Source organism: Ambystoma mexicanum, chromosome 10, assembly GCF_040938575.1.
Source record: "Ambystoma mexicanum isolate Mex_15411 chromosome 10, UKY_AmexF1_1, whole genome shotgun sequence".
Taxonomy (NCBI): domain Eukaryota; kingdom Metazoa; phylum Chordata; class Amphibia; order Caudata; family Ambystomatidae; genus Ambystoma; species Ambystoma mexicanum.
In genome coordinates, this window is record NC_090932.1 from 1001276555 (window position 1) to 1001420733 (window position 144179).

Genomic DNA, 144179 nt, shown 5'->3' on the forward strand with positions numbered 1-144179 from the left:
TGGAATGGTTCACCAAGAAAAGCTGGTAAGTATTATGGCTGAAAATTCGGCTTTCCTCCTGTGTTCCCTCTGCTCACCTTTTGTCTCTTCTTCTCTCCCCTAGGTGCAGAGATGTGGCGACCGGTGCTGACAGCCACGATGGAGCCGGGAGATGTCTCGAGGACAGGTGAGTGAAGCGTGGCGCTGCAGGGAGCAATGCAATGCTTTTAAATGGAAGTCTTTCTTCAAGAATGCTGGCGTGAAGATTCCGGATGCAGGTAAGTAGTTTGAATAAGTTCTTGGTTTTCACCTTTCTCTTCTCTTCTTTCCTTACAGGTGTTCCAGGTTCGAGGCGGGCGTGGCTGGAGTCCAGGTGCAGGAGCAGACACGGTGAGCGTTCAGCTGCTGGGATGCAGAACAACGCATGGCTTAAATAGCCTTGGAAGAAGTCCTAGGTATGTATTCTTCCACAGCCCCACCCAAGTAACAAAATAGTCCCTTCAGTAAAATAGTCCCTCCTTAGCCTCATTTGTCTTGGGTCTTCATGCAGCATGGTCTGCATCAGGTGAGTATGCAGCATGGTCTGCATCAGGTAAGTGCACCAAACACGTTCCTTTATGAGCCTGCGCCTATGGTGCCAGGACTGATGTCCAACATGAGCCTGGCGCCAAAGGCGCCAGGACAGAGTCCAAAGAGCCCCTATAAGGGGCCACTGGGCTTTTACCTGGGGGCATGATGCCTGCTCCCGGGGGTGCTGGGCCTGGCCTGGTGCTCCGGGGGTAGGCATCATGACATCTAAGATCACATGAGGTGGTAGCATTTGTCTTTTGTTCGCTGTGCTCGGGCAACTCGGCAAATACCTCTGTGATGACAGTCAGCAGTTGCCTGATTATCTTCTTGTTATCTGGATCTTGAATGAATTCTGTGACACTTGTTCCTCTTCCTATGAGTGACGGATATATTAGTACCACGAGTTGAAAATAGGTGAGTACATCCCTCTTGAGACTTCTGCTGGGATGAATCATAAATTCGTGAACAAAGTCTTGATACTGGATGCTTCAGTACATCATTTTTTTTTTGGTTCTCAGAAATGTCTTATTTTGTCGTTTATCAGAGTGTTAGAGTTCATGTTCAATGCTTTGTGTGGCTCAACGTGTTCAAGTTACCAGTGTCACTGTGGTTTCAGAATATGTGATTCTCTTCTTTACCCTAAGATTTTAGCTGCACAGTGCGCTTGTTAAGTCTTGTATTCCTTTTTCGTGCTTAGAGGAAATGTCAATTTATAGCTGTTGTGGTTTGTGCTGTCCCCTTTTCGCCGTCGCTGCAGCTGGCCTGAAATGACAGAGGCGCTGGATGTGAGACAGTCAAGGTATTCCTTCATTTCTGCTCCCAGAACCTCCCTAGCAGGCTGGGCATCACATCTAGCTCTGTCTCGGGGGGTAAGAGGGGTCCTCATCCTTCTACCAGTAACTATTTTGTGCGGCATGAGATGATGGTCGGAGCCTGGTTGGTTCCGTAGAGCATACAATGCCAGTGGTAGACAGTGCAACCATCCCTTCCTTAATGTGAGCTTCAACTTGGCTATCCTCTCTTTTAACAGGCCGTTGAGCCGCTCACATATACCATTCCCCTCTGGGTGATACGCCGACGAGAACTTGTGCTTTATACCAAGCAGAAAGCTAATCTGCTCAAACACTGTGTTTACAAAATGGGGCCCGTTATCTGATCTCATTACCTCACACACCCCCCATCTAGGGAACACTTCCCTCACCAGGAACTTTGCGGCAGAGGCTGCATCAGGGTGTGTACAGGGACCTGCTTCTACCCATCCTGAGAAAGGACATACCACCACAATTAAATACCTGTACCCATTACATACCTGAATCATATCGACAATCGATATGCAGGTGCTGGAAAGGTCCATTTGGTCTGGGAATGATTCCTCTCACTACTACTTTTAATGTGTGCCCAGAGGTGAATTGCTGGCAAATTATGCAGTTGACCATAAAAAATGCAACATGCTCCGCTAAATTCGGCATCAACCAGTCTTCTGCGAGCGTTGCAGCAAGATTTTCTTTTGACATGTGTATGGGGTAGTGGAACTGTTGTAACACTACCTTCAGAAGGGTGACAGGCATTACTGGTTTACCAGTGCTGTCTTGCCTCCACAACCCGTCAGAGCGGTTTAAAGAACACTCTCGGCGCTTCCATACATTTTTCTCCTCCTGAGGCGCCTCCCCCTGAAGCTCCATGAGCTGAGTCTGCCCCATATTGATAGAGGCTTCTGGTGTGGCTCGTGCGACCATCATTCTCTCATTGGTACGTGCCACCTCCATGTCCATGATTGTTTCATACTTGGATGCCATGCGCTTGGCTTCCGTGTCCGCTTCATGGTTTCCACGTGACACGAAATCTGTTCCCTTGGTATGAGCGGCGCATTTCACGACCGCTATGCCCATTGGGAGTTGCAGTGCTTTTATCAGCCTGTCCAATAGGGCTGCATGTTGCACTGGCTTGCCGTCAGCTCAGAGGTAACCCCTCCTTTTCCAGCGTGCTAAGCCTGCATGCACGGTGGAAGTCACATAGGTGGAATCACTGTACACCGTCACTTCCTGATCTGCATGGTTTTCAATGGCAAGTATCAGTGCCACTAGTTCTGCAACTTGGGCTGAATAGTGAGATGGTATTCGTGCGCTGACGATTACCTGAAACTCTCCATTCGCCAGGTGTTTCACCACGGCCATGCCTGTATACCGTTGTCCGTCTTCTTGATCGATTCTCGAAGACCCGTCAATGAAGACGACCTCCCCACTTGGCTGGGCATTTTCTTTTACCCTTGGGATCTCATCATAAAATTCTTCATAGTTTGCACAGTCATGGACTGGTTCACCCTCGGCTACTGGTTCTATTATGAACGTCGCTGGGTTTACAGTTTTACATCAAACTATTTTGATTGATGGATTAGAGATAATCACCTCATAGGTGGATGCTCTCTGTGATGTCAATGTGCCTTTTGGCTTCTCTAATATGGCGAACAGTGAGTGCTCAACATGTGCACAATGGATGACGCCTTCTCAATGGCAAACGTGGCGATTTTGTTCACATGGAAAGTGGCCCCTCATGACCGGGTCCAGACTCCCGCTGTAATATGCCAGAGGCTTGCACCCCAGCGATGTTTGCTGAGCGAGTACTGCCATCATAAAGGTGCCATCGGTATGGGAGAACAGGTAGAATTCTTCTGCATAATTAGGTATCCCGAGCACTGGGGCCTTACAAATTGCCCCCTTGAGCTCTGCAAAACCCTTTTCCATTGCCTCAGTCCATTCGATTTCTTCCTTTGTCACCTGTGCCTTTTTCAGGGCCTGAAGTAAGGGCTTGGTTTACGAGCTGTAGTCAAAGACACAGGCTCGGACATAATTACACAGGCCTAAAAAGCTTTGCATTTGTTTTATCGTGCTTGGCTTGGCCGTGTTCATGATAGCTTCAGCCCTCTCTGGGGTTATCTTTTTCCCTTCATGAGAGATTAGTTGCCCTATGTACAGCACTTCCTGTTGACAGCACTGAAGCTTTTCCTTGTCAACTTTGTATCCTTTATGAGCCAATATTGTTAGTAACTGGACAGAATCGCGCCTGCATTGCTCTTCAAGTAACTGGACAGAATCGTGCCTGCATTGCTCTTCAGTGGTGCTGCAGATTAGAATGTCATCTACATACTCTAAAACAACACTGTCCACTGCAATATTGCTTAGGTCCATCTGCAGGACTCTGTTAAAAATGGACGGGGACTCACAATACACCTGAGGCAGTCTCGTGCTTTTCAAGCGCATTTGCCTGAAATTAAATTATGTCAAATCTTGTGAGTCACGGTGCAACGGAATCGAGAAAAATGCATTTTTCAAATCGATCACCGTGAAATATTTTGCCTCAGTGGGTATGTTGCATAGGATTGTGGACTAGTTAGGGACCAGAGGGAACTCGGCTTCGACAATATCGTTCAATGCCCTTAAATCCTGGATTAAACGCCAAGACCCCCCTTTTGATTTCTTGACGGGGTAGATCACCTTGTTACAGGGTGATTCTGATGTCACTAGGATGCCCTGCTCCATCATGGCAGAAATTGTCTTCGCGAACCCTTCATCCGCTTCTCTGGACATGGGATATTGCCACGCTCTTGGTAGGATCGCTCCAGACTTTAGCTTGATTTTCTCTTCTCCCGCCCCTTTCAGGAGTCCTACATCATAAGGCCCTGTTGTCCATACTGTGACGGGCACCTGGGCCATGTCATCCTCAAAGTATTCTGGACGTACCAGCGCCAACATCATTCTTTGTGGCACTTCTCATTTGATCATTTTGATCCAGAATATGAGACTTACTTCCACTCTCGTCTCTTCTAGGTCAGGGTGTTCTTCGAACAGATCGTCGTCAGTGACGTCAGTCACTCAATACCCTTCTTCAATGGCGATAATAGCGCACCATTGCCTTCCTTCATCATCATATCCCTCTACCAGTAACACCATCGCTCTTACTGCGGCAGATTGTATTTCCAAGGGAAATATTTGTCCCTCTTCTTCATGCATGGGTATTCTCGGTCTAAATAGAAATTTGTCAGGGGTTCTCATAGTTTTGTCCGTGAGGCCTGGCAATCCCGCCATAAGCACTCGCACGCCATAAGCGAAAACCTCTGGCTCCAGTGGTATAGCTCTCATGGCTGCACTTCCAGAGTACGCTCTGATCATTTCGCACATATTTGAATTGTGCATTCCTGGTGTGGAGCACACTATACCATCCTCAGTAAATGAGATTGTCATATTCAACTTTGTCATCAAGTCCCGACCCTTGATTTTTACTGGGGACTGCCGTGAATACAATAGGGGTACATTCATTTCACGCTCTCCCACTGAGACTGGGAGTGCGTCTGTAAAGGGAACTCTGCTATGAGCTCCAGTGAAACTCTGAGCATCTATAGCCTCGCCGGACAAGGAAAACTTGCCTTCCCGTATGCACGAGCGCGTCGCAACCATGTCAACTAAGAAGGAATATTCTTTACCCCCGACGGTGACATTTACCCTCGGTTCCCTGTTTGGGTCTGGTGTCACTGATAGGATAGAGCACATCAGAGTTTCCTGTGAGCTGTCCTATTTTATATATAGGTTCGGCCCACTGTAAGTTTGTGGAATACCCCCATTCCCGGGGTTGGTTCCCCCTCCAGAGTTCATTACTTGTGGCACCGGCAGTGGTGCCTGTTGGGGCTGCCCCAGTTGCAAATTCCCCATGTTCGAAAGTTGGAACCCTTGTTGTGCACCCTGCGGCAAGCCTGTAGACTGCTGTTGCACTGTGTGACCCTGTGCACCGCCTTGTTGTGGGACGGCAGGCTGATTCACCAAACCTGTTCCCATTCCTTGGCCATTTTGCCACATGCCTTGGTTTCTGCACATGCGCGCCACATGTCCCGTCATTCTGCACAACCAACATACTGGTGGTGGTCGGACCATCTGCCCATGCAGTATGGCTTGCCCCCCCATCTGTTCATTCTGAAATGCGCCTTGGTTATTTTGAAAAACCTCCCTGATTACCATGGAAACTTCCCTGGCCACCTTGCCATCCTCTTCCTCTAAATACTCTACCCCTCGGGTAATATCCCATATTAGCTTGGTTATTCACGTGCTGCATGCTGGGTTCAGCTGGGCTGGTCAACATGGCGCCCTCGAGAGTATACTTCGAAAGCGTCTTTTGTACCAGCTTCGCTTCCTGCCCCCTTATGGGTTGCTTCCTTTTTTCAATTCTTTTCTTGTAACAATCTGCAGTAGTGTGCAATTGTCAATTGAATTTCGGCCCACGGTTTGGCTTCTATCCCTACCAATTTCTTGAGCTGTTTTTGCACCGGCTCAGGCAACCCTTGACACAGTATGTGGTAAAAGACAGGGATAGATTTTGACCAAGAGTCATGCTTTTTGAGCACCCACACGTCTTGAAAATTCTGGATATAAATCAACGGATCCTCTGACTCTTTCATTTTGCGAGTCATTATAGCTCCCAAGTCTGATGTGTCTGGTATAGTGTTCACAGTGCTTTCCACACTGCTGCTCTACAATTATTAAACGGGGCTCCGTCATGGGTAGTGTTAGTTATTGTTACCCTTGGATACCCAGCCCGTTTCCACACATCGTCCGCCCTTTCACCAAGTATGGTGATCAAGAGGCCCTTAATGTCCCTATTGCTAAGGTGACTCCCCCGGTCATCTCGTGTATCCATTTCCCAGCCCCCGATGTCAGCATTGGAAGCTTATTTTTTAAGTTGTCTCGGTCCATATGTGGCCATGGAATATATTGTAGCCTTGCTCCCCCTTTTTCTAGCAGCAGCAATTGAAAGGCACAATCTTCCTTTTCTTTTCCCCCAGCGCTTCTGTCTTCTGGTGGGGCAGTATTACAGCCTTGCCGTCCACCCGGCAATGCCCTTAATTTGCCCGTATAGGGGGATGCTGGGTCCCCCCTCTGATCGTGGGATGTTTCCTCACATTTCCCATGTGCCTTGGTAGGCTTCGATGTCCTAGGTTCAGATTCACTGGCGTCGGATCATCGTACCCCTTGGCCTCGAGGGAGCGGCTTTTCGCATTGCCTCCCTTCCTCATATGCCTCATCCTCCGTATCCCCACCGGAGTCAGATCCTGAATGGTCCCAGTTTACGCAACTCCTTGCATCCTCTTCATTTTGCCTGATCTCCAGTCTGTCAAGGGACAGCCTCCTGCTCCCACTACCTTGGGTGGTATCCTCAGTGTCATATAGCTGAGTGCTCTCTAAGCCCTCATCTTCCCTTCCCCCTTGGTAAGCTAGTTCTAGTCCCACCTCATCATATATTTTATCAATCGTTTCCCCGATGCTCTGGTATCGAAGTAATTGTCAATATTTATCCCGCTTGTACCTGGTACTGCATCGCTTGAAGGAAAGAATTCTTCTATGTCCTCCCATTCTACTGTAGGATTGGGTTTAACGACTACCCGCTCCAAATACTCAAGATCTCGTGCCCTTTGTCTGCGTTTTCGTTCCAATTCCTCATCGATCTCCTTTTGCTTCTTTACTTCTTCTCTAGCCTTCTGTCACGGCTCCAAAATCCAGGTGCAGGAGTTGCGCAAACCAACTACCCCCACTACGGTCTGGGCACCTTCAAGTCTATGCTCACACAGGCCTCCGAAACCCCAGCAGGGAAAGAGGGTTAGGATCCTGTTGGTTGGATGGGTCTCAAACAGCGGGTAACCGGATAGAGGGTTAGGGAAGGGAAAGTGGACAGACAAGGGGACACATGGGAAAAAACAGCAGTCACAACAATATATTTACATACTATTCCCCCACATACACAAAGTGCTGTACAATAACTTTTGATGCAAAAGGCACTTAGCTCTGTGGTTGAGTGCTGGCCTCCTGCCTGCGCACTCTCAGGTCCGGAACTCTGAGAAGGGTCGAATGCTGCAAGAGAGTTTAGTATTAGTGGCCTGTGTTAACTCACAAAGGCAAAATACAACCACCACAAACCTACATTAGTGACGCATGCAACCTTGAGTTTGGTTAGGGCTGGCACATGCACATTACACCTAATTGGTTAATCTGCTCTCTGAGCTTAATGGTGCCCAACTAAAGGGGTGTTCAGAAAATGCGGCTCAAGTTAGCCGCACGTGGCTTAAGAGAATAAGATCCTTCGTACCGCCAAAGTTTTGCCGCACGTGGCCTAATATCAAGCACTACGTGCTGCCAAAGTCTGCCGCACGTGGCTGTGGGCTCCCCATGCTGCCAAAGTGTGCCACACGTGGCTGAAGACTGGTTGGAATACAAACGCTGCGCATGTTAGTCAGTGAAGCATGCGAGCTAAAATCGCGTCGGATAAATGCTATGGAGCTGATAGGCACTTAGCTTTTCCCTTTAGCAGGGGACGTAGTATGGATGGGCGGTGCCCCCTGCGCGTGCCCTTCAAAGGATTGGAAGCTCCTATGCGTCCCCGCTTCTTCTGCGCTTTGCCCCGTAGCTGCGCTTTTAATTTCCAAGCAGGGTTGGGTCGCTAGGGCTTTGCTGTACTTATCTTGTCTATGCGAGGGGCCGGAATGATGATTCCTTGGGGTGTGGCCCCTCGTGTGATCCCCGTTGGCAGGAGCTCTGGAGGATGCGTCCGTTCCAGTCGGGAGCTTTAGTACTAGTCCCGTGCCTTTGTTCTTTGCGCATGCGCGTGCGCAAGCCCCTCCCAGCTTGGGAGTGGAAAAGTAGTTCCCGGCCCGCAGGCTGCTGGGAGTTGTGGTCCGGAGGGCCTTTTGTCTGCAAAGTGGACAGAGAAGTCTCCTATAAGGCTGGAGGCTGTTCCTTTGGGTTTCTTTGAGCCCTGGTTCCCCCTTATAACGCCCTGCACCCTGACAGTACTCCCCCCCGCACGGAAGGACTCGGGCTTGGGCTTCCCTGGATGATTTCTATGGAATTGTCTCACCAATCTAGGAGCATGCACATTGTGTGCTGGCTCCCAGGAATGCTCTTCAGGACCATATCCAACCCAATCTATCAAATAGTACAGCCCATCTGGGCGACGCTGTGCGTTCAGAATGGCTCGGACCTCATATTCTGTGTGTCCTTGAACTATGATAGGTGGTGGTTTCTCTGTGCGAATGGATGGCCAGGCTGGTTTCAACAGGGACACATGGAAAGTTGGATGGATTTTCATTTGTGGAGGTAATGACAGCCTCACTTCCAGCGGGTTAATCACATCCGAAATAGTAAATGCACCCAAAAACCTCGGCTGTAGTTTGCGAGGTCTGGAGAATTTAATATTTCGGGTAGACAACCAGACCCTGTCGCCCTGTTTGTACTGGGGACTTGCCCTTCTTTTTTCATCTGCATAATGTTTATATGATTTTTTTGAGGTGTCCAAATTTGCCTGATTGTCTCTCCAGACCTGCTGCGCGTAAGCCTGATGCCCCAATAGGGTGGGTTGGTTTGTTGAATGGTCACCGGGTGTTGTGGGCAATATTCGAGGATGGTATCTATAAGCTCCAAAGAAGGGCGTATGCTTGGTGGAGTTATGCACAGTGTTGTTATATGCCACTTCAGCCAACCAGACATACTGGACCCATGACGCCTCAGTATTTGCTGCGTAACAACGTAGGTACTGTTCTAGACCTTGATTCACGCGTTCGGTTTGACCATCCATTTCCGGGTGATAACCGGACGATAGGCTGACCTCCATCCCGATCAATTGACAAAATGCTTGCCAAAATCATGAGGTAAATTGCGGGCCTCTGTCCGTGATGACACGTGTAGGCAAACCGTGAAGACGAACCACATGATTCAAGAATAAGTCTGCCAGTTCACACGCAGTGGGAACTCCAATACATGGAATGAAGTGACTCATTTTGGTAAGAGAGTCCACAACCACTAGGATAGAGGTGTACTTTTGCACTGGTGGCAATTCTACAATTAAGTCCATTGTGACTGTATGCCATGGGGCTGGTGGGGTCGGCAACGGCTGGAGTAAACCCACCGGTTTCTGATGACTAGCTTTTTGTCTGCTGCAAGTGCTGCATTCTGTTACATAAACCCGCACGTCACGAAGTAGCGTAGGCCACCAAAAATGTCTGCTTTCGTTCTGCTGGGTTTTGGCAATACCGGGATGTCTGGCTAACGTAGTGTCATGACACCAATGCATCACTTCTTTTCTGAGTGCTAATGTAGGCAAATATAAAGCCTTACCGTAATATGGGATGCCGCCTGTTAATGTATGTTGCGGGCCTCTGAGCACCATTCCTGCAATTCTTGGGCAGTCATGGCCTTTAATACGTCATCAAAGATGTTAGGTCTACCCACTAGTCCCACTATCTGAGTGGTCGGAACTATCGGACGAACCTCGTCCACGGTTTTGTTCTCTGGTTCTGGATATCGAGACAAGATATCAGCTTTCATGTTGTTGGTTCCTGGGCGATATGTAATCAGAAAATCCAAACTCGAGAAGAACATTGCCCAACGTAACTGGCGGTGACTAAGGGCCTCATCACGACCTCGGCGGTAACGCTGGCGGTATTAGCGCGGGGGCTATTAGCGCGACCGCCATAGCCCCCGGCGCTAATAGCGCGGGATCACAAGTTTGGTGGACTTGGAAGTACCCATTCCCCAATGGGCCCAATGGGGAAATTTCGCGCTCATACCGCCGGCGGATTTCCCGCCGGCGGTATGAGCGCGAATTCTCGGCGGATTTCACACCAGCTTAGAGCTGGGTTGAAATCCGCCGAGGCCCTGATTCGGCGGACCCTTAAATCCGGCGGTAATAGTGCTACCGCTGGATTTAAGAGTTACCGCCGAGGTCGTGATGAGGCCCTAAGTGTTTTTGCGGTCTTAATGAATTGTAAATTCCGATGATCAGTCATGACAGTGACCGTATGGCGGGCTCCCAATAGGTAATGACGCCATTCGTCAAATGCTGCCTTTACCGCCAATAGTTCGCGGTCGGCTATGGTGTAATTAATCTCCGCCGGTAGTAATTTTCGGGAGTAGTACGCCACAGGATGCAGTAACCCTGTCTTGGGGTCTCGTTGAGATAGAACTGCTCCCAGGGCATAGCTCGAGGCGTCCGTCTCAACTAGAAACGGCGCGCTCAGGTCTGGATGTCGTAGCACTGGTGCAGACGTGAAAGCTGACTTTAACCGCTGAAAACCTTGTTCGGTGGCTTCGTCCCAAACAAACACCTTCCCTTTTTTGAGCAAAGTTGTAATAGGCGTCACCAGGTCAGAGATGTTTTGTATGAAACGCAGATAAAAGTTGGCGAAACCTAAAAAGGATTGCACTTCCTTTACAGATGTTGGAGCCGGCCAATCCACCACTGTCTGTACCTTCCTCTGGTCCATCTGCACCCCGGATGGGGTCAGGAAGTACCCCAAGAACTCTACTGTGGTACGGTGAAATTCACATTTTTCCAGTTTAGCGAATAGATTCTGTTCCCGAAGCCGTTGTAAGACTGCCCTAACGTGTTTCACGTGATCCTGCATGTTGGTTGAGTATATCAATATATCATTGATATACACCACAGTAAAAACATCCAGGTAAGAAGTGCTGAAACGCTGCTGGGGCATTACACAACCCGAAAGGCATCACCTGGTACTCGTACAGCCCGAATTTGGTCCTGAATGCGGTCTTCCATTCATCACCAGCCCGCACCAGGTGATAAGCCCCCCGGAGATCTAGTTTTGTGTACACCGTTGCATTTCGTACTTGATCCAGCAGCACTTTAATCAGTGGTAAGGGGTACCGATTTTTAACCGTAATGCGATTTACTCCCCGATAGTCAATACATGTTCTCAAGTCACCCGTTTTCTTTGGTACGAAGAACAACGGCGACGAGACAAGCGAATTAGAATGGCGGATGAAACCACTTTTCAGATTGGTATCGATATATTCTTTAAGATGTTCCGTCTCCGCCTCCGTTAGGGCATACACGCGACTACAAGGTAGTACTGCTCCAGGTTCTAAATCTATTCGGCAGTCAAAAGGCCGGTGGGGTGGCAGAGTTCCAGCTGATTTCTTGCTAAAGACATCTTTGAACTCTTGGTATTCTGGCGGCAAGTTACTGAGATCTAGTGTCTCTATATTGGCAATAGTTGGCTCCCAGACTAAAGATAAGGACTGAACCACTGCAGTGCAATGGGAACGACAGTGCGGAGAGGACATGGATACTGTACCCTTGGACCAGTCCACCAGGGGATTATGTTTTGCAAACCAAGGTATTCCCAGGGTAACGCCAAACTGTGGTGCTGCTATAAGATCAAACCTGATTGTTTCTCTGTGGTCTTGTTGACAACAGAGTGCCAAGGTTTGAGTGCAATGAGTTATGGGGCCTGAACTCAAAGCAGTCCCGTCCACCGCCCTTACTGGTTCTGGTGTCCTTTTTTTTTACACAAGGGCACGCCCAATTTAGCAGCATACGAAACGTCCATAAAGTTACCCGTGGCACCGGTATCTAAGAGTAAAGCCATCCTTACCTCACGCCCCAAGAAATGTAAAACCCCTGGCAGAGTGATGTGGGGGGCATAATTTTCCAAGTTTGAGTCTGGGGTAACTTCTTTCACTGGGCTCGGCTGTAGTACCCCTACAACCGCCGAGCCGAAGCGTTTCCCTGTGCTTTAGGTTTCGTAGGGCAGTCCTTGACAAAATGTCCTGTGGTTCCACAATACAAGCACAGCCCCTCCTTACATAGGCATTCTTTTTCGTCTTTAGTAAGGGGACCGCGGACTGACCCAATCTGCATCGGCTCATCCCCGCCTGACTTTTCCGGGGTACGAGTTAAATGAGTATGGTCTAACCTGGCTATGGAACAAGAGTCCCCTCATTTCTTATCCCCTCGTCGCTCGGCTTGGCGATGATCTAGACGTAATGCTAGGTCTATCATTGCTGGGCAATCTCGGGGTTGAGGGTTGACCTGAGCAATTAGGTCCTTTATGTCGTCACGAAGACCTTGATAAAAGAGCGACATCCTTTTCTCTCGGGGCATCTCTGTCATAATGCCTACCCCCGGGGGAACCAGACCAGGTCCAGCAGCCCTGGGAGCAGGCATCACGTTCCTGGGGAAAGGCCAGCCGACCCCTGTTAGGGGCCATCTGGCCACAGTCCTGGCGCCTTTGGCGCCAGGCTCATATGAGACTTCAGTCCTGGCGCCATGGGCGCCAGGCTCATAAGGGGAAAACTTACTTGGACTTACCTGTTGCAGACCATGCTGCAAGGGATCCAAGCCCTCAAGAGGCCTAGAAAGGACTACTTTACCTAGGGACTCTTTTGCTACTCGGGTGTGGCAGTGGAGGAATACTTACCCGGAACTACTTTAGAGGCTATTTAAACCACACCCAAAGAGCAGCACACGCTTCGCGTTATTCTGCATCCAGCAGCGGAACGCCCACCGTGCCTGCAGCAGCATCCAGACTTCAGCCACGCCCTTCTGGAACCCGGAGCACCTAGAAACAAGGGAAAGAAGGAGAAAGGTTAGAACCAGAACATTTACCAGCTTCTTACCTGATTCCAGAGCCATCGCATCGTCGAACCAAAGGAAAGACTTTATTTTTAAACACGTTTCATCGCCAGCAGCAGCGCCGCGCTTCACTCACCGTTCCTCGCAGCATCTTCACCTTTCACCGCAGCCTCCCGCATGTTCCCGCCGCATTCCGGCACCTAGGGGGAGATAAACACAATAAGGTGAGCCAAGGGAACATATAGAGGAATACTGGTTATGACCCTAAGACCTACCTGATTTACCACCGGGGGAACTATTCCTTTCCTCGGGTCGGCGCAGCTCCCACTGCACCATCGCCCTACCCCGGCCCCTAAGGGGAAACAAAAGCACAACAGGGTGAATCAAAAGGACAATCAAGGGGAGCCACCTCACGCCATAGACTTACCTAATTTTACTGCCGGAGGTATAACTCCGCGACTCTGGTTTTCTCTCAGCACCTGAATAAAGGAGAAGACCACAGATTACAGGATTGGATAGGAGTGATGGTCAGGCATTTAAACTCTTACGAACTGCATACTTACGGCGTCTTGCCGGGAGAGTCAAAACAGCCCTGGAACTCCCCAATTCCTTTGACCAGTGGAGCAAATGGTCCATCACGCGCCTCTGCGCTCGAAGCAGGATGGAGAGCTCACCCTTTAAAACCATTAGATGAGACTTTAGAGGCGACATCGGAGGTGGTCAGTGGGGAGAACAACGGGGGTGGGGGGAATTTACGCTCAACTCCACGGGTGGTTAATTCCCTTTTCTCCATTCACAGAAGAGTACTCCTACCGGCCAGACAAACGACACATCTTGGCCCAACGCATTACGCTGGAGGAGGCCGCAGCAGCCCAGATCAGACCGGCGCCTCTGTGGGAGTCAGGTGAGCGTAACAGACTCTGTCTCTGCCACCAGTCGATTGAATTGAGTCACATATGTGACTAATTCCTTATTGCCTTGACGTAAGGTGAGTAACTCCCTATCCTTACACATACCGGCAGCTTGACGATTAAAGATCTTACCAAACTCGATTTGAAATTCATCCCAGCTATATAGAACTGCATCATCCCTTTGTACTAATGGATTTGCCCAAGCCGCCGCATCCCCTGTAAGGTAGGAAATGACAAAGGCAGTTCTGGCTTGGGTTGAACGAAAAGCCGCAGGTTTAGTGAGAAAGTGGAGTTGGCATTAAGTTAGAAAAGTTTGGTATTTCTGCGGGTCACCAGAATATCTTTCTGGGGGTGCTAAGGGGACTATGGACTCTGGGGTCACACTCACTTGGACGGGAGGGGGTGCGGTAGCACCTCCTGGAAGGGGAGCAGTTTGGGCTGTTAGAGAACGCACTTGGGTGGCCAGGATAGCATAGTCCTGTCTGGTGGCAGTGTGCTTGGCTTGTACGTCCTGCAGGACCTTGGTTAGTTCCTCCATAGCCTAACTGGGTCGTGCCACTCGGGCACCTGTAATACTTGGGCTTGTACTTCTGTCACGGCTCCAAAATCCAGGTGCAGGAGTGGCGCGAACCAACTACCCCCACTACGGTCTGGGCACCTGCAAGTCTATGCTCACCCAGGCCTCCAAGACCCCAGCCGGGAAAGAGGGTTAGGATCTCGTTGGTTGGATGGGTCTCGAACAGCGGGTAACCAGATAGAGGGTTAGGGAAGGGAAAGTGGACAGGCAAGGGGACACATGGGAAAAAACAGCAGTCACAACAATATATTTACATACTATTCCCCCACATACACACAGTGCTGTACAATAACTTTTGATGTAAAAGGCACTTAGCTCTGTGGTTGAGTGCTGGCCTCCTGCCTGTGCACTCTCAGGTCCGGAACTCGGAGCAGTTCGAATGCTGCAAGAGAGTTTTGTATTAGTGGCCTGTGTTAACTCACAAAGGCAAAATACAACCACCACAAACCTACATTAGTGACGCATGCCACCTTGAGTTTGGTTAGTGCTAGCCCATGCACATTACACCTAATTGGTTAATCTGCTCTCTAAACTTAATGGTGCCCAACTAAAGGGGTGTTCAGAACATGCGGCTCAAGTTCGCCGCACGTGGCTTAAGAGAATAAGATCCTTCGTGCCGCCAAAGTTTTGCCACACGTGGCCTAATATCAAGCACTACGTGCTGCCAAAGTCTGCCGCAAGTGACTGTGGGCTCCCCGTGCTGCCAAAGTGTGCCGCACGTGGCTGAAGACTGGTTGGAAAACAAACGCTGCATGCGTTAGTCAGTGAAGCATGCAAGCTAAAATCGCGTCAGATAAATGCTATGGAGCTGATAGGCACTTAGCATTTCCCTTTAGCAGGGGACGTAGTATGGGTGGGCGGTGCCCCCTGTGCATGCCCCTCAAAGGATTGGAAGCTCCTATGCGTCCCTGCTTCTTCCGCGCTTTCCCCCGTAGCTGCGCTTTTAATTTCCAAGCAGGGTTGGGTCGCTTAGGCTTTGTTGTACTTATCTTGTCTATGCGAGAGGCCGGAATGGTGATTTCTTGGGGCGTGGCCCCTCGCGTGATCCCAGTCGGCAGGAGCTCTGGAGGATGCGTCCGTTCCGGTTGGCAGCTTTAGCACAACCCCTGTGCCTTTGTTCTTTGTGCATGCGCGAGCCCCTCCCAGCTTGGGAGTGGAAAAGTAGTTCCCGGCCCGGAAGCTGCTGCGAGTTGTGGTCCGGAGGGCCTTTTGTCTGCAAAGGGGACAGAAAAGTCTCCTATAAGGCTGGAGGCTGTTCCTTTGGGTTTGTTTTGTTTTGTGGTTGGTCCTATGTCTGGGGCCCCTCTTTGAGCCCTGGTTCCCCCTTATAACGCCCTGCACCCTGACACCTTCTCCACTTCTCTCATTCGTTCATTTCTACGTTCCTTGGCCCTTCTAATATCCTCATCTTCCCGATTTTTAACCTTTCTTTCGTGCACTCTCCTTTCTTCCTCCAACTTTAACATGTTCAGCCTGTATTTTTCATAGACTGCATACTGTGTGCGACTGAGTGTCATTCCTTGCTCTTCGCAATATAGAAGTTCTTGCCTTAATCTATCCTTCTTTCTTGTCCTTTCATCCCTTGCTTCCTTCTCCTTTCTTTGCTCCTCCTCAGACCTTTCTCTCATCCTTACATCATCACTTCCCTTTCCATCTAGTTTTAATAGTATCTGTCCTCCCATCCATTCGTCTTTCGCGAATGCTGTCTCATCTCTTCACTTCCGCTTCTTTCCCTCTCTCTCCTTGTCAAGAGGTGCACTAGTCTGTGCCTGATCCTTTCTTCCATCGCCGCGCCTCTCCTTGTCCCTCGGGACTGCGGAGGCCAAATCAATGTCCTGTTCCTTTTCTCTCGTCTCGTCACTACTACATGTAGGTGACTCATATGCGGGGTTACTGTACCCTATGGCTGCTTTGAGTTCTCGTAACGGGTAAAGTCCCTCTGACCTGCTACCCTCAATGACTGGCTCCGGCGGGGCTGGTGGTGCGGTAGGCATCTCACCCCCCTCCGTGCATATATTTAATATCCAGTCTGCAGGTGGTTCTTCCTTCGTTTTCTCGAACATTTTCCAAAGTTCGAGAACGGCAAGGCGTTTCTCAAGCTTCTTGCCGTTACATGTGGCGTGTAGGTATGTTGTCATGTGCTGTAAAACAGCCTTAGACAGTGACCCGTTCTGGGGCCAAGGCATAAACATCTTATTGGCAGTACCCTTAACCCACTCCTGGCTGTATTTCTTCAATTTTACTGCATGCTTGGGCAGTTGCTTGCACAAGTGTGCAAGTGGGGTAACCTCCTCCATTCTTAATTTCGACACCAACAATATCCACACAATTCTTTAACCTCTCCGCTACTATGAGCGAGCACCACATACGCAAGCTCCAATCCAATTTTTCCCAAAATGTATACTATCAATTTACTCAAAAGAAACCATCAATTCACTGGCGATTCCCTCTTAGTCACAGAATCACGTAAGGCCAAAAATGTATTGCAATCAATCATCAATACAGTTATTTTGCATTTAACATACAGTAAAAAACACGTGACAGACACTTGACAGACTAGACAGACACCAGCTGGCCATACATATACCTGCCTTCTAATTGATACCCCACCATGGGATTTAAACGAACCCCCTTATGATGTCTTTAAACATCACTGTAGCCTAAATCGTCCCCCCTCTGTGGGCTCTGGGTTCACATTCCTTCTGACCACTCTTTAAAGTGCAGGAACAAGGCGAATTCTTGTTTTTTCTTGGGTGTCCCCCCGGTAATCCTTACGTTTTAGCTCAGGTGCCCCCCTGGTATCCTTTACGTTTTATATATTTTCTGTTTATACTCGAGTCATTAACCCTCTAAATATGTACCATCTTCTCTACTTCTAGCTGCTTTATTTTTTCTCCGCCACCCTCCGTTACCTTTCCCCTTCTTACTCTAAGGCCTATGAAACATTTGCCAAGGTAACGAGTTTCGTTGTTTCACTCACCTATCGCGTCTTTTCCTCTCTGGAACTTCAGGATCACCGCCCCTTCCTCTTCCTGCTTTTAAAATTTTAATCCGATCCACTGCCCGTGGGAATGAGAAGGGTTATGCTTGGAAAGGCAGGTTCCTTCAGACCCACTGCAGATTTTTTGACATTTTACTCTATCATTGTCCACGGGGAGCTTCTCAGCCTACTCAGCCGGAATGGCGAAAGGACATGGATGTTACCAAATTCCCAGAGTTACTTTGTGCCGTCGGTCTAAGGGTGTCTTATAACTATATCAATCGATAATTAATAATCGATGGCCGAAACCATCCTCACGCTACCAAGTGTTCTAGAGGAGAGGACATTACTGACGGGCCCATTGGTCAGTACTCACCCTCGAGAACTTGTAATACAAGATAGCTGCACCATGTGAGGACAGGGTGCAGCATTCACATACTCCAGCACAACTCAATAACGAGGACTCAATAAGTTGGCAAAGGAAAGTCTGTTTAATGATACATACATCAGCATATGGAAATCCGCAGCATCGCGACACCTGTTTCGCTCCGACTTCCCCGAACTGCAGTCGAACAGCCGTTTTTATAGGCTAAACTCATTTTAGATGTCTAATTCCATAAAAATCATCATGCAATATAATTGGTTAGGAAAGGTAACTTAAGTATAGGTGCTATATCTGTATATGACAATAGCGCATGCGGATTGGTTAACTCTTATCCTGTGGGCATCTACGCCCATCCCTCTACATCACACGTGTTTGACGTCACTACAAGTACGACATCCTATTGGGTACAGTGCCTATAGGACCCTAGATTACATGGTCCATTGTGATTGGGTAAGTTACACCCCTAAGCATAAATCTCCACTTTAATTAGCAGCATGCAGAATAGACACCCAGGTGCCTGGTTTCCCAGGATTCACCCTGCCTCCCTTCCATCAATCAGTGGTTTTAGGGAGATGTGTCAATTAGTTGGCTAATGAAGGCCTCAAAACTGTAGTCTCTTATCAGGAAAAGTTATGCCACCCTTGGATCTGGGGGACATCAGACGGTGGTACATCTTCGCACCTGGCTGATCACGTGTTGGTTCACCGTGAACCTGCTTCAGATTCCAGCTTTTTGTGTATTTAATTCTCCTTGTAGCCTCACCCCCTTGCCCGGGCCTCCTTATATTGACCTTCACAGGACAGGTTGGTATGCTCTGTAGTTTCGGTTCTCTATTGCTGAAGCTCGCCTCCCCCTCTTGGGTTGACCTAGATTTCCCAGGCCTGAGCCATTCTGTGCTAAGTTTCAATTCCGCTCTTTTTCTTGGCTTGGGCTTGGATATGAAACTCGGCCAGTCAGGCCTTGGTCTCCTGGGCGTATTTCTGCTTTTACAAAATGGAGTCGCACGTGTACATTGTGCTTTCTTGAGGTAGATACATAGCTGGCGCTTGCCGCTCTATTCTTCTAATAAGCATGCAAGCAGAATAGATTTCTTAGCTTCTTGCGTTTCAAGCCTATTTACACACATTAGATGGTTTTCTTCTTCCATCTTGGTTCCCAGCTATAATGTTTCTTTATGTTTCAACATTGTGTTGTCTTTCGTGCCTCATGTACCTGTTTTATTGGTTACTTGCGTTGGCGAGTCGCCTTAGCAAATGTGCACGTTCATCCAGGCCCACATTTCGCTACCATTTACCTTTCCTTAGGGCTCTTTGTGTCTCCTCATGGACAGTCTGTAAGTACTCATCGTTTCGCATCAGTGACTGGTAGGGTTGTCTGATTGGGTACCGTGCTGCCCAGGGCTGTCTGGTTACGGGCACCTCGACAGGTATTCTAATGTAAACAGGGCAGAAGCCCATTGCGGCTCTCTGTTGGTTCAGTTGCTCCTCATACGTCACATACCTTGGCGAGTACTTTACTGGCAACTCGCAATGGGGGGCAGAGGTGCAGGCCATATCTGGACCCCCTCTACAGGTGGTCTGTAAATCAAGCCTCGCACATTCGAAAGTCTTCTAGATCTGAAAGTGGTCCGAGCTCAACAGAGGGAGACCCGAAGCATAATAAGCTTGGGGAAGGGAGCCCCCTTGCAAGTTTGCGTTCAACGTTAACATGAGAGGTCTGAGCCTGAGCCAAAGGGGGACCCATGTGAACTGTGTGGTGAAAGGGCTGAGCCTGACAGAGTGGAACCTATGTGAACTGTGCAGTGAAAGGTCTGAGCCCGTTAGAGGGGGACCTTTGTGAACTTTGTGTTGAAGCACTGTTTTGAAAGTCAAAGAAAGAGACTTTAACATGGAAGACCACATGGGCCTCAATCCATGTTTTGGAACTGTTTATAATGTTGGAAACTGAGCCAGAGTGTATCATCCTGCCTACACAGACAGTCTTACTCTGTGAGGTCTAACGTGGGGAGGAGAGCTGGTTCAACCACCTTAATTCTTTTGAACACTGATTTTTCCTTTGCATACATTTCTCCTTTTTAAACTTTTTGTACAAGAGATCGGGCAGGCATTAGATTTTGTTAGCATAGGCCATTTTGATTTGCCGAACTCCACTAGGACTGTTTTGTTTATCTTTTGATGGTCGAGATTACTCCCATCTAAGTTACAGTGCAAAGTAGGAGTTTCTCAAGTCCCAACATTTTCAATAAAAGTTTTACAAATTGTATCCATTGTGTCAGTGTAATACTTGATATGACATGATAGTTTATTTATATGGCGCCTATACACAATGTGTTTCAAAGCGCTTCAAGGTAAGGGAGAGAACAAGGGGAAATATAATGACATTTTTACAGGCCATGAACAGTAAGGATGTGAAATTAACTATCGTACTCGGCCCAACGACATTTCAGATAGTGCAAGAGCTAAGACATAGATAAGGAAGGGAGGGGGAGAGTGGGAAGGAAATGGAAAAAGACAGGCGACTACCATACTAGGCCTGATGACATTTCTGGTAGAGCCGGAGAAAACAAAAGGTGAGGGAGTGGGTTGCAGAAAGGGAGGGGAGGAATAAAACAAGTGACTATCGTACTAGGCCTGACAACATTTCAGATAGTGCTGGAGTGGGGAGGGCGGGAAGAAGTAAGGGGAGGGGTGAGGAGACAGACAAGGTTGCTATCATACTATGTCCACGGACAATTCTAATTGAGTAAGTGCATAGAAGAAAGTAAGGGGGGAGATAGAGAAAGGGAGAAGAGGAGGGAACAGAGATTAAGCAGTCAAAAAGAGTGGAGAAGCAAGAGGGGAGAGCAAATACAATTGCAGAAGTCAGTAGTAAGACATAATGTTGCAAGCCTGGATAGAAGATCAAGCTGGGAACAGCATGATTCAGGGCCACCATGAGAATGGGTGATGCACCGTGAACAAATGAGGTACATAAAAGTCAAATCCAGCGTTGGTCACAAGACAGCGATGGTGAAACCAGAATGTGTTAGGACAGACTCCTGCAGAGGGGTAGGGATGGCCTGTGGGGACATAGGGAGTAAACACATGTTGGTGCATACTTAGCTCCTATGTGAGTCGGGGTTCAGGCCCCAGATCCTCCTGGTCTAAATAGGGACAAACAGGAATTGCCCTTTTCTTTTTCTGCCCTTCGCTTCGGACGCCCGGGCGAGAGATGCCCTTCATCTAAGAGTTAAGAGCAGGAAGGAAGAGGCAGGGCTAAGAAGGTGGCAGGGGCTTGCTAAGTGGGTAAAAAGAGCGGCAACCAGGAAGGCACCAGGTGCCCAGGGCTTAGGCCAGGTGGCCAAGATCCACTTGCACCTGTTGCCCATCTGCAAAGGAAAAGAGGCTGGAGGGCTCCTTAAGTAGGAAAAAAAAGCGGCAACAAGGAAGGCACCAGGTGGGCGGGGCTTGCTTAGTGGGGAAAAAGGGCGGCAACCAGGAAGGCACCAGGTGGGCAGGGCTTAGGCCAGGTGGCTAAAATCCACTTGCACCTGCTCCCCATCTGCAAAGGAAAAGAGGCTGTAGGGCTCCTTAAGTAGGGAAAAAGAGCGGCAACCAGGAAGGCACTGAGTGGTATTGTGATACAATGCCTCCCCTATAGTATTCAGGAGGGGGAATTTGGTAGTCATCATGTCATGAGATTTCAGGGGAGTTAAAACCCAAATGAGTCACTGATCCCCATAAAAGCTGCTGCAGAGGAGTCCTTGGGGTGATACTCCTGGATGATGCGTAATTTGCAGGCGACCTTCGAGTAATGACAACTTAACATTAAAGAAGGCTGTGTCCCGTATGCCCTTAAAATATATCAGTGGTAATGGATTGGAGATGCTGCCCCAGACATGTACTTAGATTCAACGTTTTAGGTGGGCTTGCACAAAAGTTGTCATTTTCTACTGAAGATAATCTTATTGAGACCCCCAAGGTTGCTGGAGGTCTATTCCATGAACAGAACATCATTGAACTGTTCCTCAACTCATTGAACATCTTCATATGGATAATTAGCTTGTCTTTATTGATGTTACAGCTCATAGGGCATAGTCTGCTGAGTCCAAAAATACATTATTTATTTGAATTTGTATTTCTAAAGTGCCAGATAAACAATTAACTGTGTCACGGTGCTATAAATGACTAAATCATTAAAGTAACTGTGCCAAGTGTATCATCAGAAGACTGAGGTTTACAATGACTTACAGAAAATAAAATAATTGTTTGTACTCCTAAGAGATAGTTGTACAAATACAGAGTTCTAGCTTTCCTCTGAGGAAGCTGAAAAATCCTACTGACTGCAGCATTTTGAATTTTTTTAATATGTTTTAATTTATTGCTGTGGACAACTAGATAAAGCAATTTACAGTAATCAATCTTGGAATTAATTAAGGAGTCAACCACCTTCGGAAAGTGTTGTATCTTGGTATAAGGAGAGCTTCTACGTATGAGACATAGTTAAAACATTTCGTTTTTCCAATTTCGGTTTATTTGAACATTCAAATCGAGTTCTTGCTGCCAATAGAAACCTAGTTGTTTTACTTTTAAAGAAAAGTTCTTGGGAATGTCGAACAGTATCGATTGAAGACTTGTTGTACTCAAGTTCAGCAAATTGGGTATGGGGCCAAATAAAATAACTTCTTTTTTTACCAAGGTTGAACTGTAGAAAATTCTCTAGTATCCACAGTTCAACTTAGACAGTTATTGAGATTAATGGGAAAAACGATATTACTTTTAATGTATACTTGAGTATCTTCTGCACTTGAATGATAGCTGAGTCCATGCTTAATGAACATTTTAAACAATGATCTGATATAGATATTAAAAGAGAATCAGGGATACATGAGAGCCCTTTGCAAGCCCACATGTCACCACTTTTTTAAGCGATAAAAATGGGCCAAGATTAACTTGTTGTGATCTAATTTACGAAAAGAAAATAACGATTTCAGGGCATTAGTCAACATGTTAATAACATCAGACAAACGTGTGAGCGTATGTCATAATTGAACTTGTCGAAAGCCGCCAAAAAATCCAGCATCACAAAAAAGTGTTTGTTGATCCTGGTCGGCTAACTCCAAGATATTGGCCCTCATTATGACCCTGGCGTTGTAACTTACCGACTCCGCCATGGCGGAATGGGGAATTACCGCCCCATTCCGAGGTTGGCGGGGTGGTAATTCCCCATGCCGCCATGGCCCTTCCCCATTCCCATTTTTGCCCCATAGGGCTCAATGGGAATGGGGAAGGCGCTAAGTATGGTGCCGCAAATTGCGGCACCGTACTTAGCACCAAGGTCCCTTTGCGGGTTGGTTTTTAACGCCTGCAAAAAGCAGGCGTTAAATTCGCCAAACCGCAAAGGGACCTCATAATCAGGCATTAAAGGTTTAACGGCGCCGCCACCTTTTACGGCGCCGTTAACCCCTTAACGCCTGGGTTGTAATGAGGGCCATTGTCTCAGACTGAAAGCGATGCAGTTTCTGTTCCATGATCTGGGTAAAACTGTGTTGATAGTCATCCTGTAATGTGTTTTAATTAATGAATGATCAAACTGTTACACTGTTATTTTTCATTTCTTTATTTGCACAGGTACACATTATGTAAATGTAAGCATATAAAAGAATCTGTTTCTTAAATTTAAATAGGCAATGCAATCAATATATTTTCCTAATGAGAAAACAGTGTAAAAACAGTTACTATAAATCTATTATGTCTGATAAAAAATTAATTGTAGCAATACTTAAAGAGGAATATCTGCTGCTAGCAATCAGATTCCGTATAGATTGCGGGAGCATATCTTTAAAAATGTCAATACATTTCCAAAAGTATAAACAATGTTTCGATTGGAGCGCCGAGCAAAACAAGAACAATTGTTCCAAGTTTTATGAAATTGAATCTTCAGAACAGAATCTGCAGGTAGGTAAGTTTGTAACACCCTTAATTCTGAGTGCAATGATTTAGTTGGTTGGATGTAAATTGAACCTAAAATAAAGGAAATTCAGTCGCCATCTTAGACTGGGATATTTAACAAGGTAAACTAGAATTTTGCCCAGATGTTTTTCTTCCCCACAAACATTTCTGAACAGTTTATATTTCAAATTCAGAGATTTTGTTTGAATCCGATCCAATTGTTTCATATTTCTTTTCAATTTTGAGGGGTATCTCTCAAATCAATTTCTGTCAGATCTGATTTAGCAAGTACATTCTGTGCCAACTTCATGAAATTATTAAGGGCTGCGCAAGATTGTTCATATCTAATATCAGCTAATATGTTAAAAATAAAAAAATGGGAGAATGTAATATTTTCCTCTGCATGAGAAGAAATTCCCAATGTACATGCGATTGCAAAGAGTTCAGCCCATCTCTGCATGAATGATAGAGATAGGCATATCCTGGGGTAAATTAAGAACTCGTCTCCAGAGAATACTTTCAATTTTGTCCTATGAAACTGAAGTAGAGTAAGTTTCCACTCTGTATGGTAAATACAGCACCATGTTGGCCTTATAAAACCTTCAAAGAAGAAAGATCGATAACCGACAAAATTTGATGTCGATTTTCCTCATTTGGTAAACCAGGGCCAAAGATTAATCTAACAAGATAGTTTTTCTGGATATTGCTGTTGATTTATCTTGTACATACAGACGAGAGGGCCACTCTGTAGCCACAGTGGTCTGCCCCGGGGGTGACATACCAGTTGGGGGCCACAAGAACCTATATTCACAACACAACAAAGGTACTGGTATGTCCAGGGTTGGCCAATGTGAAGTATAAATGAATTAGAAACATTCACCCGGTCTTAACCCATATAACCGCACTGGTTATCAATGTTGCATGCACTTGTGTGTACTAAGACACTCCTTGAATACAAACATAAGACTTTTTTGAGATTGATAATAAAATTTTATATCAAAAAGGTGATGCATATAATAAAATCCAACATATAAGAACATATACAATCAAATAACATAAATTTCATATTTGTGGATACTGTATAGAAACCTTCAAACAATCAAAATAAGAAATAGTACATGAAAGAAAAACATAAAACAATTCTCAATATTGACAAAAAGCCAGTTATTTGTCACTGGGACGCTTGATTTAAACTGAAAACAAGAAATAGGTCCAACTACAAATCTATTTCAATTAATGCTGAAAGTGTTCTTGCTGGAAATTTCAAAAAGTAAAGCAAGTAAGCAGTATTCTTTTGCAATTATAATAAATTCCCAAGAACAAAGTTATTACGTGTCGGGATAGGGTCTGCCAACGCTGCAGGGGGAACAAACAAACAAAATGGGTTGAGTGTGCTTCAAACAAGTAACCCGGGCCCATCGGTGGACAATGCCACTTAAGCAACAAGGTCCTAGTTAACCAAAATGTTCTGTAAAGGACCTTGTATCCCCTCTGGTTGAAGAAAGCGTTTCGGCGGGACAGAATCAGTAAAACATACTCTTAATGTTGAAAGAAAGTACTCTGCCTTCATCAGGGCGATAATTAGCAGGACCCTGCATTACTGAAAGGGGAGAAAGGAAGAAAAATGGTAAAGGGAAAAAGAGGGATAAGTAATCAGAAGTAATAAGGATATGAAATCAATCAGGAGTGAGAATTAATCTGTACAGTAAAATCTGCATGCAAAAGATTAAGTGATCTTTATGTCAGGCATCGACCCTAGTCGTGTCTGCGATATTTCTCATAGCCACATACAAAAAGAACCCATACAAAAGGGAATCCTGTGGTAAAATACTGATGGACCTCCCCCCAAATGGGCAGAAAGAATGATGATGGCATTGGGTCCCCTTTTGGAAGAGTAGTGCATGAGTCCCCATGGCTATACCCGCCAGTCAGGAAGCCAAGGTCCATGTGGAAGAGGCAGGACAGACTAGAGGGATGTTGAATCACTTACCTAAGGTGGGTAGTCTAGATATTAGCCATATGAGGCTTAGTGGTAGAGGTGTATGGAGTATACACTTATTTCTGAGACGAAGGAGTAGAGAAAAAAACACTGGAAACTCGTGGTGGTTCAGTTGTCATCATCATAGGGCGGACAGAACGTCTGGAACCTAAAGGAGGGATGTAGCCGTGTATGTGTACGGTTAGAAAAAAGGGTCAATGTAAAAGGGGACGGTGTACAATAGGAAGAGCTTGCCAGGATAAATGGTTTACCTGAAGTGTGTCTTCTCATGGAGACGTAAGGAGAAGAGAAGAAAGAATGGCCAGTTCTTGGGTGGCAGAAGACATCTGTTTCAGCACAGCGGTAGTCATGGACAGAGACCACAATTAGTGGGTTCTTTTCGTCGCGGGAGTGCCAATGCGCGATGCTGCAAGGGAGGCCAACAAGGAATGGAGAAAGAATAGAAAAGATATTCTAAAAAAGTGTTTAAGTAATGCGGGAGGGGCAAGAGAATCTCCCCGTGTCTAAAAATGGTGGTAAATCTATCCGCTAGTTTTTACTGTCAGCCATATGCGTAAAAAAAGGGCCGGATGAACTTACCTGTATTCGTGGGGAGCACGGCTCCACGATTGTAGCTGAAATGGAGGGAACGCGGAGTATCCGCTGCGTGTCTCCCTCTCTGCGGCCTGCCGTGTGAATGCAGGCTGGAGCCAAAAAAAAAAAAAAAGGGAACGAAAAGGGAACGGTTGTCTAGGCAACCGTGTTGTGCTTGCATCCGAGACACGTGGGGAGGTACCTGTAGTTCGCGCAGAGACCAATGCGGACCTGCCAAGTGTGTGATAGACAGGTGGGTGTGCACTGAGGCCAACCAATGATGCCACAGGGGGGCGTAGGCAACAAACCCGTGATGTTTCCGTGCGTAGAAAAAAAATCATCGCCCGTGGAACGGGTGATTGATCGTCTGTCCCGTGCTCGCTATGTGTGAAGGGAGAGATCACGGTTGTCTTGGAAGCTAAATCGTCTCGGACCTCGGATGAAGATACATTACTGACGCTTGCGACTGGTGCGTATTGGATACCTGGTATTATCCTGAGGATAGTGAAATGTCATAAGGTCAGATAAATATGCTGAGATGAGTGAAATGACTCAAATATAAATAAAGAAATTAGAGAAAGAAAAAAAAGGGGGGAGCCTAAGACGTGAAAGTGAAGTCGTGCTCCCTCTATGTTCAGACCCAAGTTGGACTCTGAGGGAAAACAGGGAGGTGGTGTGAGCCGTGGGAACACCAGAGGGTCAGGCTCCGGGGGGTCCTGTAACTCATGAAGTGGAATGAGTGGCAGGCTCCTGTGATAGGGGATTGAAGTGATGGGACATCAGTATGAGTCAAAATAAGGTTGAGGACCCTGGTGTGGTGGCTGGGAGGGTCCCTGCTCAGAGAGGACTGTGAAGTGCCTGGCTCCAATGAAGCAGATGTATATGTCCGTGTATCTAAGGGCATGGCCTTAAAAAGGAGTTTGTTCATTAAGACCATGTTCCAGTGAATCAAGTCTGTAGATCCATCTTTTTTCCAACTCTAAGTGTCTGATTTGTATGTTCTGACCGGTATGGATCCTATCAAGCACCCACCAAAGAATGTCATCTGGGGTGTGGTGATTGGCCAGAAAATGTGGGACCAATGGGGAGGTAAGATTCTTGCATCGGATTCTGGAGCGGTGCTCCGAGATGCGAGTGCCAACTTTGCGCATAGTTTGTCCCACTTAGCGAAGGCCACAAGGGCATTCGATACAATATATAACTTGATTGCTCTTGCAGTTGGATAAGTTGTTTAAAGTCCACTGTTGGGTACCGATACTGAATGTTAGTATTTTCTTAGTGGTATTTTCTTGTACACACTGAACAAGATCCACAGGGATAGTGACCTGTGCTCTTACGTAAATTCCAAAGGCCAGTGCGTGGTGGAGGTCTGGTAAACGAAGAGTGAACCAAGAATTGCCTAATATTTTTCGCTTTCTTAAAGGCGAATCTGGATATGGGTTCATCAATCAGTTGTAATCTGACTATTGGCCAGTACTTTTTGATAACTTTTTTGAAATTAAAGGTGTTAGGACGGTGTGTAACCACACATGTGAGTCTTTCATTTTTGTGCGTATCTAATTCAGGCCTTGGTGTTAGCAGGGAATCTCTATTCGTAAATCTGGCTCGTTTAGAAGCGGTATTAACCATTCTTGTGGGGTAACCGCGTGAGCGTAATCTTATACCAAGTACTTTGGTATTAGCATAGAAATCATCAAGGTGGGTACAGTTCCTTCTGATCCTCAGAAATTGACCATAGGGAAGGTTTTGTTTTATGTGTTGTGGATGATCACTCTGGCAGTGCAGAAGGGTGTTGCGATCAGTGATTTCCTGAAAAGGTTGCAGGCAAGTTTATTTTCCAAGCATGAAATCTCAAGGTCCAGGAAGTGTATCAATGTTGCATGCACTTGTGTGTACTAAGACACTCCTTGAATACAAACATAAGAATTTTTTGAGATTGATAATAAAACTTTATATCCAAAAGGTGATGCATATAATAAAATCCAACATATAAGAACATATACAATCAAATAACATAAATTTCATATTTGTGGATACTGTATAGAAACCTTCAAACAATCAAAATAAGAAATAGTACATTAAAGAAAAACATAAAACAATTCTCAATATTGACAAAAAGCCAGTTATTTGTCACTGGGACGCTTGATTTAAACTGAAAACAAGAAATAGGTCCAACTACAAATCTATTTCAATTAATGCTGAAAGTGTTCTTGCTGGAAATTTCAAAAAGTAAAGCAAGTAAGCAGTATTCTTTTGCAATTATAATAAATTCCCAAGAACAAAGTTATTACGTGTCGGGATAGAGTCTGCCAACGCTGCAGGGGGAACAAACAAACAAAATGGGTTGAGGGTGCTTCAAACAAGTAACCCGGGCCCATCGGTGGACAATGCCACTTAAGCAACAAGGTCCTAGTTAACCAAAATGTTCTGTAAAGGACCTTGTATCCCCTCTGGTTGAAGAAAGCGTTTCGGCGGGACAGAATCAGTAAAACATACTCTTCATGTTGAAAGAAAGTACTCTGCCTTCATCAGGGCGATAATTAGCAGGACCCTGCATTACTGAAAGGGGAGAAAGGAAGAAAAATGGTAAAGGGAAAAAGAGGGATAAGTAATCAGAAGTAATAAGGATATGAAATCAATCAGGAGTGAGAATTAATCTGTACAGTAAAATCTGCATGCAAAAGATGAAGTGATCTTTATGTCAGACATCGACCCTAGTCGTGTCTGCGATATTTCTCATAGCCACATACAAAAAGAACCCATACAAAAGGGAATCCTCTGGTAAAATACTGATGGACCTCCCCCCAAATGGGCAGAAAGAATGATGATGGCATTGGGTCCCCTTTTGGAAGAGTAGTGCATGAGTCCCCATGGCTATACCCGCCAGTCAGGAAGCCAAAGTCCATGTGGAAGAGGCAGAACAGGCTAGAGGGATGTTGAATCACTTACCTAAGGTGGGTAGTCTAGATATTAGCCATATGAGGCTTAGTGGTAGAGGTGTATGGAGTATACACTTATTTCTGACACGAAGGAGTACAGAAAAAAACACTAGAAACTCGTGGTGGTTCAGTTGTCATCATCATAGGGCAGACAGAACGTCTGGAACCTAAAGGAGGGATGTAGCCGTGTATGTGTACGGTTAGAAAAAAGGGTCAATGGAAAAGGGGATGGTGTATAATAGGAAGAGATTGCCAGGATAAATGGTTTACCTGAAGTGTGTCTTCTCATGGAGACGTAAGGAGAAGAGAAGAAAGAATGGCCAGTTCTTGGGTGGCAGAAGACATCTGTGTCTGCGCAGCGGTAGTCGTGGACAGAGACCACAATTAGTGGGTTCTTTTCGTCGTGGGAGTGCCAATGCGCGATGCTGCAAGGGAGGCCAACAAGAAATGGAGAAAGAATAGAAAAGATATTCTAAAAAAGTGTTTAAGTAATGCGGGAGGGGCAAGAGAATCTCCCCGTGTCTAAAAATGGTGGTGAATCTATCCGCTAGTTTTTACTGTCAGCCATATGCGTAAAAAAAGGGCTGGATGAACTTACCTGTATTCGTGGGGAGCACGGCTCCACGATCGTAGCTGAAATGGAGGGAACGCGGAGTATCCGCTGCGTGTCTCCCTCTCTGCGGCCTGCCGTGTGAATGCAGGCTGGAGCCAAAAAAAAAAAAGGGAACGAAAAGGGAACGGTTGTCTAGGCAACCGTGTTGTGCGTGCATCCGAGACACGTGGGGAGGTACCTGTAGTTCGCGCAGAGACCAATGCGGACCTGCCAAGTGTGTGATTGACAGGTGGGTGTGCACTGAGGCCAACCAATGATGCCACAGGAGGGCGTGAGGCAACAAACCCGTGATGTTTCCGTGCCTAGAAAAAAAATCATCGCCCGTGGAACGGGTGATTGATCGTCTGTCCCGTGCTCGCTATGTGTGAAGGGAGAGATCACGCCCCTCTTGGAAGCTAAATCGTCTCGGACCTCGAATGAAGATACATTACTGACGCTTGCGACCGGTGCGTATTGGATACCTGGTATTATCCTGAGGATAGTGAAATGTCATAAGGTCAGATAAATATGCTGAGATGAGTGAAATGACTCAAATATAAATAAAGAAATTAGAGAAAGAAAAAAAAGGGGGGGAGCCTAAGACGTGAAAGTGAAGTCGTGCTCCCTCTATGTTCAGACCCAAGTTGGACTCTGAGGGAAAACGGGGAGGTGGTGTGAGCCGTGGGAACACCAGAGGGTCAGGCTCGGGGGGTCCTGTAACTCATGAAGTGGAATGAGTGGCAGGCTCCTGTGATAGGGGATGGAAGTGATGGGACATCAGTATGAGTCAAAATAAGGTTGAGGACCCTGGTGCGGTGGCTGGGATGGTCCCTGCTCAGAGAGGACTGTGAAGTGCCTGTCTCCAATGAAGCAGATGTATATGTCCGTGTATCTAAGGGCATGGCCTTAAAAAGGAGTTTGTTCATTAAGACCATGTTCCAGTGAATCAAGTCTGTAGATCCATCTTTTTTCCAACTCTAAGGGCCTCATTACCCGGTAGGCGGTGAGCCATGGCGCTATTAGCGCCATGGCTCATGCCGGTAAAACACCGGCACCGCCTTGGCGGAAAGGGGATTTACCGCCCCATTCCAAGGTTGGAGGGGCGGTAAATCCCCCTTCCGCCATTGCCCTTCCCCATTCCCATTTCTGCCCCATAGGGCTCTATGGGAATGGGGAAGGCGCTAATTACGGCATCGCAATTTTGCGGTGCCGTAATTAGCTCCGAGGTCCCTTAGCGGGTTGGATTTTAATGCCTGCAAAAAGCAGGCGTTAAATCCCCCACCCCGCAAAGGGACCTCGTAGTAAGGCGGTAGGGATTTACCGGTACCGGTATTTTACCGGTACCGGTAAATCCCTACCGCCATCCGTGTAATGAGGCCCTAAGTGTCTGATTTGTATGTTCTGACCGGTATGGATCCTATCAAGCACCCACCAAAGAATGTCATCTGGGGTGTGGTGATTGGCCAGAAAATGTGGGACCAATGGGGAGGTAAGATTCTTGCATCGGATTCTGGAGCGGTGCTCCGAGATGCGAGTCCCAACTTTGCGCATAGTTTGTCCCACGTAGCGAAGGCCACAAGGGCATTCGATACAATATATAACTTGATTGCTCTTGCAGTTGGATAAGTTGCTTAAAGTCCACTGTTGGGTACCGATACTGAATGTTAGTATTTTCTTAGTGGTATTTTCTTGTACACACTGAACAAGATCCACAGGGATAGTGACCTGTGCTCTTACGTAAATTCCAAAGGCAGTGCGTGGTGGAGGTCTGGTAAACGAAGAGTGAACCAAGTATGGCCTAATATTTTTTGCTTTCTTAAAGGCGAATCTGGATATGGGTTCATCAATCAGTTGTAATCTGACTATTGGCCAGTACTTTTTGATAACTTTTTTGAGATTAAAGGTGTTAGGGCCGTGTGTGACCACACATGTGAGTCTTTCATTTTTCTGTGTATCTAATTCAGGACTTGGTGTTAGCAGGGAATCTCTATTCGTAAATCTGGCTCGTTTAGAAGCAGTATTAACCAGTCTTGTGGGGTAACCGCGTGAGCGTAATCTTATACCAAGTGCTTTGGTATTAGCATAGAAATCATCAAGGTGGGTACAGTTCCTTCTGATCCTCAGAAATTAGCCATAGGGAAGGTTTTGTTTTATGTGTTGTGGATGATCACTCTGGCAGTGCAGAAGGGTGTTGCGATCAGTGGATTTCCTGAAAAGGTTGCCGGCAAGTTTATTTTCCAAGCATGAAATCTCAAGGCCTAGGAAGTGTATCAATATTGTACTATGTTCCATTGTGAATTGAATATTGTTATTGCAGGTGTTAAGCCAGGTTAGAAACTTTTGGAGGGATGTGACATCTCCTGTCCAAATAAAGATAATGTCATCGATGTACCGATGCCAATGGGAGATATTAGCCTCCCATTGGTTGATCTGGTTGTAGATAAATTGGTCCTCGAATGAGGCCATGAATAGAATGGCTAGACTCGGAGCAAAAGTCGCCCCCATAGCTGTACCTTTAATTTGAAGAAAGAACTGGTTGTCAAAAGTAAAGAAGTTCTTGTTAAGGGCAAAAGTTAACAGTTCAATGATGAACTCTGGCGGGAATCGGTATGATCCTGGTCGGGCATATTCACGAATAAGATGTTCATATGCACAGTCAGTTGCTTTATCCTCTTGTATGGAGGTATATAATGCCTTGATATCCATAGTCACCAGGATTTGTTGGGAACTATTGAACGGCAAATTTTCAAAAACCTGGATAGTATGCATGGTATCCCTGAGATATGATCTAATTTTGCTACTCAGGGGTTTAAGAAAGTGATCAATAAATTGACCTAATGGTTCCAAAATGGAGCCGCAACCTGAGACTATGGGTCTCCCCGGTGGGTCTTCTATACTTTTGTGAATTTTGGGGAGAGCATATAGGCATGGTATACGATTCGATGTTGTGGTCAGGAAACTGGATTCTTTATCAGTAATCCAATCTCTATCCCGAGCGTAGGTGACCATTTCGGAGATTTTGATTTTCATAGCTCCGGTGGGATCCTTCGTAAGTGTTTGATAACTGGCTCAGTCATTCAATAAAGTCATGACCATGCCAGTATATTGATCAGTTGTCATAAGGACAATGCCGCCCCCCCTTGTCGGCCGGTTTGATTATCATGTCCCTGTTACTTGATAGGTCTTTCAAAGCTTGTCTCTCACCCTTAGGTTATGCTGAAGTGTATGTTTGTTCCACTTCAATTGTCTAATGTCTCTCAACACACATTTCTCAAACGTGAGTAGATCATCAGGTATTTGACTGTCTGTAGGTGTGAAGGATGATTGGGGATGCAAACCCGTATTGGGATCAATCTCTTGTTCAGTATGGTCTTGAAAGAAAACCGGGAGTCTTAAGTTGCAAAAAATCGGGGAATCTCAGTTTCTGTCCTATACCAGTCTGTGTCACTGGTAGGAACGAAAGAGAGGCCTTTGGCTAAAAGAGAAATTTGACATGGAGTCAAATGAAAATTGCCCAGATTGTAAATGGGTAACTGGTTGTTATCAGGGGTTTGATCTACCGTCTCTGTCTCCTTGGACGTCTCTGTTGTCCCTGGTAGGGTGCGTTCCAAGGTGGGGGACCCCATCCTCCTCCTTGTCCTCCTCTGCCTAAAAAAGGGAACGGTGGTGGATACGGGCCCTGATATTGTGGTTGACCAAAATGGTACCCCTGAAAGGTCGGAAAGTTCTGTTGAGAGCCTCCACTGGAGGAACCAGAGCTACTTGATCCTGAGAAGTTGACTCTGTTTTGTCTGCCCCCAGGCAAAGATTGAGATCCCCCTCCCTGTTTCCTAAGGGAATCAATGTAGCCTTCCGCCATGTAAGGATATATGATTTCCGTCTTGAAATCTTTAATATACTTGTTCAACTTGTTGGTTTTCTTGGTCAATGTGTTGACCTTGAATTGTTCGAATTGCTTATTGATATTAGAGAGTTGTACCTCTATATCAGTAAGTAAAGTATTGCTCTTAAATTTCATTTCTTCTACATCTAAGGTTTTTTGTAAATCAGTACTAATTCGCTGTGCAGTGGTAATAGTCAACACCATAAGGTCTCGACTGCACTTTGTGGCGATGCAGCTAAAGCCGGTGGTGTATTCTTTATCTTCTAGAAACAATCTAGGTTCATTGCGCACTATTAATCCATTCGGTATAATGCTTTTTTTCAACTATTCCCGGAGGAAATCCCTGTGGAGTTCGGTGCGGAAGGTCTTCTTTTTAAGTTTTAACAGATCATCAGCGGTGCTCGATGAAGTAGAGGGCTGGTTGGGTTCTGGTGGGTCAAAGAAGGAAGGGTCTAGGGTTAGCTCAATTGTTTCCTCCTCAGAATAGCTTAAGGTTGCATTTTCGGCCATGTCCGCCAAAAAAACACACCTGGAACCTAATGGCTTACAGACACGTGCAGGTAAAGGGGCCCATGCAGAACTGGAACCAATAGGGGAACAGAGAGATCTAATGTAAAGGAAGACAGAGCAAAGAGGACATAGAGAGATGCTTTTCTAAAGGGAGCATAAGTGTGGCTTATTTGTAGGAAATTAGGTGAAACCCCAAAGCTAGAAAGAATTTTGGGGAACCCGACCACTAAACTACCGGGGTTGTCAAATAACATACATACAGAAGAGAGGGCCACTCTGTAGCCACAGTGGTCTGCCCCGGGGGTGACATACCATTTAACCGCACTGGTTATCAGTGTTGCATGCAATTGTGTGTACTAAGACACTCCTTGAATACAAACATAAGAATTTTTTGAGATTGATAATAAAACTTTATATCAAAAAGGTGATGCATATAATAAAATCCAACATATAAGAACATATACAATCAAATAACATACATTTCATATTTGTGGATAGTGTATAGAAACCTTCAAACAATCAACATAAGAAATAGTACATGAAAGAAAAACATAAAACAATTCTCAATATTGACAAAAAGCCCTTTATTTGTCACTGGGATACTTGATTTAAACTGAAAACAAGAAATAGGTCCAACTACAAATCTATTTCAATTAATGCTGAAAGTGTTCTTGCTGAAAATTTCAAAAAGTAAGGCAAGTAAGTATTCTTTTGCAATTATAATAAATTCCCAAGAACAAAGTTATTATTGGTCGGGATAGGGTCTGCCAACACTGCAGGGGGAACAAACAAACAAAATGGGTTGAGGGTGCTTCAAACAAGTAACCCAGGCCCATCGGTGGACAATGCCACTTAAGCAACAAGGTCCTAGTTAACCAAAATGTTCTGTAAAGGACCTTGTATCCCCTCTGGTTGAAGAAAGCGTTTCGGCGGGACAGAATCAGTAAAAAATACTCTTCATGTTGAAAGAAAGTACTCCGCCTTCATCAGGGCGATAATTAGCAGGACCCTGCATTAGTGAAAGGGGAGAAAGGAAGAAAAATGGTAAAGGGAAAAAGAGGGATAAGTAATCAGAAGTAATAAGGATATGAAATCAATCAGGAGTGAAAATTAATCTGTACAGTAAAATCTGCATGCAAAAGATGAAGTGATCTTTATGTCAGACATCGACCCTAGTCGTGTCTGCGATATTTCTCATAGCCACATACAAAAAGAACCCATACAAAAGGGAATCCTCTGGTAAAATACTGATGGACTTCCCCCCAAATGGGCAGAAAGAATGATGATGGCATTGGGTCCCCTTTTGGAAGAGTAGTGCATGAGTCCCCATGGCTATACCCGCCAGTCAGGAAGCCAAGGTCCATGTGGAAGAGGCAGGACAGGCTAGAGGGATGTTGAATCACTTACCTAAGGTGGGTAGTCTAGATATGAGCCATATGAGGCTTAGTGGTAGAGGTGTATGGAGTATACACTTATTTCTGAGACAAAGGAGTAGAGAAAAATACACTGGAAACTCGTGGTGGTTCAGTTGTCATCATCATAGAGCAGACAGAACGTCTGGAACCTAAAGGAGGGATGTAGCCGTGTATGTGTACGGCTAGAAAAAAGGGTCAATGGAAAAGGGGATGGTGTACAATAGGAAGAGCTTGCCAGGATAAATGGTTTACCTGAAGTGTGTCTTCTCATGGAGACGTAAGGAGAAGAGAAGAAGGAATGGCCAGTTCTTGAGTGGCAGAAGACATCTGTGTCCATGCAGCGGTAGTCGTGGACAGAGACCACAATTAGTGGGTTATTTTCGTCGCGGGAGTCCCAATGCGCGATGCTGCAAGGGAGGCCAACAAGGAATGGTGAAAGAATAGAAAAGATATTCTAAAAAAGTGTTTAAGTAATGCGGGAGGGGCAAGAGAATCTCTCAAATCAATTTCTGTCAGATCTGATTTAGCAAGTACATTCTGTGCCAACTTCATGAAATTATTAAGGGCTGCGCAAGATTGTTCATATCTAATATCAGCTCATATGTTAAAAATAAAAAATTGGGAGAATTTAATATTTTCCTATACATGAGAAGAAATTCCCAATGTACATGTGATTGCGAAGAGTTCAGCCCATCTCTGCATGAATGATAGAGATAGGCACATCCTGGGGTAAATTAAGAACTCGTCTCCAGAGAATACTTTCAATTTTGTCCTATGAAACTGAATTAGAGTAAGTTTCCACTCTGTATGGTAAATACAGCACAATGTTGGCCTTGTAAAACCTTCAAACAAGAAAGATCGATAACCGACAAAATTTGATGTCGATTTTCGTCATTTCGTAAACCAGGGCCAAAGATTAATCTAACAAGTTAGTTTTTCTGGATATTGCTGTTGATTTATATTGTATCATGATCCCTACGTATTTCCAGTTTGGTACAACATCGAATACTGAGTCGTGTACAGACCATTTATGTTTGGGCTTTTTGGTGCCGGTTCTATTGTATATTAGGGCCTTGGTCTTAGCTGAATTAATTTTAAGAACCAAACTACTCATGTAATGGGACAAAGTATTCAGTAATCTTTGAAGACCAATAGGCGTTTGGTTGATTAATGCTATGGCATTGGCATAAACCAAGTGCCAAATTTTGACCTGCACCAGCTTAGGTGGAAAGGACTTACATCCAGCCAATATAGGGGTCGATTCATGGAAATAATGTGCACTGAAAATTCCCGCGCAGAGGTGCCAAAACGTGCGAATCGCAGTAAAAGTGCGAAAATCGCAGTGTAAGGGCGAAAATCGCAGGGAAACCAGCGCACATCGATTCATGGAAGTGCGTGCGTGAGAAAAACATTGGATGTGCGCTAAAAATGTGCGCCGCGCACGCCGGCGCACAGGTCATCCAGCAGCGTGCGCCACGGCCACTGCGAAATCGCACATAGCGCGGCGCACATCACAAAAGTAGGCGTAACACGGGACGTAACACTCGGAATGGGGAACAACGCGTGAAAATATGGGCATCACGGGGGAAGTACAGGAGGCAAGTGCGCGGAGCGCCCACACGCTCGCCTACAACCCGTATTCATGGAATCGAATAGGGCAAACCAGCGCACGGTCAAAGACGCGCACAGGGCAAAACAAGTACGCCACAAGAAAGCAGGCGGTAGCGCCCCTGCGACTGAATAAAATGTGCGCCAAAATGTGCACTAACAAAAAGCACCCATATACAGCCATGATGAATGGGCCATACAGTGGCCCTCTAGGACAAATGAGGTGCAAAGGGGCACCGACAAACACGGACACCCGCTGTGTGAAAAATAGCGTGTGCGCGTGTTCCTGGGTGCGCGGGAAGTTCCACACGCGATTGGCCTGGGTACGTGTACTTCGGGGTGCGCGGGAAGTTCCACATGCGATTAGCCTGGGTACGTGTACTACGGGGTGTGCGGGAAGTTCCACACGCGATTGGCCTGGGTACGTGTACTTCGGGGTGCGGGGGAAGTTCCACACGCGATTGGCCTGGGTACGTGTATTCCGAGGTGCGCGGGAAGACTCACACGCGATTTCAGCAGGGTACGTGTATTTCGGTGGTGGCGGGGAATGCTACACGTGATTTGGCCATGTGGGTGCTCCCAGGTGTTCCCTCTACACCCTCCACAGCCCCTGCAGGCAGCCCACACCACGGGGTACTACCCTGCACCCCTGCTCATGTCCCACAGGCAACCCATCCACCATGGCTATGCCCACCAGCCAACCCACATGTCACCTTGCACTACTGATCACCAACACATGTCTCCCATCACCCCCACCCCCCAGCCAGCAGGGGCAGCCTCCACCAGGCCCCCACTCATGTCCAACTCATGTCTCCCTGCACCCCCACCCCCAGCCACCATGGGCAGCCTCCACCAGGCCCCCACTCACGTCTACCACCACCCCCACCCCCCAGCCACCAGGGGCAGCCTCCACCAGGCCCCCACCCATGTCTACCACCACCCCCACCCCCCAGCAGTGCAGGGGCAGCCTCCACCAGGCCCCCACTCATGTCTACCACCACCCCCACCCCCCAGCAGTGCAGGGGCAGCCTCCACCAGGCCCCCACTCATGTCCCCTATTTCCCCCACCCCCCAGCAGTGCAGGGGCAGCCTCCACCAGGCCCCCACTCACATCTACCACCACCTCCACACCCAGCCACCAGGGGCAGCCTCCACCAGGCCCCCACCCATGTCTACCACCACCCCCCCAGCAGTGCAGGGGCAGCCTCCACCAGGCCCCCACTCATGTCCCCCTGCACCCCCACCCCCCAGGGGCAGCCTCCACCAGGCCCCCACTCATGTCTCCCATCACCCCCACCCCCCAGCAGTGCAGGGGCAGCCTCCACCAGGCCCCCACTCATGTCTACCACCACCCCCACCCCCCCAGCCACCAGGGGCAGCCTCCACCAGGCCCCCACCCATGTCTACCACCACCCCCACCCCCCAGCAGTGCAGGGGCAGCCTCCACCAGGCCCCCACTCATGTCCCCTATCACCCCCACCCCCAGCCACCAGGGGCAGCCTCCACCAGGCCCCCACTCATGTCTCCCATCACCCCCACCCCCCAGCCATCAGGGGCAGCCTCCACCAGGCCCCCACCCATGTCTACCACCACCCCCACCCCCCAGCAGTGCATGGGCAGCCTCCACCAGGCCCCCACTCATGGCTCCCATCACCCCCACCCCCCAGCAGTGCAGGGGCAGCCTCCACCAGGACCCCACCCATGTCTACCACCACCCCCACCCCCCAGCAGTGCAGGGGCAGCCTCCACCAGGCCCCCACCCATGTCTACCACCACCCCCACCCCCCAGCAGTGCAGGGGCAGCCTCCACCAGGCCCCCACTCATGTCCCCTATCACCCCCAACCCCCAGCCACCAGGGGCAGCCTCCACCAGGCCCCCACTCATGTCTCCCATCACCCCCACCCCCCAGCCACCAGGGGCAGCCTCCACCAGGCCCCCACTCATGTCTCCCATCACCCCCACCCCCCAGCCACCAAGGGCAGCCTCCACCAGGCCCCCACTCATGTCTCCCATCACCCCCACCCCCAGCCACCAGGGGCAGCCTCCACCAGGCCCCCACTCATGTCTCCCATCACCCCCACCCCCAGCCACCAGGGGCAGCCTCCACCAGGCCCCCACCCATGTCTACCACCACCCCCACCCCCCAACAGTGCAGGGGCAGCCTCCACCAGGCCCCCACTCATGTCTACCACCCCCCACCCCCCAGCAGTGCAGGGGCAGCCTCCACCAGGCCCCCACTCATGTCTACCACCACCCCCACCCCCCAGCCACCAGGGGCAGCCTCCACCAGGCCCCCACTCATGTCTCCCATCACCCCCACCACCCGGCAGTGCAGGGGCAGCCTCCACCAGGCCCACACTCATGTCTACCACCACCCCCACCCCCCAGCCACCAGGGGCAGCCTCCACCAGGCCCCCACCCATGTCTACCACCACCCCCACCCCCCAGCAGTGCAGGGGCAGCCTCCACCAGGCCCCACTCATGTCCCCTATCACCCCCACCCCCCAGCCACCAGGGGCAGCCTCCACCAGGCCCCCACTCATGTCCCCTATCACCCCCAGCCCCCAGCCACCAGGGGCAGCCTCCACCAGGCCCCCACTAATGTCTCCCATCACCCCCACCCCCCAGCAGTGCAGGGGCAGCCTCCACCAGGCCCCCACTCATGTCTACCACCACCCCACCCCCAGCCACCAGGGGCAGCCTCCACCAGGCCCCCACCCATGTCTACCACCACCCCCACCCCCCAGCAGTGCAGGGGCAGCCTCCACCAGGCCCCACTCATGTCCCCTATCACCCCCACCCCCCAGCCACCAGGGGCAGCCTCCACCAGGCCCCCACTCATGTCTCCCATCACCCCCACCCCCCAGCCACCAGGGGCAGCCTGCACCAGGCCCCCACCCATGTCTACCACCACCCCCACCCCCCAGCAGTGCAGGGGCAGCCTCCACCAGGCTCCAATCATGTCTCCCATCACCCCCATCCCCCAGCCTCGCGATTGGCCTGGGTACATGTACTACGGGGTGTGTGGGAAGTTCCACCCGCGATTGGCCTGGGTACGTGTACTACGGGGTGCGCGGGAGGTTCCACATGCGATTGGCCTGGGTACGTGTACTTCGGGGTGCGCGTGAACTTCCACACGCGATTGGCCTGGGTACGTGTACTACAGGGTGCGCGGGAGGTTCCACACGCGACTGGGCCTGTGAGAGTGGGGTACATGTATTCCTGGGTTGGGCGGGAATATTTACCCGCGACTGGGCCTGGGAGAGCGTGCTACGTGTATTCCTGGGGTGGGCAGGAAGATTCACACGTTCGCCTACGACGTGCCGAAAAATAAATGCTCCAATCCTGAAACACGTACGCCAGCATGAAGCAGGCGTACGTCGACCCGCGCAGCATAAAAGTGCGTGCAAACAACAAACAAGCTCATACGCCAGGATGAATATACCGTTCCTAGCAGCAGTGGCCGTGGGTTACCAAAGGAGGAGGAGGATAGTGAGGGCCCGAATTTTCACTCCCAGAACCAGCCTTTTTGAGATGCCTGATGACCAGGTGTATGGGAGGTACAGGTTTCCACCACACATAATACTGGACCTGGTCAGTGAGTGGGAGGATGACCTCACATCACCCACCCTGTGCTCCCAAGCACTCAGCCCCCTGGAGAAGGTCCTCAATGTACTGCACTTCTTGGCCACAGGATCATTTCAGCGGACAAGTGCCATAGTGGGTGGGGTGTCACAGGCCACGCAGTCACGCTGCCTACACCAGGTCTTGAACATCATCACTGCACGCCCATCAGTCCGTAGGCACATATACCTGCCCAGGACACCTGCAGAAAGGCAGGCTGCCACCCTCGATTTCTACGGTGTGGCACAATTCCCAAAAGTGCTAGGTGCCATTGACTGCACCCATGTGGCACTATGTCCCCCCAGGGCATCTGAGCACATCTATAGGAACCGCAAGCACTGGCATTCCATCAACGTGCAGGTAGTATGTAATGCTAAGGGAATCATCACCTCAGTATATGCCAAATATCCAGGGTCCACCCACGACAGCTTCATTTACCGAATGTCTACCCTAAGCTGGGACCTAGAAGCTGGGCGGCATGGCGATACATGGCTGCTTGGTGAGTATGAATGCCACTGCACAAGCATGCATGTCAGATGCAGAGTTATGTCACTACCCCACTAATGATACCCATCAGCTCCTCACCAGGGGACAGTGCCTACCCTTTGAGCACCCACATGATGACGCCAATTCGGAACCCCATCACGCCTCCAGAGGTAAGATACAACACAGCCCATATTGCAACCTGGGGCATAGTGGAGCGCACATTCGGAGTGCTCAAGTCACGCTTTCGCTCCCTTGACCGTTCTGGTGGGCAGCTGTTATATGCGCCCCCAGTAGTGTGCAGGATCATAGTGGCAGCATGTGTCCTGCACAATGTTGCAACACGCCGAAGCGTGGCTGTGGACATGGTGGTGCCCCCACATCCCCAACCACATGCACGCCAGCTGCGCATGGGAGGGGAGAGGGCACAGGGTGAGGCAGCCCGTACGCAGCTGGTGGCTAATTACTTCACATAGAAATCACACCCCAGTGGAGTGCACACAGGCCTGGCACATACCAGCTGATAAGCAAAGATGACTCGACCTGACAATTAAGACGAACAAAGGGACAGTCAACTGTCAGAACCATAGCAGCCTGAGATTGTTCATGTGGAAGTGTCACAATGTGTGCATCCCTGCCTACACAAACATCACCAATGCAGTGTCATCAAAAGACACTTCCATGCTGCAGAAATGAATACCCACTCGCAAAATACTACATGAAAACAGTGCCATGTCACCCAACCCCTCCCCGGCACGGCCACACAACACACCATGGCATGTCATGCAATGTGAGAGGAAAGAAATTAATCCCCACAACATGCCCCAAGTGTCACCAGCTACAGTGTCCTAATGGAAACATGTTCACACATGAAATGCTTACAGTAATGCAGGACCTACAACCCACATTACCAAATACTTACCAAGAATACCAATCACCTACACAACCTCCAACCTACCTTAAACATGACATTACAGACTTAAAAATTTGCTAGCCTCACTACCTGATGATGACAGCCCTCCGAACACTTCCAAGTATACAGTGTTAGCGCCACGCAAGAGTGTAGGTGCACTGCTTACAACATGGACTCCAGTTCCAAGGTGGACCGCATTGTGAAGACATGAGGAATGGACCTGCAAATTAGGAGGATGAGATGGATGCAGAGGCACATATCAATACACCATGCAGTGTACAATACAACAACAATATGCACTATGAATGTATACACAGTATTGACTACAGACTGCCCACACAGCTCTTAGGAGTCCAATATCACCATGTACGTCAATGTCACTTGGGCACACCCTTTGCAAGCCCATGGAAACGGGAAGCAGGAGGGGTGTGTGTGACAAAAACCCAAGCATCTGAACCAAATCCATGACAAGCCTGCATGTGCCCAGCCACAATGCAGCGTATGCCCACGGGAGCCACACAAGGCAACACACTGTCCCAAAAAAAATAAAAAAATAAAAATAAAAAAATAAAAATGGCCATTAATGGGCCCGGGGGGGGGTGGGGGAGGCCACCCAGGAGGTCCGAGGACAGGGTGCACACCAAAACCCACCTGTGTGGATCTTGCGGAAAAAAAAACACCTCCATGGGCTCATGGCCTACACGGCTAGCCTATTGTGGGAGTATCACTGCTGTCGCTCTCCTCACCCTCTGCAGCTGCATCAGGAGGTGGTGGCACTATGGGAGGCAGCCCACGCAAAGCCCTAGTCTGTTCCTCCATGGCTGCAAGCATGCGGGTGTGGTAGGTCTCGTTCTGGAGGATAAGTGTGCAGAGGTCCTCATGCAACAACTCACGGGATGCCCGGACCTCCGCCCTAGTTGCTTGCATCTCAGCTGAGAGCGTACGGGTGAGACGCTCCAGCTGCTGTTCTGTCCTTCTGTTTGTTGAAGCCTCAAGCTCAACAAGAGTCATCCTGAGGTGAAAGAGTTCCACCCTCAGGGCTTCCCTGTGGCCCTGGGACTCTATGGAGATGGCTTTCTGCAGAGTCGCCAGTGCCGCCCGCCTGTCCCTGTCGGACGCCAACATGTCCTCCCTGTGTGACTGGCAGATGGAGTTGGTTGCCTGCTGTAGTCGCTCCATCAGCCTTTCGGGGGGGGCAATGGAAGTGGCCACCCTATCCATGGCCTGAGCCATCATCTCTGATGATGCTGCCTGTTGGGTTGCCATACAGTATATGGATTGCTCCCATGCGGTATTGCCAGGTGGCGTACGGCCACCACGTCGGCGGGCACCACACCTGTCTGGGGCAAGGCGAACTGCGCCTTGCTGTGCCGGCACTGCCTGAGGCTGCAGGACTGCATTCCCCCTCTGATCTGCTGGCCCAGGAACAGGACCAGATGTCGCGGAGTGTGACTCTGCATCCGTAACCACCAAAGACGTACCTGCCAACACTGACATCCCCATTGAGGGTTCTAACCCTGGTGCAGGTGGGTCGGACAGAACAGAATCCATCCCAGGAACACTCACCTGCGACGGCACATAGATCTCATCATCCGAATCGACACCTGAATACAGCTCGGGGGAGGTGCAGCCAGAGACACCCCTTGAGAGCACGACCTGCAGCAGTTGTGGGTTCTCACCCACCACCACACCACGTCCCTCACTGGTGGTCGGTCGGCCCTCAGACCCCTCCTGGGTCTGCACCATCTCCACAACCCCAGCAGTATCAAGTGCGTCATCCCCTGCAAAGACATAAAAGAAAACAAATGGAAAAAGGCATTAGCACTATGGCACACAATTAGGGCTGACAGGCTACAGAAACAGTACTTGATTGACACATGTCCCACATGACTAAAACCCTCCCATGCATGCACCGTCACTGCATGTGATGGGGAGGCAGATGGCACACATTGATGACACCAAGATGGAAGATGAAAACATTTGCTGCATGCTGTCTAGCAGTGGCATCACACATTGGCCAGTGATTGGCAGGTCAAATACACATGCCATCACACAGATGGTATGTACCCTAGCCATGAAGTGAAGAGGGAGAGGAGGTCACCAATTGTTCATTCAGTCCAGTTTGCTCATATAATTGATTTTTTTCATTGAAATGGTTCAAATGTTTAACCTGCAGCTGCCAGTCCAAAATGGTCCTATAGCACAGGGACATGTCTAAACTAATCATGTCCAGGAAACTAAGCCAGTCCACTGTACCATAGCCATGTCATACATGTGACAATAGGACTGAGAAATCCCGAGTAAAAGTGGTGGTATGCAAACAATCTGCCTGAATAAACAGAGGTAAATAAGCAACAATGTTGTGGCAAGATGACACTCCAAGGGCAACTGGCGTGGTGTTGGGCTGGATGTCTAATGTTGGCAGAAGGGATGCTGCTATACCCAAATTCTGGTGCCAAGAATGGATAGGAAGAGGCACATGGGTGACCCGAACCACTCAGGCACACACACACTCACCTGGCACCCAAACAGAAGCCCTCCCACACACACCATGCACATGGATGACACACACATGCATGTGCACTCACCGGACAATGCCTCGTAATCGGCCAGTTCTCCCACGCCTTGGATCTGTTCCTCTGTGACGTAGGTCCCAGCAACCTGCTCATGTGGAGTGAGTTCTATGTTGTCTGCTGGAGACCCACCTCCAGTCACTAGAGTTGCGGCATGACTTGAGGCCAGCTTATTCTTTGCCCTGCGCTTCAGGTCATTCCAGCGCTTGTAGCATTCATTAGCTGTGCGTCTCACGATTCCAAGGGCACTTATGATGTCCGCAATGGTCTGCCAGTGTGCCTGACGTTGTGCAGGTGCGGTCTTGGATCCTGCAACAATCACCATTTCGCGGTCATGTGCGGACACATACTCTACAAGTGCATTCAGTTTGGCCTCATTGCAGCTGGGCTTCCTTGACGGGCCGGACTGTGTAGCCGTCTCTGGGGCATCAGCCTCTACTGGACGAGCACTCTTCCTCTTCCGCTTGGAAGGTGGTGGGGATCCTGAGTGTCCTATGCTGCTCTGGACACTAGGGGCAGGAGCGTGGGATTGCACACTCAGCATGGGAGTTGGTGCAGGCATTAGCTCAAGTGTGATGGTGTCAGGGGGAATGACAGCATGATGGACTTGGACCGACACTGTCCTGGCTGGGTGTGTGAGAGGTGGGGTGGATGGAGCCGCAGCTGCCCCTGCAGCCTCCACAGCCTGCCTACGTGGGGCAGCAGATGACCTAGCTGCCCCTGATCCACGTGGCCTGATGACACCAACGTTCACCGGCGCACGTGGCCTAGACCTGCTGACCTGGAAGTCAGCCATGGAGTCACCCTGTGCCAGGTCTGGTTCCACAGTGGGCTGGTCCAACAAGGGCTGAGCATGGATGGTGTCAGCCACGTTAACCTCAACCAGGGGGGGGCATGGGTGTCCCTGACTGCTCCTCCACACATGGGGGGCCAGGGGCACCCTGCAAGTCACGGCCACGTCCCCTACTGGATCCACCACAGCCACCACTTGGGGCTCGGCCACCTTTGCCACCCTTACGGCTTGGTCGCCTCCCAGCCATGGCACTGATGTTATTGTGCGTATGGGAGTCGATGTGAACTATTGTCCTGGGCAATTGGGGGTCAAAGGGGTTGGGTACCAGATGGTAATCGTACCCTAGTGCTCTAGCAAGGCTGTATGTCACCCTGGGGAAAGATGACGGGTCACGCAACGGACAGGCACCCCTAAAAAGGGAAGTAAGGCGCACGCAACCCCTCCTAGACCACGTGCGTGGAAAAATAAACCTGCACTACGCTGTGGCACCCAGAAACACAAGAATGAACGTATGCGTGTCACACGCAGCCTAGAATGACCTCTGAAGGGGTACGTGACACACGGGGCAAGCAGAGATGTTAAATACATGCGCGACTCACCGTCTGCCAGGAACAAAAGCGTGAAAAATATGCACGTGTGCGCGTTGGCAACACCCCCGCCAAAAGAAGAATTGTACACTGTCTGAGGAGACAGGACAACAGTAGAAGGGAACGCTGTTTGAGGAAACAGGCCCAGGAAAAAGAGGAAAAGAGAAAAAGCTGTCAGAGGTAACAGGGAGTACGAACTGGAAACGCCGTGAAGTAAATCGCGTGTGAACCGACAAGAAGTACAGATTTCACCCACTCGCTCTCCACGAAAAGCACGTACAAGGAAATGGCGTTCTACACGTACCTTTTATACACACATCACAGACGCGCATACGCGATGAGGCCATTTCCACCAATTACGCGCTTTGACACTCGGACGTGTATCTCTTCATTTTTACACGCGCCATTCTCTACGGATATGCGCGTGACGTCACAGCTGCGCATGGTGGCCTTTCGGCCAATGAAATCGCATATGCGAGCACACGTGGTAAAACTGTATGTCCGAGTGTCATCGCGTGTAATCGGAGGGAATTGAGCGTACACGCGATTGGCCTGGGTACGTGTATTTCTGGGGTGCGCAGGAAGTTTCACACGCGATTGGTGGAAATCCACGCGTGCTCTGTCATCACGTGTAATGAGGGAAACACCCGTGCGCGTCACGTCACAGACGCGCTTATGCGCTAAGGGCCTTTGGTCCAATGAAATCGCATATGCGTGCTGACGTGCATACCCGCTAAGGGCCTTTCCTCGATTTACACGCAGATGTGCAGGATTTTCACGTGCCAAATCACTCCGTATCAAGCTGGCCACGCGTAAGCACACGGAAGACCATGCTCCTGCCCAGAAGGCCGAATTACTGCCCCCAGAGCCCCGAGCACACTCCCACCTGCCATCTGCTGCTGCCTGACTGCCTGCTGCCCACGTGCCCTGCCATTTGCTGCCTGCACATCAGCCAGGGGTGCTGTTGCTGTGACCACCCCTGCTGGAAACGAAGACTCCCGACTGGGATTCCATCGCTCCACAGCCTAGCCCCAGGACCCAGTTGCCCACCCACTCCTGCCTCTGGGGTTGTCATGTCGGGCACTGCAACATCTGGCACCACTGACAACCCCCGGCCAGAGAGGCAGAGGGGCACCAGCTTCAGTGCCGGGGAAGTTGGTGTGGTGGTGGAGCAAGTCCTGGTGCAGTATGATGCCCTCTACGGAAGTGTGCGCGCCGACAAGGAAGGACGGACTCAGATCTGGACGGACATCGTGACTGCCATCAACACGGAGTGGGTGGCAGTCCGCGACTTCCAACATGTCAAGAAGCGCTGGGAGGACTTCAGGTCCAGGACCCTGAACAAGGCCTGGCGCCTCTTGAAGGCAGAGGATGCTAAGGGGCGCCGGGGCCACTTGTCGGAAGATCAGATGAGGGTCCTGGAACGCAAATCCCCAGCGCTCCACGTCCAGGTCCTTGAGAGGCAGTCCCGTCTGGAGTCGAGCGGTAAGTGTACATGCATCATGATTGTAAGCTGTGCGTGTGGTGATGTGCCAGTAGTGTGCCGGTTGCACATCTGTTTGTATGGGGCCGAGTATGGGTGGGGGTGTACAGGACCGTGAGGCTAACACATGCGAGGGCTGTCATGTGTGAGACATGGATGGTGCTTGTGTGTGTAGGCTTGCATGCCAAATGCAGTTGTGTGGGCACACATGTTTGGATGAATGTGTATGTAAGTGGGCATGTTCGTGATGTCACGCATGTATGTTGTTTTCAGCTGCATGTATCAGCACTGTGTACATGTGCATGTGTGTGTATTTGACAAGGGTGCAACAGTGAGGCAACATGGCTTGCGTTGACAGAGGGATGTGGAAGCCTGATTGGCAGATGTGACATGGATGCCCATCGGAACACTGCGACAGTTGGCTGAGGTGTACACATGCATTCAAGTGTGGTGGTGTGCCTGCATGTGTAGTGCACTCCCTGTGTTGCATGTGATGTCTGGCTCACCTTTGCCTGCTCATGCTGTTGTATGTGTATGGATGGTGCTGGCAGTTGCGATTTGGCTGTGGTATGGCTCATGTGTGCAAGTTGAAATGACATGTGTGTTGCCGATTGTGATGCCATGTCTGAGGTTTGCCAATGCCACTCATGTGCAACTGTCATGTGTGTATGTGTCCATTGTACAGTGTCCTGATGCCTGTGTTTTATTTCTCCCTGTCTGTAGCGTCAACTGATGAGGAGGGCGGAGAAGGTGCTGTGGAGCACAGCAGTGGGGATCGCACCGCCAGCCGGAGACGCAAGGCCCGGCTCCCCTCCCAGGTTGTGATCTCGTCGGGGAGTGAGGAGTCTGGTGCCGCGTCCCAGGCCGCAGCTGCCGGGGGAAGGTCCAAGAGGCGGAGGTCGGAGTTGGACTCCTCGGCAGCAGAAGGGGCAGCTGGTACCCCACAGGGCCCAACGGGGGAAGATGGCACGGAGTCATCCAGGTTGGTGGGGGGTTTGGTGGAGGAGGAGGCCGTGCAAGCAACAGCAACAGAGACGGGGTCTGGAGGTGGGGATTCCACTGGTGTTAGTGGTGCAGTGCAGGACCAGGGACAGGAGGCAGCACAGGTCGCCGCGGAGGTGCCTGTGTGCAATCCTGTCCCTGATCCTGTCACTGCATCATCTTGCACCAGCAGGGATGCCTACGTCCAGACCCGTTTTCAGGCAGGGGATGAGCTAACGACAACTGGCCTTCCTCTGCCTGCGGACATGGCTATCCGGGTCCGGGTTGAGCTTTTCATGACTGGTGTGGCGTTGCGTCAACGGGCCATGCGAGGTGACCTGCAGTCTTTTCATGAGGAGACTGCACGTCATCTCGAATGGCTCGTTGACCGCGTCGGCCTACTGGGACAGGTCACCCAGGCCGGATTCCTCCGTTTGATGGGGCTTGCTCAGACCCCCTCCTCAACTGAACCCCCTATGCGCCAGTCATCCTCCGTGCCATCTTCCCACCCATCAGTCACCTGGGTGCCCTATGGAGCTGCCTCTGACGGTGCGGCCAGGCTGGTGGAGGTTCCATCCCTGCCACAGTCGGGAGTCGGACGTCCAGCTGGGGTGGCCACATCAACGACTGCACCCCAGCCAGCGGAGGATGTGCAGGCAGCAGGAGGCAGTGCACGGGCAGAGGCGCAGCAGCAGCAACGTGGTGGGAGCCATGATGGCTCGGGGCCTTCCACATCGGAGGGGCAGGCATCGGCCGGAGGGCAGGACGACCCAGGACGAGAAGTGTCTTCCGTGTGGTAGCGGTTGGGCCACACCATAGATGCGGAGCGGCAGCGGGCGGAAGAGGCACGGCTCACGATGGTCAGGGCGGAGAACTCCATGCAGAGGGCCCTGAGGCGTGCCGAGTGCTTCGAGGAAATCCGCAGGGAGTTTGGGGGGAACATGTGGACGGCCCTGCGGACCCTCAGGGCCATGGAGGAGGAGCGCCTCCGGGACATTGAGCAGGAGTTCGATGATGCCCTGGCCCGGAACATCCCGAAGTGAGCCGTCGGACTAGCCCGCTGCCCTTGTAAATAGTTATATAGTTAGTGTTAGGTTTCCTTTGGTTCAGCTTTTTTTTTGGACCTTTTGGACAATGGGCCACATTTTTGTATATAGTTATTTTTTTTAGGTAGTGTTATTAGATAGGTTTCATTTCTTCGGTTGGGATCATGGACCCTGGATAGTTTATCTGTACATAGTTGACTTTTGGATTTTCAATTTTTATTATGATTTCGCCATGGAGCAATGGTTTTCGATTTTAATTTTCCATTGGATTGACTTTTGTGGACTGTGACTTTGGACACCTTTCCTTTGCATTATGATTTGTGGTCCTGCTGTTGTTTATTTTTTAAATTTCTATTATTGTTTGTTTATTTTTGATTCAATTTATATTGCTTTTAATACATATTTTTTCGTCAAAGTTCAATGTGTAGTATTATCTCATTGGTTTCATGCATATCATGATATGGGTTTTGAAATTCACTGACACCCATTGGGTGTATGTGAGGGACATGTGTTCATTTCCAAACTTGCAATTGGGCTTCTGTCATGTTTTTGCCATTTCTAAGTGGGTGGATGCAATACTCGGGTGGGTGTTTGCCATTTGGAGGCTGACCATAAGGGCCAGGGATCTACATTGTGGTGAAATGTTGGCTGGGAGACATGAGTGGGGGCCTGGTGGAGGCTGCCCCTGCACTGCTGGGGGGTGGGGGTGGTGGTAGACATGAGTGGGGGCCTGGTGGAGGCTGCCCCTGGTGGCTGGGGTGTGGGGGTGCAGGGAGACATGAGTTGGACATGAGTGGGGGCCTGGTGGAGGCTGTCCCTGCACTGCTGCGGAGTGGGGGTGCAGGGAGACATGAGTGGGGGCCTGGTGGAGACTGCCCCTGGTGGCTGGGGGGTGGGGGTGGTGGTAGACATGGGTGGGGGCCAGGGGCACCCTGCAAGTCACGGCCACGTCCCCTACTGGATCCACCACAGCCACCACTTGGGGCTCGGCCACCTTTGCCACCCTTACGGCTTGGTCGCCTCCCAGCCATGGCACTGATGTTATTGTGCGTATGGGAGTCGATGTGAACTATTGTCCTGGGCAATTGGGGGTCAAAGGGGTTGGGTACCAGATGGTAATCGTACCCTAGTGCTCTAGCAAGGCTGTATGTCACCCTGGGGAAAGATGACGGGTCACGCAACGGACAGGCACCCCTAAAAAGGGAAGTAAGGCGCACGCAACCCCTCCTAGACCACGTGCGTGGAAAAATAAACCTGCACTACGCTGTGGCACCCAGAAACACAAGAATGAACGTATGCGTGTCACACGCAGCCTAGAATGACCTCTGAAGGGGTACGTGACACACGGGGCAAGCACAGATGTTAAATACATGCGCGACTCACCGTCTGCCAGGAAAAAAAGCGTGAAAAATATGCACGTGTGCGCGTTGGCAACACCCCCGCCAAAAGAAGAATTGTACACTGTCTGAGGAGACAGGACAACAGTAGAAGGGAACGCTGTTTGAGGAAACAGGCCCAGGAAAAAGAGGAAAAGAGAAAAAGCTGTCAGAGGTAACAGGGAGTACGAACTGGAAACGCTGTGAAGTAAATCGCGTGTGAACCGACAAGAAGTACAGATTTCACCCACTCGCTCTCCACGAAAAGCACGTACAAGGAAATGGCGTTCTACACGTACCTTTTATACACACATCACAGACGCGCATACGCGATGAGGCCATTTCCACCAATTACGCGCTTTGAAACTCGGACGTGTATCTCTTCATTTTTACACGCGCCATTCTCTACGGATATGCGCGTGACGTCACAGCTGCGCATGGTGGCCTTTCGGCCAATGAAATCGCATATGCGAGCACACGTGGTAAAACTGTATGTCCGAGTGTCATTGCGTGTAATCGGAGGGAATTGAGCGTACACGCGATTGGCCTGGGTACGTGTATTTCTGGGGTGCGCAGGAAGTTTCACACGCGATTGGTGGAAATCCACGCGTGCTCTGTCATCACGTGTAATGAGGGAAACACCCGTGCGCGTCACGTCACAGACGCGCTTATGCGCTAAGGGCCTTTGGTCCAATGAAATCGCATATGCGTGCTGACGTGCATACCCGCTAAGGGCCTTTCCTCGATTTACACGCAGATGTGCAGGATTTTCACGTGCCAAATCACTCCGTATCAAGCTGGCCACGCGTAAGCACACGGAAGACCATGCTCCTGCCCAGAAGGCCGAATTACTGCCCCCAGAGCCCCGAGCACACTCCCACCTGCCATCTGCTGCTGCCTGACTGCCTGCTGCCCACGTGCCCTGCCATTTGCTGCCTGCACATCAGCCAGGGGTGCTGTTGCTGTGACCACCCCTGCTGGAAACGAAGACTCCCGACTGGGATTCCATCGCTCCACAGCCTAGCCCCAGGACCCAGTTGCCCACCCACTCCTGCCTCTGGGGTTGTCATGTCGGGCACTGCAACATCTGGCACCACTGACAACCCCCGGCCAGAGAGGCAGAGGGGCACCAGCTTCAGTGCCGGGGAAGTTGGTGTGGTGGTGGAGCAAGTCCTGGTGCAGTATGATGCCCTCTACGGAAGTGTGCGCGCCGACAAGGAAGGACGGACTCAGATCTGGACGGACATCGTGACTGCCATCAACACGGAGTGGGTGGCAGTCCGCGACTTCCAACATGTCAAGAAGCGCTGGGAGGACTTCAGGTCCAGGACCCTGAACAAGGCCTGGCGCCTCTTGAAGGCAGAGGATGCTAAGGGGCGCCGGGGCCACTTGTCGGAAGATCAGATGAGGGTCCTGGAACGCAAATCCCCAGCGCTCCACGTCCAGGTCCTTGAGAGGCAGTCCCGTCTGGAGTCGAGCGGTAAGTGTACATGCATCATGATTGTAAGCTGTGCGTGTGGTGATGTGCCAGTAGTGTGCCGGTTGCACATCTGTTTGTATGGGGCCGAGTATGGGTGGGGGTGTACAGGACCGTGAGGCTAACACATGCGAGGGCTGTCATGTGTGAGACATGGATGGTGCTTGTGTGTGTAGGCTTGCATGCCAAATGCAGTTGTGTGGGCACACATGTTTGGATGAATGTGTATGTAAGTGGGCATGTTCGTGATGTCACGCATGTATGTTGTTTTCAGCTGCATGTATCAGCACTGTGTACATGTGCATGTGTGTGTATTTGACAAGGGTGCAACAGTGAGGCAACATGGCTTGCGTTGACAGAGGGATGTGGAAGCCTGATTGGCAGATGTGACATGGATGCCCATCGGAACACTGCGACAGTTGGCTGAGGTGTACACATGCATTCAAGTGTGGTGGTGTGCCTGCATGTGTAGTGCACTCCCTGTGTTGCATGTGATGTCTGGCTCACCTTTGCCTGCTCATGCTGTTGTATGTGTATGGATGGTGCTGGCAGTTGCGATTTGGCTGTGGTATGGCTCATGTGTGCAAGTTGAAATGACATGTGTGTTGCCGATTGTGATGCCATGTCTGAGGTTTGCCAATGCCACTCATGTGCAACTGTCATGTGTGTATGTGTCCATTGTACAGTGTCCTGATGCCTGTGTTTTATTTCTCCCTGTCTGTAGCGTCAACTGATGAGGAGGGCGGAGAAGGTGCTGTGGAGCACAGCGGTGGGGATCGCACCGCCAGCCGGAGACGCAAGGCCCGGCTCCCCTCCCAGGTTGTGATCTCGTCGGGGAGTGAGGAGTCTGGTGCCGCGTCCCAGGCCGCAGCTGCCGGGGGAAGGTCCAAGAGGCGGAGGTCGGAGTTGGACTCCTCGGCAGCAGAAGGGGCAGCTGGTACCCCACAGGGCCCAACGGGGGAAGATGGCACGGAGTCATCCAGGTTGGTGGGGGGTTTGGTGGAGGAGGAGGCCGTGCAAGCAACAGCAACAGAGACGGGGTCTGGAGGTGGGGATTCCACTGGTGTTAGTGGTGCAGTGCAGGACCAGGGACAGGAGGCAGCACAGGTCGCCGCGGAGGTGCCTGTGTGCAATCCTGTCCCTGATCCTGTCACTGCATCATCTTGCACCAGCAGGGATGCCTACGTCCAGACCCGTTTTCAGGCAGGGGATGAGCTAACGACAACTGGCCTTCCTCTGCCTGCGGACATGGCTATCCGGGTCCGGGTTGAGCCTTTCATGACTGGTGTGGCTTTGCGTCAACGGGCCATGCGAGGTGACCTGCAGTCTTTTCATGAGGAGACTGCACGTCATCTCGAATGGCTCGTTGACCGCGTCGGCCTACTGGGACAGGTCACCCAGGCCGGATTCCTCCGTTTGATGGGGCTTGCTCAGACCCCCTCCTCAACTGAACCCCCTATGCGCCAGTCATCCTCCGTGCCATCTTCCCACCCATCAGTCACCTGGGTGCCCTATGGAGCTGCCTCTGACGGTGCGGCCAGGCTGGTGGAGGTTCCATCCCTGCCACAGTCGGGAGTCGGACGTCCAGCTGGGGTGGCCACATCAACGACTGCACCCCAGCCAGCGGAGGATGTGCAGGCAGCAGGAGGCAGTGCACGGGCAGAGGCGCAGCAGCAGCAACGTGGTGGGAGCCATGATGGCTCGGGGCCTTCCACATCGGAGGGGCAGGCATCGGCCGGAGGGCAGGACGACCCAGGACGAGAAGTGTCTTCCGTGTGGTAGCGGTTGGGCCACACCATAGATGCGGAGCGGCAGCGGGCGGAAGAGGCACGGCTCACGATGGTCAGGGCGGAGAACTCCATGCAGAGGGCCCTGAGGTGTGCCGAGTGCTTCGAGGAAATCCGCAGGGAGTTTGGGGGGAACATGTGGACGGCCCTGCGGACCCTCAGGGCCATGGAGGAGGAGCGCCTCCGGGACATTGAGCAGGAGTTCGATGATGCCCTGGCCCGGAACATCCCGAAGTGAGCCGTCGGACTAGCCCGCTGCCCTTGTAAATAGTTATATAGTTAGTGTTAGGTTTCCTTTGGTTCAGCTTTTTTTTTGGACCTTTTGGACAATGGGCCACATTTTTGTATATAGTTATTTTTTTAGGTAGTGTTATTAGATAGGTTTCATTTCTTCGGTTGGGATCATGGACCCTGGATAGTTTATCTGTACATAGTTGACTTTTGGATTTTCAATTTTTATTATGATTTCGCCATGGAGCAATGGTTTTCGATTTTAATTTTCCATTGGATTGACTTTTGTGGACTGTGACTTTGGACACTTTTCCTTTGCATTATGATTTGTGGTCCTGCTGTTGTTTATTTTTTAAATTTCTATTATTGTTTGTTTATTTTTGATTCAATTTATATTGCTTTTAATACATATTTTTTCGTCAAAGTTCAATGTGTAGTATTATCTCATTGGTTTCATGCATTTCATGATATGGGTTTTGAAATTCACTGACACCCATTGGGTGTATGTGAGGGACATGTGTTCATTTCCAAACTTGCAATTGGGCTTCTGTCATGTTTTTGCCATTTCTAAGTGGGTGGATGCAATACTCGGGTGGGTGTTTGCCATTTGGAGGCTGACCATAAGGGCCAGGGATCTACATTGTGGTGAAATGTTGGCTGGCAGACATGAGTGGGGGCCTGGTGGAGGCTGCCCCTGCACTGCTGGGGGGTGGGGGTGGTGGTAGACATGAGTGGGGGCCTGGTGGAGGCTGCCCCTGGTGGCTGGGGTGTGGGGGTGCAGGGAGACATGAGTTGGACATGAGTGGGGGCCTGGTGGAGGCTGTCCCTGCACTGCTGCGGAGTGGGGGTGCAGGGAGACATGAGTGGGGGCCTGGTGGAGACTGCCCCTGGTGGCTGGGGGGTGGGGGTGGTGGTAGACATGGGTGGGGGCCTGGTGGAGGCTGCCCCTGCACTGCTGGGGGGTGGGGGTGATGGGAGACATGAGTGGGGGCCTGGTGGAGGCTGCCCCTGCACTGCTGGGGGGTGGGGGTGATGGGAGACATGAGTGGGGGCCTGGTGGAGGCTGACCCTGCACTGCTAGGGGGTGGGGGTGGTGGTAGACATGAGTGGGGGCCTGGTGGAGGCTGCCGCTGGTGGCTGGGAGGTGGGGGTGCAGGGAGACATGAGTTGGACATGAGTGGGGGCCTGGTGGAGGCTGCCCCTGCACTGCTGGGGAGTGGGGGTGCAGAGAGGCATGAGTGGGGACTGGTGGAGACTGCCCCTGCACTGCTGGGAGGTGGGGGTGATGGGAGACATGAGTGGGGGCCTGGTGGAGGCTGCCCCTGGTGGCTGGGGGGTGGGGGTGCAGGGAGACATGAGTTGGACATGAGTGGGGGCCTGGTGGAGGCTGCCCCTGCACTGCTGGGGGGTGGGGGTCCAGGGAGACATGAGTGGGGGCCTGGTGGAGGCTGCCCTGGTGACTGGGGGGTGGGGGTGCAGGGAGACATGAGTTGGACATGAGTGGGGGCCTGGTGGAGGCTGCCCCTGCACTGCTGGGGGGTGGGGGTGCAAGGAGACATGAGTGGGGGCCTGGTGGAGACTGCCCCTGGTGGCTGGGGGTGGTGGTAGACATGGGTGGGGGCCTGGTGGAGGCTGCCCCTGCACTACTGGGGGGTGGGGGTGCAGGGAGACATGAGTGGGGGCCTGGTGGAGGCTGCCCCTGGTGGCTGGGGGGTGGGGGTGCAGGGAGACATGAGTTGGACATGAGTGGGGGCCTGGTGGAGGCTGCCCCTGCACCGCTGGGGGGTGGGGTGATGGGAGACATGAGTGGGGGTCTGGTGGAGGCTGCCCCTGCACTGCTGGGGGGTGGTGGTGGTAGACATGGGTGGGGGCCTGGTGGAGTTTGCCCCTGCACTGCTGGGGGGTGGGGTGGTGGTAGACATGAGTGGGGGCCTGGTGGAGGCTGCCCCTGGTGGCTGGGGGGTGGGGGTGCAGGGAGACATGAGTTGGACATGAGTGGGGGCCTGGTGGAGGCTGCCCCTGCACTGCTGGGGGGTGGGGGTGATGGGAGACATGAGTGCAGGCCTGGTGGAGGCTGCCCCTGCACTGCTGGGGGGTGGGGGTGGTGGTAGACATGGGTGGGGGCCTGGTGGAGGCTGCCCCTGCATTGCTGGGGGGTGGGGGTGGTGGTAGACATGAGTGGGGGCCTGGGGGAGGCTGCCCCTGGTGGCTGGGGGGTGGGGTGCAGGGAGACATGAGTTGGACATGAGTGGGGGCCTGGTGGAGGCTGCCCCTGCACTGCTGGGGGGTGGGGGTGCAGGGAGACATGAGTGGGGGCCTGGTGGAGACTGCCCCTGCACTGCTGGGGGGTGGGGGTGATGGGAGACATGAGTGGGGGCCTGGTGGACGCTGCCCCTGCACTGCTGGGGGGTGGGGGTGGTGGTAGACATGGGTGGGGGCCTGGTGGAGGCTGCCCCTGCACAGCTGGGGGGTGGGGGTGGTGGTAGACATGGGTGGGGGCCTGGTGGAGGCTGCCCCTGCACTGCTGGGGGGTGGGGTGGTGGTAGACATGGGTGGGGGCCTGGTGGACGCTTCCCCTGCACTGCTGGGGGGTGGGGTGGTGGTAGACATGAGTGGGGGCCTGGTGGAGGCTGCCCCTGGTGGCTGGGGGGTTGGGGGTGCAGGGAGACATGTGTTGGACATGAATGGGGGCCTGGTGGAGGCTGCCCCTGCACTGCTGGGGGGTGGGGGTGCAGGGAGACATGAGTGGGGGCCTGGTGGCGACTGCCCCTGGTGGCTGGGGGGTGGGGGCGGTGGTAGACATGGGTGGGGGCCTGTTGGAGGCTGCCCCTGCACTGCTGGGGGGTGGGGGTGGTGGTAGACATGAGTGGGGGCCTGGTGGAGGCTGCCCCTGGTGGCTGGGGGGTGGGGTGCAGGGAGACATGAGTTGGACATGAGTGGGGGCCTGGTGGAGGCTGCTCCTGCACTGCTGGGGGGTGAGGGTGCAGGGGGACATGTGTGGGAGCCTGGTGGAGGCTGCCCCTGCACTGCTGGGGGGTGGGGGTGATGGGAGACATGAGTGGGGGCCTGGTGGAGGCTGCCCCTGCACTGCTGGGGGGTGGGGGTAGACATGGGTGGGGGCCTGGTGGGGGGTGGGGGTGATGGGAGACATGAGTGGGGGCCTGGTGGAGGCTGCCCCTGGTGGCTGGGGGGTGCAGGGAGACATGAGTTGGACATGAGTGGGGGCCTGGTGGAGGCTGCCCCTGCACTGCTGGGGGGTGGGGTGATGGTAGACATGGGTGGGGGCCTGGTGGAGGCTGCCCCTGGTGGCTGGGGGGTGGGGGTGCAGGGGGACATGTGTGGGAGCCTGGTGGAGGCTGCCCCTGCACTTCTGGGGGGTGGGGGTGATGGGAGACATGAGTGGGGGCCTAGTGGAGGCTGCCCCTGCACCGCTGGGGGGTGGGGTGATGGGAGACATGAGTGGGGGCCTGGTGGAGGCTGCCCCTGCACTGCTGGGGGGTGGGGGTGATGGGAGACATGAGTGGGGGCCTGGTGGAGGCTGCCCCTGGTGGCTGGGGGGTGGGGGTGCAGGGAGACATGAGTTGGACATGAGTGGGGGCCTGGTGGAGGCTGCCCCTGCACTGCTGGGGGGTGGGGGTCCAGGGAGACATGAGTGGGGGCCTGGTGGAGGCTGCCCTGGTGGCTGGGGGGTGGGGGTGCAGGGAGACATGAGTTGGACATGAGTGGGGGCCTGGTGGAGGCTGCCCCTGCACTGCTGGGGGGTGGGGGTGCAAGGAGACATGAGTGGGGGCCTGGTGGAGACTGCCCCTGGTGGCTGGGGGTGGTGGTAGACATGGGTGGGGGCCTGGTGGAAGCTGCCCCTGCACTACTGGGGGGTGGGGGTGCAGGGAGACATGAGTGGGGGCCTGGTGGAGGCTGCCCCTGGTGGCTGGGGGGTGGGGGTGCAGGGAGACATGAGTTGGACATGAGTGGGGGCCTGGTGGAGGCTGCCCCTGCACTGCTGGGGGGTGGGGGTGCAGGGAGACATGAGTGGGGGCCTGGTGGAGACTGCCCCTGGTGGCTGAGAGGTGGGGGTGGTGGTAGACATGGGTGGGGGCCTGGTGGAGGCTGCCCCTGCACTGCTGGGGGGTGGGGGTGATGGGAGACATGAGTGGGGGCCTGGTGGAGGCTGCCCCTGCACTGCTGGGGGGTGGGGGTGATGGGAGACATGAGTGGGGGCCTGGTGGAGGCTGCCCCTGCACTGCTGGGGGGTGGGGGTAGACATGGGTGGGGGCCTGGTGGGGGGTGGGGGTGATGGGAGACATGAGTGGGGGCCTGGTGGAGGCTGCCCCTGGTGGCTGGGGGGTGCAGGGAGACATGAGTTGGACATGAGTGGGGGCCTGGTGGAGGCTGCCCCTGCACTGCTGGGGGGTGGGGGTGATGGTAGACATGGGTGGGGGCCTGGTGGAGGCTGCCCCTGGTGGCTGGGGGGTGGGGGTGCAGGGGGACATGTGTGGGAGCCTGGTGGAGGCTGCCCCTGCACTTCTGGGGGATGGGGGTGATGGGAGACATGAGTGGGGGCCTAGTGGAGGCTGCCCCTGCACCGCTGGGGGGTGGGGTGATGGGAGACATGAGTGGGGGTCTGGTGGAGGCTGCCCCTGCACTGCTGGGGGGTGGTGGTGGTGGTAGACATGGGTGGGGGCCTGGTGGAGGCTGCCCCTGCACTGCTGGGGGGTGGGGGTGGTGGTAGACATGAGTGGGGGCCTGGTGGAGGCTGCCCCTGGTGGCTGGGGGGTGGGGGTGCAGGGAGACATGAGTTGGACATGAGTGGGGGCCTGGTGGAGGCTGCCCCTGCACTGCTGGGGAGTGGGGTGCAGGGGGACATGTGTGGGAGCCTGGTGGAGGCTGCCCCTGCACTGCTGGGGGGTGGGGGTGATGGGAGACATGAGTGCAGGCCTGGTGGAGGCTGCCCCTGCACTGCTGGGGGGTGGGGGTGGTGGTAGACATGGGTGGGGGCCTGGTGGAGGCTGCCCCTGCATTGCTGGGGGGTGGGGGTGGTGGTAGACATGAGTGGGGGCCTGGGCGAGGCTGCCCCTGGTGGCTGGGGGGTGGGGTGCAGGGAGACATGAGTTGGACATGAGTGGGGGCCTGGTGGAGGCTGCCCCTGCACTGCTGGGGGGTGGGGGTGCAGGGAGACATGAGTGGGGGCCTGGTGGAGACTGCCCCTGCACTGCTGGGGGGTGGGGGTGATGGGAGACATGAGTGGGGGCCTGGTGGAGGCTGCCCCTGGTGGCTGGGGGGTGGGGGTGCAGGGAGACATGAGTTGGACATGAGTGGGGGCCTGGTGGAGGCTGCCCCTGCACTGTTGGGGGGTGGGGGTGCAGGGGGACATGTGTGGGAGCCTGGTGGAGGCTGCCCCTGCACTGCTGGGGGGTGGGGGTGATGGGAGACATGAGTGGGGGCCTGGTGGACGCTGCCCCTGCACTGCTGGGGGGTGGGGGTGGTGGTAGACATGGGTGGGGGCCTGGTGGAGGCTGCCCCTGCACAGCTGGGGGGTGGGGGTGGTGGTAGACATGGGTGGGGGCCTGGTGGAGGCTGCCCCTGCACTGCTGGGGGGTGGGGGTGGTGGTAGACATGGGTGGGGGCCTGGTGGACGCTGCCCCTGCACTGCTGGGGGGTGGGGTGGTGGTAGACATGAGTGGGGGCCTGGTGGAGGCTGCCCCTGGTGGCTGGGGGGTTGGGGGTGCAGGGAGACATGTGTTGGACATGAATGGGGGCCTGGTGGAGGCTGCCCCTGCACTGCTGGGGGGTGGGGGTGCAGGGAGACATGAGTGGGGGCCTGGTGGCGACTGCCCCTGGTGGCTGGGGGGTGGGGGCGGTGGTAGACATGGGTGGGGGCCTGGTGGAGGCTGCCCCTGCACTGCTGGGGGTCGGGGGTGGTGGTAGACATGAGTGGGGGCCTGGTGGAGGCTGCCCCTGGTGGCTGGGGGGTGGGGTGCAGGGAGACATGAGTTGGACATGAGTGGGGGCCTGGTGGAGGCTGCTCCTGCACTGCTGGGGGGTGAGGGTGCAGGGGGACATGTGTGGGAGCCTGGTGGAGGCTGCCCCTGCACTGCTGGGGGGTGGGGGTGATGGGAGACATGAGTGGGGGCCTGGTGGAGGCTGCCCCTGCACTGCTGGGGGGTGGGGGTGGTGGTAGACATGGGTGGGGGCCTGGTGGAGGCTGCCCCTGCACTACTGGGGGGTGGGGGTGGTGGTAGACATGAGTGGGGGCCTGGTGGAGGCTGCCCCTGGTGGCTGGGGGGTGGGGGTGCAGGGAGACATGAGTTGGACATGAGTGGGGGCCTGGTGGAGGCTGCCCCCGCAATGCTGGGGGGTGGGGGTGCAGGGAGACATGAGTGGGGGCCTGGTGGAGACTGCCCCTGCACTGCTGGGGGGTGGGGGTGATGGGAGACATGAGTGGGGGCCTGGTGGAGGCTGCCCCTGGTGCCTGGGGGTGGGGGTGCAGGGAAACATGAGTTGGACATGAGTGGGGGCCTGGTGGAGGCTGCCCCTGCACTGCTGGGGGGTGGGGGTGCAAGGAGACATGAGTGGGGGCCTGGTGGAGGCTGCCCCTGCACTGCTGGGGGGTGGGGGTGGTGGTAGACATGAGTGGGGGCCTGGTGGAGGCTGCCCCTGGTGTCTGGGGGGTGGGGGTGCAGGGAGACATGAGTTGGACATGAGTGGGGACCTGGTGGAGGCTGCCCCTGCACTGCTGGGGGGTGGGGGTGATGGGAGACATGAGTGGGGGCCTGGTGGAGGCTGCCCCTGCACTGCTGGGGGTGGGGTTATGGGAGACATGAGTGGGGGCCTGGTGGAGGCTGCCCCTGCACTGCTGGGGGGTGGGGGTGATGGTAGACATGGGTGGGGGCCTGGTGGAGGCTGCCCCTGGTGGCTGGGGGTGGGGATGCAGGGGGACATGTGTGGGAGCCTGGTGGAGGCTGCCCCTGCACTGCTGGGGGTGGGGGTGATGGGAGACATGAGTGGGGGCCTGGTGGAGGCTGCCCCTGCACTGCTGGGGGGTGGGGGTGGTGGTAGACATGGGTGGGGGCCTGGTGGAGGCTGCCCCTGCACTGCTGGGGGGTGGGGGTGGTTGGAGACATGAGTGGGGGCCTGGTGGAGGCTGCCCCTGGTGGCTGGGGGGTGGGGGTGATGGGAGACATGAGTGGGGGCCTGGTGGAGGCTGCCCCTGGTGGCTGGAGGTGCAGGGGGACATGCATTGGTGGGCAGTAGTGCAAGGTGACATGTGGGTTGGCTGGGGGGCATGGCCATGGTGGATGGGGTGCCTGCAGGACATGTGCAGGGTAGGCCCCTGTGGTGTGGGCCATCTGCAGGGGCCGTGGAGGGTGTAGAGGGAACACCTGGGAGGACCCACACATGCAATTCACGTGTGGTGCTCCCCGCGCACCCCTGTAATACACGTACCCTGATGGAATCGCGTGTGATACTTCCCGCGCACCCCTGACATACAGGTACCCTGCTGCTTTTGCGTGTGATACTTCCCGTACACCCCTGGAATACACATACCCTGCTGTTTTTGCGTGTGATACTTCCCACGCACCCCTGGAATACACATACCCTGATGGAATCGCGTGTGATACTTCCCGCGCACCCCTGAGATACACGTACCCTGCTGCTTTTGCGTGTGATACTTCCCGTGCACCTCTGAAATACACGTACCCTGCTGTTTTTGCGTGTGATACTTCCCGTGCACCCCTGGAATACACGTACCCTGATGGAATCGCGTGTGATACTTCCCGCACACCCCTGAAATACACGTACCCTGCTGCTTTTGCGTGTGATACTTCCCGCGCACCCCTGAAATACACGTACCCTGCTGCTTTTGTGTGTGTTACTTCACACGCACCCCTGATGCACACGTACACAGGACAATCGCGTGTGGAACTTCCCGCGAACCACTGAAATACACGTTCCCCGCTTGGCGTTTGCTGTTTGCCAGCCCTGTGAACTGGTCCAGGGTTAGCGCAGCCCTTTGCGATTATTTGGGGATTTTGGAGGCTTTTCCTTGTGCGAGGGCGTTCTTGGGGGCGTAACTGGCGCTGCTGCAGGGTCGGTGCGCCACGCTGCGCCACGGCTGGTTTTGGATGCGAAAATCCATGAATACGCTGTGCGCGGAAATTTTAGCGCACGCGGCTGGCGCAGACATTCGCACGGGCACACTGTGCGCCAGCCGCGTGTGCCACTTTTGTGCGAATTTCTTTGAATTACCCTCATAGTATCTAAATTTGATATGCATAAATTGAAAAGTGTGGGCATCAATACACATCCCTGCCGGAGGCCCACTCCGAAGGGATCAGGTCAGAATGTTTTTCATTAATATCCAATCGAATCTGAACCACAGTTTCTGAGTGCAAGTGGTTTAGTATATTGATGACAAATGGGCATCCCAGCTCAAAAAGCGTTGCTCAAAGGTGGTGTCTATTGACACAATCGAACACTTGAGTCAGATCAATAAAAGCAATGTAAAGAGGCTGCTGATACTTGATAGATGGTGCTGAAGCAAAGAGAGAATCGAGTTGTTTCCAGTAGTATCCAACCATTTTCTGGAATAGATCTTGGGTGGAATTATTAAGGCTCCTTAGAATTAGAGCCAAGAAAATCTTGCTCGCAGCATTCAGGAAGGCTATCAGCCTATAGTTTGATGGACAATCTCTGTTCCCTTTTTTAAATATTAGAACCAGGATTGATAAGGAACATAAAAGTAATCTGTACCGTAAGGAGGGACACTGTCATTGGTAGGCCATCCGGAAACAATCACATGAGAAGGTTTGGCTTTAATGATACAAGCCTAAATCTTGCTACCACCTTGCGTGTGTCCAAGGCAACAGTGGCGGAATCAAAACAGTTAAAGACATGCACAGAGCTAGAAAATGTGACACTGAATCTAAATTAGGCTGGAAAGCATCACAGCTATATATAATCTCCTAGAAACATGTTATTCGTGAGTGAGACAGAGCTTTAAGCATCTCTTCAGCATCGTACTGATACAGATTGTGTTTGTGAGCATGTAACCAATTTTTTACTTTCGTTTGAGCTTTTTGGAAGGCTCGTGAACTGTGAGGGGTTAGTTTTACGGAGGAGTCATAGACTAAGACGTAGCTCTTTTTTTTGCTAGCTATGATTGGATTGAAACAGTGGTTCCTATGAACAATTTTGTTTTGCTGTTGTGTTAGGTTTAATTCGGGAGTTCTTGTAGGATTCCAAGTTTGATAAAACATTCGAGTAGCCATTCATGGCTGCTAATCCCGAGGGAAAAGCTGAATTCAAAAGGTTGTTAAATTTAGAGATCGTATGAGAGGAACACCTGATTCGACTCTTTAGACCGTTCCTGTGCAAGTTGGAAACCATGGAGTCTACAGAACTGTCCTTCCACTTAAAGAGACAGGTCCATCTGAAGCAGTGCATGATCACTTGGCATCGAATGACTCAAAGGAAAACCTGTACAACAGTTCAGCAAACAGTTCAGCAAACACATATAAGCAATGGTAGAGTGGCGGCTGCCTCTGTGCCGTGTGCTATTACCCAATGTTACATTGCAAAAACAACCATTAACCATAAATATCCCTGAAAAACCATACATTTAGATACCTGTAAACCTCTTTCTTTCGAGGATCTACTATATGGACCATTGTCTTCAGAGATTATATTTAAACAGACCGTGTTAAAGTCACTGACCAAAAGTATTTCCCCACTACACGTTTCAAACCACAAATTAAACATTTGGACAAGAGTATTCAAAAAGAGAGATACATCGGTTTCATACGTATCCCAAGGCACTTTCACAAGTAAGGGATCAGAAGTTTCAGTACCCCCGTCGGAATTAAATGTCAAGTTCGCTGATAACATTTATTTTACATTATTTTCAAGTTTTGTACTGGTCACGATCCTATGGCTGTCAGTAGACCTCCATATGGATTACCTTTGCCACCTATTTCAACCAGCTGAATGAGAACCTCCTAGCCGTCCAAGAGAACATTGGTTAATAGCCATGATTTTTGTAGGAATAATATATCAAATTTGAGTAAAACCAAGGGGTTAGTATGAGAGTTAAATAAGTTAGCGGCCCTCTTGAGCTCCACGGGATGACCCGTGCAGGGAAATGAGTTGCCCGTGCAGGGAAATGAGTTGTCAGTTTACGTGTGTAATCCTGAGTTCATATTTTGTCCATTCAACTGTCTGTTTTAATCGCGGAACATTTGTCAGAGACAGAATCTGCATACAAAACCAACCTTTCTTCCACGACAGTACGACAGAGCTCAGTCATCTTATTCTTTAGAGAAATACGTGAAGGCGGTTGCACGCGGGTGCGATTCATGGAAGGGCTTGCGCGTGTTTTCTCCGGGATGTGCACCAAATCCGAGCGTGGTGCACACGGGTGCACACGTGACAGCAACATCCCGAACGCCGTGCGCGACGCGCACAGCAAAAGTGCAAAACGTCAGCGCACACACCAAAAAGGGGGCGGAACACAGGGTGGAACACGCGGAATGGGAAACAACGCGTGAAAAAGAAGGCGTAACTGGGTGAAGTACTGCAGGGAAACACACGGAACGCCCACACGCATGCGAACAACACGTATTCATGAAATCGAATACGGGAAACCCGCGCACGGTAAAAGACGCGCACAAGCGTGAACACTTCCGCCACATGAAGGCAGGCGGAAGCGTCCCCGCGGACAGTATAAAAGTGCGTGCAAACAACAAACACGTATATACAGCTACAATGAATGCCCCATTTGTAGCCGCACTGATCGTGGGACACCGCAGGAGGAGGGGAATAGCTCTGGACCAGCCTTTTTGGGATGCCTGACGACCAGGTCTATGGCAGGTATAGATTTCCACCTCGTATCATCCTAGATCTGGTCAGGTAGTTGGAAGATGGCCTTACATCTCCCATCCTGTGCTTCCAAGCATTGAGCCCCTTGGAGAAGGTGCTCAATGTCCTGCATTTTTTGGCCACTGGTTCATTTCAGCAGACAACTGCCATAGTGGGGGGGGGGTCTCACAGGCCACGCAGTCACGCTAACTACACCAAGTGTTGGCAATTATGAATGCGCGCCCCTCAGTCTGCAGGCACATACACATGCCCAGAACACTCGCAGAAAGGCAGGCCGTGTTCCAGGACTTTTACTAGGTGGCACACTTCCCCAAAGTGTTTGGTGCCATAGATTGCACACATGTGGCCCTACGTCCACCTAGGGCCACTGAGCACATCTATTGAAACCGCAAGCACTGGCATTCCATCAACGTACAGGTTGTATGCGATGCCCATGGAATCATCACCTCTGTCTATGCAAACTATCCTGGGTCTACCCATGACAGTGTCATATACAGAATGTCCGCCCTGAGCCAGGCCCTGGAAGCTGGGAAGCATGGCGACACATGGCTCCTAGGTGAGTACAAATGTCTGTGCACATGCATGCATGTCACACACAGATAAATACACAAACACAACTAATCACAACCATTATCACCTCCCCAGGGGACAGTGCCTACCCACTGTGCAACCACATGATGACGCCAATCCGGAACCCCACCACGCTACCCCAGGTAAGATACAACGCTGCCCATAATGCAACCAGGGGCATAGTGGAGTGCACATTCGGAGTGCTCAAGTCACGCATCCGCTCCCTTGACCGCTCTGGCGGACAGCTACTATATGCACCCCCAGTAGTGTGCAGGATCGTTGTGGCAGCATGTGTCCTGCAAAATGTTGCAACACGGCAGGGCGTACCGGTGGACATGGTGGTGCCCCCACATCCCAAACCACATGCACAGGCGCTGCCCATGGGTGGGGAAAGGGCACATGGCGAGGCAGCCTGGACCCAGCTTGTGGCCATATTTTTCACCTAAACTCCCACCCCTGTGGCGTGCACACAGGCCTGGCACATACCAGGTGACAATCGATGATGACAAAGAGACAGTCAACTGTCAAAACCTTGCCACCCTGAGAATGTTGCCACGGAGGTGCTACATTGTGTGCATCCCTAGCTACTTAAACATAACCAATCCTGGTTGACCAAAAGGAACACATGCAAGGTGTGTATCACACCACCCCCTGCAAAACAGGCCATGACAATCACTGGTATGTCACCCAAACCCTCCCAACCCACATCACCCTTGTCTGCCACACCATGACATGGCATGCAACAGCAAAAGCCCAACACATGACCAATTACATACGAAGTGACATCTGATAAATGGAAAGAGGGCTGAGACAATCACGCCTGACATGGAATCAGATGAAATGACTGACCAACAACCTCCCACACATACCAAGTCATACACAAATTCTTGCCACCAGTGGTAGCATCAACATAAGACTGAATGCCTGTTCACATCGCCATTGTCCAAGCCAAATTCGCCACTCCCTAGCCCGTGTGCTGTGTGTGTCTCCTGCAACACACTGCTCAGCACACAGCACAGTGAGCAGCCATTGTGTTGGGGATACACCTTGATCATCACATAAAAAGGACAAACATCCAAAATAACCTATTGACGCATGTACACAATCCCCAAATGGTAATTGATCATGCGCTGCAAGGACATAGAGTGCCAGAGAAGGAAATCTGTGTGCACCTGTGGGCATGGAAGGGTGGTTGTATGTGTGGTGGTACATTGTGTAACTGTGTGTGTCAGAAGGGACATGCACTCAATATATGCATGGGAAATCAAGTGACCCTCAGTGTCCTGTACACATCACATACGAACATTGGCCATGTGTACACCCCAGCATGTCAAACCACAACAATCCCCTGACACCTGAAAAGTAAACATAACACAGGAACAGTCATTGACCAGCAGAACACATCATGTACATAGTACCCCACAATGACAATTGGGCCTCATTACACGGTAGGCGGTAGGGGTTTACCGGTACCGGTAAGGGCACCGGTACCGGTAAACCCATACCGCCTTACTACGAGTTCCCTTTGCGGGACCCGACTTTAACGGCTGGTTTTACCAGCCGTTAAAGTAGGGTGCCGCAAAGGGACCTCAGAGCTAATTACGGTACCGTAATTTGCGGTACCGTAATTAGCACCTTCCCCATTCCCATTATGCCCTATGGGGGCAAAAATGGGAATGGGGAAGAGCCTTGGTGAATGGGGAATTACCGCCCCCGCTCACCTTGGAGTAGGGCGGTAATTCCGCCATCCACCAAGGCGGACACGGTAAAATACCAGCGGCAACCATGGCGCTAATAGTGCCATGGTTACTGCCTACCGTGTAATGAGGCCCAATGTCAGAATGTGCCCAAACACTGTAGCCCAAGCTTACTGTCCAACAACAAAAGGCCCTCCCTCATTTACACATCTTCATGACCTTCTGAACAACTGTGTCTGGGGTATGTACCCTTCTTCTTTCTAGTCTACCTGGCTACAGGATCCCCCTACCCCTTGGTCTTCATGTTCCACCTTGTGTGTAAATGGGGTCCAGCCCCCTCACAGGCCACCTTGACTGGTAAAAATACCAAATCGCAGAGGACTCCAAGGAGCCAAACCCCCAAATCAGGGAAAAAGCCTCTAGGCACAAAAAAACTCTGGAAGAGTCTGCAGTAGATGACTTGAAGTTGCAAAATAATGTCCAAGCACATGTACAAGCAGAATTCTAGAACAACCAAGGTAGCACAGTTCAACAATGGTGCATCAGGATGGGTACCATTTTCAGGACACAATATACAATGAGGATGCAACAACTGATGGGTACTGTCACAGCTCCGGTCTCAAGGCGCAGGAGTGGCACAGGACACAATATACAATGAGGATGCAACAACTGATGGGTACTGTCACAGCTCCGGTCTCAAGGCGCAGGAGTGGCACGAACCAACCACCCCCTCCGTGGTCTGGGTGCTTGCAAGTTAAAACTTACACAGGCCTCCGAGACCTCGGCGGGGAAAGAGGGTCAGGGATCTGTTGTTTGGACAGGCATTGGTATTCAGGATTACCGGAAAGAGGGGCAGGAGAGGGGAGTTGGATTGGCAAGGGAAAGCAGGCAAAATACAACTATTGACAATAACACATACTCAATCAGAGAAACCATGTTCTTCATGCACATTGTACTAAATGAGTCAAATGCAAGCCAAAAAGAGACTTATCTCTGGGGTGAGTGCTGGCCTCCTGCCTGCACACTCTCAGGTCCGGTAACAGGAGCAGTTCAATGCTGCAAGGAGAGCGTGAGTTACTAATCTGTGTGTGTTTACAACACACACAGAACACCATTTATGCCCCCAAACTAAGTGACTTCTCTACAAACAAACACTCTTGTCTGCTGCTTTGAGCGTATACGTTATCTTGCCCCCGTGATGTTTCATACACTGTCAATGCTGTAAGGCAGGCGCACGTGGGCGTGCGGTAAGTGGAAGACCAATGTGTCAAGAATCACACATGATAGAATGGTCCCTGGGTGAGCTGCTAGACGCGTATAGCGAGGTGCAACTTCAGTACAAGTCGTGTTCTGGCAGCCGCCGATTTCAATAGGTAGTGCAGGTGGCAATTTGCACATGCAAATGATATGCACTGCACTCGAGTCTGTGCCTCGCTGGGTGTCCCTGTGCACTGTATTAGTTTCTGGCTAGGAACACTACTGTGCCAATAACTCAGCTTCTATGGAGCAGGGGGGACTCGAGGATATGTGCGACGGCCCCTGCGTGTGCCCCTGACAACTTGTGAAGCTACTTGGCATTTGTTCCTCAACGCATCTTAGCTGTACTGTGCGTTTCTACAACAATGTCTGGCCAAGCTCCCCAGCACTGGCGCTACTTAGCATGCATGTGCAAGTGGCCTGGTGGAAGGTTGGCTGCGGTGTGGCCCCTTGTACTGCTCACCTTACTTGGAGCTCCTGGAAACACGTCTGCTTCTGTCGGACGTCTGAGCACAAGCCCTGTGCTTCTGCTTGCGCACAAATGCGCACGTGTGCACCACCGAATGTGGCCAGGTTTCAGTAGTACTTGGCCATGTGTCTGCTGGGAAAGGAAGTCTGGAGGCTCATTTCCCTGCAGAAAGGGCATAAAAAGATATTAATAAGGCAGGAAAGTTCCCTGTGTGCGTGTCTTCATGCTGGTTGTCACTGGGCCATGTTTGAGAACTACATCCGAACTCCTTCCACCATCAGTGTGACTTTGACGGCCAAAGGGTGCAGGCTACTATCTACAGGCAAGAAAAGAACATACATTACAATCCACATCAATTAATGGAGATATCAATCATGTCTCACCCAAATTGATTGCAGACACGCCATGGAGAAAACCCACTGAATCCCCACTAGGGGTGTTAACACAAGTAGTACAGCAGCAGACAGGCCACAGATATAACGAAAGTCCAATGCCCTTGTGTAAATGGTTGTTACACCGAAACATCCTTGCGAGCCCATGGATAAGGGAAGCAGGAGTGGCCTATGTGAGTCAGGACCCCAAGCTGCAAACACATACACGAGACAAGCTTGAAGGGCCCAGATGAAACAGACAGTGGATGCTTTCAAAAGCCACAAAGCACCACACCGTCACATGAATGCACAATAAACTAGCAATTTTAAACTATATTAACTAATTAAACTAACTATAAAAATCAAAAATGGCCACATACGACCCAGGGGGTGGGGGGCACCCAGGAGGGGGGAGGTACAGGGTGCACCTCAACACCACATGCAATGATGTTGACACAAAAAAAAAAAACCTCTGTGGGCTAAATGCCTGCACAGCCGACCTATGTGTGAGATAACTCGTCGTCCTCATCATCCTCTGGCTGAAAAGGTTGACGTGGTACAGTACCCTGACCATGCCTAGGTGCAGCTTGCCCCTCGTCGGCAGCAAGTCTGCGGGACAGGTAAGCCTGGTTCTGTGCGGCGATGACACGTAGGTCAGCATGTAGAACCTTGCGTGATACGTGTGCTTCCTCTTGCAAGGTAACACGTGTAACACAGAGTTCTTCCTGCATGGCTTGGCTGGACAACTGGTACACCTTCCGGCAAGCACGTAGCTCAGCCGAGATAGTATTCTCTAGCTGCTCCAACCTCGCCTCTGACCGTGTCCTCTGGGACATCAAGAGCACAGCCAGAGTTGATTTGAGGGATTCATAGTCAACCCTCATGGCCTCCATGTGTGCCTCTGTGTGAGCAGCAATTGCTTGACGCAAAGACACCATTTCAGCCCGCCGTGCCCTGTCTGAGGCCGCCATGCCCAGCCTGAGCGAGCGGGCTGTGGACTGTGCCACCCATTGCTGGAGTTCCACCTATCTAGCAGGGGGGGCACACGGATTGGGCCACACGTTCCATGCCATCAGCGATGTTATCAATTGCTGCCCCCTGGTGTTCTGAATTGGCAACCATGGCTTGCTCCCACTCAGTATACCCCAGTGGCGCGCAGCCACCGCGTTGCTGGGCTTGACACCTGCGGGGCCCAAGCAGCCGATGTCCTTGTTGGTTTGGCACCGCCTATGGCTGCAGGACTACATTCCTCTGTTGACGTGATGCCCCAGGCACATCAGTAACTGGTGTGGAGGGTGACCCTGCATCCGATCCACCACAGGCAGAGGTCCCACCACCGACAGAGGAGCGTCCACATCAGAATCACTCACCCCTGACGAATGGACCCGATGCACATCCAACTCGACATTGTCGTCAGAGTGATCATCCGGGCTAGACTCATTGCCAGCCACAGACAAGATGGTCTGAAACACAAGTGGTTTCTCGTGACCTACCACCCCATGACCCCCACTTGTGCTGGGTTGCTGGTGTGATAGCAACCCTGTGCCTGGCATGACAACCCGATCCTCTGGCTCCATTGCGCCATCATCTGAAAAGTGGAAAAAAATTAACATTAGTAAACATGTCAGAAGCATATAACACACACACACATTGACATCACATAGACAGCCAACACATAAAGCAGACATGTCACACACAAATGAGAACCTGGTATGCATCCAGTGGCCTTGATATGCAAACACATCCCAAAAGCAGAAATGGATGTGTCTAAATAGCAAAGCCTACACAAGTACAAAATGTAGTATATGAACTCCATCAGACACCACCTCTGTGGATGGCAACTAAGAGAGGCAACACACCATAAGAATTTCTGAACTGCAAATTGGCCACTGCTGCAAGTGAATCCAAACACACAATGACACAGGTAACAGGCATGTAGGCATGCATCACTTAAGCATCATCAGCAATATAGCTCCATCCATCTGCAGCTCGGCCCGTACCGGGTGGCATGGGCCATGTAGATCTAGTAAATGTCCCAAGCAAAGCAAGGGCCTGCAACCAGGCATGAGGGACCATAACGCCCAGTACCGTCCGAGCTGCAGGACATGAGGCCTCACAAAAGATAGAGGGGCAAAGAAGTAAGATAACATGGAAATGCCCTTAGTTTCTGCACTGGGTAACATGAAAAATAGGGCAAGTGCCAACTGTAATGTGATTTGGTGAAAAATCAAAACAAAGTCTGTTTTCCAAAACCAGGCGAACAACCTGTTTTTTGGAAAAAACTAATGTGGTTGAGGGCAAGGTTATTTTTCAAGAGAACTAACAACTGCCATGTATTTCACCACCAGCAGTGACAAGGCTGTGGAGGAGGACAGAAAAGGATAGAGTTGAATTCTAAATATCCCTTCTTCCAACACTCATCTATCCCTAGGGCGCTGGTGTATCACCTACAAACAGGGGACAGGATAAGAAGAAAAACGATTAACTTCTAGTTGTTGTAAAACTTTCAGCCTTGTTTTAGTCATGCCCATCAACCACTCTCTTCCACTATGCGTCTGTATTGGAAGAGACAAATAGCCAGATTAAAGGTGGGTGCTTTAGTGGTTGAGTATACACACATCCACTGGGTTATACATAACTTTAATGACCCAGGGATTGTGTGGGATGCACCGAAGTTTAAAAGAAAGACACGAGCACAAGTTTGTGAAAACTTGGAAACAGTGTTATAAACCAACATAAAGACAAAATATACTCCACTATGCATTTTTCCTAGGTCTTGTTGTTACTGCAACTAGTGGGGTAAAGTAAAAAATTGCTCATTGATAAAAAATTCAATTAGTATCTCTAAATTGTAGCAATTACTGTCTACCGGTTTCAGCTGCAGCGTGTTTGTTATGGCTGCTTCCTTCAGGACAGTCTTTTGGTATTTTCAAAGATCTAGTAGTTTACATACCAATTTTGGATATTTCAATAGATCTAGTAGTTTACATACCAACATGTTGAATTTTGACAAAGAAGGCAGGAGTGTTTACGTTACCACCATCTTTGTGTGTCTTGAGGCTGGGACAGACGAGTGACCCTGTGTGGAAAGCAAAATGTTTACACCTCACCAATGGTTTATTCACCGCCAGTAAATGGCTTATGAATAAGCAGTTTTGTTGATGCTATTCATGTTCTAGATACAATACGCTGAGCGTGGTACGATTTTACCTCTTATCATAATCATAGCTATGATGTTTTAGCTAGTAATCTCTGGCACATTTAACACAGATCCACAGGAAGAACTTTTTTTCGCCTTTTTCTTAACATGCAGTGTGTTATTGTTGATCTATGAATCATTTTTTCACGTCGGTTCTGTCCTCAGTATCGGAACGCGGATATCCCAAAAAAACAATCAAAATGGCCAGAAAAAGGGCCAGGAATATCCCAAGAGCCATCACCTTACAGCAGAAAACACATCCGATAGGCGAGAAAACAATCACAGCAGTGTTTAGCTATTCCAACAAAGTGAACCAAATAAAGAGAGAAATTGTAAAACTTTGGCCACTACTAAATATAGGTCTAGTGACCTTACCAATACCATGGTTCGCCATCAAAAAGAGGAAGAACTTAAGAGATACCGTCATACATTCATGCACGCCATCTCAGGAAGTTACCACACAGGCCACGCTTTGGAAAACAGCACCGGCACTTGGGCACACACCATGTGGCCAATGCAATGTCTGTTGTTTAACGCAAAAATCCCAAACACTAGATGTGGGTTTAACAACACCGTGGCGACAACAGTCGTTGACTAACTGTAATACTTCAAATGTTATATAAAGGATCAATTGCCCGTGTAACAAAAAATACATAGGCATGACCACCAGACCCGTAAAAAAGCGAATACAAGAACATTTGTCATGCATAAGAACGAACGGGAAAAGGCCCCACTGCTGGAGCATTTCAAATCATACAAACATAAGGCCAATGAAATGTCATGGACGATCATAGAGAAAGTGATTTGTCCGAGAAGAGATGGAGACATGGCTAACTTACTTTAAAAAAGAGAGCAAAAATGGATATTTCGCCTAAAATTAGAGTAATTTGGGCTCAACGAGAACATCCCTTGGCAAACCCTAGCAATGACTAGCTGAATCACTGCAGACATGTGCAACGCAACCTAGAATTTGGATGCACCTTAGATGTGCTACATACTTTTATAGGACTTGGATCCAATTCATATACATAGAACGTGTTTAACCTAGTCCGTCATACTCAGCGAAATACTAATAGTCTAACTTGTTTTATAGAGTAAATAACATACAGATGATTAGGATACATTTCTAATATGGTGGTATTTACTTGTCCCACTGACCATGGGAACGTCAATCCCCATAGGAGTCATTCCACTTCCGGGTCACGTGACTGCATTCACAACCACATATGGATAATGACCGAATCGTCCAAAGAAAATTAATTAATTCTTTAACCATCATGGGTCCGCATTCCAAAGAACAATCGCATGACGAGTCGTAAGCTTACCACCCTGGAAAGAGAGGTGGCGTACTTCCAGGTTACACGTACGAACGTCATTCGTGAACACGTGAGCCTTTAGGCATCGATCACATGACCCGTAACCCATTTTACAATGGGACCGGCATACGGACAACGCGCATCCAGTTAGCGAGTTCAGGAGAGTGAGGACAGAACCGACGTACAAATAACACCCGAGTAAGCACAAGAATCTAGATGCTGTACCCATAAATGCAGTGCGCACCAAATACGTTGGGGAATGGGTTAGAACCACCCCAGTGTCCCGCGTGATTACTAAGACTCTATATGTCCCAACATCACGGCACCAATAGATAGTGATGACAGTTTTTTCCTTTCTCCCCACCCCCATTCTTTTTCAACTAGGATCCGGTAACCTGACCTGTATGTAGGGGACATTCATCGTTAGAACCCAGAGGAGTTAACAAGGCTAATCCATTTTCAACATCCAGGTCAGTCATCTTACTGGGTTTCAATTTACATGATATGAACTCTGCAACTTGGGCTAATTTTCCATTGAAAAAATGATGCCCAGATCAACAATAACACACTGCATGTTAAGAAAAAGGCGAAAAAAAGTTCTTCCTGTGGATCTGTGTTAAATGTGCAAGAGATTACTGGCTAAAACATCATAGCTATGATTATGATAAGAGGTAAAATCATACCACGCTCAGCATAATGTATCTAGAACATGAATAGCATCAACAGAACTGCTTATTCATAAGCCATTTACTGGCGGTGAATAAACCATTGGTGACATGTAAACATTTTGTTTTCCACACAGGGTCACCCGTCTGTCCCAGCCTCAAGATACACAAAGGAGGTGGTAAAGTAAACACTTCTGACTTCTTTGTCAAAATTCAACATGTTGGTATGTAAATTACTAGTTCTACCTGCTTGTTGAAAATACCAAAAGACTGTCCTGAAGAAAGCGGCCATAACACGCTGCCGCTGAAACCGGTAGACAGTGATTGCTACAATTTAGAGATATTAATTGAATTTTCTATCTATGAGCAATTTTTTACTTTACCCCACTAGTTGCAGTAACAACAAGACCTAGGAAAAACACATAATGGAGTATGTTTTGTCTTTATGTTGGTTTATAACACAGTTTCCAAGTTTTCACAAACTTGTGCTTGTGTCTTTCTTTTAAACTTCGGTGCATCCCACACAATCCCTGGGTCATTAAAGTTATGAATAATCCAGTGGATGTGTGTATACTCAACCACTAAAGCACCAACCTTTTATCTGGCTATTTGTCTCTTCCAATACAGACACATAGTGGAAGAGAGTGGTTGATGGGCATGACTAAAACAAGGCTGAATGTTTTACAACAACTAGAAGTTAATCGTTTTTCTTCTTATCCTGTCCCCTGTTTGTAGGCGATACACCAGTGCTACCTAGGGATAGATGAGTGTAGGAGGAAGGGATATTTAGAATTCAACTCTATCCTTTTCTGTCCTCCTCCACAGCCTTGTCACTGTTGGTGGTGAAATACACAGCAGTTGTTAGTTCTTTTGAAAAATAACCTTGCCTTCAACCACAGTAGTTTTTTCCAAAAAACAGGACAAGTGGCCTCCAAAAAACCCCTCAGGGCCTGCTTGAGCACATTGGGCTATGAATGTGCCCTATTACATCATTCCTTGTGGACATCTCCATGCCCAGGACCCACCATAGTAGCTAAGTGGGCCTGGGCATACACATACTGCACAACAGTGAACCTTCTGGATCATGCCAGTTCAACATAACGTGCGCAATGCAGAAATCTCACCAGCATTAACATCAATCAAAAAAGCTGTGGAAGACACATGTGTAAATTAACACTTTCACAAACACATAAGTGAGTACTTGCAATGTTGCACTACACAACATTGAAGCTGCTTGCATATGTACATGTGAAAGCGTTCAAAAACACCCATTTCCCCATACACCTGTATTGTGAACATGACCAGCATCCAATACACCAAAGCAAGCAGCTACAATGCTGCTTGCTTTGGTGTATGTGGAAGTGCACACATACACACGTGAAGGAAGCTCCACAGTCATTGCAACCTGATTGGCAGGCTACATTCAATCAGCGCCGTATGCCAGTTGGTATAGGCCGCAGATTGACCAATCAACTCATCTAAACAACCACTAGGGCGTTCCAATACAGAGTACAAGTGTCACAGGATGCTCCTGTGCCCGTCGCATTCATGACAGAGAAGGGGTGAAAAACTGGCCATACGTGCCAGGTCACTTTGACATTGCTTCAGTGAGTAGGCATGTAGAACTGTGTAACATGGCTCAGAAGTGGGCTGATGCAGTGCAGAACATGTGTATTTTACCCACTATCTACATGAACAGGTGCATTATGATGTCCATCAATAAACGTGAAGGCAGTGCAGGGGCAATTTCAGGCATCACGTGCAATGTGCATGCAATGGATTGCATGGCTACAAGCAAATCCCCAACCCCCTTAGTGAAAATGCAGGGATGCATTGCATGGCAGCGAAAGGGTGACCAGAGACCTGTGTATTGGCAGACAGTGTTGACTAGCATCAATTGCATCATCTGAGTCAACTGACAACACAGCAGATGATAATGGGACAGTAAGCAGGACACATGACGAACCCTCAGTAGCACACCCATGTGTGCAGAAGCCACTACACCAGTTCAACAGAGTCAGTGGGCCAGAAACAGGGGGAGGCCCACACAGACTGTGACACCCTAAACATGTGTGTGATGCAGGACTGAGCCAGAGTGGGCATGGAATGGATGATCAAATGCCATGAAATGTAGGTCATCCTGGACACGTACTACAATGATCATCCAGTCAAGGACACATAGGGGCATGCATGGAATGCACATGGAGCATGAATGGTCACTCATGTCCCTGCGGAGCATCTGCCATCTGCACAGTCCAAGTGAGACACCCTACATGAAGGACATAGGATGTACCCCACTGCATGTGTCTGGCAGGTTGGCATGGGGAAGTGTGCATGTACACAGGAGTGTTGAAAAGGCCATTGCAGTACTCCAACATGATACCCACCAGTGCCATGGTGAAATTCGGGTGCAGGGGGGTGGAGTGGCACGGGAGCATGCCTATGTGGAGTACCCGCATGCAGGCAAAAGACACATGCACGGCAGTCATGCAATGACATAGTCCCAGTGCTGAGTGGAAAGACACCCTAGGCTACATGCAGAAGGGGCCAGTGAGCTGGAACTTGGACCGGAGGGGCATCCGGGTGACTAACATGTGAGCAGGGTGCAGGTGTGGTGATGAGGACAGTCCCCATCTGCTCTACAAGTCCATCATCCTGCACAGCAGGCAAGCATCAGTGAAGCATTGCTTGACTCGCACATGAGAACCATCTACACATAGCATGTAGGGACAGTCAAGCACAACATATCACACAAGCAAACCACACATGGTCTGGACAAACACGCGACAACACTCACTGGACGGGACGTCAAAGTCCAGCATCTCTCCCACTCCTTCGACCAACCCTGCCGGTATGAACTCTGCAATGAGTGACTCGTGCGGAGTGAGGTCTTCCTCCTCAGGCGGTGTCCCACTGCCAGTCACCAGAGTCATGTTGTAATTAGAGGCATGCTTCGCCTTAGTAATGCGTTTGAGGTCATCCCAATGCTTTTTGCACTCTTGAGCTGTGCGCACCTCATGGCCGAATGCACTCACACAATCCGCAACTTGCTTCCAGTGGGACATACGATGGGCAGCCGCAGTGCGACAAATTCGTCCCCACTAGCATATCACTGTTGTGGTCCCCCAGTTCCTGCACGCAGAAAAGCTTCTTCCTCAACGTGCCAGAGGCCGGAGCTGTGTCTGGGTTCCCAGCCTCTAGTGCAGGTGCAACCTTCCTCCTCTTGGACAGTGGTCCGGACCCTGGCTGGCAAATGCCGCCCTGATCAGTATGGGCAGTGGCGCTGGTGGATTGAACCAAGGGAGAGGCAGGTGGAACAAGGACGGAAGCCCTGACTTGCGTCAGTGGCTGCTGGGTGCCCTAGAACGGACCCTGCGCAGCAACATCTGCTGTGCCATGGTCATTGACCGGGACTGTCCTGGATGGTAGACACACAACCGGGGTGGTGTCAGCTGCATCTGCCCATGCACTTGCCAACACCCGGCTGGTCGGTGCAGTATATGACATTACTGCCCCAGGGACACGTGCCTCGGTCAGGGCAGCCCTGCGTGCACTTACGGTGTGCCTCCTGACCTCCTGGAAATCTTGCAGGGACTCTTCAGGTGCCAACGCAGGCTGCGCTGACAGACCCTGAGCCTGGGTGGTGGTGTCCACAGCTGCACCTGCAGCTACCACTACCCTTGGGCCCATGTCAGTCGATGAAACGGACTGCCGGGTCACATGGGCGCCAGTACCAGATGCAAGAACTGCATCTCCCGGAGCTGCAGGGGGTGGTGGCATGACTGCACCAAAACATGGCACAACATTGTGCCGAACTGGTGCACCCCTGCCTCTTCCCCCTCTGCATCCACCCTGGAGTCCCCCTACTCCCTGGTCACCCCGGCCAAGTCCCTGACCATGCCCACTATGTGGAGTACGCCCAGCTGAGGCGTCCCTCACCTTTTGTGGCCTCCCAGCCATGGCACAGATGTAGTAGTGCCAGCACAGATGTAGTAGTGCCAATAGGAGGTGTACACGACAATTGTCATGGGCAATTGGGATGAAGGGGGTGGGATAAAAGATGTTAACAGCACCCCTGCACCTGCAAGGCTGTATGTGACCCCGGTAATAAAGTGACGGGTCACGCAATGCTCAGGCACCCCAAAACTGCAGTAAAACCATGCACTTAACCCCCGGTAGCCCACGTGTGTGGAATTAACCTCCCGCAGTACGCGGTGGCACCCAGGGACACAAAGAGCACGTACGCGTGGGGCACGCAGGCTACTATGACCTCGAAAACAGGTACACGATACACAGGAGCACCCGCAGTGGGAAAAATAGCATGTGTGACTCACCGTCAGACTAGCGTGATCATGAAAAACACGCGTAGCCAATACCCCCGCCAAAAGAAGAGATACGTCCTTGATCCACTGTGAAGTTGTGATGGTGCGTGAAACTACACGAAGTAGCAACACACACGTCGGTTTCCACGAAAGGCACATACAGCGAACTGCTGGCCCCGCTCACCTTTAACCTATGCTGAGGGAAACGCCTGCGCACGTCACTTCACATACGCGCTAAGGGCCTTTCCTCGAATTACACGCAGTGACACCTGGACGTGCAGTTTTTGCATGTGTACAATCAACATGCACCCGTGTGGAGGGAAACACATCCACGCATTACTTCACAGATGCACTTACGCGCAAAGTGCCTTTCCTCGAATTACACGCTGACGTGCAGTTTTTTCACGTGCCAAATCACTCTGTATCAAGCTGGCCACGCAACAACACGGAAGACCATGCTCCTGCCCAGAAGGCCATTTTCCTGCCCCCCAGAGCCCCAACCACATTCCCACCTGCCATCTGCTGCTGCCTGCCTGCCTGCTGGCCACGTGCCCTGCTATTTGGTGCCTGCCCGTCAGCCATCTGCAGGGGTCCAATTGCTGTGACCACCCCTGCTGGAACAGAAGACTCCCAACTGGTATTCCATCGCTCCACATCTCAGCCCCAGGAACCAGTTGCCCACCCACACCTGCCTCGGGGGATGCCATGTCCGACACAACACCATCTGGCACCAGTGGCAACCCCCCCAGCAGAGAGGCAGAGGGCTACGAGCTTCAGTGCCGCAGAAGTTGGTATCCTGGTGCAGCAAGTCCTGGGGCATTATGATGCCCTCTTTGGGTGTTCACGCGCTGACAATGAAGGAAGGAAGAGGATATGGAAGGACATTGTGGCTGCCATCAACGTGGAAGGAGTGGCAGCCTGTGACATGCAGCACATCTGGAAGCCCTGGGAGGACTTCAGGTCCAGGACCCTCAGCAAGGCCCGGCACCTCTTGAAGGCAAAGCATGCAGAGGGGTGCCGGTCCGCCTTACCAACATCCAGATGAGGGTCCTGGAACACATACACCCAGCGCTCCATCTCCATATCTTTCAGAGGCAGACCCATCCAGAGTCGAGCGGTAAGTGTCCATGCGTACTTATTGGACGCTGTGCATGTTGAGGTGTGGCAGAGAGTGCAGGTTGCACACATGTCTTGGAAGGCCCATGTATGGATGTGTATGTACAGGGGGAAAAAACGTACATATACCACTAGCTACCCACCTCTAACACACCGAAGGAAGGCTACTTGTCAGAAATTAACCTCACAGTAGGAATTACATAGGATTATATCTCCCACCATAGACAGAGTGATGTATTTAGCATATTTTAATCATTATATCAAACACAACATAATAAAATGACATAAAAAACCTATTTCCAGCGTACGTCATTTGTAGAAACAAAAAGAGCAAGAAAAGCAAACACCAAGACATTTGCAGTATACAATGTGCGTGATGTTAGCAATGGTGTGTTTTGATCGCATTTCAATTATACAACAACATGGTATAATAGCGTCAACACTTAAATATGTTTCTGGGGAGAAGGACAACACTGTTGCAGTTTAAAGCTCATCAGTCAAGTCCCAAGCCCCGTCTTCAGGACGCGATAGGTTAAAGAAAGAAGTTACACTGGCAACATGGAGTCTATGTGTCAGTGTAAAGACCTAAAAAGATAAATGAAAATGTTTTACTCAAACTGATAAAAACTGTGATGATGGTGTGTATATGCATACCAAACAAGTAGCCAAGTTGCTAACCTTAGAATGATTTCTTGTGGTGTGATGGGCAAAACGATTTCGTGAATCAATTTAATTGAGGCGGCAGACCAGTCCGTTTTAGGAACTCAGGCTCTAAATCAATACGTGAATTATTTAGGTTTTTGTTGAAACAAGTAAAATATTGAGCCAACAATAGTCGCATTTGGATATATGAATAAATCATATTTATCATTTAATGTATAAGGCAAGGATTTTAGTTTCAAGTCCTGCAGAGGAATATCAATAGTGAACCGAGTTTCTATGCTATTCCGGACACTACATGTCCCATAATGCATCATGGAATCTACAAACAATGCAAAAAGCCTTTCAATTTCACGTGGTTTCACATGCTTTTCGTTTCTTTCAAGCATATAAATGGCAATGAGTAACATTTACTTGGCCATGATGATCCCAAAGGCTGTCTTGTATTAGTATATATTGGATTAGTTATTTTGAACCACTCGCGTATACCGCGTGTCAGTGAATAGCTCTGTGTGGGGGGCAAAGACACCAGAGAGTGCAATTAGACTCTCTGTTCGTTTTAAGACAGCAGCCGAATGTGGCATAAAGGTAAAAGCAGGCTTACCTGTCGTGTGCACACTCGCCTTCACAGAATCGCTTTACACCGTGGTTTCAATAGTGAAATGCCGGTATCAGCGACTTGATTTTTGTTTCAAGTCCTGCAGAGGAATATCAGTAGTGAACCGAGTTTCTATGGTATTCCGGGCACTACATGTCCCATAATGCATCATGGAATCTACAAACAATGCAAAAAAGCCTTTCAGTTTCACGTGGTTTCACATGGTTTTTGTTTCTTTCAGGCATATAAATGGCAGAGAGTAACACTTACTTGGTCATCATGATCCCAAAATCTGTCTTGTATTAATATATCTTGGGTTAGTTATTTTGAAACGCTCGCGTGTGCCGCGTGTCAGCGAATAGCTCTGTGTGGGGGGCAAAGACACCAGAGAGTGCAATTAGACTCTCTGTTAGTTTTTAGGCAGCAGCGAAAAATGGCAGGAAGTATAAAACAGGTTTACCTATCGTGTGCACGCTCGCCTTCACAGATTCGCTTTACACCGTGGTTTCAGTGGTGAAATACCGGTATAAGCAAAATGTCATTCATTGACATCAACAGAGGACTACCAAGTCCAATCCTTCAGTGTATGTAATAGAGGAAGGACTTTCCTCAATGTAAGATAAGGATCGGCCATTTTTGAGTGTGTAGAGGTCCTAAAAAAATATACTTAACACTAGAATAGAACACGATCTGATTGCTAGTTCTTAGTATGGAGGTATGTATTATATATCGAGTGCATTTTTTCATCTAGAACGTATTTGTGCACATAATGGTTGTGCTTTATATGGCAATTTTTCAGCAAAGCACCACCCTCCAACAGACATGATAGACAGACATGGCAAAGAAATCATATTTCATTAACCCCCCAATGGTTATCTGAGCCATTAGTGGATAAACAAATTCCACTCTACGGCAAAATTAAGGCCGGACTGGACTGTATTAAGATTGTAGATCCATTTTTGCTCCATTTTTTTAAGGAACAGATCCCTGTTCCCTCCCCGTGGGTGAGCTTTAGATGTTTCAATAACAAACCAAAACATGTCTTCACATGTGTGTTTTGCTTCTATATAATGGGACACCAATGGTTTATCAGGAGTACCATTACGAATGGCTGAGCGATGTTCTACGATTCGTAATTTGACTGACCTAATAGTTTTACCTATGTAGATTAACCCACAAGGGCATTTTATCCCATAGATCACCCATTTGGTCAAGCAATTCGAGAAAGATCGGTATTTCCACAGCCTGTCATACAGGTCAATCTGTTTTAAATTCTTGGTCAAATGGCAAACTGAACAATGTCCGCATGCATAGTGTCCACTGACTGGTGGCAGTCCCTATAGTGTGGATTGAGTGGGTGTCTCAGTGTTGTTAATAGGGTAGATGTGTACTAATTTGTCCCGCAAATTTGGCATCCGTTTGAAGGCAAATCTTGGACAATTAGGTTGAAAATCATCGATGTGAATGATTTTCCAGTTTTTTAGTATCACCCTTCTTAGGTCATTACTCAGGGGCGAGAAAGATGAGACGCATGTAATTCTATCATCTTGTGGTTTTTTGTGTTTCTGAAGGATCACTTCGCGATTTGCGTTACGTGCTCTCTTCATAGATCTCTTGATTATTTTCCTAGGATATTGTCTCCGTTTTAGTTTTTCACTCAAAAACTGGCTATTGGTTTTAAAGTCAGCCATTTCACTACAATTCCGTCGGATTCTAAGGAATTGTCCATAGGGCAAATTATCCCGTAGACTGAACGGGTGGAAGCTGCTGAAAAGTAAAAGCGTATTCTTGTCTGTGGGTTTTTTGAATAGTGTGGTACCCAGTTGGTTTTCCTTTTTAAAGATTTTCAGATCAAGAAAGGCTATATTGTCAGTGCTTGATGACATGGTGAATTTGATGGTTGGAGTTTGGCTGTTAAGCCATATTAAAAAGAGATCTAGTTGGTCCTGGCTTCCGTGCCAGAGCATGAAGACATCGTCTATATAGCGATGCCATGAACTGATGTGTTCATGGAAAGGATTAGTCGCCGTGTAGATGAAGTTAGATTCGTAGTGATCCATGTATAAATTTGCTAAGTCCGGTGCAAATGTAGCACCCATTGAAGTCCCTTGCCTTTGTTGGTAAAAGGTTTGGTTACACAAGAAAAAGTTTTTTGTAAGTGCCAGCCTCACACATTCGATGATAAAGTTGGATGGCACTGTACGGTCAGCTCTTGTCTCTAGATATTGATGTAATACTTCAATGCAGTGGTCCTGGGGGATGTTAGTATATAACGATTCTACATCAAGGGTAATCAAGATGTCATTGGCCCCTGGGTGTAGACTGGCAATGATGTGTATCATAGCTGTAGTGTCTTACACATATGATTTCATCTTGGCCACAAATGGTCTCTGGAAAGAATCTGCATAAATGGAAAGAGGCTCCAACAATGAGCCTATAGCTGAGACAATAGGGCGACCAGGTGGATGAATCGCATTCTTATGTATTTTGGGTAATAAGTAAAAAGCCGGGGTGGTCGGATTGGGTCTAGTCAGGAACATCAGATCATCTTTACAGATCCACTTTTGATCGTGTGCATGTTTCATAAGGATCAAGATTTCCTCAGTCAATCCCGTAGTAGGGTTGCCCACAAGTTTCTGATGACATAATTGGTTGCCCAACTGTTTTTCAATTTCCAGATTATATGCGTTCACATCCCACAGTACGATACCCCCCCCTTTGTCAGCGGGTTTCACTACAAAGGAGGTGTTATTTTCGAGATTTTTTAAAGCTCTTCGCTCTGGTTGTGTTAGATTATCTTTTTGTTGGTTTTTGTTTTTAAAGAGATAATTCAATTCTCTTATTATTTTGTTTTCGAAAGTGAGAATCTCTGGAGAGATCATAGCTGGTGTTGGTGTAAAGGACGAAGGACATTTAAGTCCTGATATATTATCATCTGGAATGAGCCCCTCTTTTGGATTGCGGAAAAATGTACAGGGACATGAGCCTGCCGCATGTGAGTCCAGTCATATGTGAGGCACATCAATGGTGTATGTGTTCAAATGCATGGTGCCCAAATGCATGTGTCGGCGCACACATGTTTAAATTTATGTGTATGTACTGTGGCATGGTTGTGGTATGACACATGGATGCTGGTTCCACCTTCATGTATGTGCACAATGTACATGTGCGTGCGTGTGTATTTGACATGTTTTCCACTGTGATACACCATGGATGCATGTGACACTGACATGTAGAAGGCTGATTGGCAGATTTGACATGGATGGCGATGATTTCACTGCGACAGGTGGTGGAGATGTACAGATGCATGTATTTCTGGTGGTGTGTGTGCATGTGTTCGGCACTCCCGTGTTGCATGTGACATCAGGCTAACCTTCGGATGCTCATGCTGTTGTTGTGTATGGGTGGTGCTGCCTGCTGCAACATTCCTGTTGATTTGTGCATGTGTGTGGGTTCAAATGATATGTGTGTTGGGGAGTGTGATGCCATGTGTGAAGTTTGAGACTCCCACTCATGCGCAACTGTCATGTGTGTATCAGACCATTTTACAGTGCCCTGATGCTTGTGTTCTGTCTCTCCCTGTCTGCAGCGTCAACTGATGAAGAGGGCGGAGACGGTGCTGTGGAGCACAGCGGCAAGGATCCCACTGCCAGCCGGAGACGCAATGCCCAGCTCCCCTCCCATGTTGTCAGCTCATCGGGGAGTGAGGGGTCTGGTGCCACGTCTGCGGCTGCAGCTGCCAGGGGTAGGTCCAAGAGGCGGAGGTCGGAGGTGGACTCCTTGGCAGCAGAAGGGTCAGCTGAGACCCCACAGGGGCCTATGGAGGAAGATGGCACCGAGTCATCCAGATTGGTGGAGGGTTTGGTTGAGGAGGAGGCCGTGGAAGGGCCACACACGGGGTCTGGAGGGGGGATTCCACTGGTGCTAGTGGTGCAGTCCAGGGGCAGGGACAGGAGGCAGCACAGGCCGCCGCTGAGTTGCGTGTGTGTAATCCTGTCCTCGATCCTGTGACTGCATCATCCCACACCAGCAGGGATGCCTTCGTCCAGACCCGTTTTCAGCGAGGGGATCCGCTAACAACTGGCTTTCCTCTCCCTGTGGACGTGGAAATCCGGGACCGTGTTGAGCCTGTCCCTGCTGGGGTGGCATTGTGTCAACTTGGCATCCGGGATAACGTGCATGGTTCTCGCAAGGACGCTGCACGTTACTTCAGATGCCTCGTTGAGTGCGTCAACCAACTAGAAGGGATCACTGGTGCTGGGTTCCTCCGTGTGCTGGACCTTCTAGCGAACCCCTCCTCAACTGAACCCCCTATGCGCCAGTCGTCCTCTGTGCCATCTTCCTGCCCACGTATCACCTGGGCACCCTGTGGAGCTGGCCCTGACCCAGCGGCCAGGCTGGTGGAGGACACACCCCTGCCACAGTCGGGAGTCGGAGGTCCAGCAGGGGTGGCCACCCCAACAACTGTACCTCAGCAGGAGGAGGATGTGCAGGCATTGACAGGCAGGACACCTGCATGGCAGCAGCAGGCTCAAGGTGGGAGCGATGATGGCTCGGGCCATCAACATCAGAGGCGCAGGCATCGGCCAGAGGGCAGGAGAACCCTGGATTGGGAGTGTCTTCCATGTGGCAGTGATTGGGCCGGCAAATAGTTGCGTAGCGGCGGCCGGCAGAAGAGGCACGGCTCACTAGGGTCAGGGTGGAGAACTCCATGCGCAGTGCATTGAGGCTCGCTGAGTGCCTCGAGGAAATTCACAGGGAGTTGGAGGTGGACATGGCTTTATCCCTGCGAGACCTCGGGACCAGGGAAGAGGCCTGCCTCCAGGACGTTGAAGAGGAGTTCGATGATGCCCTGGCCCGGGACATCAACAAGTGAGCTGGTGGACTTGCCCGCCGCCTTTCTAAATAGTTCTGTATTTGTAAGTTTCCTTTCAATTTTATTTTCCTTTGGGGCGCATGTACTATGCCCAGACTTTTTGTATATAGTCATTTATTAGGTAGGCTTTTTGGTAGGTTTCCTTTGGATTGTTGGGCTCATGGACCCTGGATTTTTACATTGTATATAGTTCTGAACTGGATTTCACTTCATTGATTTTTTTTTTACCATGGAGCAATGGTTTTCTTTTTTTTTAAACTTTGGATTTTGTTTAGTGGACAAACGTTTTGGAGGCATTTTAATTTGGATTTAATTTAATTCAGCATTCACTTTTTTTCATTCATTTTGGACATCTAGGCTTTTGTTTATTATTTCTTTTCTTTGTGATTTTCTTTCATTCCTTCAATTTTGGATATAATAATTTTTTTTTCATACTTCATTTGTGTGGTATTCTCTCATTAGTTTCGTGCATGTCACGATGTGGGTTTTCTCATTCACATGCCCCCATTGTGTGTGTCTGATGGATATGTATTGATGTGCATACTTGTCATTTGGGATCTATCATGACATGGGGATTTCAATATGGAGAGGATGGAATGCTTGGTTGGGTGTTTGGACTGGGGATGCGTGGGGTGTGATTTGGGTGGCCATAAGGGCCATGAGTGTGGATCGTGATGACGTGTTGGGTGGGGGGATCTGAGTCGGTGCCTGCTGGCAGGTGCCCGTCAATGGTGGGTGGGTGGACGAGTGGGGGACCTTAGTCGTGGCCTGCTGGAACGTGCCCGTCAATGGTGGGTGGGTGGATGGGGACATGAGTCGGGGCCTGCTGGCAGGGGCGCGGCAATGGTGGGTTGGTGGGTGGGGGACCTGAGTCAGGGCCTGCTGGCAGGTACACGTCAATGGTGGGTGGGTTCTTGGGGGACATGAGTCGGGGTCTGCTTGCAGGTGCCCGTCAATGGGTGGGGGACATGAGTCGGGCCTGCTGGCAGGTGCCCGTCAATGGTGGGTGGGGGACCTGAGTCGGGGCCTGCTGGCAGGTGCCCCGTCAATGGTGGGTGGGTGGGGGACATGAGTCGGGGCCTGCTGGCAGGTGCCCGTCAATGGTGGGTGGGTGGGGGACATGAGTCGGGGCCTGCTGGCAGGTGCCCGTCAATGGTGGGTGGGGGACCTGAGTCGGGGTCTGCTGGCAGGTGCCCGTCAATGGTGGGTGGGGAACCTGAGTCGGGGCCTGCTGGCAGGTGCCCGTCAATTTGAGTGGGTGGGGGACCTGAGTTGGGGCCTGCTGGCAGGTGCCCGCAATGGTGGGTGGGTGGATGGGAGGGGGACCTGAGTCGGGGCCTGCTGGCAGGTGCCCATCAATGGTGGGGGGGTGGGTGGGGGACATGAGTCAGGGCTCTCAAGTGTGTTCACGAGTGCATGGTGCCATGTGGGCTGCCTGCAGGGCATGGTGAGGGTTGTAGGGTAGTCCCCTGTGGTGTGGGCTGCTTGCAGGGCATGGGGAAATACACGCAGGCACCCCATCCACCCTGGGCATGCCCCACAGGCAACCCACTCACATTCCCCATTCCCCACAGGCAGGCCATCCACCCTGGGCATTCCCCACAGGCAGCCCACGCTACAGGGGGGGTGCTTTTTCTCCGCAATTTACCTGGTGCGAGCGGGGTACGTGTATTCCGAGAGGTGCGCAGGGAGTTTTACATGCGATAGGCCTGGCGCGAGCGAGGTATGTGTATTCCAGGGGGTGCGCGGGGAGTTTTACATGCATTTCCGCTGGTGCGAGCGGGGTAAGTGTATTCCGAGGGGTGCACGGGGAGTTTTAAACACGATAGGCCTGGCGTGAGCGGGGTACGTGTATTCCAGGGGGTGCGCAGGGAGTTTTACACGCATTTTCACTGGCGCGAGTGGGGTATGTGTATTCTGGAGTGTGCGCAGGTAGTTTTACAGACGTTTTCGTGGTTGGTCCACTGGCCTTTGCGCCATGTACTGGATGTTTTTGGTGCACGGGGCGGGTTTGGGGGTGTAACTGGCGCTGCTGCAGGGTCGCTGAGCCACTCTGCACCACGGCTGCTTATGGATGTTAAAATCCATGAATACGCTGTGCACTTAAATGAGTTTTGGCGCACGCGGCTGGCGCAGACTGCCGCACGCGCACTCTGTGCACCAGTCGCGTGCGCCACTTGTGCGCCGAATTCTATGAATTACCCCCTTAGTACAACAGCCTATGGGAGAATATTTACTACTTTAATACTTTGTTAAATGCTTTCGGGCCATAAATGTCATCACCCAGAGATACACATTAGGATACGTCTTTCAATAGTAGGGAAATTGTCTGTCATGACAAGAGATAAATGGTAACACGTTCGGTTTTGCCGTCGTAAGTGAATTGGACTTGTTTAATGTCAGCACTGTCAATCATCCGTAATCTTGGAATAGCTTGCAAAAGTGTAGGATAGTTTGTTCAAAAAAGATTTATCAGATTGAAACAGCACCTCGACAAAGACAATTAAAGTGGCATTGTGCGTTGAACAATAAAACATATATTTAGCCAGTAATTTAGATTGAGTCCGGTACAGCTGAGAACTTTGAACAACTTCAACTCTCTCCTCTCCAATCGACTGTGTGGTCAATCAATATACTGAGATTCAAAGACTCCAATTCATCCAGTGGCTCCTTAGGTAGCGGTTTTAAGTAATGAGTAAGTGTTGCTTTGGACGTTCTTTGATCTTTGTTATATTTAGCAGATACCTGTCTCCCTTGGTGGCAATAGCTTTAGAGTGATGGGGGACATTATAAGTGATTGAGGTTTTAAAACTGGCACAACCCTCTGCCTCTACATCCACTGAGGTGTTGGCCTCCAGTAGCAATTGTTGAGGTTTCCACAAGAATTTTCTTAGGGACCCTGTTTTATTTTGGCTGTGAAATGTTTCTTGTTTTTAGATTTTTTCCATGTTTGTGTTTGGAGAATTGTAAAGAGGCAACAAGATCTTAGAGGTAACCAGGGTGTCCTCCGGCCTAACCAACATAATCTTCAGTTCTGGAGGCGTCTGGTTGGTTACAGCGTGTGAAACAATAGATTCCACAACCATCAATATTGGTTGAGGAACAGCTAAAGCCATTGGAGGCAATGTCAGAAATGACTTACGTGGACTACTATGTTTTTTTTTTTAGAAGGAGCGTTAGGACCTGAGTTGATTTTTTGCACAAATTAAACCAAGAAAGAGATGTTTTAATATATCAATTTCATGTTTGTCTTCTTTGTATTTTTTTGTATTTGTTTATTATTTGTATCGCGCTCTGAACCCGGAGGTAACTGGGCCCTGGAAAACTTGAGTGTTACAGGCATAGATAACGTTGACAACAATTAGGAAGAACGATGTTTACAGTTAGGTCTGATGACAAACATTACAAGTGCGAACATGCGAGCTAGGCATAAGCATAAATACAGAGGACAATAGCCTCATTGGATAGGCTTGTCGCTAAGCCAGCTTTTTACTCTGGTTTTGAAGGTCGGGAAGGATGGTTCTAGTCTGTAAGAGAGAGGCAGGGAATTCCAGCACTTGGCTGCTTGGACTGGAAAACTAGCTCCTCCCGCAGTTTTTAGGGTGAACCTAGGTACTGAGAGGCAATGGGCATGGGCAGATCTGGTAGGTCGAGATGGTTGGTACTTGCTGAATTTATCTGACAGATATTTGGGAGCTGAGTTTGACAGGCATTTGTGTGTGATTGACAGAGTGAGAAGGGTAATTCTATTCTGAACTGCCAGCCAGTTGGCTTCCTGTCTGATAGTTGAAATGTGGCTGGATCTGGGAAGGCTAAGTGCTGCTCTCAGTGAGTTATTTTGTAAGACCTGTAGCCTATTTAGATTCTGTTCAGTGGATCCTAGAAAAAGTGTATGGCAATTGTCAATCTTTGACAACGTTAGGGCTCTGTAAGCGTAATGCAACTGCTAGTGGACAGATAGGATTTACAAGTGTAGATTAGCTTGCTAGTGTAGGCTGTAGAGGATGCCACGGAACTGACTTGTTTCTTTAGGGACAGAGTCGAGTCAAGGTAGACTACCAAGGTTTTTATTTCCTTGGCAACTTTGATCATGTTTCCATCAATACTGAAGGATGTGTACCTCTGGTCTAGTTTATTTAGACGTGCCTGGGTGCCGACAATCAGGAGCTCGGTCTTTTCATCATTGAGGCACAGACTGTTAGTGGCCAGCCAAGCCTGGATTTCTAGGTAGATTTTGTTAATTAACTTGGAATCCTCATTGTAACAGCCAGTAAGCGGGATGAAGATCTGGGTGTCATCTGCATAGTTGATGTAGATGACAACCATGTTATCCAAGCGATCTAATAGAAGCTTTGTGAATATATTGTATAGCATTGGTGACACGCAGGATCCCTGAGGGACACCACTGTGTATAGGGATCGGGTCTGCTGAGGCTGAGGGTGAAAAAACTTGTGGTTCGATTGGATGAAAAGGATTTGATCCAATTAGAGAAAGGGGACGGTAGTAATAGGCCTGTAGTTCGTTGGAATGTTAGGATCTAAGTTGTTTTTTTTAAGAGAGGCATGACCCAGGCCTCCTTAAGATTGTTAGGTACTCGACTTGTCTTGAATTATGAGTTTATCAGTATGGCAATGAAAGGGGTCAGTTCTTTGGCTCCTTCCTTAATGATGGAGGCTGGACAAGTGTTTCCTTGCCAGCGTGATGGTTTCAGACATTTAATAATGTCTTCCACTTCTTTTGGTGTCACTTGGGAGAATGCAAAATGTGGGCATTGAGGGAATCTTTGATCATGTGCTGGTTTAGCGTGATGGCTACTCAAGAAGCTACTCTTTTTAGATTCTATCTTATTTTGTAATAGCGATATTTTGTCAGCTAGGGCTTGTTGGATTTTAGTGCACCAGGCTGCATCCTTACTGCAGTCCTCAGTAGGAGGTGCTGGTAATTCTAGTTCCCTTAAAATGCTAAAGAGCTCCTTGGTGCTTGATTTGGTGTTAAAGATTCTGATGTTGTAAGCTTCTTTTTTTGTGGATAAGATAGCAGATTTGTAGGATTCAGCCACTGTAGCGAACAAGGCTTTGTTATGAATGGAGGTGATTTTCGCATGTGGTTTCCGCCATCCTTTTAGTATTCCTTAGGATTTTTAGTTCAGGCGTGAACTACTTGTTGAGGTGGGCAATTGGTTAGGCTTTCTTTAGCTTGAGTGGTGCAGAGATGTTTAAGGCTAATTCAAGTGTATCATTGTCCAAGTCAACTAACTTATTCAAGTCTAGGTTCTTATAATCGGAAGCATCCAGAATGTTATTGATAAGTGGCGGAGACTACAAATTTTGATGTTTTGACAGTTTCTGGAGAGGGTGGGGGGTACAATAGTAGAGTGTGGGGGTGTTATCCCTTGGATAGTGAACAATATGAAGTGGTGGTCAGACCAGGCAACAGGTTCATTCTGGAGTATTGTTATGGAACAATTGAGGTCTGACACCCAGTCCAGGATTCGGCCCTTGATATTTGTGGGTTCTGTGACTCTATGTTTGAAGCCAAGTTGGGAGATGGAGTTTTCCAAAGATAGGGCATGCGTATCATTAGGGTCCTGTAATCCTAGGTTAAGGTCTCCCAAAAGGATAGTTTGGGAGCCAAGTTTAGTGTTGGCAGAGGTAAGGTTGGTGATGTCTTCATCAAAGGAAGAGATTGGGCCTGGAGGGCGGTAGATGATATGCATAAGAATAGTTTGAGCAGGTGAAAGTGTGATTTTGACTGATAAAAGTTCTGCAGAAGGAAGGCTGGTATGGGAGGTAGCTCTGAAGCCCAAGTGGGTTTTTCTTATGAAGGCCACTCCCCCTCCTTTTCCTGAATTTCTATCAGCCCTGACAATGGTATATGCCTCTGGGAGGGTTAGTGACATTGCTGGGCCTGATGAAGTTCTGGTTCTTGAAGTCCTCGTGAATGTTTTAATATAGTTTCACCAGGGAATTCAGAACACAATTAAGCACTAAAAGCGAGGGTTGACCTTCCATAGATAGATTCACATGATGGTTGATAGGTTAGGGAGAGCCAAGCTGAGAGGAAGAAGGTCTGTAATACAATCTTGAGAATGCACCCGTTTCTCTCAGGGAGTTGGTTGTAGATCAAAACAGATTTGCAGACTGTATATAGATTCTCCAAGCAGGAGGAGATTAAGAAGACATTTTCATCCAAATCTTTTGACAAAGTCTCTTTCAAACACTGTTATAATGAAATAAATGAACCACATCCTTGTTGCCACCCAAACATAAAGAACAGCGAAGGAAGGAAAGTCTTCTGAGTCAGAACAAGGATTGTTTATAAAAAAAAATACATTAGCAATATCATGGTTAGCCCCCAGGCATAAGGAACAGAGGGGAAGTGGGGATTGTGGAGTCAGCACAAAACATTGTTAGACACACTTCATTATCTGAACTTGAATGTGTCCCTACGTACACAGCCTCCCCAGACACAGAGATAGAGTTATTTTCAAAGCCCAGTGACTGTTCTTGCTGTCCTGCACTTCCAGCCCAGAGCCCAGTGAGCATGGTAGACTACACCCAGTCTTACCATTATCTCACGATCTTTCACCAATATCGATTTTAATTGCCAGTTATAATATTGTCTTACTGAACATATTTGCACCCCAAAGGTGTCTGGCCATGATATGCCCCTGGCAGTAGTTGGATGTGTGGGAGAGGACCGTCTTTGTCTCCCCCAAGAGCACGGTTTGAGGGGGCACGGTACCAGCTCATCTATTAACTTGCAGAAGTGTAAAGTGTAGCGCAAGAACACAGGAATGCTACTGTACAGCAGCAGAAGCATGCAAGCCTGAGTACTCTCAATTGGCAGTGTGGCTGTAATCATTTACTCAAATCCACTGATGGCATTCTGGAATTTGAAGTTTCACACTGATTTGTATAAGGTTAATAACCTATGTAAGATGAGGAAATTCAGCCCATAAGGAGACTAAAGAGTTTTTTGTATATGTGCTACATGTCACGAGCCCTTCACAGATAAGGGTGCTATTTGCACATTAAAGGCATGTTTTAACACAATATATTTGTGATGTGAGATTCATCAAGGTGTCTTCAGCAAAGATAGATGTCTGACTATAAATCTGGGCTATAATAGACGTTTATGATATTCATTGAACATTATATTGTATATGGGCTTAACATTTAATTGTTTACTTTACTGATTGGATATTTAGAACATGCCCTTCTTTCCTTCGGCAACCAAGGAAGCTGCCTTTGAAAATAAGGGTGAAGTGCGTCTTGGCAAATCAGAAAGTACCGCAACGTGTAAAGCAGTTGACAAATGTGTGGGCTCTACTCTAAAGGGGGCGCATGCACACTGTTCCCCCAGTGCCTTCTTACAAATGTAGGCCTGTTTTGCCGGGATGCCTGTAAAACACCAGTTCACATTGTTTCTTTTTTTGGGGCGGGATCACTGCTCAGTGGGAGGCACACTTACCCAATCAACCCAGTCTATCCTTATGAATTTCTGCCACCTGTCACTATGGATTTACAGTAAATGCTCAATTCTGCATTGAAATCATTGTTGATTCTGCACTAATTGCCAAGGTGTTGCATGTTTTGTCCCCCCCTCCTCTATTTAGTAAATGCATGTGTTTATAGTCATTTTCATTTTTATAAAACTATTTGATATTTCTTATGTATACCAATACACTGAATTTGCCAATTGCACTGCATTTGACACTGTTACCGGTTTTGGCTGCATACCATCATCATGGAGATACTCCAGACCATCCATTGAGCATAGGGGATGGATTTAAGTCTGAGGCCTGCCTTATTATTGCGGTGGTAACCTGGAAACTTGTTGAAGCAGGTAATTGCATCAGGTAATGCAATACGCCTGGTGAATTTAATCCTGAAACATTCCCGCTTACCATCTCGGGGGAGATAGTATACCAACCTCATCCACTTTGAGCACTTCACACCTGACCAGGGTTGATGTATTTACTGCTACCAACCAGACCCCGTCAGAACCACCCAGCACCCTGTGCAACTATCACCGGAGTAACACCCATTGCTACCCGCCACCACCACACCTGGGCATATGGAAGTGTGGCGAGTTGTCAGAAGTGTCACCTTTTATGTGGGGTAAGTGAGTCACTATGGTTGGTCTGCCCACTACATTATGTGTCTCCCAGAGGGTGGATGTAGAGGGATCTTGCCAGCTTGCTTCGTCTCCCCTCCTCCCGCGGAGACATGCTAGAGCCTCTCCCCCAATAAGGCCTCCCAGGTTAAAAGCAACAGAAGTTAAAGTCATTCCATGTCATGGGAAAGGTTTAGAGCAATTTAGAAGCAATGAACCCTAGTAGGGAGACTAGAACATCTGAAGCAAACTAGAATAGTTAAGATGCAATAAAGCAGTGAACTCTCCAATCCAAACACATAACTAAGTAAAACTGTAGTAGAAACACATACCACTTGCCATTGGAAAACAAACTCAGGAATGTGCCAAAGGCGTGATTCTGCTTGCAGTCTGGTGATGAACAGTCAACGAACTGGAGATCCAATGGGGAGTTACACATCTATTTCCCTTGAGAGGGAGAAATCCAAGATGGTGCCAAATATCAACACGAGCTTTAAAGCCTTGAAGTCCCAATTTACGTTATTGCTAATGCATCAGGCAATTAGTAATGCAAAGCCTAGGTTAAGGATAAGAGTCAGAGGACAATTAAGAATTGAAATTGAATTGACCAATTCTAGGAAGGGAGGCAGACAATCCATGAGAGCAATCAATTAGATACTGGCTTACAAACAACTTCTCCACCCCACGTGTATTAAAGGGATGGGGAAAGAGCAATGATGAGGATCCTCGTTTGGGCAGAACAATGGATACAGGGGGAAATTGGAGAAGAGCTATTCAAATGCAGAGAGGCCGAATGCTGGAAGTACAGGAGGGTTACTTCTACCTGCAGGAATGTGGTAGATGCCCTGAAGAATTGGAAAACCTCAACGGTTGATGTCATCTTTTATGTCCTGGGTGTTAGTGTTAGCAGTGCATGGTGGTGACGCAAATTATGGTTGCTTAGCCTACCATAATTAGTGAATTTTAGTTATTTTTTGGGGTTTTACTTGTAACCATAACGTCACTGGATTTCATGGGTTTGTATTATACTTACCCATACTATAGCAGCATTTTCGGCCAATCTAGAAAGTTTGACTTTAAAACTGTGCCATTCACCACCTTTTAGCAACACTTCTATCAGCTTTATGCAACTTTTTGCACCTTTTTTTTGTCCGCCGCCGGCATGTTGACGTTTTCGCGAACAGTGCATACAGTAATTGTCATTGGCATTTGTGATGTCGGCCGACATGCAATTTGCCCTTTGCCCTAATACGAGACTCTTTGCCTGGTTGAGTGAGCTCCCTTTATGTTAAGAAAACCCAGTAAATTATCTTCAATCAGCTATATTGCTCCTCTGATAAGCTAGTCAAATGTAGTTCACATTTAGAGAATTACTGTTTCTGATGTCAGGAGGAGGGAGCAATGATGTATACATTACTTGACATCAGCAGTTGCAATATCGGTCAACCCTTTGCCCTGATACATGACCATTTGTGTCAGTGAGTGAACTTTGATTGACTTCTTTCTTTTTTCCCCTATCATCAATAAGCCTAAGGAGAAACTTACAGCCCCTACTGACTTTTTCCATAGCGTGGCACCAGATGGTACCTGCTCTGCTCAGGCACAAGGTTTTGGCTGAGCTGAGTGCATGGTGGTAAATGATGATATGTCTGGCTGCATTAAAGCTGATGGAGATGTCGTCAGGATTCATCATTGCAGTGTTGTTGGCAAAGTGGCTTCAATGATGGACTCTGAAAGGGAAGCCATGGAATTTGGGTTCGAAACTCGCCTCCTCCAATGCATCCTTGCCTTGGCCTTGTTTTTCCCTTATATTTTGTTGCTTTTGTCTAATGAATAAAAACATAGGTAGGCAATATGAGCTTGAAACCTATTTATGCTGCAGCAGCAAATAGCCTAAAGTCCTAGCGACCAAAGGGATCTGCTTCAGCCTGTGCAAAGATGCGGGACAGGCTTGGATAATCTGTTCAGGTCTCAAAGTGCCCAGGTTCAAAGCACTTTAGTAGCTGGCTGTGTTAATTAATGCCTGCTCTAAAGAGACTTGCACATTTTAATTGGTACAGAAGTAATAGAATACACGTCTTCATTGAAATATATATTACTATTTGAGATTTATTTGGTCCAGCGTTGACCCGTACTTATCTGCTCATTAGTGCGTGGTCCAGGATCACATGGCGATCCCAGCATGCCGCACTCCCACCTGAGAAACCTGAGGCTGGGATTCACTCTACAGCGTTACCGCCTTCCGTTGTGGCTTGTGGACACCAGGAGGCATTCCTGGTGAAGAAATCCCATATTCTTACATGCTTGCAAAGGTGAGCTGTGTCGCAAGTCAGCTGACTTTCAACACTTTCACAGGGCCCTTTCCTCTAATCTCTGACTTGCGCCAAATCAGGGCATAAAGCACAGAGGATTCCTTTCGACTTTGTTCTTGCAACGGTCATATAGAAGTATGGCCAGAACCCGTGCATCCAGTGTTACTCTGTGATTTCAGGTATTTAGGGTTAAGTATATATTTAGGGTCTGGGTTATGCCGGAGTTCCAGGCAAGGAGCCTTTTCTCATTTGGGTAAGTTTATTGTTGATGTAGTTGTATTTTAGCTATTGCATCACATTTGTATTTTTCATTTCCTTTAATTATTCTAACATGTCTCTGCTACAGCTCCTGATCCTTTCATTAGATCTGGAGGGGGGTGGGGGGGGTCAAGTAGCACACATACCTGGTCCATGAGTCACACAGATTATATTTTAGTCTGTTGGGCTTGTTGATTGGGGAAGGAGGTAGCAGAGCATCCCGACTTCTGAGAAAACTTTCTTGGCCTTCATGCAATTCTGGCAGACCTGAAAGAGATGCAATTTTTAAACATTTCTTAGAATTTAAAGGTGATGCTGCTGTGGGGATATGCTATTACCCTGCCAACATGCCTGCATTACAATGTGATTTTCACTTAGTATGTTAGTGTTGATTTGTGTGAACACGGTGCATATTCTATTTTACATGCTCTGAGTTTAAGGTATTGCTTTTGTATCTCCCCATTCCTTAATTTTTTAATGGTGTCCCTTTATTGAAATAAGTCGTACTACTTGGGACACTTTAATCAATTATTTAATTTGAATATTGTGTTGAGTTTCTGTCGGGTGTGTGCACCCCACTTATATGAAGATGTTAAGACCCTGCAGATGGCCAATACCTGCGTGCTTTCCCATTGGGTAATTTCTAGCTATACAGGATGCACAAATCCAATAGGTCCTGAGTAATGTATCGGTTATTCATGGCTGTACCTAACAAAGTGAGATCATTGAATTCCAGATGTGTATGTGGTTTGTGTACCCCTCCTCCTCCTTTACTACATGTCACAGAGAGATCAAGGGGCTCTCTGAGAGCATCCCTCTCTATCTCATCTAGAATTGGGCAGTGCCTCCCTAATCCAGGCATCCCTCAATCCCAGGACTTCAAGAGATCGGTAAGCGCTACTATTTAGAAAACTGCCTCACTGGACGTGATGGCCTAAAGGAAAACACTTTATCTATCTAACATTCCCTCTGGGAACAATGTGGGTGTGCCCTTTTCTATGTTCCCCAAGTTGAACGTGAGTTATGGGTCTGGGTCTCTCTCTCTCTCTGTTTGTTTGTTTGTTTGTTTCTTTGTATAGCGCTCCAGACCCAGGGGTATGTGGGCGCTCAAGGATATGGTTACAGGCATAGGTAAAATACATTAGGTCATTTGTGCAGCATTTATACAATTTACAGAAGTACAGTTAATGCAGATAGCAATCAGACAATATAATAGGTTGTCAGAGTAGCAAGTACTCATAGATACGGAGGCTGAGGAAGCTAGTAACGGCAGAAGCAGGGTGGTGGTGAGTGAGTGCTAGTGTGGGAGTGAGGTATTCCGAAGGACCTGCGGACGTGTTGGTTATTTATTTAGTAGCCAGGTGATGACCTTGGTTCTGAATGGTTGAAAAGTGGGGATGGATTTGATGTCCAGTGGAATAGTGTTCTAGAGTTGGGCGGCTAGAACCGGGAAACTGGTTCTGCCGGCTCTTTTGAGGGTGTATTTAGGCACCGTCAGGAGTAGTGTGTTGGAGGATCTGGTGATTCTGGTATCAGGTTTCAGAGTGAATTTATTGGTTAGATAGGGCGGGGCAAGATGATTGAGGGCTTTGTAGGTAAGGCAGATAGTTTTTAGATCGATTCTTTTGTTGGATGGAAAGCCATTTACATGATATTCTAGTAGCCGAGATATGTTCTCTCCTAGGAATGTTGAGAGCAGCTCGGAGTGCATTATTTTGGAGGACCTGCAGTTTGTTGATTACAGACTTGTTTGCCCCTATGTATAAGCCGTTGCAATACTCCAATTTGGACTGTATAAGTGCTCTAGCTAATGTAAGGCAGCTGGTGGTGGATAGAAGGGGTCTACAGGCTCTAATCAGCTTACCTGTGTAAGCAGTGGCTGAGGCGGTCATGCTGATTTGTTTGGAGAGGTTAGTGTTGGTGTCTAGGTAGAAACCAAGGGTTTTTACACCTTTTGCGATAGGAATAGTGTTTCCATCAATAATGAAGCTGGAATAATTGGGGTTAAGCTTCAGGATGGTGTTGGGGGATCCGACAAGGAGCAATTCAGTCTTGTCATCATTCAGGCAGAGGCCATGTGTGACCATCCATGCCTGAATGATGGTAAAGACTTCATTGATCCGGCTGATGTCCGAGTTATAGTTACTGGATAGGGTTAGGAGTATCTGGGTGTCATCTGCGTAGTTGGTGTAGGTGACACCCAGATGGTCCAGCTTGTCGAATAGGGGCTTTGTAAATATATTATACAAAGTGGGCGATACACAAGAGCCTTGTGGGACACCACAGGTGATGGGAATCGGGTCGGCTGCATGGTCCTATTATCGAGGAAAGATTGGATCCAAGTGACAGCAGAGTGGGAGAAATGTGCTGCCGATGACAGGTGGTTGCAAAGGATTTTATGGTCAACCAGGTCAAAGGCAGCAGAGAGGCCTAGGAGGAGAAGGATGGCAGCCCTGCCTTTATCTTTGAGATCGTCGATCTGGCTTTTGAGATCAACAAGGGCTGTTTCTGTGCCGTGTTGAGGACGAAAGCCAGACTGGCGGATTCCCAATAGTTGGTTTGTCTCAAGGTAGTCTTGAATTTGTATGTAGGCCACTCGATCAAGGATTTTTAGTAAGAACGGTACAGTGGTGATAGGTCTATAATTGGTAGGTATAGACGGGTCAAGTGTTTGTTTTTTTAACAATGATAGAACCCATCATTGTTTCAGATTGCTTGGGACTGCGTTGTTAGTGAATGACAGGTTTATTAGTTTGGTAATGAAGGGGGATAGATCCCTAGCTGCGTCTTTTATGATTTGAGCGGGGCAGCTGTCCCCCTTACAGTTCGAAGGTTTCAAGGAGGCTATAATTTTTTGTACTTCTGGTATAGTTACCTTTTTGAATATGAAGCCTGAGCTGACGGAGATCCCTCTCTCTCTGTCAGAGCATTCATGCCAAGGCCAGTCAAATCACACATTCACATCTCTCACTTTCCTTCTCAAAATCTCCTTCCTGGCTGATCAGAAATGTTGGCACATACGGTGGTGTTGCTTCTGTTGGAAAGTCTTGTATGGAAAATCCAATATCTTGTGTGCGGTTTTTGCATGATTCTGAAAACAAACATTCCTGTACATTAATGATTCCATATGTTTGGGTGCTGGTTGGAGATTGATTTTCCATAATGCAGGCAATGGCAGGGGGTTAAACCCAGTGTCCCTGGTACACTTGCAAATAATATGGATGTAGATCGTGAGGTTATGGTAAAATCTCATTAAGGCAACAGTTTGGTCATAGTGAGTGCTTTTACCTGCCTCTAATGCAAAGATGCTTCAATAAAGGTATTTGAACAGTTGTTGTGCTTATCCTTGGCATTTTGTCAAATCGTTTTTTTGTTTTATAACTCAGGATCAAAAAATGCAGCAGTTTTATACCAAAATGTATAGCTGTTGTAATAAATCTCATCTGTATTCCAATTATCAAAATGGAAAGCCGACACATGTTTTACACTGACATTCTTTATCAAGGTTAGACCTTACATCCTGTTGGCCCAATTTGACTAAAAGACAGAGAGAGAGTGAGAGAGTGAGAGAGTGAAAACAAAATCTGAAAAGAAAATTAAAATTCCACATTATTTTGACAGGATTTCCTTAATGTGTTCAGTCTGTCACAATTTCTAACGGATTGTTCCATCATTGCTTTGTGAAACATATTAAGGAATTTTTGTAGAAATACGCAAAATTCTGCAAATGGGATTTGTTATTTGATGGCTGTGTTTGCATCTATTGGCAATACTTTGGTGTCAAAATAGTGGCCGAATGTATCAGTAAAGTAGCCAATTTGGCCACTAAAAAAAGGATAGCTCAATATGGATGTAACATAGAACTTGTTAAAATACACACAAATTCAATGGGCCTGTTTTCCTCACATGCTCCAAGTTCAAAGTAAGCACCATACTAAGTTCAGTAGGACGTCTTCGATATTCAGAAAATATCCGAAAAGATCAGAAATAAGGATACACTTTTTGGATGTAGTCTCAGAGAGTACTGCCTCTCCTACTAGTGTCTCAGCAGGGCACAGCCTACCAAGTGGCCCGTAGCCCCAGAGAGAAGTTTCTTGCTAGTGAACCATCTCCTCAAACTGTGATTGCTCCACAGAGTGAAGTGTCTATAAAGCTTCATAGGTTTGACTTCCCCCAAACATGCAGACATTTCTGTGAGAGGTCACTATGCCAAATTATGAAGACCGTCAATGGCCAAATGTTCTATCAGAGGATCTCCCTCTGGACAGGTGAACCTGGTAAAATGGATAATAGCAGCACAGTCTGGGTTACAAAGCCGTTGCAAATGTATGTGTCCAGAGATTAAGCTATTTTTATTGTGGCTTACTACGACATATATGTGTTGCCTGGCTTGATCCTTTCCTGAGAGTGATGCATGCACATTCTTTACTTCCGGATGGCAGTTCCAGATTGCATCGGCCATTATTGAGAGCCATTCTTGCCAGCTTCCTCTATCTATCCCAGATCCTTCAGGTGGGTGTCTTAAACCAGATGTCCACTCATTTGTAAGGATTGGTTAGGTTCTTGACTACACCCGCTATAGAAAAGACATGGCAAGCAACCATACATCCAGGGATACCCTCTGTGATTGGCCCACTATGGAGCATGGGAGACCCATAATGAAGTTGCCCAGTACCAAGAAGAAGACTGATGTAAAAAGAGTACTTTAGAGAAACACACACCACCAGATCCCTTATGTCGGCATAGATTTCTGCAAAGAAGTGCTAGTCTGGCCCCTGAAATAAACACAGGAGCAAAGACAAGATACATCTTCCGGATCCCTGCAGATTAATGTCAGATTTTTATTGTCAGTGACAGCCCCACCACCCCCACAAATAGAATTTATGAGGGCAGAGCTGTCAGAGTCATTGAGTTGCAGTGGAGCTTAGCTGGGTCATGTGGAATGGGTAGGAATTCTGCATGTAGTCGCAATGACCACTGTGCTTTTGCTTGCCTAGGACACTCACAGATCTGCAGCAGCACGGGCCATTCATACAGTTGGGCAATGTAACCATTTTCGAAATCACTCTACAATTGTGGAAAGAGTAGGCCAATATGAGAGTGATTCAGAAAAAGCATGATGAGTAAATTCCGTAAACCAGAGCAAAGTAAGATTAGGTAGAGGAAGCCAACCTCCTGCAGCCAACTGACCACAAGGACATGGTGACAGATATCCAGACCCTTAGTCATCAGCAGAGATACCAGACTATGGACCACGGATACAGACTAGTAGAGCAAGAAATATTTAAGGTCCTGAGCAAACTTAACAGCATGGCCAAGATGTTGACGCTGAAAGAGCTGAGGGTCCTAAGAAACTGTAACTCATGGAGATCCTGAAGTGATTGTAGGTGCTTATCGATGAGAAGGGCACTATAGGTGAGTACTAGATCACTTAGAAGTAAGATCAGCACTATGTGCCTGAGAAGAAAGAGGGAGGGGAACACTGCATGTCTTAGAGTGATTGGGAAACTGTATCCCTTATAGGGGGCTCAGCTCTGTATCCCCTACACATGAGAAGGGTATGATATCCCTTGTGAAGGAACTTGGGCTCTATATTACTGGATCAGAAATAAGTGAGCCAGGCAATATCCTCCTGGGTGAATTACAAATATTGAGAAGGGCATTTTACACCTGTAACTTTGAAGTTGGCAAAGATGCACCTCTGTGCTATACCCTTATTTTGCTCCCTGTACGTTATATTCTTCTTTTGATTCCTGCATGCTACAGGGTTTCCTCTGTCAATCAGGGTATTGGAACTCTAAAGAGTTTCCTGAACAATTGTCATTGTGAGACCAAGAAAGCCTCGGATGCACCGGTTGATTAATGTCCAAGGAAACCACATTTAATCAAAAAAAATGGCAAAAAATGGTCAGGCCCAAAAGGAAACAGAATGTAAGTAGCAATCATAATTGGAACATATGTGTTGAATCACCCAAAGAGGAAAGACGGACTTAAAATAATATCCCACTTACATCATAAAATCCTTGCCATGCAGTTCCCGCGTCTTACTCACAATCAAATTGGCCATTGGACATTATATCATCTTTGATGGCACTTCCATGTGACAAGGGAGAACATTGACAGTATGCTTGAAAATGGGGCCTGAAATAGGACCCCAAAGCCCAAAGCCCAATCACTGCTGAACAGAAAAGAAAGGGAGCAGTGGTATAAATGAGAATGCAAGTGACACAGTACAAAAAGAGGGAAATGGCACTGCAAATTCTCAGATTTTGGCAAGCAGCTGCAGAAGCTTACAGCAACTGTGAGCCGGTGATGGAGAACAGCGTGTGAAATGGAGCAGTAGTGTCACAGCGTCCATTTTGACTTCCAGGCAGGGCACCCTACCATGTCACATCTGGAAAGCTTTAAACCTCAATGGCAACGTTTTTTAATTTTTTTATTTATAGAAATCTACAGTTTGAACACAAAAATTCAAACTTTTGTTTCAAAAGCAAGGGAAAAGAAAAGGACCAGCGCAGCTACTCCAAAATATTAAACATCTGCTTTCAAAACCATATCAAGATAATTCACAGTTGCACAGACAAGTTTTATATTGTTTCCAGAGCTAATCTTGGCCCACCAGCCCTCCATATCTTCGTCTATAGGGGCAAATTTTCGAAGATATAGAGATTGTTGCTAGACGGTCTGAGTGCATTCAATTAGCAGATGTTTAGATGTTTCAATCGATTGTCCACAGAAGCGGCAGAGATTATCATGTAGCGATTTATCCTTTCTTTGCCAAAGAATTTCTTTGGTTTTCAGAGCATTTGCTCGAAACCTTAGAAATTGCTCTCGATGGTGACGAGACGGACAGTTCAATAGGTAGCGCGCTGGTTCATTTAGTTTCCTGTGATCGCCACCCATCAATTTTATTGATTTCAGCTTTTGTCTTGCTTCGATGTTTACAATCCAAGCCCAATTATCAAATTTCTTTTTGGCATGCTGCGGGCGAATTAGAAGATCATGATTAGTTATGTCTGCTGCCAATAGAAAAGCCGATATTTTGTGGAACCATATGTTGAGCAAGCTTTGATTGTTTGTTGCCTGATCGTTGGCAAAGATTTGATATGCCGCCGCCGGTGATTTTAAGACCATTTTGCGCATTGTGGCAATCGAATTCCAAACCACTCTCATATACAATGAATTTGTAGCTAGTTCATATCTCAGTATAGTTGTCAATGTTGAGTTTGAGAGCCTCAGGGCTTTCCGCCAGAAGCGTCCTTCTAAATTATGCCAAGATTGCTCACTTATGTTCCAACCAGCCTCGGCCCCAAAGGTTATAATTGGGATCACTTTTTGTTGATAGAATTTGAGGACAGGTTCCATTGAAAACTTTCCGTAGTTTCTGTTAATTTTTGCACCTTGCAGAGCTAGCTTCTTCATTTTTGATGTTAATTCGTCGACCCATTGCTGTTCGCAGATGGAATTATTAAATTGTATCCCCAGGTATCTTATTGAGTCGACCGAAGCAATGTTGGAGTCAGCGATTTTCCACCTGAATGCTTTGTCTTTTTTACTTCTGTGGTTTCCAATTGAAACAATTTGTGTTTTAGAGGTGTTTATTGACAATTCATTCGGAACCATATACGTTTGTAAACCTGTTAGCAGACGCTGGGGCCCAATTTGAGTTCTGTCCATCAGAACCAGATCATCTGCATAGGTGATACAGTTAATCAGAGTTTGATTTATCTTAGGTGAGAAGCAGGGAACTTGCGTGAGATAGTTTGGTAAATCGTCTAAAAATAGTTTGAATAGCTCCACAGCTAAAGGGCATCCTTGTTTGATGCCTTTGTGGGTTAGGATGGTGTTAGATAACACACCGCTGTTGTTTTGTCGGACTTTGATTGATGTGTGGTCGTGAAGGGCGATGATTGGCTCAAGAATGGATGTCGGACAGCACCATTTTGACAGTTTCGCCCATAATCGACTATGATTCACACCATCAAAGGCCTGTTTCATATCAATAAATGCAAGGTGTATCGCTCCCTTTTTCTTTATCGTTTCCAGTTTTGGGATCGTCAGGATTAGTAGATTTACATCCACTCCAACACCCTTCGTAAATCCAGTTTGTCGTATGTCGTTTATCTGTGCGGCTTCAGCCCACTTTGCGAGCTTGATACGAAAATTGAACCCAAACATTTTTCCAATCATATCTAGCAGGGCAATTGGGTGATAGTTATTCGGATCGTCCCAACTGCCCCGCTTATGAATTGGCACCACTAATGCAGTCGTCCATGATTCAGGCAATTTTTTGGTCAGGCTGATTTTCATGAACAGTTTTCCAATGAAGTCTGCCCACTCACTTGGATGTTTTTTTAGATCCATGTTTGAAATCAGATCTGGTCCGGCTGCACGTGGGAACTTTAGGGCGTTGATGGCACGGACGATTTCATCGTGCTCCATCTGCACATCCCACTGAGTGACAGCGGTACCGATCGTTAACGAGACCTCAAATTCAGGTTTTTGAAAAACCAGGGAAAAATGCGTGTCCCATACATCGCCTGGTATGGTATTTATTAGATTTGGAGTACATTTAGAAAGGTCCATGTTCAGAATCTTCCAGATGTCACGTGTATTCTTTGTCATGATAAGGTGCAACATGTGTTCAGCGCGATCTTGCTCGATGATAATAGCATGAGCCTTTGCCTAATTTCGATAGACCGTGCGTCTTGATTTTATCGCCTTTTGAGCATCTATACTTGGTAAACATTTCTTAATGCTCTCAGATCTTTCCGCAGGACATTTTTAGCATCATGTAGCACCTTACTGTATGTATGTCTGTGGGACCGCCCGAGATGCATTGAGGTTTTTCCAGGAATAGTGAATTCTGTCGGCAGTGGGATCTAATCAGGGCCTTGAGTAGCTGGAGTGTTCATTAATTGTATCCCAAGGCCTTGGATCTGATTGCTACTTAAGGCCTCATTACATGGATGGCGGAGAACAATGGCGCTATTAGCGCCATGGTTCATGCCGGTAAAATACCGGCACCGCCTTGGCGGAAAGGGGAATTACCGCCCCATTCCAAGGTTGGCGGGCGGTAATTCCCCCTTCCACCATTGCCATTCCCATTTTTGCCCCATATGGCATAATGGGAATGGGGAAGGCGCTAATTACGGTACCGCAAATTGCGGTACCGTAATTAGCTCCCTGGGTCCCTTTGCGGGTTGGTTTTTAACGCCTGCAAAAAGCAGGCGTTAAATTCCCCAACCCGCAAAGGGACCTCGTAGTAAGGCGGTAAGGATTTACCAATACCGGTACCGGTAAACCCTTACCGCCATCCGTGTAATGAGGCCCTTAGTCTTAGGCGATTGCCGCTTGAGTTTGTTTCCAAAATGACCTTAGTAGGACTCGTTGGCAGATTCAAGTCAATCATGAAGCAAAGTTGCAGGAGACTATGATCACTGTATTTCATTTTCTTTATTTGTAGGTCGACTAGTTTGGTTTCAAGATTGTTAGAGATCCATATGTAGTCGAGAATGCTGTGTGTTGAATCACAATACCATGTTGGCTTGGCGGGAACGTCTCCTTTAGTTGCTCCATTTAGCATGGATAGATTGCGCAAGCCCATGGCGGTCTGCCATCTTTGCCCTCTCTCATCAATCGCATCAATCGGCAACCGCTGATACCTCATCAAAGAATGATCGAACTGGAACCAGGTGCAGTTGAAGTCACCACAACAGATAACTGACAAGTTGTTATAAACTAACATCGCATCGTCAATTAGCTGTGAGATTGCGGTTATAATGGCGTCTGTACTGATTTTAGCTGGGTTCCAGTAAATATTTATAATCAATAAGTGCTTCTTTGCTACAAGATTATTTTCCATTGTGTGCATGATGGTACCTTGCACGTATGGATTAGGGTTTGTTGACACTGGAACTGACCATGCTTGTGTGATTCTCACCATTGTTATGAGGCCTGAGCTTGGACGACCTTTGGCGTTTTTAACTGCGGCATTTAATAAAGTGGTGAATCCATCACAGATGGGCGGATTGCAGAGCCATGTTTCTTGCAGACATATAATAAACACGCTTTCCAAAGCTGTTTTAAAGTCGTTGAACAAGTGTTTGTAACCGTGTGTATTCCAGGATATAAAAAGGAGTGGCTGTTCGCTGTTGGTTAGTCATGGCTAATGCTGATGCCTGGGCTGGTTTTGATTTGCCTTTTTGAATGGGAAATTTTTTTGCAAAGCTTGGTGGTGTCGTGGGATCATAGTAGCACTCAAAGACTGCCTTAACGCAGTCGAGTCAACGGGTTTCATTTGAAGCTTGCTTCCTTCATTTGATCTCTCTGTTTGAATAAATTCATCCTGGTCAGGTTCAGGCAGGATTTCAAAACCAAAGAACAGCAGCTCCTCATTAAGAGTGTTCTGCGTACACTTGCTGAATTGATGTGTAAGAGCACCTGATCCGAAGATTTCTCTGTGGCATATTCGACAATCCGTATGTCATCTGAATTGATTGTACGCAGCAATAGCACACATTTGAACAATTTCATGATGTTTGCTCTATTAAGATTTACTTCGGCATCATCGCTTTGAATGTTTTGTAGACGTAGTTTGCGACAGCCACGTGAACCTTTCATAGAATTGTTCTCCTGCACTCTTGTTTTAAAATGAACCCGTTGTTTCTGTTGATTTTGTGTGAATTTTGGGTTCAACTGTGGTTCACAGGAACTTGAGAGGTCCTTGCGTGGCCTACGTTACTGGATTGCTGACACTCAACCGCTGATTTCTTTGCATTTGCGGGCCCATTGTTTGGGTTTTGAGTAGGTTCCTGTATTGATTCCACAGAATTGCAGTTTGAGGTAGATGCAGCATCTTGGTCGTCCTGGATCGAATATGTGGACAGGTCGCATAAGTTTGTTGAGATGGATGCAATTGTGACATTGCTTGATTCAGAGTCGGATATTATTCTTCTTCGTTTTACGGACGGTTTGAATTTTTCTTGGGTCGAGGGAGCAAGGGTGGTCTTGTTTGATTCTGATTGTGGTTTGGTCTTTTTGTGGCCATCATTGCGTTTGAATAGGCTTAGTTTCGGAGGCATAGATAGAATCCTTATATAAGGGCCAACACAATCACGAGTCTCGGAATGATGGCACTTTTTTGTTATCTTGAGAGCTTCAATCAGGCTGTCGACTAGTTTCTCCTGTTGGCAGCTATTTCGCACGGCCAGGTCGTATTGCCTGCGTTGCCACGCTGCATTACGTTCGGCCTCTGCCTGAATTTTGTCTTTTAAGTTCATGTTTGCCCTTTCAGTTCGTTCCATTTTCTGGGTCAAGTTCAGTAGCATTGCGCCTTGGTCCTGGATCCGTTCACATAGGGCTTCATATAGTTTTACAAAAGGTATCATCGCCAGAGAAGAAGCCGCTGGAACGTTATTATGGATTTGCATCGCCGCGGCGGAGGAAATGCTGGCCTTTGCTGGTATTTGTCCGTTGTTTTCTGCACCACTTGTCGAAAGGCACGATGAGTCCTTAGTTTGAGCGTATATTTCTAATGTAAGGTCAATTTTCCTTGCCGACTCGAGACCTTTGGTACTTTTGCTTTTCCTCGAGGGTGCCATCGGGGTGTTTGTGTTGGGCTTGGCAAGCTCGAAAATTAAAGGCAGCAGAGTACCTTTAAAAGGGTTTGTTGTCCATATGTTCGTACTTTTAGAATTTACCTGTTCCAAAACCTCAATGGCAACGTTTTAGAGTAGACATTTGCATAACTAAGTCAAGGGATTGATAAAGTACCGGGGAGTGATTGTCTGACAAAGCCAAGAGGCTGATGAAATCTCTGCATATATACTAGTCTAAGGATATTAAGTAGAGGGTGATTCCTCTGATATAATGCTTGCCTAACAATCCCATGGAAATGCTTTTCTGACTAAGCCAAGAAACTGGTGCAGTGTCTAATGGACGCATGCCTAGTATAGCCAAGTGACTGGGAAAGTCTTTAACCAATGATCGCCTTTCAAAATTAAGAGACTGGTCTGACAGAGTTGTGAGGTTGGTTGGGGAAGTCTCTGTGGGAATGCCAAACTGATCAATCAAAGAATGTTGACCTCCCAAAACTAATTCTGTTTATAATGTATGTTCGTGTATAGTGCTTCATGCTACCTTATGTTATGTTACATTATATATACAGAGTTCAAAAGGGACTATAACCTCAAGGGTATCTGTAGTATCCTGTGATACTAGGTTTGTGTATGTCAGCCTGTAGAATGAATGGAATGTGATGATGTATGAGGAATGGTGGTATGATGAGAGTTCTCAGGGTGATGGTTGGTCACTATTGGAGAGATACAGGAACCAGAAGGATGCTCAGTTACCTCTCTCCTACATCTAACTTACATGTAACTAAGACTTAATAGAGAAGCATTCCTTTTCTACATTACCTGGTCTGGAGTGATTCCTGCTTCGTCATTACTTGCATGGGACCAGGGAGAATACTTCATTTGGCGATGAGGATGTCTTCAAGTGAGTCCAAAAGAGGGGAGCGTAGATCAGGGTCAAGAGCAGTAAACTCTGATGATTCCTGACCAGCCCTTGGTGAAGTGCATTCTGGCGCTGGCTGTGGCACTGGCTGACGAATCCGTAAATGAACCCAGGCAGCCATAAAGGAGTATGGCAAGAACTTATGTGCAGTCCCAAAGAGGCCTGGAGTGGGCCAAAAGAAGTGCTGTGGTTCTGGGACATACAGGTGATTGGGGATATAAAGCTGCTCCCAGCATGGCCACCACAGAGAGTGAGTGCTGACAGTGTCCTTGGGGGCAAATACATTTTGCAGCTGCATTTAGTGCTGTTGCGCTTACGGAGAAAGGAGAATTATGGGACTTGTAATCTGTGTCCCCCGCAAGTCCCCACATCAAAGTACTGTTTAATTATACTTTCCGGGGCAATTTCGGGGGCTGGGATGGGCCCTGAGGACTGTTGGGGGTGGAGCGCAAGCGCGCCAAGCTTTGCCCTGTGTTACAGCCCTGCCGTTGGTTTGGAACGCATGCAGTGGGCCCACCGCCATTGTTTGGAGACCTCTTTCACCCGTTCTGTAGCGTGCCGGTGTTCCGATATGAAGGGCTTCAGCGAGCATGAAGTTTAGAGGAAAGGACTTTATAATGCCTCCAGACGTGATGATGTATGCATGGAGAAAGTTATTTTCGTACCGAGATTCGGAACGTTTGTTCCATTACACACTGCGCTTGCCACAGTTTTAAGAGATTGTGCGAGAAAAAAAAATGACTTGCCGGCTTTACTGTTGTACTATGCGGTTACCGGGAGATGCAGCCGTGGATTCAATTTGCAATATCTATGAGGAACTGTGAAATGGCTGGCAGCAGCAACAGCACCTCTTGAGCAGGAGCAGACAAGATGTATTGATTTGTTCCGAGCGCTGCGTTGGAAAGTATAACGTAAAATTCAGTTGGCTGTCTGACTGGAATAATGTCCTTATGTTTACTGTCAGTATTCGGGTAATGTGAGCGGCAGTGTTTGGACAGAGGACACACAACCTTTGAAAGTATCTAGCAGGCTGTAGACTCAATATGAATATGGGCACTTTCCACATTTATTTTTTAATTTTTTTATGATGCACCGTTGTAGAAAACTATTAATTTGCAATTTCAGTTAAGCTTTAGTTCTCATGTGATTTTGAGTGTGTTTTAAATATTTCACATCAATGTTTTTTTTTAAATCATCTGTTTAAGAATTAGGGTGCAAGTTAACAGAATTTCGGTGGGAATTGTGCCTGATGTTTGTATAGGGCGATGAGGGAAAGGAGTTGTGGTGAATGAATTCTATGTTGTGACCGGCATATAGTATTTGTAGGGTATTTGGAATAATTCATTCTTCAATCTGATTTTATGAAGATTTAATTCTACAATTATGAGATCGGGCTAGTATTTAATAAGGATACTCATTATCTTAAATGTTGATGCAGACACATGCACAGTATAATTAGCAATGCAGAATATGTTTTGGTGCATAGTAATGCATGTATGTATATTGTATATTGCAGTGTTTTAGACAGGCACAGTATTCAGAGATGTGTTTGGTATAGAGATTTAGAGGTGTAATTTATTACAATTAATGTTGGGGTGATTATAATAGTATGTATAAGATATGTATGTAACACCTACTGGGCGGTGCCTGATCACCACCCTTCTGGTAGTTGCTACATTACCCCCCATGAGATTTCTATTTACGTTTATACAGTAATTAGTGCTTGATGCATATTTAGTGAGTACCTGTATGGATGCACGTTTAGTGCATGTGTATGGCTGTGGCATGTGTGGTTTGTGTACTAGATGTATGTTTATTGGGAGTGCATGCATGTTTTAATTGTTGAACTGTGATATACTGGGGAATGGCCAGCCCTGCATGCTATTTGATTTAGATACCTCAGTAGTTCAACTGGTGAGGTTTAAGGAATTCTGGAAGTTCTAGCGCATCGTGGTGATTTTAAAGTTGCAAAGTAGTTGATGATGTGCTATTAGTGACAATCCCACATTAGTATTCATCAGAAGTCTGGTTATTGGTAACTAAATTGCTCTTTTGTGCACCTGACCCGCAGTTTCAAAGAAGTCTGAGTATAATGATTATAGGGAAGTCTGGTTTGGATACAGGTAGCAATGTGTTTGTACCTGGCCAGCAATTAAGCGGAAGTCTGGGTGTTATAAATTAGTTATATGGTTGGTGCACCTATCCTATTGAAATCATTTGGAAGTCTGGTTTGGATACAGGTTGTAATGTGGTTGTACCTGGCCAGTAATTGAGGGGAAGTTTGGTAACATTGAATTGGTTTTGCGGTTGGTGCACCTATCCCGCAGGTTTGATGTAGCAGTAGACGTTCCACTGATATTTGGAAGTCAGACTTTGGATTTTAGGTTGCATGTAGAGCACCCGCCAGCAGTGTTTAGTGGAGTTATAGAACAGTGTAAGTGCTACTATTCATAACATTTCTATCCGATTTTCACAGTTATCCTAAGGACTTAGGGCGTAGCTAACCTATTGTTCTTGTGGTTATCTGTGGTTTTTCCTTATCTTACATTACCTTGTGTTGCAGTTTTGTTTTGTGTTATCTTTGTCTCGTAAGTACCTTTTTCTATCATCTTCCTACTTTCCTATGTTCCTTTGGGGAGATGATGTGGTGTGTCTTCACATGTGTGGTTTCCTCGTAATTCAGTGGAGTTATGATTATTGGACAGTACACATAATGTTAGGATGTTATCTTTGCTTTTATTGCAAAGAGTGAGCATTGTGCGTCATGGGATAGTTGGGTCAGGATGTGGCAGGTCCTGATATATATAATGATAGGATTATTAGAAGGTTTTGCTAGTTGGGTAGTTTATGCTTTCATATGAGCGGTTGCGCATGGACTTGGCAGGCCTGGGGTCCTGGGTGGATGTCAGGACGGAAGGTGTATGGAATATTATTTTATGGGTGTTGATGTCTGTTCTAATCATTTGGGCACAGCAATTGTGGCCTATCTTTTGGTTGTTTAAAGGGAGGAGGATGTGTAGAATCCTGTGATACTAGGATTGTGTATGTCAACCTGTATGCTGAATGGAATGTAATGATGTATGAGGAATGGTGGTATGATGAGAGTTCTCAGGGTGATGGTTGGTCACTATTGGAGAGCTACAGGAACCAGAAGGATGCTCAGTTACCTCTCTCCTACATCAAACTTACATGTAACTAAGACTTAATAAAGAAGCATTCCTTTTCTACATTACCTGGTCTGGAGTGGTTCCTGCTTCGTCATTACTTGCATGAGACCAGGGAGAATACTTCAGTATCTAAGTGCTAATAAAAAAAAAAAAAACTGAGGAGAGGTGAAAAAACTAAATTCCGAATTCATGCTGAATTGCTCCTGCTTCAAAGAACTGTGATAATGAGTGTTTATCACTGCCCCTGGACATCATATTCAATTAATCGGCCATAGTAGGTTGAAGGGCTACATTGAACCTGCCACTGGATTTAAACTTCTGAAGTGAGTCAAGACACTGGTAGAGATGCTCTCAATAATGGATATCTGATACCACTCCATGATGTTGTTACATTCTCCCCACTTGCTAAAAGCCCCTGTAAGAAAACTGTAAAACCTAGGGGCTGAAATGACAGATTGATGGAACATTGCTGTGTGTGATCCCAAGATGCTCACATAAGGGCTAGAAGTGTAGCCCCTGGTTTCCCGGCCCTGATCAATGCAAGGGTGTACTCCTCCCTTCCCCGGAGCAGAGACACTTCCCATGAATACCACCCCTGCCCCTCAGCCCGCTGGGTAGGAAGGGGTGCTGCACCTGCCAAATAAAATAGCTGTAAACAGGAGATGAGCTACACCCTGAGTTCTTTGATTATTAACAGACACAGACACCAAAGTGAATTTTTATAGGGACCCAATATACCACAACTCTCTACTTTCCCTTACTTAATATTTACCCTACATAACATTAATCACATGTAGACATAGACTCAGAACATATATACAACATAAAACACTATATTACAATGGTGCAGTCAGTCACCCCTTCACAGTACCTTGCTTGGTCTGTCCCTCTGGCTTGGGTGAAGAACTGTGAATTGTTGGTTGCAGGGTGGGGGCCTGCCCACTGATGACGCTGGTGACCCCCTCTGGATGGCCCTCTGTTGGTATAATGGCCCTGGCATCTTGTCCTCTTTCAGGGTGACCCCATCCAACAAATGGGGTCGGCCCACTGCCTGCGCTCTGGACTCTGTTATCGGCAGTCCCCTCTGCACAAGGGGACCACCCACACTCATTGCCACACCATGCGGTAAAAATCTTTATTTAGGGTGTTCCCTGTTGGCTGGCGGGCCCACCTGACATCACAGCCGCGACCCGTGGTATATTTTACAGTCCATGTGTGGACCCCGTTGACTGGGGGGCCCACCCGAAGTCACTGCATGCCCCTGGCACCATTTTCACCTCAGGCTATGTCCATGTTGCTATGGAGCCTCTGCTGTGTGCTAATGCCTCCTCCAGGCCTGCCCCCTCAGAAATGCATTGGTGTAAAGCAGGGGGAGGGCCACGTTTTCACCCGGGCTGCTCCGCTGGGCAGTCCGGGGCTTTCTTCACCCGGGCTGCTCAATGGAACGAACCGGGGCTTCACCACCACCTCTTCACCCGGTTGGGCCTATGAAGCCCAGCCGGGACCTACATCTTAACCGCTCCACTCTCTGGTGTGGAGCGGGCTTGCGCTGCGTGTCTCTGCATTACCTCCCGGGCTGCTCCTGACCTATTCAGCCCGGGAGGATTTTTCCAATGACAGGTCCACCTCGCTGGCCATGAGGCGGGCCATTGGGTTCATGGCTGGCAAACCCAGTCGGGACGCCCCCCACATTTGGCCCTGGCCAGTCGTTCTTAACGGGCCTGGGCAACCACTGCCACAATGCCCAGACCTCAAATGTCTCTGGGGTCCTTCCGGTCTGGCCCCTGGATGGCCCAACAGGCACCATGGCCCAGGGGCGTTCGAGCTGCCCCTGACATAGCAGCTCGGCCCCCCTGCACACAGTCTCTGCGGGGGCTCCACATTGCGCTGTCCAGCGCTTTTCAAATAATTAAGGCCGCAGGAGGCAGCTTGTGGCAGCGAAAGACCAGGTAAGATTCTCTCTTTTCTTCTCCCTCTTGTCAACTGTCCTTATTTTTAAATCCTACTGGATTCTTTTCTTCTCTCCCCTGCACAGCCCATTCTTGGGCAGGGGAGTTGTTTTCTATTGTTCTGTTCTTTACTTCTAACATTCCATCCAGCCCAAAAAAACACACACACCATTATTTATTATTACCTTGGTGTCTGTGTCTTCTCTTTCTGTGTGTTCCCTCTGAGGGCCAGAATATTGCCCACTGGCTGGGCCCTGTGTGGCCATGGGCTACATAAGGACCAGAGATGGGACAAGATCCCAAGACTCCACAGAATGCTCCTAATTATTTGCAAAGAGTTAACCTAAATGATTTTACTAATGGGGGATTTAATTTTCCCAGGATAATACTTGCCTTATTGATGGTAATTCTCCAAACGAGACACATTTTTATGTAAGATAGGTAGAAATGATTACCTTGTGAAACCATATTGTAGGAGAAGCCTGGTTTGTTATCATTAGAGAATCATTACCCATTTAGGAATTTAGTTATCCATCATTCATTCTAATTAGTACTGATTAGTAGTGATGTGAAGTAGTGACATTAGACTATCCACATATTATGTAGCCATTTGCATTTGCTATAGAGTGAGGCCTGTTATATTTGAAGTGCCATGTAGACACACATGTTATATTTGTAGAAATATGTATGTAGAGATATGTTGTTATGTATTATGTATGTATTTAGAGACACGCATGTGTGTCCACTTAGAGTATGCATTGAGTCTGCATTATAGATAGTGCTTGGAACGAGTGAATGCGTTAGGCACTGCATTCGAAAATATAAAGCATTAGACCTATGGTTTTGAAGCAATCCTGAATGAGACACAGAGAAGCGCTATGGACTGCGAAAGTTGTTATGAGTTACAGGGTACGAGTTTTGCGTAAACAGTTTGCTTGGCAGACAGAAACGTGACTCTTTGACTTAGTGGAGAGAAGCGGAGAAGGGCTGATATATCATGCCCTGGCTAGTGTTCGCAGACAGAGATGGTGGGGGCCATGCAGGGTGTGCTTTGCAGACAGAGACATGCAAGGATAGAGGGATTTCAATGGAGGAATATGTAGAGAGATGGATGGTATGGTAACAGAAGCACTGATAGCATGGTACAAGATATGATGCACAAATGTAACAATGACAAGAACACACAGTAATTGAACAAGTACAAGACATGAATCACAGACTTTTAGGCACTGCTCGGATTTAGAAATGCTGACAGATAGACATAGAGGCATTTTAGCTTAGAGAGACATGTAACCATGGATATGGATGTATGTCTTTGAACAGTATATTGAGATGTGAGGCTTTAGGAGTTTCTAGTTCTAGATGGAGTTCGAGATGGAGATGCTCTCTGAGAGAGGAAGAATTGGGGAAGCATTCTGATGAGAGCTGATGCAGATCGATCTGGCAGAGAGAGGCCAAGGAGAGGCCCTGACTGACTGGCTGGTTGCAGAGTGGGAAACTTGAACATGGCAAGAAGGGGAGTATTGATCTGAATAAGACATGTGCATGGGGAATTAGGACAGACACTCACACAGAGCTTTGGCTGACATGATAGATGGGGTAATCAGACAGGGATTGTCTTGGAGAGAGAGTGTGAAGTGTGGTGTGGATTCGAGAGGAATTGTGTGGATTGGAGTTGCCATTAGATTGCTTGCATTAGTTATTGCATTGCATTATAGATTTGCACCAAAAGCATAAAAGGTGCAAATGCGAGATTTGCATTATAGTAGTGTTTGCACCATGCCTTGCTGTGCATGAATACATGTATTCTATTGTTATAATTGAAACTGACTTGTGTGTTTTCATTTTGTGTTGATTGAGCTTTTTATTTTGTTTTGTGTCTATTTGTATGGTTATGGTAATAGCTTATGTTTGTGTGTCCATAGCATAGTAACTTAGCAGTAGCACAGTGCACAAATCGCCCTGAGATACAAGAGCAGGGGGGGCATAGTGATCCACACCCCCCGCCCCCGAGGTAGATTAGGAGAACTGACAAAATGGCGCCCAACGTGGGGCCCTTACTTCTACAGAAAATATCGACGAGGGCTGGAACAGATGTGTAGTCTGCAGATTTTTGGAATCTGACTTCTGATCCACTGATCGACTTGGCTGAAGGCAAGGTTCGAACATGATGTTTGCGTGGGAACATTTTGTTCACCGTAGGAAAGGGAACCTAGTTGTCATGTCTGAGACTTTGTTTGAAATCGGGATTGGACTGTCCAGAGCAGCTGTTTTGACTGGCAGCTTTCAAAATAATTGTGCAATCATTTGTGAAGCTAGAGAATCGTGTCATTCTTGTAGATGCTTGATGACCTTTGTTGAAGTCCGCAGCAGAATTTTGAATTGGAATTTGACCTTTGTTTTGGATTCATTTGTTGTTTAGGAATTTGTGCACAATTTTGCCAAGCTTTGACTAGATCTGCATTATTTAGAGATGTTGGAGGCTTGTTTGAAAACTTACACCATGAGATGTGAGATTTTGTTGAAAATTGAGAAACCCGCAGGGTTTAGAGAGAAGATTGAGGAAGCAGGAACAGAAATGAAACCATATATTAGTGACTTGCGAGCAATAATATATCGTCTCAGACATGTAATTGATAACTGGGAATATGTCCCAGCACCATTGAATTATCCATTGAAACCTTTGATGACAGCAGTGATGGGTGGGAACAGAGTTCCTAGAGAAAACCTGGTAGGGGTGAAGCACGAAGTAGTGCATGGAGAAAACTTGAATATTGTTTGTAGAGAGAAAGAGTTACCTCAGAATAATGACAGAAATAGTGTGACCCAAGCAGTTTGTTCCATTGATAGTGCGGCAATAACTGAAGGGATGGTGAAAATCTTTGATTTGAATGGTAATGACATTTGTGATGGCATTTTTGGCAGAATTGGTAACAGCAGTAGTTTGCCTATGTTAGGAAGTGAAAATGTTATTTTGGCTAACGACATTGAAACTTGGATAGCAATGAAGGAGATAGTGAAGTGAGTGAATCATGCTAAAGTTGGATGTACTGAGATATTGCATTCTTTGAATTTCTTGAGTTTTACGACTGACTGCATGGAGAGAAGGCTTGTTTACGTTATGCAGAAACATCGCACAGCATTAGCAGACTGTTGTTTTGAAGGAGTATGCAGAGAAGTGAGGAATGTTTATTGAGTCTGAATTGCATTGCACATGCGGGAAGCAGTGTCCATTTGAGTGAAATTGATTTGTCTTGTCAACATTTAGTTATTCAGCATTGTAAATACATCATGTTGAAAGGGGAGTATGTGGCTAGAACTGTGGCTAGAACACATGAAAATGACACAGAGAGCATTGCTTTTGCAGGACATGGAGTGCAAATGATTGAAAGGAATGCAATTTTGCAGTTGAATTTGCATTTTCTGAATTATGTGAAACGGGCTGTCCTGTTTTGTTTTGAGAATGATAGAAATGGAGGCAGGAGTAATGCATTATACAGATTTGAGAGACCGGCATGGTTAGACAGATGCACTGACACTGAATTGGACACTGACTGACATTGGGGAGACACTGAGAAACTAGCATTGATGTCTTTTGAGAGACATGGGGAGTTTAGAACTAGCTATGTGCACTGAAGTACAGTGAGAATGCTGTTTTGGTTTTGGCTTTGAATACATCTGAATCTGATGGAAAACTGATACGTGCACTTTTGTTTTCCTTGCATGACATCTGGAGACACCTTGACCAGAACGATATTTGCAGACCATGAGACCTTGCAGATCACCTTGATGACTGACGAGATTGCATCACATGTATTGACCAGACCATGCATGAACCAGCATCATGATGACTGAAAGATTGACCAGACCTTGATGAAACCATATGACTTTGCACCATGCTATTTGAAGCAGCAATGAAAAGACATTGGTATTTGACACCTATGTTTTGCAGCAGCACTTCTGGGGAATGTCTCCGGTTTGAGGCCTTAGGGTGTAGCTTTGTCAATGGCTGTGCTCTGAGAAGGTCCTCAGAAGACCTGCTTGCCCCCTGATTTCCTGGCATGACAACTGAAGCCATGGGAAGTGAAGATACTGACTTGAGAATCAACACCTTGCAGCATTCTGTGCAGTAAGAGAGTGAAAGATGTTCAGCAAAGGAGAGAAACCATTTTGTGGGCTGTTTTGTAATCTGCAGCAAGAGGAGAATCCATTTGAAAGGCCTTACCTTGTGAACTAGAACCAGACACAAGTTTGGGGCCTGGGTAAGAGGAGAGCAATGCGAATGAGCAGTAAGACGCGCTCTGAAAGCATTTGAATTCACTGTGCTAAACTACATTTGAAAAGCAGTGAAGTTCTTTATAGACATTCCTTGGCTGAAACATTTGCATTAGAACTGGATCTGTACTGAATTGGAAGTTTGCACAGATGTGAGGACACACGTACTGTTCTGATTGGCTACAACCTGAGGGATCACAGACTGGAATGCAGTGAGAGACTGGAAATGAACTTAGACTGGAAATGTAATTGAATTGGTCTGCATGATCAATACACTGGAAATGTATACACTGAATGCTTTGACACATTGACACCTGTGAAAGAGATATTGTCATTTTGTGCTTGAAACACTGGAATTGAATACATCCTGATGTCCACAGTACACATGCATTGATTCTATGCATTGCATTTTCGTTTTGAATTCAATATTTTTATAGACACTTTTGACTTGACTTTTGCTCTGATTTCACATTAGAGATTTGCATCAGAAATGCTTGCATTGTTTGGGGTTTTTTGCATTATTGAGATAGAATGTGTTTTCCCTTTGCAATTTTGCTTGATTTAGCATGCCACATTGAGACATGTTCAGAGAAATTGTTAGTAATGATTATATAACGATAAGAGGAGAGATTTCTGAAACCATATTGTATGGAGAAGCCTGGTTTGTTATCATTAGAGAAACATTACCCATTTAGGGATTTAGTTATCCATCATTCATTCTGATTAGTACTGATTAGTAGTGACATGAAGTAGTGACATTAGACTATCCACATATTATGTAGCCATTTGCATTTGCTATAGATGAGGCCTGTTAGATTTGAAGTGCCATTTAGAGACACATGTTATATTTGTAGAGACATGTAGACACATGTAGAGATATGTTGTTATGTATTATTTATGCATTTAGAGACACGCATGAGTGTGCACTTAGAGTATACATTGAGTCTGCATTATAGATAGTGCTTGGAACGAGTGAATGGGTTAGGCACTACATTCAAGAATAGAAAGCATGAGACCTATGGTTTTGAAGCCATCCTGAATGAGACACAGAGAAGAGCCACGGACTGCGAAAGTTGTTACGAGTTACAGTGTACGAGTTATGCATAAACAGTTTGCTTGGCAGACAGATAACATGACTCTTTGCCTTAGTGGAGAGAAGCGGAGAAGGGCTGACTTATCAGGCCCTGGCTGGTGTTCACAGACGGAGATGGTGGGGGCCATGCAGGAAGTGCTTTGCAGACAGAGACATGCAATGATAGAGGGATTTAAATTGAGGAATATGGAAGAGATGGATGGTATGGTACCAGAAGCACTGATGGCATGGTACAAGATATGATGTACAAATGTCACGATGACAAGAACACGCAGTAATTGAACAAGTACAAGACATGCATCACAGACTTTTAGGCACTGCTCAGATTTAGAAATGCTGACAGATAGACAGAGAGGCATTTTAGCTTAGAGAGACATGTAACCATGGATATGTATGTATGTCATTGAACAGTATAATGAGAGGTGAGGCTTTAGGAGTTTCTAGTTCTAGATGGAGTTTGAGATGGAGATGCTCTCTGAGAGAGGAAGCATTGGGGAAGCATTCTGATGAGAGCTGATGCAGATCTATCTGGCAGAGAGAGGCCAAGGAGAAGCCCTGACTGACTGGCTGGTTGCAGAGTGGGAAACTTGCACATGGCAAGAAGGGGATTATTTAGCTGAATAAGACATGTACATGGGGAATTAGGACAGACACTCACACAGAGCTTTGGCTGACATGATAGATGGGGTAATCAGACAGGGATTGCTTAGAGAGAGAGTGTGAAGTGTGGTGTGGATTGGAGAGGAATTGTGTGGATTGGAGTTGCTATTAGATTGCTTGCTTTAGAAGCCTGTAAGGCTTATAGTTCTTGCATTGCATTATAGATTTGCACCAAAAGCATAAAAGGTGCAAATTTGAGATTTACATTATAGTTGTGTTTGCATCACGTCTTCCTGTGCAGGAATAAATGTATTCTATTGTTATAAATTGAAACTGACTTGTGTGTTTTCATTTTGTTCCATTTTGCATTTTATTTCGTTTTGTGTCTATTCTTATGGTTATGGTAATAGCTTATGTTTGTGTGTCCATAGCATAGTAATTTAGCAGTAACACAGTGCACAAATCTCCCTGAGATTCAAGAGCAGGGGGGCATAGTGATCCACACCCCCCCCCCAAAGTAGATTAGGAGAACTGACAACCTCGATGAAATTTTGTGAACGAGCAAAGCAATCAATGTAACTGAATCCAAGTAGAATGCACCAAAAACCAGAAAGTTTAAAAATCTGCAACAGAATGTAATACATGAAGCAAGTAATCAAAGGCAATCTTCCTTTGCAAAAGAACTAGCTTAAAACCTATCAATCGTTTTTACAACAGTAACATTGTTAACATCCAACAGAGGTCCTACCTCACATCTTTTCTGAACACTATTAGCACCATGTTTCTTCTCCTTTAACCACCACATGAGAATTATGGAATACATAAAGGCCTCTTCATTGCAAAGGCCCTCAGTGAAAATGTTCAAAGACCACTTTTGTCAATCTTCTGTCACTTATCCCTGAAGTCTGGCATAATGTCAAAACGATTCAGAAAAAGCCATCATCGCCCACCCCCTTTTGAAAACCCTCACTGTCGACATATTCATTGTATCCCTTCCTGCAGTTCTCCAAACCTTAGTAATCCCCCACCTGGAGAGCAGCAGCGGCTTGCTTGTAGGGGTTGCAGATGCCCCCTCTGCAAACCACCTAGCATAGTGCAGAACAACTCATCACAGGACTAAGAAACTTTGAGCACATTTATTTTATTTATTTATTACATTTTTGTAACACCCAAGCCCTAGGCTATCACAGCGTTTTGTGCAAGTGCAGGTAAAATACGTAGATAGGCAATAACAGCAGGCAAGATAGAAGTAGTTACTCGTATTTATCGAAGAGCCAGGTCTTAACAAGTTCCTTGAATGTAAGGAGCGTATGCTCAATACCGTTCTGAGCAGGCAAGGAGTTCCAGAGCGTGGGGGCAGTGATGCAGAAACTAACGCCACCAGATTTTTGCTCCTGAAGCAGGGGATTGGGGGGAGTAAGGAGCATGCTGGAACCTGATCTGAGTGAACATACTGGGAAAGATTTGAAGATGCAGCTGTTCAGGTAAGATGGGGATTCTTGGTGGATGCAGCAGTGTGCTATGGCCAGTGTTTTGAAGGTAATACGTACTTTGATGGGGAGCCAGTGTGCTTCTCGTCTTATGGCTGAGATGTGGTTGGAGTGTTTTAGACCAAAGGTGGCACGAAGTGCCTTATTTTGCAGAGGTTGGAGTTTGGCAAGGTTGCTGTAAGTTGTGCCCATGAATAAATCATTAAAGTAGTCAAGTTTGGATAGGATCAGGGCACAGGACAATGTGAGGCAATTGCTAGGGAAGAGGAATTGCCTACTGAGTGAGATCAGTCTTGCAATGTAGGCCGTAGAGGAAGCTAGGGCTTTGATCTGGCTTGTCATGGCATAGTTCAGCTTCAGGATGGACACCCAGTGTTTTTACATGGTTGAGTATGGGGATGATGGACCCATTGATAGAAATTGAGGAGAAGGAGGGGTCAAAGTGTTTGAGGCAACAGGGAGAGCCAACAATGAGGAGCTCAGTCTTATCGTTTAGGCATAGGTTGTGTGTGGCCATCCAGTTTTGAATGGTGTTGTAGGCAGGGTTGATAGTGGAGGTCTTTGGCATGGTTCACTGTGATAGGAATGAGTATTTGAGTGTCATCAGCAAGGTTAGTGTATAAAATCTTTTTGTCATTCAACATATAAAAAACAAGGTTTGTGTATGTGTTGTAGAGCGTGGGAGAGAGGCAGGATCCTTGTGGTACACCTTTGGGGGCAGGGATGGGGTCACCCCCATCTTCATGGAACTGCATGCACTAGTTACGTCTTCAAGCACACATCATGTTCAAGATTGCCTGCATCACCCGCAGAATGTTCAAAACCAAAAATCCAGACTGCTTGGCTGCAAAACCCACCCTCTCCAGAGGCCTGCGCACCTCGAGTAGTCATCAAATTGCCACACTGGAAACTAAAATTGCAGCGGGAAAAAACAGGAAACAGGCTTTTTTCTAAGAAAAAACTGGTTCTCTCCATTCTACACTTTAAGAAGGACCTGAAGACCCTATGATGATCTCACCTCGCTGATTGCATTACTCAACACTATGTCTCCCCCTCTTGTGTTCGCCCCTCCTCTGCTTCTCTTACTCATCCCAGCTCCTCTGCTACTCCTGCACCCTAGTTCTAACCCCCAGTGTGTGTATACTTTATACAGCACTACATTGCTTCCCAGCAAGGTCTGAACTTCAAAGATTCCATGCATGCATACATCCAATAGTTAATTACTGGCTAAAAATGAAGCAAAACTCTTTGACATGATAGCTTCCTTCGGCTTGCAGAAATACAGTGTGACAGATCCTTGTTCAATGGTCGTGAATAAGGCTTCAGCGCAAAAATGGCCATGAAATCCACACTACTGTATTAACTCACCAGATGATAACGAGCCAGCAGTACTAATCATAGATGAACTGTCTGAGGCATAAAACACGTCCTATCACAACATGTTATTAAATCACTGCCACAACATTATAAGTGAGCGGGGCGGGGTGGCACCAAAACGCAAAACGGTTTATCACTTTTTAGATGACCAATCAGTCCAACTGACCACTGGCTAATATTCACCAGATATTTCATCTTGTTGCGGTTCCACTAGGCTCAGTGCTCTTGCCTTGGCTCTTTAACATTGACAGACTTTCCAAGGCCTCAATCAACAAAAAGCTTCTTTAAGGCAATGTTACTAATCTCTCTGTCTCTGTCACTCTCTCTCCCACTCTTTCTTCTTATCTTTTCCTCTACCTCTGTCTGTGCTTTATTGCAAGAGCTATGCTCTGACCCCCACCTGGAACTCTTGTGTTTCCATGTGTTTTCACTCTGCTGCCAGCAACTGATGGGGTTGCTCTGACAAATGGGTTGCAAACAGTGTGCTAGAAGAGGAAGAGTAATGTAGTAGCCGGGATGCAGGGGGTCTGCAGAAACCACCCTCCCGCACATGAACAATTATTAACAACTACCACTTTGGATTACTGCTCCGGCTGTCATTCTGCCTGCAGATCTTCCTCAATAACATGGCAAAGGAATCATTCACGCACCAGAACGTTTCAAAATTAATTCAGTGCAATAGCACTTTAAAGGCATGACTTGAAGTTGTGGACATTCTTTTTTAAATTCACATGACCATGCTTAGCATTCAAATTTATGCATTCACTGCCAACGTTATGACATTACATAACTTTGATGGGGGGGGGGAGGGTGAAGGTTCCATGTGTTAATATCCCCGCAAGATATCGCCATATAAAAATATTGCCATATTTGTGTGGCAATATTAAGGCATTGAACCTGTGGGGGACACCCCAGCAGCCCCTGAATTATTTTTAAAGGAGCGGGGGACACCCCGGCAAACCCCGCTGCTAAAAACCCCCCAAAATTACCCCCCCACCCCCCACAATATCGCCTATGGACGTTCCAGACGACTATATATACAGCAATATTTTTGGTGGGGATAATATGTAGTGATACCAGGGAGAATCCATACACAGTAGGACAGGTAAAATGTTATTATGTGGATCAATGCATAATGGCAGAGGTCTCTGGGGAGGGGCTAGCTCATGTGCTTATGCATGGGTGCGGTACGCTGGAAAGGCATTAGACAACACTACATATTGAATACAGGTAGGGTGGATTGAGTAAATACATATATCAGAAAGTTACATTTGGCGAGGAGCAAAGGTGTAAGGGATGGCAGTCGCTCTGTAACCAATTGAGTTCCTTTGCCTCCCAAATTATATTGCAGCAGGGACATGAAAGCCAGGTGTGATTATTACTAAGAGTGTCAGTTTCTCACATGGAGGAAGGAATACATGTACAGGTGTCCTGTGATTAATGTAGGAGGTGAGGTTCACCACAGGTAGATAACAGGAAAGGATTAACCCATAGGTACCCCACTTATAAAGACCCTGACTAAGACAGAAAACTTGGCTCTCTTGTCAGGTGCCAGCCATAAAGTAAGCTCAGTGAGACGCGACAAGTTCCCTCTCATAGGAACCTACTATGCCACCCAATGGAGTGGAGAAGTAGTGGCATGAGCAAGGCTTTTGGGTAATAAAGGAGATTAGAAATAAAGGATCAGCTCACAGACATTAATTTAAAGAATTGCAAAGATAGAGAAATCATTATGAAGTATTATCCACAGCAGACCTGTCACTGTAACCAGCTATGGTGCAAACACACATGCATTATGCTAATATTTTGCTGGCAGACGTTGTCTGAGGCTCATGAAACCATAATGCAGAAATCAATAATTATGTTGTTGTGGTAATTATTGAGTTAGACACAAACGAGTTACTACATTCATTAAAATGAAGATCCAAGTCCTCTTGCCCATCACTCGTTAGTTGGAGGCACCTTATATGCAATTCTAAACAGGAGAGCAATGGCCAGTGCAGGACATTTCAATCTGGAGGGGGGAATGAATATGAACTCAAGCTAGTGGCGGATGTCCGGCTTATGCGAGGTTGCCACAGATTCACAAAGAAAGGGGGTTAGACTATGTCCGACTCAGCCCCTCACATGACTGAAAGTAGCCCCGCACCTCCTCCATGCCTCTCAGACCACAGAGAGGAGTTCATCAGCGAGGAACTTGCACTAAAGCAAAGGCAGAAGGGGAGGAAAGAAAAATAGAGAGAAAGAGAGAGAAAGAGGGGGGGGCAAGAGAGAGGGAGACAGGCAGGCAGACATGCAGAGACAGAAACTAGCTTGGTCAATGATTCAAAACGGTATCACTAGTATAACATATCCCCTTTTGTGGTTTATGGAAATGCCTTTATTTTAAACTGGAAAGGGACACATAGCACCAATGCTGAATCCTGCCTGCGTTTCATCAAATCAAAGAGAATTTTGAGAACATAAGAATGACCACAAACGTTTATATTAAACGAGTATGTCTGTAATAAAAGGGATGTATGTTCGAGCCTTTAAGAAAATAATGCAGAGAGACCTATAATGCAGAGATGGCTTAGTATTCATGTCATTGTTCACAACACTCATACACATTTGACTGTGTTTGTATTAATAAACTATATACAATTATTTAGACAGCTTCAAGATTTGAATGTGAGAATAAAACGGCTATGGCATTTGTCACGCCATTAGGGTCAGCTCTTAATGAATGAAACAACAGGAGGGACACAGAGGGGAATCTGGTCTCAGTGTAAGAATGTCGGGGTTGTGTGCTTCACCAGCACCCAATGCCCAGACATCTTTAGAGAAAATATATAAAGAATGTTGAACATTCATAAATCCTGGTCCTGTTCAGAAAAGACACAAAACACCAACATAATATAGTGTCTTGCCTGTCTGAAAATTAGGACTCCAATGATGAGAAGTATTCCATGCTCAATTTTGTAAACTACTTGCATCTTTTCATTTTATAAATGTGTTATAATTCAACTTGCCCCTGTGTTCACCCCAGGACTCCTGTGCCCCAACAATTCCTATGTCTCAATTTCTCCCTGCTTCTATCTGTAGCTCATCCGGGTTGACATACGTTTGGGTGAACTTCAGTGGTCTCAGTTTGATCAGTGGCAGTTTGGCAGATTGGCCTTTCTACCTGGTACCATCTCCTGAAGAAAGGCCCACTTTTACGCGAAATCCCTCACAAGAACGTTCTAGACCGAACCTGAAAACTAAAGTGCTTAGAATCACTTAACAGCATACATGCAGATCTGATGAGAAATTGACAAAAAAGTTGCAATTACTGTGAATTTGGCAAAACTGGCATATGGCACATAGGGATCCAACCTAAAGAGGATATGACACACCACACTGGCAAAAAGATCTCTACACTGGCTCCCAGCTAGACCAAAACTTTCCAAGTAACAGGTATCAGACATTGGGTTTCGTAGATCATCATTTCATAAGCAAGACAAAATGGCACATCCCGACAAGAAACACCAGATTGACGTACAAAGCCAAACTCCAATCTACATGAATACATATGCCATGTTGCAAATTCAGGATGGCTGTGAAAACCACCCTATTGCAACAAGCCACCCTAGGCTAAATTAGATCTAGATTGCCTTTCATAATCTAGACACCCCTCAAGTCTAAAAAACTTCTTGCACACTGGTATTCCTAATGATTGTAGTGAGAATCCTGACTCAATGGACAAATGGCGTACTTGCTGATGTCTTTCAGAGTGTTCAGTGAGTGGTGAATTGGCCTTGATTTGTTTAAGTTACACAACAATGACTAATCTGCAATTGTTCCAGAGAACAAAACACATCTTAATATTCCCATGAGAAAGAAATAGCTTGGAACTTGCCAAACTATCAGCATAATCACTCCCACTTCTCAGACATACGTCAAAGTATGAACAAGGATCAAACAATTGGGAATCGCCCAAAGTTACACACATTGAGCAATCACAGTTCTGCCATTGGGGGCTTTCACTTTCAAAAAGACTTGCGCCAAAGGAGGTATATTGGGAGGTTCCCCTAGTAACTTGCTTCGCACAGACAAGTATGGATCTGCTTTCTGTTCTTGGAAACTTGCCACAGGAGATATAATAATTTCTCTCTTTTATTTCTAAATTGGATTTTTGGCAAATTGGATAGCTTCTTTTTCGAACAAGAGCAAGAACTGAAAAATAGAAATGCCAATTATTTACAAAAAGAAAACTGCACCTTGCAGAACATAAACACATTGTATAATGTACATATTTATATACAATGCTCGTTTGATTACAAAAGAATGTACTATAGATAAGATATCAGATTTGATGGGAAGCAGTGAGCTTCTTACAATGGGGTGAGTTTGAGTGACATTCTGACCAGGATGTGGAGGTGAATAAATAACGCTCTCATTCTACAGCTACTTTCCGGTAAGGTTTCTGAGGTTATATTGCTGCTTTAAATCTCACCACTGTTTGTATTTCAGCACATTTTTTCGGTTTTCTCTGTTTAGATTACTGGTGTGAAGCTTGCCACTGATTGTGTTCTGCCACACTTGCATTTTGCCTGACCAGGGCTTGGGCATGTCGATTCATCAAAATGCCAAGGGTAGTGTAAATGACTTCATAGGCCTGATGACACCGAAGGAAGTGATGTTAGTTGACCTTTGGCCTTGATGGCATCCGTTCCTCGTTAACCCTTGTAACATTACCTGAAGTGGCTTGCAGGCGCAAAAAGAAGTACCTAAACATTTTAAAATACCAAATATATACTGAAGCAGATAAGAATATATCAACCACATTTTAACAAGGGTGCTGCCTTCATATGCCATTGAAGGTGTCATGACATGATAGTGTTAAACCCAATAGTGCAGCAGAGGCCATGGCAATATTGGATCCACCATCGGATTCACTATTTGAAGATGTGAATATATCATCAAACAATACTTATGGCAAAGCACTGAGCAACTTTGGGGAGCAATGGGACCCAATTCTTGCTGAAATGGACTCACACAAACTTACATTGATGGAAAGCCTGGTGAAGATGTACAACAAAATGAAAATTGTAAAAAGGTGAATGTGATACAGAGAATGTCATTGCATAAACAACACAGGGAGCTAAGCCCACACCTGAGGAAATATAAAATACAGCCCTGCATGATGAGATTCCCAGGGCTGAAATATTGTTACACGCATATGTGCTTTTGTGTTAACTTACTAGGCTGCCTACAAAGGTGAGGTCCTATAAGAAATTGTGGGCTCTGTAAAAAGACGGGGAAGGCAGTAACACAAAAACATTGGCTAGTTGGCCGTAGAGCAACACTACAGCCAAGGAAAATGTGGCTGGGAAGTTCATAAGGAGATTAGAGGATTCAATCAGTGAAGTGTTGTGGGATAGGGTCTTCTATTGATACTCTATCTCAATGACCCTTGCTTTAGATATTTTAATAGTGATACATAAAATGTTGTGAGAAAAATGTTTTTCTCTGTTAGTCCACCGTTAGGGAAGGGGGTAATTTGTCAGATAGGTGGAAAATGTAATCTTGGGGGGATGGAAAGGGCGGTCCTTATAGGTATATAGTGTATGGTATTATATTGTATTGTATTGAATGAATTAATGTCTGTAATGTTTGTTTTAGAATGTTGTGTCTGAAGTAATATATTGCCATTTGTAATGAACTAAGAATTTTGAAGTATAAAGTTTTTATTAAACTAAAAACACACAAATAAATAGGCTGAGCCACTGCCATAGATATGCCACTTCAGTATGGCCTGTTACTTCCATATTATGCCAATTATAGCTGCATGTCGGGTATTGTCATGATATGAAAAGTAGATCCCCTACATTGCCAGTGGCTGTGATAATACAGTATCCAAAAATCCAATACACTTTCAATGCACAGGAGCATTAATGCTTTAATTAACAATAACAATTTGTTATTTATATAACACTTTCACCAAAGCGCTGTTCATTGCACATAGTTACACTACCTAATCATTTATGAACTTCAGAAGAAGGTAAGGATGAGTTGGACTTGAGTTGGCCTTGCTAGGATTTGAACCTGCGACCTGTAGATAACACACAGACCGCAGCAGTGAGCGCCCAACCCACTGAGCTATTTTACTATCTTACCACTTTGTTACTAAAAATGCAATGCCACCAATATAAGAATGCATGTCAAAACTGGCTGCACAATGTAGGCCTGACACGTAATGAGACAGGAAGAGTAAGACTAGGAGTAGTAAAGATTACCAGTAAGTGATGGGTATTGAACACAAGCACACCATTCACATGCTCTTTTAAACTGCACCCATCCATCATTCAATCGCACACCCAGCCACCCATACATCATACACTCACTCACACACATTACATAATATACATATGAATACATACCCTTTGATGCACGCATGCAAAAATCCCCTTTCAACCCTTTCTCAAAATCCTGTGCTGCTCCGAGGAACTCCTCTTTGACTGCAGGCTGGCCTCTCTGTCTCCCATGCGCCATGCACACAGGGCCTGTCATGCACAGAGCAGAGGACACAGAGCTTTCCATGCCCTGTGGGAGATAGAAAGGGGGGGGGGGTTCTTTTTGAAGTTACTCTGACTTCAAAAATACATTATTTTGTTATGGAAATAATTTCTTTTTGAAGTCAGACTCACTTCAAAAAGAAATGACTGTAAAGAGGGCTCTTGTCTGAGAGCTCTGTTTTGCGTTCAGTTTCTGTCTGCCTCTGCAACTGCGAGGGGTCGCAGAGGCAGAGCCACGGGTTGCACTGGAGTTGCCAGGGGTCAAACTTGTGACCCCTGGTTACCCCCAATCGACATCCCTGCTAGGGCTCCTTATAGATTGCTACTTTAAAGTCAGCCAATGCTGGTATTTTGCCAGACAAAGACTCTGCCTAACCAGGCTTCCCAGTTTAGATTCCCTCCATTCACTGAGTTTTGCCACACTTGCATTTTTCCTGACTTGGGCTTCTAATTTAGATTGCTTCTTTAAAGCTTGCCACTGTCTATATTTGCCACACTTGCATCTTACCTGACTAGGGCTCTTAATTTAGATTGCTACTTTAAACCGCACCACTGTTTATATGTTTTCACACTTGTGTTTTTTTCACAGAATATTCCAAAGGTACATTTTCCACTGTGAATCTCTCCATTGATGTATGATGTATTTTGCTGACAGTTGTGTGCTGCATCCCACAGAATGCAATTGAGTCCCACGGGCGGTCTTTTCAGCTGTTCACCTAGCCGCACACATTTGACATGCACGCTATTTGACTACACCCTACAATAAACATACATCACCCTCAGCTAGTGCGCATGCACCCATAGAATACAGCTGATTCCCATGCAAAAAGTGGTCCAGCTGTTCACATAGCTTGACTCTGTTGTCAATTTGACATAGCACCTGCCCAACACCTGATCATACATATGGGCTGCTGTTAGGGACCTAGCCATTCCCTACCTAACTTAATTCAGGCTAGAAATGCACAAATGCATTTTACGGCTCCTCTCAATCCTTCTCAACTCAGACTATGGTCTTCCAAACGGTGTTCACCCTCACAGTGGTTTGAGGCCATACCTATGGCAGTAGTGCTGTACAAATGCCAAATAACATAACATATTGGTGAACATATATAGATTAAGGATGATCAACATTAGCCATTTTGAAGTGCAGGTAGGCGGTGCAGCCAGCTGTGTTAAGGGTATTACCATGATGGATGAAGTGCTAGAGTGGAGGCAGAGAAAGTGAAGGACAGAGGCAGGTTAGAGGCGAGGGAAAAATGTAAGCTTGAAGGCAAATGAGAGGTAGTTTAAGAGGGTAACTCAAAGGAGAGGAGGTCAATTTTCAGTTTGGTTTTGAACAAATCAATGTGGACTGTTTCTCGGATGTCCGGAGAAAGAGAATTCCAGACGTGTGGAGCAAGAATTGAGAAAGAGCAGAAGTGAGAGGATGCAGAGGGAGGTTGAAGAGCCACAAGGGTAATTGAGGAGGCAGAGCAGAGATTACGAGAAGGCTTGTAGAGTTGGATAGATGAGGATAGATACAGTGATGCCTTACCATGGATAGATTTGTGAAGCAGAAGAAGTGTAGACAAGGAGCCAAGTACCCTCACCTCAACCATCTCGCCCATATTGCCTATATATTGGGAACCAGAGTGTGAAACACGTGCAGTACTAGTGAAAATACTGATACCAAGCAAAATCTTGGAAGCAAGGTTCCCATTAAGGAAGCCATACCTGCATACACAACAGTATGATGGCCATTTGAATGAAATTCTAGAAGAAACAGGACAAATGAATGAAAGAGCAGATTGGTGACGTCACACGAAGCCAGACTGATGTGCATAGAAAAGATGCAGAGAGATGAAGATATTCTATAAGGAATCAAGAAAGCATCGAAAATAAGTGACAGCTTGGGCTCGAGATGAAGAGACTTATGCTACAGAAACAATGACGATATCAAGTTATTTTACACGTGTACAGAGGCAAAGAAATGAAAGCAGATGAAGTATTCTTGAGAGCTTTATAGGGAATAGATTGCGGTATGCGCCAAAGTATATATATATATATATATATATATATATATATATATATATATATATATATATATATATATATATATATATATATAGGAGCAAGTAAAGAATGGATGTTTCCACTACGTGATTTAGCAGAGCTGGAACAGAGAAAGAAGGCCTTTCCAGTGTGTTGCAGTAAAGAAAAGCAATTGAATTACAGAAGTGAATCTCAGAAGGGCGGGGCTGGACGAGCCCCAAGAAGCCAAGGTCGTATCGGACTGGGATGAGCATGCATTAGTTACAATCGTGTGAAAGAATGAAACTCCTGTTCAGAAGACATGGGCGAAAACAAGGAAGCCGTCAGAGGTTCATTAAATAATAGTATTTTAAATGCACCAGAGCTCAATTTTGTGGTCTTCAGTTACGTGGAAGGATGAAACTGGACAAACATGACGGACCACACCAACGCAGGGAGGCAGAGCGTGCCTCTACTCCCCTGTATTCTCTAAAACAAGGAACATTTCCAAGGCCAAGTTCAAAGACTTAATTGACAGCAGACCACTGATGATAGCTGATATGCTAATTGGTGGGACGCTATGGTTATGACCAGCTCACCAGCACCTGGAAGTCCAGCCTGCGTGCTGCTAAGGTAGATGGAAAAGTACTGATGGATGTAAGAGTAGCAACCAAATATAGGGGGCTGCGTAGTTAAGGGCCCTATAGTGTGTGTAACCAATAGGATGTCGTGTATTTAGTGACGTTCATAGTGACCTGTTTGAGGGGAGGGCTTAGTTGCCCCACCTGATGTTAAGGAGCCTATCACTTTCTTAGACTACTATAGAATGTATACTTAGATGTTCCTTTAGACCCAATCACAGTTACCACTAGGTTTTTGTAGTTTGCCACGTAGGATGACGTTAGCAAATACACAGGTTGATGTCACTGATGACGAGTTTTTGTTATAAAAGTAAGCTTTTTTTAAGATGCATTGAGACCATGCTGTGAGACGTCCGTTGATGTCCGTTGTACTCCCTGTTTTAGATAATTGACATTAAAACAGTCAACCTTTGACCAACTTCCTGAGCCATCTCGTTTATTGATTTTTGAGTAACTTCTGCATCCCCATTGATCTCATAGTATTGCTACCTCGTCTTAAAGGGCTGGGTCGAATGTCCGGTTCATGTGGTAGCAGAGAGATGATGGTTTAAAAATCCATCGAAGTAGTAAGCTTTGGGGTCCCGGTAATATCAGATGTCCTCTGCCATTCGGCTGAAAGGACATGTACCTCCCTGTAGATAGCGGAGATAGTTTTAAAAAATAAGCCTTGCAAGTGTGGGTGAGGCAGGTCCCTAATTTTCAGGCAGAATCCCATCCCGATGTCTACAGGAAGTTGAACAGATGGAAGGTTGAAGCGGCTGGTAAGGAGGAGACAATCCCAAGAGTCGGAAGTCGAAAAAAGCAAATGGTAAGTAAAACTGAGTGAGGTGGCAAACTGTGAACGGGCAGTGAGTGGAGAAAGTGATAAGGGGAAACAAGTAACAGGGGGAAGGTGGGGAAGTTGGGGTAAAAACAACTCGAGACGATGTGCGTCGTTATCAAGTAATTGACTTGAGGAATGGAGCCAAGCAATTGAGAAACTGTGATAGGAGGAACGTCGCAGTAGAGTAGACCCAGTGTCCTGCGTCGTAGCACGTAACAGAAGGAGTCATATCTAGAGTCCCATTAGCGGATGACGTAGGCCACAGACTCGTTTAAAGACATTTTTTCTGAAATGTATTTTTGAAAAAGTGCAAAGTGTAAAGGTGAGTATTGACAGTCAAGTGTGATGAGTCAAAATGGAGGATATTACCCCACTTACACATCTTTGCAAACAGCAGCCAAAACACGCACCCAAGCTTAAACAGTACAGTGCGGAATGGGTTAAGGGCATGGCAGATAAGATGTTCATGCCACGAAGGGGGATCACTATCAAAGGCAGTTTTTCAACACATGACGACATATTTGCATGCAGTATACACGGGAAACAAGTTAGATAAACGGTTAGCAACCTTAGAGCTCTGGAAAATGTACCAGGCAGAAAGAGAAGAGCTGCCTCCTGAGGACTGGATACTTAACATATGCAAAGAGGTGGGAGAGGAGCCTTCTGCTCTCCCAGGCCCATGCTCAAAGTAAACAGCGATAGTAAGAAATATGACGGAGTGTACCCATTAAGAGGACTTAAGGCAGCGACAGGGTATTGCAATCCGTCTTATGAGTCGCCTGTGCAAAGCAGCAACGAGGGTCCAGAGAAAATTCCAGAAAGAGATGTGATCTCTAAAGTTCTGAGGGACAAGGAGAGACAAGACAAAGAGAGAAGTGATCGACCAGGTACATCCTTAGATATAGGACGAGAAATAAAGAGATGGAAAGGAGAGAAACATAAGGCTGATGAGGTAGCGCTCATACAGAACAAATGGATGGGTGGTCAAATTTTGCTCAAACTTTATGGTAAAAGCACTGATGATGTAAGGCAAAGGGAGGATCGAGACAAACAAGATAAGAAGACAGAGAATGAGAGGAACGATTGAAAGAAGAAGGGGCAGAAAGGAAAGATAGACAAAGACGGGAACAGTTGTATCAAGATGAAAAACTGAAAAAGCAGGAAAGGGCAGAGGAGCAAAGAAAATATGATTATAGACAAAGGGCAATCAAAGAACGAGAAAAACTAGAAAGAGAAATATAGGAAGAGGAAGAACAGAAATTAAGGGATAAAAGAATGCAAAGACGGAGAGACGAAGAAATACGAAGGGAAAATGAGAGCAGAGATATGAAAAGAAAGGAAGAAGAAAGGGTGAGAGAAAAAGCAAGGAAGTGAAGAGAGTTTGATGATGAAATAGAAGGCAGATAACACACAACATTGATCGCGTAGAAACGGACTTAATGGAGCCTAATACAGTAGTAGCATAGAAGGACATAGAAGAATTCTTCCCGACACATGAACCGATACCAGGTCCATCTAGCGGAAATCTAGAGGATGAGTTTGACTCTAGAAGCATTGGGGACTCAATCGATAAAGTCTATCATGAGATGAGGACTAAGAAAGAACTGAAAGGAAAGGGTAAAAATGATCGACTCGAGAGTGCGCAGTTATACGACAGAGAGGGAGGCTCGTGTAGTTTTGAGCTTAAAGAGCTGTCTTTGGATAGACTAACTCTGAATAGAGATGAAGAGGAGGGAAGCCACACAAGTTGGCGACAAGATATGTCAGTCGATGACAGAGAAACCTTCCATGGGGAGGAGGGAGGTAACGCATATCGTCCTGAAGGATGTTCCCCAATGAACAGAGAAGTAAGATGGTCGGATCTAGACCTACCTAAATCTCAGGCGTCAGAATCTCTGGCACAGCTAGTTCGACCTAGAGGGCGATTCCATAGTGAGAGGGGGGACTTGCCACCTTATGTGATCAGTTTATGGTCACTGCCAGGATGAAGGCGGTGCGGAACCATTGTCCCTGCTATGGACAGACAGACGATGGGGGACGAATGTGGGTTTGGGATCGCACGGTTTCCCTTGTTAGAGAAAGGAGGAGCCAGACCGCAGTATATACCATGGCTACAAATGGATAAGGATAATTTAACGTGTAAACTCCCGGGTTTAACTTCTGGCGCTGGTAAATGGATACATGAGTTAGAGAAAATGACAGAAGGAAACACGTTATCTATAGGGAACATTAAAGGTCTTCTAGTCGCCATTCTTGGGGAGAGAGAGGACGACGTTTGGTCAAGAGCAGGGTGTTCAAGTGTCACTGTGCTGAACACTGCTCACGATGGAGCACTGTTTAACAAGTGTAGGGTGGCAGTCTCAAAAGCACTTAGAGTGCTGTATCCTGACACGTCAGATATGGGAGCTATAATGATGAAAAAGATGCAGGAAGGGGATGATCCCCTTGTTTACATTCAGAATTTTCAGGCGGAATGGAGCTTGGAGACGTGCAAGCCTTGGGGGAAATATATACCTGTATTTTATTATAGGCTATGCCAGGGGCTGCCAGAGCCAGTACAGGACCAGCTCAAAAAAATAGTGGACATGGAAGCAAAGCCATGGTCAGAAATTCAGCTGATTATTGCGAATTATTGCAGACTGTTGCAAGAGAAGAATCTAAAGAAAGATGATTCTAGGAAAGGTGAAGAGGCAAAATGAGTACAGAATAAATTGTCAAATATGCTATTGAAGGGGCGATGTTGACTAGCGAAGAAGGTTCGAATTCGCAGCAATCAGGCATGCAACAGGTGAATAACCAAAAGCAGTTTGCTCAAGGTAATAATGGATTTGCACCACGACGTAGGGGAAACTTCAGAGGCAGTCGCTTCCAGAATAATCAGGGAAATTTCCAGAATAACCAGAGTGGGTTTCAAAACCCGCAGAATGATAGTCAAGGCATGCAGGAAGGGCAAATTAAGAGACCTCCTTTAAGCTGGACATGCGGTATGTCACGGCACCTTGCACGCATGTGTAGAAGCCAAGGATTTGTGCAAAATGGTCAATTCTCAAGAGGGGGGACCACATACCTGCCTGCATACACTCAACAGAATGGAGAGGGGTTTGCCCAAAATCAGACAGTGCAGCAAACACAAGCGCCAAGAATGCAACCAGATTTGCAAACACAGCAGATAGCAATATATCCGCTGCAAAGGCAGTCACAGCATTCACCCAAGCAGATACAGCAGGGCACAAGTACGGGACAGTTATTGACTCCTAGGATAGGGGGTGTCACTGTTGATGGAGGGAATCCTTTCACATGTACAGGGATGAGAATGTATCCACAATAGGACAGCTCACTGGGAGACTTGATGTGTTCAATACTATCTGTGACGCCCAATCCTCAAGAGAAAGCGAGGGTTGACATCAAAATAGGAGGCAAATCTTTTTCTTTTTTAGTAGACATGGGTACAACACGCTCATGTATATGAGAGGGGAAATTTGCATTATCTGGTAATGCCATGAATGCTCAAGGTTTCACAGGAGGTACAAGTAGAGTTCCTTTTACTGAAAGATTGCCAGTCTCTATAGGGGAATGTGACATAGCTGGTCCGATAGTACAGCGAGTAGATCGCTCGCTTTGACATCTGTGCAGAGCCTACTGACGCAGGTTCGAATCCCTGCAGGGCCAAACTCAGCCTTTCATCCTTCCAATGTCGATAAATGAGCACCGCACACTGTGGTTAATGATAAGCAGCACTCAGATACCTGAGGGTTCTTAGCACTATATAAATGCCAGATTATTATTATTATTATGTCTGTACCATTATTATACTCGAGACAGACACCTGTTAATATATTAGGTTGAGATTTAATGACAAAATTTAACATGACGATTTCGTTCACTGATGAAGGCATAGTGTGTTCAACGCCTGGAATACATTATTTAAACATGAGTGAATTTATTATGGCATTTACAGGACAAATGGCCATATGAGGAGTACCGTTAGAACCAGAAGTTTTTCACTATGGGGTACGCATTTTGTGAACATGGCTACCAGGTTTAGTGGGTAAAACTGCGTGAATACTTGATGAGTTTTTATTTAAGCCCAGGATACCTATGGGTGAAGAGGGAGGACAAGTCTTTACCTTAGAATTACAAGCAGCCCTAGTGCGAAGAGAAATGGCTTTGCTTGATGCAACTGATTGTGAAGGCAGACGATGGTGCACAGTAATTGCCATTGGAGAAGGGTATAGATTGGCTGACGTCACTGACGAGGATATGTTGAGAGGCCATCCGTCAGATGACGAAGTAATATTTGAAATGAGTATTACTTATTGGGTGAGAGCAAACAAACGTGAGTTTCCTCAGAAAATGTTGTTAGCACGGAAGCGTCCCGAGTTTTTCGATAAAGACATGGCGAAAGTACCAGTTTCATTGTGGACAACAGGCCCCTATGACGTAGGCCTTTTAAAGGGGGCTAGAGAAGTTAAAATTAAATTAAAACCAGGAGCAATTTTACCTCAAGAGAAAACAGTATCCCATGTCTCGAGAGGCGGAAGAAGGTATTTTCAAGAGGATATCCGCCATGATGGAACAAGGTATCTTAGTGATACAGAGTCACTGTGTAATACGTCAGTGTACCCTTTGAAAAAAAAGTAAAGGGGGGTTGTGGCATTTAATTCAGGATTTACACCCAATTAACCACATTGTAGAGGCTGAGTTCCCTCTAGTTCCGAAAATGTGACGATCGTATCCCTGTTGAGGCGCGATATTTCACTGTGATTGACTTGAAAATGCGTTTTTCTCAATCCCATTGCAGAAAGACTCTCAAGATCTGACGTCATTATTGTTCAGACAAAAGAGTTAAAAAGCGCAAGATTGTCTCAGGGGTACTGTGAGTCTCCATCGATTTTCAATAAAGTCCTGCAAATCAATTTAAGCAATATCGATTTGCAAAGTGTTGTGTTGCAATACGTAGATGACATATTAATCTGTAGCACCTCAGAGGAAGAGTGCAGATGTGATTCAGTTCAGCGAATGACTATTCTCACAGAGAAAGGATACAAAGTATAAAAGGAGAAATTGCAGTATTGTCAAGAAGAAGTGTTGTATATTGGTTAGTTAATTTTGCATGAAAGAAAGAAAGTTATTCCTGAGAGGGCTGAGGCTATTTTGAAAACAGCAAAGCCAAACACGATCAAGCACATTCAAATATATTTGGGAATATGTAATTGTGTGAGGGCATGGGTCTTTGACTATAGTTCATATATAAAGCCCTTGTTGCAGGCTCTCAGGAACAAACTGTCTGTACTGAGGAAATGGAAGAAGGGTTTGATGAATTGAAAAAGGCAATTTGCATAGCTCCAGTTTTAGGAATTCCCAATTATGCTGAGGAATTCTTCTTATTTTTGCACACAAATTGAACAGTCATTACAGCAGTACTCACACAGAGAACTACGTTGGGGTACAAGACCCTTGCATATTATAGTGGGATTTTAGACCCAGTAATGAGGGGTCATTTCCTTGCGAACAATCTTTGACAGCTGCCGCGTTCGCCATTGAGAAGTCTGCCAGCATAGTAATGGGGTGTTCAATGATGTTATTTGTTGAACATGCTTTGTTTTCCATTTTGGAAAAACTGAAAGGTACGTTGACTTCTCAAAGGGCTTCTGCCTATGAGGTGGTCATATCGAATCCAGCAATTAAAATAGTCAGATGCAGAATAGTCAACCCTGTCTTGTTTGTAGCGGAACCACTGGCAGAAGATGAGCATGCACATGATTGCTCAAATTATGAGGAGTTTTATGATGAGATCCTGAGGGTGAAAGAAAATTCCTTGGCAGCTGGGGAGATTTTCTTTATTGACGGTTCTTCGAGAATCGATCAAAATGATGGACAGAGATATACAGGTGCCGCTGTGGTGAAGTACACGTCCAATGGAGAATTTGAAGTATTGATAAGAGCACAACTAGAGTGACACTGATTGTTGTGATTGAGAATCACGCAGACCAGGTAGTAACAGTGTAGAGTGACTCCGCCTATGTGACATCACCAGTGCACGCAGGGCTAGCACGTTGGAAAAGGTGGGGCTACCTCTGAGCAGATGGCACTCCAGTGCAGCATTCTGCCTTATTGGACAGACTCATTAAAGCACTACAACTCCCAGTAGCCACCACAGTCGTTAAATGCGCAGCTCACAATAAAAGGGCAGACTATCTCACGTGGAAATCAAGTTGCAGACGAGGAAGCCAAAACGTGCTGCATGTTCAGAAAATATCATGAAATTCGATACACCTGATGTGAATGAAAGTATGGTTGTAATGATGAGTGTGCCTGATAGTTATAACAACTTGTCTAAGACTCAACTCATGGAACTTCAAGGGGAAGACCTGTGGATGCGCAGAGCATGTTCTTTAACTCCTTTTGAAGCATTATGGAGACAGGAAAACAGTGCTAAACCGGTGATGCCTGTAGCCTTATTAAGGGTGGCATTGGAACAGCTGCACTACCCTGCAAATGTCACTAGAGAGAGCCTCGCTGCAACAATTACAGAGGATTGGTTTTTTCCAAATTTAGTAGAACACGTTGCATTTTATGTAGTAAACTGTAGTAAACTGCATCGTATGTCAAAAGTTTACTTCGGGGCACACACTGTGTACAGTTAGAGGAGTTATCCCGAGATCCAATGGTTCTTTTCAGCATTTACACATCGACTATGTCGACATGCTGCAAGTCTGTAATGGATACAGATACATGATTGTAGTATGTCCCTTTTCAAGGTGGATTAAGACTGGTCCATGTGCACATCCAGATTCCACCTGCGCAGCAAAATCTTTAGTACGAGAAATGTTTCCTAGGTGGTATATGAAGTACTGAGATCAGATAATGGCCCACATTGTCATGATGCCTGCTCCCGAGGAGCCAGGTCAGGCCCAGCATCCCCGGAAGCAGACTTCATACTCACCAAGCAGGACCCAGCAAACCCCTATAGGGGCTCTTTGGACCTTGTCCTGGCGCCAGGCTCATAAAAGGCATCTGTCCTGGCACCATAGGCGCCAGGCTCATCATGGCAGAACATATGGTAATGCTTGGGTGAACTCACCTGAGGCAGACCATGCTGCATACTCACCCGAGGCAGACCATGCTGTCTGAAGCTCCAAGCCAACTAAGGCTGGGGAGGAACTATTTTCTTTCAGGAACTCTTTTCTTACTCAGGTGGGGCCAGTGGAAGAACACTCACCTGAAGCTCTTCCAAGGCTATTTAAACCACGCCCAGATGGCCACACGTGCTTCGCGTTATTCTGCATCTGCAGCAGGATGCTCACCGAGTCGGCTCCTGCATCCTGGCTCCTGCCACGCCCGCCAGCACCTGGAACACCTGCAAGGAGAGAAAGGCAAGCATTAGGACATTACCTACCTTCATCCAGCATCCGGATTCTTCACTCCGTCGATCCTGCAAAAGAAAGTCAAGGGTTAGAAACGCATCTCATCGCTCGCTGCAGCGCCGCTTCCACTTACCTTCACGTGACGCTGTCTAGCTCTTCAGCGGTCATAGGCGACATCGGCCGCATCCCAGCACCTATGGAAAAGAAAGACAATAGTTAGAAGCGCTCCGCTTCTCACGCTGCCGCGCCGCTTCCTCTTACCTTCACGTGGCGCCGGCAACCTTTTCAGCGCCCATAGGCGAAATCAGTCGCATTCAAGACCTACGGAGAAAAAGGACAAAACAAGGTGAGCAATGAACTAATTGCAAAAGGACAGATTACTCACCTTAAGTCTTACCTGAATTTTGTTGGGACCTCAGTTCCCTTTTCGGGTCGGAGCGGCTTTTCTGGCTTTTCCGTACCCCGGCCCCTATGGGGAAATAAGACACACTCAGAGCTTACCTCGGCGAATCCATTCCTCCACACGGATTCCTCACCTAGTCCCTGAAAACTAAACAAAGGCCAAGGGACAAATAAGACTTGATCTTTTGCACTATATACTTACGGCAGCATTTTGGTAAAGGCAAGCAGACATCGAACCCTCGCCAAATCCGAGATCCAGTGAAGTAACTGGAAATCTACGCGCCCCTGCGTCAGAAGCAGGATGGAGAGCTCGTCCATACAGAAATTAAGGTGAGAGTCTGCGGAAGGCACAGCTAGGGTTCGAGGAGGGTGAGAAGGGGAAAAAGGGGGGAATCTCACACACAATCTAGCAGACAGTTAACTCCCTTTTCCCATCTACAGAAGGATTATTCTAAGGGCCAGACAGACGAGGTTTGGGGGTCCGGTCCAGTCCAGTCCATCTTCCAAGCACTACGCTTTACCGTGGAAGAAGTTGTAGCAGTCCAGAACGGGTCACGCCTCCGTGGGAATCAGGTGAGCGTTACACACATTTTGTTTATGAAGTCTTTGAACAAATAAGCGTGTTGCTTTGTATAAAGCACAGGTTTTCCTCAGTTTATCACCCACAAGCTAACGGATTATGTGAGAGACTCAATAGCCTGCTTAAAGAAAGAATAGCCAAATTGAAGCTTACCTCCATGGTTGCATTGCCTACCAATGGCATTGTATGCGTTGAGAAATCTACCAGATTATGACCACCATTTTATGCCCCATGAAATAGTGACAGGGAGGCATATGAGGACACCCCTCACACCTCCATCTAGAACTAAAAGTTATGCCCAGATGACAGCAGAATTGTTAGGAAAGGAATTACATGCTTACTTAACATGCATGACTACAAGTATCTCAGTCATTTCAGATCACTTCAAGCGGAAGGGGTGTGGGGCTCAGAACGCAGATGGAGACAATACAACAACTGGATGTGAAGAATTATGTCTTCCCAAACTTTTTCCCGGTGATCAGATCTTGATCAGAAATTTTATTAGGCGATGGCACGAGCCACGCTTTAACGGTCCGTTTATCTTGCAGGATGTAACGCCGTCAGCAGTGAAAGTGCTAGGAAGACGTGCATGGATATGTTTCAGAGATGTAAAGATCTTCACTGGCAAATCCCCTTCGCCCACACCCCAGTCGGAAGCCAGCATCGGGGAAGAACCTCAGCACGTGCAGACAAATTCCATGACGAGGAAGAAGGACACAGAGACTGTCAAATAAAAAGAAAAAGAATACATTGGACTGTGGCTTGTTTTGGAACACACTTTTAAAGCTACTAAAAAAAGGAGTGAAAGAAAGCTATTTGTTCTTGAGCCAGAGGAGCTTGCTGACATTGAACTGAGACATGTTTAAGTCTTGATCGAGAAAGAAGGAATGCCAGATATGGAGTTCCTTTATGATGACTGGAAGAGGGAACAGTTCCCCGATTCCTTTCTCACTGAAATTGTCTTTGGGGGTGCCCATGGTGGTGCCCAATGACAACGTTCACCGGATCATCCTTGCTATTCTTCTCTACATTCTTCGTTCATGCAGTTCGTTGGTGGGGAGAACTTTTGACATTCGTAATTTCCTACAAGATCCTAAGAACGGTCCAATCATGAGGAGATTCCTCGCAGCCATAATAGAACAAGTTCTTCAGCTTCCTGAGTACAGTGGGGACAACACAAATGCCTTGCTGACTACCGGTGTGGACTTTGTGAGTCTAGGGGGGTAGGCCCGTTCCGGTATTATCATAAACCAATGACACAGTGCTTTTGGCCAGAGCCCCAAGGGCTCTAAAGGCCTTGGTTGATGCTTATGCTTCCTACATGACTGGCCTGTTACTCAAGATGAATACTGTTAAATCAGCAGTGATGGGCTATAATGGAGGAAGGCAGCACATCACGATGTGCCCCATAGTCTGTAGTGGGGAAGTTATTCCAAGGGTAGCTGAATATGATTATTTGGGGGTAAGGTTTTCACAGACCCTGTCTGGTAGTGCCCATGCCAATATACAGTCTCTGAAAATGAGTCAACATCTGGGGGGCCTATCTAGTTTTTTGCCAAAATGTAATAGCCAGCATATGCCATCAGCTCTTAAGGTCTATACCTCGCAAATAAAGACGGTTACTCAATATGGAGCAGCGTTGTGAGGTTATTGTAAGCCCTGTGACTTGCAGGCTAAGGAAAACCGGTTTTTCCAAAATCTTTTGGGGCTCCTAGGCTCACCATTCTGTGCCTCGGTGCATAGGGACCTGGGGATGGCTTTTTGAGAGGATGATTGGGCACCGGCGCCAAGCAATTTATGGTTGAGAGTTTGAGGAAACAAGAATGCAACTTTATGTCATTTTATTTTAAGAAACATGTTGAATAGGGACAGGTGGGAGAAAATACCTTGGTTGAGGTCTGTTAAGGAACTTTTGTGTCTGTGTAATGTTCCTGCTCAGTTTCCAGCTGTAGCAGTGTTATCCATGGCGGAAGTGAGAACATATAAGGAGGCAGTAACCCGGGGTATCGGGGCAAAACGTGCCCTTGCGGTACGGGTGACACATGCTGATAGCT

The 144179-nt window shown here is 47.7% G+C and overlaps 1 long non-coding RNA gene across 1 annotated transcript; it reads right to left on the reverse strand.

The window, feature by feature from the left end:
• Nucleotides 1–34883: 34883 nt before the first annotated feature.
• On the reverse strand, nt 34884–110368 carry LOC138493267 (uncharacterized). The gene is made up of 3 exons (XR_011276341.1): nt 109713–110368; nt 35904–36058; nt 34884–35245 (listed from the first exon to the last, which is right to left on the reverse strand). It is a non-coding gene; the product is annotated as an uncharacterized lncRNA (long non-coding RNA).
• Between the last annotated feature and the right edge of the window lie 33811 nt (nt 110369–144179).